Below are 144,179 nucleotides of genomic sequence, written 5' to 3'. Positions count from 1 at the left end.
TTTGGAAAAGTCGGTAGGGATGATTAGTGAGGGTGTAGAGGAATTGTAAAAATATTGTGCTTATCTGTTGATGTGTGCAGAACCAGGAGCAATTGGTGCCTGTTCATGTGAGCTTTCTGGATGTGCTTTATTTTGTGCACTGGGCTTGTTGTGTCCGGAAGGGCAGCGTCCAGTGTTTGAATTGTTTGCTGTCTCAGGTTATTGGGGTTGTAGCTTGGTTGGAATTATTTGCAGTTCGTGTGTTTTGGTGGGTTTATTCACTAGCCCTCCCGGTGTGTATTGTAGGTGAGGTGTGTGAGTTGTGTGGGAGAGAAGAAGTAGTTACTGGGTTTTGGATGATCTCTGCTTATTTGTATTTATGTAATTGTTTTCCATTCTGAATGCATCCCTTGTTTTCTTTGTTTCCTGCTTATGGTTTGTAGAAGCAGGGATTGTATGGTTTGGGTGGTGCGTTTATGGGGTGTTTTTTAAATGGGTGGTCGGAGGATATCTTGGCGAGTTGAAAACCCAGATTTTTAGATGTTTCCTGAAAGTGAAGCGGTCTTACATTGCTCTTATTTCCTTAAGGATCGAGTTCCATAGTTTGGCTATCAGATAGGAAAAGGCAGTTCCTCAAATGTTCTTTTCTCATAGTGTCTTGCTTCTATTTGGAGGACAGTGCTGAATCTTAAGTCTCTCCTCAGCTGGCATCGGGTGATTTTTGCTTGGATGAATTTGGCTCCTTGTTCAAGTAGTGATTTATAGGAAATGCAGAGGACTTTGAAGTTGATGAGTAGATTTCTTAGGGCCAGTGTGATGTGGTTTCTTCTATTTATTACATTCTATTTGGCTACATTAGATAAAATACCAATATTTGCCAATCTAATCCTGACAATACATAGCTGCATCTAAGATTCAGTATGTTTCGAGAAATTGCTTTGAATTAGTATGAAAAATGGAAATATGATGTTTTACATACTTAAACGACACAATGGGGCTTGATGGGTACATCAACCATTTTCCCACCTTTTCACACACTTTAGGGCTGTAAATGGGCAGGCATTGGAGCAGTTAATGTTTGAACTTATGCTCATCAGGGCAAGTAAGTTTCTTTATTTTTTATTATTTTTTTTAATTTTTTTATTGAAGTGCGTTCGATTTATTACATATAAACTTAAAGCACATTACAAAAATAATAAAAAGATGCAGAAAAATAAGTGCTAAAATATTTGTAAGCACTGAAAAAACATTATAAAACATTTGTAGAACCCTATTCCAAATTTCGTATACGGCTGAATTCACTACTACAGTCTGGGCCAATCAACGTGGACCAATGTTGGCCTTCTTGAATACTTTCAATAATGCTTACAAAATTACCGTAACCCCTTCTGTAAAACTCAACAAAGGCTGTGCATGATGATAAAATATGTCGCACAGTCTCGATCTCTTGTTTACACCATCTGCATGAGTCATCCCGAGGAACGGAAACTTTCCAGTGGCTAATATATTCTTTTATGGGGAGAATATTAAAACGCAAATACAAGATGAAATGTTTTAAATTAATACTGCATCATTTGGTTAGGTAACTACGAGGTGTGTTTCCGCAAAAACTCTGGTATGAATATTCTCTATGTCGGGCAATTTGATGTAATTTCTCGATATTAGAGATCAAGTCCCTTTGACAGGATTTCTGCTTAATAATTTTTTCATAATCAGGAGAATCTGTAATTACATTGCAATTGAGATCCAACATCCTCAAATAGTCCATACTAAATCTCTGTAACTCTACGATAAAAGGATTTAGTGTAGCTGATGTAAGCCTGTCACTGAGTAGCCTTAGTAAGGCATTTGAACTGCAGTCATGTTTTCCCAATTTAACACATAATAATACTGTTCTTGGGCTCCATAATGAGTACAATGAGGGCAACCGATGTTCTAGCCTCAGGGCCTCCACCAGGATGGCTTGTGGGAGATTAATAAGGGTTTTCAATATTCTTGCTTCTCACTTCCTCAAACACTGTACCTGCTCCGTAGGCAATACTTCAAGAGCATCTAATATGGCAGGGACTATACTCATCCTATATATTTCCACAAAACCACTAATGTTCCATCCTCCATTATGTTCAATGAAAGTCTTCGTAACCAGCCATCTTTTCCATACTTTCCTATGGACGTGTGCTTCATAGAAAGACGCTGGTGCTCCAAACTTTACAAGGAAACCCAGGTATAAAAATGCCTGCACTTCTTGGAGTAAAACCTTATAAATATGCCATTTTGCTTTAATCTTTGCTGCAGGTTTACCACCTAGGCACATTGTTCTGGTCTTCAGTTTAAAGTGACAAGGACGAGTATGCTTGTCCTTTTTGCATAGACTTGCATAATAGCCTGGCACTTAACAAGTTAATGATCATATTATTGGTCTCTGCATAGTGGGCAAGAGCAGCTAAGGATCGCTCCATGCCTATCGGAGTCTGGTCGAAAATGATGATGTCATCAGCGTAAGAGATGCTGATGACTTTGATGTTATTTATTTTGGGAGAAGAGTTACGTACGGTGTTCAGTACAGCGGCTTAATCAGCTGTGTATAAGTTATACAAAACAGCTCCAAGTACACATTGTTAGGCAGAATTATATGCAGTACCCTTTGGGATCACCACACACAATTAGGACTACAAGTGACAGTACAAATTCACCTTTGGTGCAAGCCCGTACTACACAGTAAAGTGGTAGCGATGGCTGAGCAGCCAGACTTATCTCAAGAGCAAGTGAGCAGTATCAATAGTTAAACAAAGGACAGCAATTATTATGGGCCTCATTCCGAGGTTGGAGGTAACCATGCCACAATTTGCGGCATGGTTACCTCCTTAAGGCATACCAGGTCCGGGTTCCTCAAATGAGGACTTACCGGGCCATTCCAACCTTGGAGGACCCAGTAAGACCTAATTCGAGGAACCCGGAACCGGTACATCTCCATTCCCATTCGAGCCCCCATAGGGCTCAATGGGAATGGGGAGGGAGCTAACAACGGGCCCGTTAATAACAGGCCCGTTGTTAACTCCCTGGTCTCCTCGCGGGACCCGCTAAGGACACCTGGTTTTACCAGGCGCCCTTTGTGGGTCCCGCGAGGAGACCTCGTAATAGGGTGGTAAGGGGTTAACGGTGCTGGCACCATTACCGGCGCCGTTAACCCCTTACCGCCCACCTCATCATGAGGCCCTATGATTCAAACAAACACTTACTCAAGGTTTCTGATTAAAAGAATATACATTTATATCCACATCAGTTGTAAAACATTTCACCAAAGTAAAGCAGTTGAAAAATCACACTCTTAATACACTATACCACACCCAATAGATTCTGGACAAGTTAGGCTCACAATGAAGTGTGAGCAAAATGGCACTCCAGCAATTTAAAAGGGAGGGAAAGTTAGACAAGAATTGAGCAGCACCAACAAGTAAGTAAGCAGGGCAATCTAGAAAAAGGAACTACAGTGAGGAAATCAAATTAAAGGGGCCTGGCCCCAAGTCAATGGACCAAAGTCTTTGCTCATGATCACACAGTTCAGGGTAGTTTGCGGTTAAGTCTTTGCCAAGAGTTCTCGGTATGCACAACCTCATTGTATTGCAAGAAACTTGGTTGATGAATGCCCCAATATGGGACTCACATACCATTTTAATTACACCTGCGACAAAACAACTAATGGGGCATCCAAAAGATGGTCTCCCGATAGCAATTTAAAAAGCTGCAGGCATGAAATGCGTAATGTGTCCATCCCCATCACCATGTTTTCAAATAGCAAAGATAACCAGAGGCACATTGACGTTTGCTGTCGTTAATGTTTATTGGAGCAGACAATCAGCACCAGCAGAAATGTTTTTTTGAAAATATACTCCTAATATTGGATATGTTACTTTTAGATTCTGAAATCGTACACACTATAATCATGGGAGATTTAAATCTGCATCTCATCACAAATGTCAACATAGAATTTTCTTGCGATGGACCTCCATGATGAACGAGAGAGATTTCATGATGTTAAATGGCACAATAGAGAGTGATTTACCAGCGCAATATACGTGGAGTAGAAGTCATCAGAAATCTATTTTAGACTATATATATGTAAACTCTGGTTTTCTAAAGCATGTGACCTCATTAGAAATCACTCCATCGAAACAGAGTGATCATAGTATCTTACATATGTCCTGTGTGATACCAACAAGCTCTGTGAGCCTTCAACGGACAGACCATTGTAAACATTTGGTAGTAAACAATAGGGGTAATCGACTTCGCTGGAGTCGATCTAAATTAGATCAGTACACACTAGATATTGATAAGCTCCTCGGATCCCCTACAGTGAATAACACTGAATGCTATGTCCAACTAATGCAGATATTTAAAGAACACAAGTTACAAGATCATAGCCTTAAGTTTGAGCGTTACCATCCCTTTGATTCCATTCTAAAACATCGGAAAGCAGTGTTAATAAATGAACTGTGGATGTTAGATTGGCAAACAAATATAGAAAAAAAAGTTTAAAAAAAGAGCTAAGAAGGGCATATGAAGCCTGGCTGAGAGATCGTAAACATCTATGGAAACAACTGAATAGTGAAGCAATGCTCAAACAAATTGTGAGCAAATCTACTAGTGGCATATGGGCCTTTATTAATAATGCTACATCAAAAAATCAGAGTGTGGTACAAATGAATGCCATTCCAAAAGAAGACTGGGAGAAATATTTTGGAGAATTGTACATCTCCCCTTTGGAAAAAATTGAACAGCCCACAACTTCTGAAAACAGAACTCATTCATTTCGCGTTGAAATTGAAGACATTATACACTGCATTAGTAGCTTGAGCCATTCACGAGCAATGGGACTCGACGGCCTACACAACGGTATGATGAAAAAACATCCACAGGAATGGGCAGGAATACTGTATTGAATCTTTAACCATATCTTTTTTGTAGGTCACATCCCAAAATCATGGAAGCAGTCATTGATTGTCCCGATATTTAAGAAAGGCAATAGAACTGATCCGAAATCATATAGACCAATTGCGTTACTGGACTGTCCAGGACATTTTTTTCACGACTAGTCCTCGGAGAATTCAATGCATGGCTTGACGCAAATAACCATCGAGATCCATTTCAGGCGGGATTCATACCCGGACTCGGGACAGGAGTTAATATTATTACCATAAATAGTATATTGTGCAAAATGAGACAACATGGCCAACCATTATATACTGCTTTCATAGACTTTAGGATCGCATTTGACACCATACCACGGGAACTTCTATATAAAAAACTAATGAATAAAGGATGCCCATGGTACATCTTAGAATGGGTAATAGAACTGTACTCAAATACTTCTATCCGGGTCAAATTATCCACAGATGGATTATTAACAGACCCCATTGAAACAGCCTGTGGTTTGAAACAGGGTTGTCTATTGGCATCTGCCATGTTTAATTTCATTATTGCTGACATCAATGAGTGTTTTTCTAAAATCAAGGCAGACTCCCTGAGAATTGATGGAACCCATGTAAAATACCTTCTCTTTTTTTTTTTTAATTCTTTATTTTAATTTTAGTACTTAGAACAGGACTGAACAATAAATCACAAAATATCATAGCACAGCATAAAGGATATACACATGTAGGAATAGAAAAAGAAAGAATTTAACGATGAACTAGTACCTACTCAAAAAAGCTCCCCAGACCTTTGTATATAAACTCAATTTCCTCATTTTTCTGTATATAAATTTCTCAATATTCGCTAAGCAGTTCATTTCTGTAATCCAATCCTCCAATATTGGTGAGACACACGATTTCCAGCTCCTCAAAATCATTTTTTTTGCAAATAGAAGCACCTCTGAACAAAAATTTCTTTTCCGATAGTGAAAGGTCGTCAAGTAAATCATCGCAGCCTAGCACCATAGTCTTAAAATCCAAGTCAACATTTTGGTTCAGAACCCCGAGACAAATAATACAAACCTCATGCCAAAAACCACGAACCCTCACACAGTCCCACAGCAAATGTTCCATACTGCCTTTCTCACTCTATGCAGATGACATGGTGCTATTTTCCAAAACACCGAATGGGTTGAGAGCATTACTTTGTGCGCTGGATTATTACACCCAGAACAATTATATAACGATTAATGTAGCAAAAACCAAAATAATTCAGTTTGGTAATATTAAACAGCGTAATGCCAAACATAAATGGCCATTGCAGAATGTGTATTTGACATCTGAACCCACATACATATATGTAGGCACTTTGATATTGAATCAAGCAGGTCGAGTCACATTAGATCTGCATATTAAACACAAATTGCAGACAGCAACCTCTCAAGCACGCATAATTTGCTCCAAATTTTGTAAATTCTCAATATCTCCTGTTCTGATATATTACAAACAGAAAGTAATACCAGTAATTACATATGGCTCAGAAACCTTACCGGATAGATCATATAGCTACTGGGCCAAATTAGAAGGTGAATATTGGAAAAACACTCTCAAGCTTCCAAAATCAAAACCCATATGTCTTATAAGACATGAACTTGGCTAAATATCATTGCATGCGGTACATGATTGGAAAATATGCTCTTTTTATAGGAAATGTATTCTACTAGAATCCAAAAATGCAATATTTCATGTTCTAGCAAAATATTTATTGAAATCAACTGATGTGTTTCCGTCATTATGGCGAAGGAAAGCAGAAAAAATTATTATTAATGCGGATGTCACGTTAAAATTATTACTGGAAAATACAGATAAAGCAAAAGAGGGCATTTGGAAAGCTGACTGGATGCAAACCAGAAAGGCATGCTACAAATATCAAACGTTTGTGAATAATCCATTTGCTATGAAAAGTTATGGTATAGTTGAAACATACTTAACACAATTCCCAAGCTCATATCATCGGAATAGTTATTTACGCTTTCGTTTAAATCTTTGGCCCAAAAAGGAGCTAATGTATCTGCGTAAACAGATTCCAACCAGTGAATTGAAATGTCGGTTTTGTAAACTTGTACCTGAAATAATGAAACATCTATGCACAGAATGTGGTAGCATATATCACCTAAGAGTGATACATTTTAAGCATGTGTACGAGGATTACAAAGATCTTGATGTAGATCGATTTTGGGAAATGATATTTCATACAACAATGCGGAGAGTCAGATATGCAATTCTTAATTTTCTATCTAGCTTGAAGTTAAAAACTGGGAATACTCACCAATTGTAATGATGTCCCTTCTTTACTGCTGACATTGCTGTATGAATTGTATTGTGATAAGAAAGTCTATTTTTATTATTCGTTTGATTATGTATTGAAATAAATTTGCGTTTTTATTTTTTTTGCCCTTTTTTTCCTTTTCCTTCTTTCTGTTTTATGTATATATTTGTATTTTAAATGTTGAAAAGTCAAGATTTATCTTGATTAAAACAACAACGAGTAAATAAAAAAAAAATTAAAGGGGCCTGGCCCAAAGTCAATGGACCAAAGTCTTTGCTCAAGATCACACAGTTCATGGTAGTTTGTGGTTAAGTCTTTGCCAAGAGTTCAGGAAGAAGTTGGTCAGCAGAAAACTTAGCTTAAAGAAGGGAGAAGGACAAGCCCTCAGATTGGCGAAGGGTTTCACGCACCTTCACCGCGGCTGGATGAAACGAACAACCGGATTTGAACAGTACCTTAAATGGAGAAGAAGGCTGTAGCTGAGGCGGACGTTCCTGGCAGGTCCTGCAGGCTCACGGTTCCTGAAGCCATTGTCGGACTGACACTCCTGCACTGCCCAGGGAAGAAACCAGCAGCAGAGCAAAGCAACAAATAAAATGTCCATTCCTTAAAACGCAAGCTGGGTCCGTTCCTCCTGGCTATCCGGTTCACTGTAGCTCTGTACAGCAAATTCGACCAGAGAAGGGAGGCCTGGCGAGCAGTTTGGTGAACTGGTTGGTCCCACCAGCTCAAGGGGAGAAGATTCATTGCAGATCTTCCTTGTTGTTGGAGTACGAAGATTCTGACCTGCAGCAGGGCTTCACCGGGACGTTCAGTCGTGGTAGGGGTACTCTTCTGTCAGCTCCTCTTCGGTTCTCTTGTTCCAGTGGCGACTGTTACTTTCCAGCCCCAGAGACCTGCTTTTTATGCAGTTTTCCCCCATTCACACAGCCTGGCTGTCAATCACACAGCAGGGTGGCTGTCCTGCCGGGACAGTCACCACAGCCAATCAGATCAGAGTGCGACATGGGTCACCAAGGAGACCCTGTGCAGGGAGTCCTAAACCCCTCCCTCACATCCTGTCCCCCCCAGACATACAGGCGCCTATGGAGGGCTTCTGTGCAGATGCCTGCGAAAGGACAGTGAACAAAGGAACCAAACCTGGTTTGGCGAGCAGAGTAAACCACAAGAAAGACTTTTACAAAAAAGAAATGGCGACCAAACCCAGCTGCTTTGTACTGGGTCTGTGAGTTTTAAAAGAGACTAATAAAGTCAATGGCAACTTTACATATTCTGGGAGACAGTAGTCAGTCCCAGAAAATGGAGTCGGAGTTGGGAAGTCAAAAAAAATACAACCCTGTGTCACTGCACTGAAGGTGCTGTGTAACACACAGTAAAAAAGATGATGCCTATGGAGTAGGTGAGGCTCCACAGTCTATGAACACAAGAAAATGTTAAACACACACCAAAACACATGTAAGAGTGGGAAAAAAGGCTCACACTCTTACCAGGTGAAAAAAAGAAATCCTAGAAATCCAGCAAAGCTGCTGAGGGACTCCGTAGGTAAGGGAAATTAGACATTCTGTGGAATTCTCCCTAACACACATCCCTGCTTTAAACCGCCATTCGTTGAAATATAGTCAGAGTGTATACCTTCTGAACTGAGCCAGACAGAAATAAAGGTATTTGTGTACAAGGATTGAATTAGATACAACAGCTGTGGATCGATGCCCCATTTCTTAAGTGTCTCCCATAATTTGACTCTAGATACCAGGTCAAAGGCCTTGGAAAATTCTATGAAGCAGCAATACAAACAATTTTCTTTTTCATTTGTCGTGGTGCTGTAGGACCTCCAAAATCCAGTTTGAAACAGACCAAAATATCACCTTCTTCTAGCCACAAAGAGAGGTGTTCTAGTTATATCTTTGCGAAAAGCTTTTGGTCCATCATGGCCAATAGACGATAATTGGATGACTCCAGTCGACTGCCTCCCCTAAAGATGGGAACTAATATGGATTGGTCCCAACTACTAGGGATGTTACCAGTTTGTATAATGTGGGCATGTAAAACGTTAAGGACCTTAGCCCATACCGATGGATTTTCTTTGCATACAACATTGGGGATTCCATCCAGGCCGGGAGCCCGAGACAAATTTGATTGACCAATCAGTCTTATCAAATTTTCCTTCCGAATGTCAAATTCAAAAGAATTTTGGTAGTCGTCAATGTCACTTCCGCTAACGTTCGGCCCTGCAAGATTAAGTGCTGGAGAATGTTCTGAAGGCAAAAGATATACATTCTGAATATATTGCAGCCACACATCTTGTGATATTGGAGGGGGAATGATTTTCGAAAATGATTATAAAACTGCCAGAATTTACTGGTATCATGAGTCTTCAAACAGAAGAATAATTTCTGCCAAATGGCACTTCTGAGAGATAGCTTGTGTTGGTTGAGCCAGTTATTAAATTTTGTTTAAGATTTATTAACATTCTTTCTTTCTCCTCAAGGCTAAGTTCAGGATTAGCCCTTACAGCAACACGTTCCTTACACAGTAGCTTTTTACGTTTGACTATGACGTGATCAAAAGGAGCCAATTGACTAATCATGTTATTGTTTCTTGGTCTCCATTTGTTCGCTAAAGGTAAAACTATAATAGAAACCACTTCTCCGAGGTCCCAGCCAGACCTTTCAAAGGCTTCCACCAGGTCAAATGATTCAAGGGATAGCGCCCTATTGGTAACCTTGATGTTTTCCTCTGACCATCTAAGGTGATTTCCCTGGAAATTTAAAGTGGTGACAATAGTGCTCATAGTGAACGGTGGCTGGTTTTTGATATTCATAAACCAGCTCCATGATCACTCAGCCGATTGTGAGTAATATTGAAATGACTAAAGTGCTGATACATAATAGAACTACATAGTGCATAATCAATGTAACATTTGACAATGCCATTAGACCAAATGTAAGGGGTTATGTTGCCATTATTACAGGAAGGAACCAAAAATGTTAAATCAAAAGGGTCAATTAGCTCAAGCCAGGGGAGAGACCCCGAGTGGGCTGCTTCAGCCCCTAAATGCAAATCTCTTTTGGTAAAATCTCCTGCCAATACGACAAACCCTATTGTAGATTGCTCTTGCCATCGTAAAATGGCATTACAGACCATATTTTGAATTGATTTTGTGCTCAAACCACCCAGTAGATCATAAATGTTTATGATTAAGATTGAACTTTCAACATCAGACTTAGAACGAAACTGCAAGATGCTTGTTAGCACATTCAATGATTTTTCCAATACACTAAAAGGGGTCAGACTTAGATGTGCCTTGACCACAATGGCCAATCCACCACTGGCTCGCCACTTCTTAGAGGGGATGGCATTCAAACATAGTGAATGGAAACCATCTATATATAATGTTTAGTGCACCAGGTCTCTTGAATTAAAAATACTTCAGCGGTTTCCAATAAAGTTTGACCCTCAGTATATTTGAGAAAAGAGCAAACACCTTTGTGTTCCAGGAAATACATTTCAAACCAGTTAGAGATGGCTCAGGTCATTTGGCCCCGGTGTAAGAACACACTGCTATCCAAAGGTCCTTCGTGACTTACTTTCTTTAGCCCTGGTGCTTTTAAATTGTAAGGCACGAAGAGCATCACGCTCTGAGATCTTTAGAGTGGGTTGTTTAGAATGGTCTAGTTTGTGCTCTTCGTAAGGCTGAGCCTGCCTTTTAACCTTCCTGCAGGCGATTACAGAGAAGCCAATGTTGATAATAGAGTCTGCATGTGTTTTCAGCAGAGCCACCGTTAATGGAAAAATAAACTCCACCAATGCCCAGTTGGTGGAGCTATTCCAATGCGGTAGCTCAGTTTTTAAGATACCCCTTGACTGGATTACTTCCAAATAAGGGATCTGCTTGAAGATGTAAAGAAGGGTTGTTCTTTTTAAAAATGGGCTTGACACTGTAGGAGTATATTCCGCCAAAATTATCCAAGTATTCATGTCTTTTAATGTGCTGGGATGTATGATTGGGAATGTCGGTCCTAGACTCCAGATCTTTTTGTTCTGTTTTAGAAGTCATCTTTAATTTGTTTGTCACTTCTCGAGAATCGCATGTGCTCATTCCCACTTATTTTTACGTCCTCTTTACCTAGGCACTCTTTATTATATAGTGGAGTGCTATCTTGCTCCTTTGCTGGTCTTTCCCTGCTAATATTTGAGGGGCCACGTAACTGGACCTGTCAAATAATGCCATCTGGGTCCCGTTTTTTTGCCAGGAAAAGCTTGGGGCACGAAGCACCCTGAATATAAGAGGTGTCAGATAGTTTCTGCTTTTCCATATTAACTTTTCTCAAAGTCAAATCAATGAAAGGATGGGATTCAGGCAAAGAGCATTTATTTTTCAAAACATTTTTTAACTTTCTTGGAGGAGAAATTTGGACTTCTTCGAAGTCCCATCCTAGTGATGTAACTTTCTTGTTTCTCTTTGGTGACGATGGTACATTGTTATCTTTACTTGTGCTGGTTTTAGTAGATTTGCACAAGCGTTCATGCCGAACACTTCCATCCATCTTTATAGGATGGTTCTTAGTAGAACTTTACCCCTCCATTGTTTCAGACACCTTTTTAGCCAGAACTGAGAATACATCAATCATTTGAAGCATGATGGCTTTGCTTGCTCGTTGTTCTTCAAGAATGACTGCAAGAGTCTTCGATTGTGCTGCAATCATTGTGTCCAGCTTGCTGACATTATTCAGGTTCGCTATTACTCCTCCCTCCGTCAGTTCCTCCAGGCAGGACCCATCGCCCAAATTAATGGATTCCTCCACTGAGTCAGAGTCAGAGTCAGATACAAATACAGCCATATTAGGGGAATCAGATAAATTGGTAGAAATCATACCAACCTTATCTCACCCTCCTGTCAGGAGATGTTCCCCTCCCAATGAGTCCCTTTTTAGATTAACTACTAAATTCAGTAGTGAGTTATTATTATTAATGGCCTTGAACAGTGATTGATCTGAGTCCTCGTTGATGGACACTGAGGGATGGTGTGGAACAGGGGGAAGTTTTGATAAAAAAAAATGCTGTGATGGCCGCTTGTGTAGGTGGAATAAGCGGAGTGGAATGCACAATTCCCTGTTCAGCAGTCCCCTTTCTTACATTTTGTTTGTTGTTAATGGCCGCACTACGCAGCGTGGGTTTGTGAGGCATTACAAACTATTATGCACAGAGAGAGGTAGTACAGTCTTTTTCTCACCTTCATTTTTATAAGTGAGGTGTAACGTGTAGGAGTCAATAGTGATCAAGGCCTGGGCCAGCAAGCACGCTGCACCAGCTCACAAGACCAAAAGACCATTTATCCCACTTGGTCCGCGCTTGCTCCACGCTAGAATGTCGTATTTAGATGTTATACTGGCACAGAGGGGTATGAGGCTCCTCCCTCCGGGATAGAACTGGAGAACAGACTCCACATGGTTGATGAAAAGCAAAACAGCGTTACTCTGTAGCAACACTGTCTGTGGTTATGTGCAGACTAATGCTCCTGTTGCATCCAATGCAGCAATACTCCAGTTGAGTAGGCAACTTGAGTAATTTTTGAACAGCGTCCAGGAATAAAAGACCACTTATCCCACTTTGTCACCAATATTTGAATATTTAGACTGCACCTCACTATGGCCTTATTTATGTTTAGTTGCAGAACCTCAAGATGTGGAACTTACATTTCTGCTTGGAAATATCTATTTGTGAGTATAGAGTTAGTACGAAGTGATCATTGGCTAAATAGAATAATATATTCCCTAGATTAAAGAAATTGAGACATCGGGCCTCATTACGAGTAGGGCGGTAAGGGATAACGTGCACCGGTAAGGAGACCGGTGCTGGTAATCCCTTACTGCCCTACTACGAGTTCCCTTAGCGGTTCCCTCCTTTAACGCTTGGTCTGACCAGGCGTTATGGACGGGACCCGTTAAGGGACTTCAGAGCTAATAACAGTGCTGCAATTCGCGGTACCGTTATTAGCGCCTTCCCCTTTCCCATTGAGCCATGTGGGGGCTCAAATGGGAAAGGGGAATGGCTTTTTCAATGGGGACTTACCGGTCCCGCAAAGGTCGGACAACACTGGTAAGTCCCCATTAAACCATACCGGCGCCGGACCCATTATTGGAGGCAGTCATGTCTCAAATAGCGCCATGACTACCTCCAATCTCGGAATGAGGCCCAACCTCTTGAAGAAGAGTATTCACTCGAAACACATAGAAACATATCAAAGGAAGAAAGATGATCTGAACACTTTGTATTCATAATATATTTATTATCCAAAGTTTAAGTTGTTGATGTAGAATTGAAGGGTTGCATACAATTGGAAATGTGAGAAATTCTGACAAATAATTGCTATTTGAATGCATTATGTTTATATTTCTATGACTAAACAGTGTGTTAAATGAAAAGAGGTATTATAAACTATGTGATTTGTGCTTATTGAAACAATTAAGGGGCCGATTCATAGAATTCAGCGCACAAGTGGCGCACGCGGCTGGCGCACAGTGTGCGCGTGCGAATCCCTGCGCCAGCCGCGTGCGCTAAAATCCATTTCCGCGCACAGCGTATTCATGGATTCCAGCCACCAAAACCAGCCGTGGCGCACAGTTGCGCAGCGACCCTGCAGCAGCGCCAGTTACGCCTCCAAGAACGCCTCTCGCGCAGGGAAAAGCCATCAAAATCCCCAACCCAGCGCAAAGGGCAGCAGCAAACGCAGAGCTGGGAGCGTGTATTCCAGGGGTGTGCGGGTGTTTCCATACGCGGCTGGGCTGGGTACGTGTATTTCAGGGGTGCGCGAGAAAGACTACACGCAATTGGCCTGGGTACGTGGATTTCAGGGGTGCGCGAGAAAGTCTACACGCGATTGGCCTGGGTACGTGGATTTCAGGGGTGCGCGAGAAAGTCTACACGCGATAGGCCTGGGTACGTGGATTTCAGGGGTGCGCGAGAAAGACTACACGCGATTGGCCTGGGTACGTGGATTTCAGGGGTGCGCGAGAAAGTCTACACGCGATTGGCCTGGGTACGTGGATTTCAGGGGTGCGCGAGAAAGTCTACACGCGATAGGCCTGGGTACGTGGATTTCAGGGGTGCGCGAGAAAAACTACACGCGATTGGCCTGGGTACGTGGATTTCAGGGGTGCGCGAGAAAGTCTACACACGATTGGCCTGGGTACGTGGATTTCAGGGGTGCGCGAGAAAGACTACACGCGATTGGCCTGGGTACGTGGATTTCAGGGGTGCGCGAGAAAGTCTACACGCGATTGGCCTGGGTACGTGGATTTCAGGGGTGCGCGAGAAAGTCTACACGCGATAGGCCTGGGTACGTGGATTTCAGGGGTGCGCGAGAAAAACTACACGCGATTGGCCTGGGTATGTGGATTTCAGGGGTGCGCGAGAAAGTCTACACACGATTGGCCTGGGTACGTGGATTTCAGGGGTGCGCGAGAAAGACTACACGCGATTGGCCTGGGTACGTGGATTTCAGGGGTGCGCGAGAAAGTCTACACGCGATTGGCCTGGGTACGTGGATTTCAGGGGTGCACGAGAAAGTCTACACGCGATTGGCCTGGGTACGTGGATTTCAGGGGTGCGCGAGAAAGTCTACACGCGATTGGCCTGGGTACGTGGATTTCAGGGGTGCGCGGGTGGTGGGTGTGCGGAAAGTTCAAGACGTGAATTGGCAGTGTGGGTCCTCCCAGGTCTCCCCTCTACCCCCTCCACGACCTCTGCAGGCATCCCACACCACAGGGGACTACCCTGCACCCCATGTCATGTCCCACAGGCAGCCCATCCACCATGGCCATGCCCCCCAGCCAAGCCACATGTCCCCTTGCACCCCCACCCCCCAGCACTGTGGGGCACCTGCCAGCAGGCCCCCACCCATGTCTCCCAGCACCCCCACCCCCCAGCCACCAGGGGCACCCTCCACCAGGCCCCCACCCATGTCTCCCAGCACCCCCACCCACCAGCCACCAGGGGCAGCCTCCACCAGGCCCCCACCCATGTCTCCCAGCACCCCCACCCCCCAGCCACCAGGGGCAGCCTCCACCAGGCCCCCACCCATGTCCGACTCATGTCTCCCAGCACCCCCACCCCCCAGCCACCAGGGGCAGCCTCCACCAGGCCCCCAACCATGTCTCCCAGCACCCCCACCCCCCAGCCACCAGGGGCAGCCTCCACCAGGCCCCCACCCATGTCCGACTCATGTCTCCCAGCACCCCCACCCCCCCAGCCACCAGGGGCAGCCTCCACCAGGCCCCCACCCATGTCTCCCAGCACCCCCACACCCCAGCCACCAGGGGCACCCTCCACCAGGCCCCCACCCATGTCTCCCAGCACCCCCACCCCCCAGCCACCAGGGGCACCCTCCACCAGGCCCCCACCCATGTCTCCCAGCACCCCCACCCACCAGCCACCAGGGGCAGCCTCCACCAGGCCCCCACCCATGTCTCCCAGCACCCCCACCCCCCAGCAGTGCAGGGGCAGCCTCCACCAGGCCCCCACCCATGTCTCCCAGCACCCCCACCCCCCAGCCACCAGGGGCAGCCTCCACCAGGCCCCCACCCATGTCTCCCACCACCCCCACCCACCAGCCACCAGGGGCAGCCTCCACCAGGCCCCCACCCATGTCTCCCAGCACCCCCACCCCCCAGCCACCAGGGGCAGCCTCCACCAGGCCCCCACCCATGTCCGACTCATGTCTCCCAGCACCCCCACCCCCCCAGCCACCAGGGGCACCCTCCACCAGGCCCCCACCCATGTCCGACTCATGTCTCCCAGCACCCCCACCCCCCCAGCCACCAGGGGCAGCCTCCACCAGGCCCCCACCCATGTCTCCCAGCACCCCCACCCCCCAGCCACCAGGGGCAGCCTCCACCAGGCCCCCACCCATGTCCGACTCATGTCTCCCAGCATCCCCACCCCCCAGCCACCAGGGGCAGCCTCCACCAGGCCCCCACCCATGTCTCCCAGCACCCCCACCCCCCAGCCACCAGGGGCAGCCTCCACCAGGCCCCCACCCATGTCCGACTCATGTCTCCCAGCACCCCCACCCCCCAGCCACCAGGGGCAGCCTCCACCAGGCCCCCACCCATGTCTCCCAGCACCCCCACCCCCCAGCCACCAGGGGCAGCCTCCACCAGGCCCCCACCCATGTCCGACTCATGTCTCCCAGCACCCCCACCCCCCAGCCACCAGGGGCAGCCTCCACCAGGCCCCCACCCATGTCTCCCAGCACCCCCACCCCCCAGCCACCAGGGGCAGCCTCCACCAGGCCCCCACCCATGTCTCCCAGCACCCCCACCCCCCAGCCACCAGGGGCAGCCTCCACCAGGCCCCCACCCATGTCTCCCAGCACCCCCACCCCCCAGCCACCAGGGGCAGCCTCCACCAGGCCCCCACCCATGTCCGACTCATGTCTCCCAGCACCCCCACCCCCCAGCCACCAGGGGCACCCTCCACCAGGCCCCCACCCATGTCCAGGAACAGAGACTTCCATGCTGTCATGTGTGCAATCTGCACAGGGCTCCCCATGTCACATTCAAACACATACAACAACCATGCGGTTCACACATTACAGGTCGCACATGCATTACCATGATGTCCCTGCACACATACATGCGTACATGGCCTATGTCACACATGCAGGCAAGTATCAGACAACCAGCACACTGCAACATGCCCTGTCTCACACAGCAATGCTTGGCCACTTACCGCTCAACTCCAGACGGGTCTCCCTCTCAAGGACCTGGCTGTGGAGCGCTGGGTGTGCGCGTTCCAGGACCCTCAACTGGATGGAACTCATGCGGCCCCGGCCCCCCTCCACAAGGCGCCGGGCCTTCATGAGGGTCCTGGACCTCAAGTCCTCCCAGCGCTTCTTGACCTTCTGGATGGTGCGGGTTGCCACCCCCTCCGCGTCCTCTCCCGTCCTTCCCTGTTGGCGCGGGACGATCCGAAGAGGGCATCATACTGCCCCAGGACATGCTCCACCAGGACACCAACTTCGGTGGCAGTGAAGCTGGTGCCCCTCTGCCCCTCTGGCCGGGGGTTGCCACTGGTGTCAGATGTGGATGTGCTCGACATGGCAACCCCAGGGGCAGGAGTGGGTGACCAACTGGGTCCTGGGGCTGGGCTGTGGAGCGATGTCATTTGAGTCGGGACTCTTCTGTACCAGCAGGGGTGGACACAGCAACTGGAGCCCTGCAGATGGCTGATGTGCAGGCACCAAATGGCAGGGCACGGTGGCAGCAGGCAGGCAGGCAGGCAGCAGCAGATGGCATGTGGGAGGCTGCTTGGGGCACTGGGGGCCAGTGAATTTGCCTTCTGGGCAGGAGCGTGGTCTTCCGTGTGTTTTCGCGTGGCCAGCTTCATACGGAGTGAATAGGCACGTGAAAAATCTGCACGCTGCGTGTAATGCGCGTAAGCGCGCGTGAAAAACTGCACGTCCGCGTGTAATAGGAGGAAAGGGTCCATGCATAAGCGTGCGCGCGTGAAAAACTGCACGTTCGCGTGTAATGCGCGTAATCAAACGTGAAAAAGTGCACGTCCGCATGTGACGTGACGCGCGCGTGCGTTTCCCTCAGCACGGGTTAAAGGTGAGCGGGCCCAGCTGTTCGCTGTACGTGCCTTTCGTGGAGACCGACGTGTGTTGCTGCTTCCAGTCGTTTCGCGCGCCATCTACTTCACAGCTCTCAAGGACGTATCTCTTCTTTTGGCGGGGGTATTGGCTACGCGTGTTTTTCTGCATCGCGCTAGTCAGACGGTGAGTCGCAAACGCTCCTTTTCCCACTGCGGGTGCCCCTGTGTATCGCACCCATTTTCGATGTCATCGTAGCCTGCGTGTCCCACGCGTACGCGTTATACGTGTTACTGGGTGCCACCGCGTACTGCGGGAGGTTTAATCCACGCACGTAGGCTGCAGGGTTGCGTGCACGGTTTTACTGCAGTTTTGGGGTGCCTGAGCGTTGCGTGACCCGTCAACACATCACCGGGGTCACATACAGCCTTGCAGGTGCAGGGGGGCTGTTAACATCTTGCTTCCCACCCCCTTCACCCCAATTGCCCAGGTCAATTGTGCTGTACACCTCCCATTGGCACCACTCCATCTGTGCCAGCACTATTACATCTGTGCCATGGTAGGGAGGCTACCAAAGGTGAGGGGCGCCTCAGCTGGGCGTCCTCCTCGTGGCGGGCGTGGTCGGGGACGTGGCCGTGGTGACCAGGGAGTAGGGGGACTCCAGGGTGTCCAGGGCAGCCACAGAGGGGGAAGAGGCAGGGGTGCGCCACTTGAGCACAATGTTGTGCCATGTGTTGGTGCAGCCATGCCACCACCCCCTGTGGTTCAGGGGGATGCAGCTCCTGCATCTGGCACTGGCACCCGTATGACCCGGCAGTCCGTTTCATCGACTGCCACGGGCCCAAGGGTAGCGGTAGCTGCAGGTGCAGTTGTGGACACCGCCACCCAGGCTCAGGGTCTGCCAGCGCAGGCTGCGTTGGCACTTGAAGAGCCCTTGGTAGATCTCCAACAGGCCAGGGGGGAAACCATTGGGGCAGGCCAGGCTGCTCAGACCAAGACACGTGTCCCTGGGGCAGTCATGTCATCTGCTGCCCCGAACAGCCGGGTGTTGGCAAGTGCAGGGGCAGATGCACCCAACAGCACCCCGGTTGTGAGTCTGCCAACCAGGACCGTTGCGGTCAATGACCCTGCCACAGCTGATGTTGCTGCGCAGGGTCCATTAGTGGGCACCCAGCTGCCACTGACACAAGTCAGGCCTTTGGTCATCCCTCCACCTGCCACTCCCTCGGCTCAATCCACCCAACCCACTGGCCATACTGGTCAGGGCAGCATTAGCCAGCCAGGGTCTGCGCCACAGTCCAAGAGGAGGAAGGTTGCATCTGCAGCACAGGCTGGGACCCCACACACAGCCACGACCTCCTGCACGTCGAGGAAGAAGCCTTTCTGTAAGCAGGAACTGGACTTCCTCGTGGACTACGTGCGGGGACACAGCCGTGACATGCTAGTGGGTGCCAATAGTCAGACTACGGCTGCCCAATGTGACACCCACTGGAAGCATGTGGCGGAACATGTCAGTTCATTCGGCCATGAGGTGCGCACGGCGCAGGAGTGCAAAAAGCGCTGGAATGACATCAAGCGCAGCACTAAGGCCAAGCGTGCCTCAAATTACAACTTGACTCTGGTGACTGGCGGTGGGCCTGCACCAGAGGAGGAAGAACTCACTCCGCATGAGGCTCTCGTTGCGGAGTTCATACCACCAGAATTGGTCGAAGGTGTGGGAGAGATGCTGGACTTTGATGCCCAATCCAGTGAGTGTTGATGCGTAGTTGTTGAGGACGTGTGTGTTTCACTTGTGGGATGTGTTGTGCATGATTGCTGCTACATGTGACCTGTACATGGTTCTGATGTGTAAGTAATGCAATGCCACCGTCATGCGTGTCTCCTCTGCCTGCATGCGGGACTCCATGTGGCCATGCTCCCTTGCCCCTCCTCCGCCACTCTGCACCCCAGTTCCACCTTTGCACTGGTCTGCTACATTCTTGCCAATGTGTAGTTTCATGTTCATGTGTCCTGTGTAGATGCTAACATCCAGCTTAGAAACTGCCAGACATATGCCGTGTGGTACAGCCTTAGTACTCGATGCAGGGCATCCCACTTGTACTGTGCATGGGTCAGATGTCCCGCAGGGACATGAGTGCCCCTTCATGCTCCATGTGCATTGCACACATGCCCCTATGTGTCCTTGACTGGATGATCACTGTAATATGAGTCCTTGGTTACATACATTGCCTGCCATATCATCGGCCTCCCCAAGTCAACTGTGGCTCAGTCCTGCGTTGCACACATGTTTAGGCTCTGACAATCTGTGTGGCTCACAGGCCTCAGCCTGTTCAATGGCCAATGACTCTGTCCAACTCTTGTCGTGTCTTCTTCACACGTGGCCGGCCTCCGGATCTTCCATCATGTGTCCTGCCCACTGTCCCAGCATCATTTGCAGTGTTGTAATTGAAATCACATTAAGCTGTTGATGCCAGTCAACACTGCTTGTCAATACACAGGTGTATGGTCAGCCTTTTGATACCATGCTAGGCATCCCTGCTTTGGTACTGGGGTGGAGGGGTGCTTGCCTTCTAGACATGGTACACATTGAATACACAATGCACGTGATGTCTGATTTTGACATTGCACTGCCTTCACATTTCCTGGCACACACCATGGAGTGCTTGTACATGTAGGTAGTGAGTGGCGTACACATTTTCTGCACTGCTTAGACCCACTTCCATGCAAACTGCCACCTTTCAACAGGTCTGATCACAGAAGCTATTCTAAGTAGACCCAGCATGCATGCAAGGTCATATGTTGTGTGTCACATGTCTGCCAGATGCCTTTGCTGTCGGTGTGTGTGTGTGTGTTGTGTGCTTCTGACATGTGTACTGACCTTTTCCTCTCTATTTTTCAGGTGATGACGCAATGGATGCAGAGGATGGTGTTGTCATGCCAGACACAGGGTTGGTAAAACCACATCAACCCGGCACTAGTGGGGGTCGTGGGGTGGTAGGCCACGAAAACCCCCAAGTGCTGCAGTCCATCCTGTCTCTGGCTGCCTATGAGTCCAGCCTTGATGACGACTCTGACGTCCATGTTGAGTTGGATGACCATCAAGTCCATGTGTCAGGGGTGAGTGATTCTGATGTGGACACTCCTCTATCTGCGACCCCTGCACTGAGGGATCAGACAGTCTTGGTTCCTCCGCCCGTGGTGGATCGGGACGCAGGGTCACCCTCCACACCAGTCACTGATGTGCCTGGGACATCACGTAGACGGGGGCATGTAGTCGTGCAGCCGCAGGCGGTGCCAACACAGCGAGGACCCCCGGTCCTTGGGTCCCGCAGGGGTCAAGCCCGGCAACGCGGTCGCCGCGCGCAACCGCTGTATACTGAGTGGGAGCAAGACATGACTGCCAATTCAGAACGGCAGGGGGCAGCAATGGAGAACATCGCTGACAGCATGGAGCGTGTGGCCCGATCTGTGCTCCCCCCTGCTAGGCAGGTGCTTCTCCAGCAGCAGGCGGCACGGTCCACGGCCCGCTCACTCAGGCTGGGCATGGCGGCCTCAGACAGGGCACGCCAGGCTGAAATGTCGTCTCTGCGTCAAGCAATTGCTGCTCACGCAGAGGCGCACATGGATGCCCTGAGGGAGGAGTATGCCTCCCTCAGATCCACTCTGGGTGTCCTTATGATGTCCCAGAGGCAGCAGGCAGAGGAGAGGTTTGCACAGCTTGAGCGCACCATCTCGGCTGAGCTACAGGCTTGCCGGGAGGTGCAGCGGTTGTCCAGCCAGGCCTTGCAGGAGGAACTCAGTGTTACACGTGCTACCTTGCAAGAGGAAGCACGTGTATCACGTGAGGTCCTGCATGCAGACCTATGTAACATCGCCACACAGAACCAGGCTCACCTGTCCGGCAGACTTGCTGCCGACGAGGGGCAAGCTGCGGCTAGGCGTGGCCAGGCTACTGTGCCACGTCCTCCTTATCAGGATGAGCCAGACTCGGACGACCATCTATCTCCCACATAGGTCGTGCTGTGCAGGCGTTGAGCCCATGGAGGTATTTTTTTTTGGCTCAGCATCATTGCATGTGGATGTTGAGCAGCACCCTGTACCTCCCCCCTCCTGGGTGCCTCCCCTCCCCCCCGGGTCGTATGTGGCCATTTTTGATTTTTCTTTTAGTTTAGTTAGTTAAGTTTCTGTTTGATAGTTAGTTTAAATAGGTAATGTAGGTTTTCCATAGTTAGTGTAATTAGTTAATAGTTGAGTTAGTTTAAAATGTGTAGTCTATTGTGCTTACATGTGACAGTGCGGTGCCTTGTGGTTTTTGAAGGCATCCACTGTCTGTTCCAGCTGGGCCCTTCATGGTTGTCTTGTGTATGTGTTTGCTGCTTGGGTTCCTTGACTCACATATGCCACTCCTGCCTCCCTTATCCATGGGCTCGCAAGGATGGTTCGGTGTAACAGAATTTTACACAAGGGCTTTGGACTGTCATATCTGTGGCATGTCTGGTGCTTTTTGACTTGTGTTGACACCCCTAGTGGGGATGATTTAGGTGTAATTGTCCACTGTTCAGCTTTTGCTAGATGGGGCGTGTCATGATTAATGTGGACATTGATTGCTATGCATTGTGTATTATGTTTCATATCTTTCCTGTACACGTGCTTGTTGCAAATCATGCTGTAGATAGTGTTCCACATTTTGGAGGTGAAAGACGGACTGATGGTGTGATTTGTGATGTGACTCTCTGACATGGTCAAGTAATGAGATGCATGATGAGACACACACAGATCACTTTGATGCATTAATCATGTGTTTCATGCACTTTCTGCAGGGGGATGAGGCACCAGAGCACCTTTGCCAGCAGACATGGCCCATTGGACAACGTAATTCCTGACCCGTTTGTTGGTGCCCACATGCACATGTGTGCACATGCAGAGCCACAGTGATTGCAGACCCACATCCTAGAACTGCTGACATGTTCCAAGGAACTCCAGGCAAGGTGAGCATCACAGGGGGGCCACTAGACAGCAAAGCTTGCACCAGGCGAGTTGCACGTGCAGGCTTAGTCACAGCACTGAGGGTGAGCTTAGACAAATATTGGTGTTGAAGCACACAATGCAGCTCAGATGTGTTTGTGGACTGATGGCTGTTGATAGTAGGGTTGTCTGGGACACATGCGGGGGCAGTGGCACATACCCTGCGGTACACCAAGGTTCATTGAGGCACTTGTATCAACCATGTAGCCTTCCAAGACATGGAAAGGGGCAGCTCACAGGGACATACAGCAAGGGACATACTCGGGTGCAGTGCATGTCTATTCCACGTACTTCATGATAAATGCACTGGCAACTTTGTTTTGGTCATGGTGGTACGCAACTTGCTCTGTAGTCATGGCTTGCCATATGGGTCTGTCTGCTTACCCAGGGAACATTGCATGTTGTGTGAATTGTGACACATTGGTGTTCCATTTGCCACGCACCCACCAGCGGCTGACTTACTGCATTAACTGTGAATGACCCGTCACAGGGGTGATGTTATATATGGGTACGAAGCATGGAGCACAGATTGTCTGTTTGTAGAGTTGTATGTTGTTATGGGGCATGTTTTGTGTTGTGTTTTTGTGTAATTGGCACGTACAGGTTGCTGACTGTGTCTCTCTTTGCAGCATTGCAGTGCTCCTGTAACCGGACCTGAGAGTGCGCAGGCAGGAGGCCAGCACTCAAAACCAGAGCTAAGTGTCTTGTTGTATTTTCTTACAAACTGCCCTGCATAGGCTTGCTGGGGAGTGTACTGATGCATGGATGTATGTGTGGTCCTATTTGGTATGTTTTTTACCCTAATCACCCGTGATCCTATGCAATTTCGAAACCTGTACCCTCTACCCGGTGTTCCTGCTTCCCATGCCTATCCAAGCAATGTTCCCTGACCCTCTTTCCCCACTGGGGTTGCGGATGCCTGTGTAAGCCCCGAACTTGCAGGCGCCAAAACCCTAGAGGGGGTGGTTGGTTCGTACCACTCCTGAGCCTGGACTACAGAAGGCCATGACAATGATGTCCAAGTTTGTTTGGATTGTGCATGTGTTCATGCAGGTTGTACATTTTCGTGCATTCCCTGGTTTCATGTGTCATTCCTACTCCCCTCACCTGCCACGCATTCCAGTCATCCAGTGTGTCTACACCTGTCCCGACTGCATATCCCTGAACCTCTTTCCCCACCAGGATCTCAGGGGCCTGTGTGAGTTTGACCTTGCAGGCACCCGGGACATGGTGTGGGTGGTTGTTTCATGAGACTCCAGCGCCTGTACAGGGGATCTGTGACAGTACACATCCATTCATGGTGCATCATCCTATGTCATGTACCACACATGTCTCACATCCTGTCGTGACATTGTTTTGCTGTGCTACCTTGGTTGTTGCATCATTGTGGTAGTACTTGGCCTTTGAGACGTACTGCTATGTCAAGTCATCTACTGGAGGGTGTTTGGGTTCCTTTTCATGCCTTGGATTATGTGATTTTGGAAATGAGTGTGGATTCTGAGGGTTCAGGCATCTCTTTACACACAAGGTGGGAGATGGACACGAAGGGTAAAGGTGATCCTGTGGCCAGGTGGGAATGAGGGTTGGAGGCTCCATGACCCAGGTGCAGTTGTTCAGTGGGTCATGGTCATTTGCGAGGGGGGGGGGTTGTTGTTGATAGTTGCGTTGCCCTGCAGTGTGATGGGAACTCTGACATTGTAATGTTGTTGTCCTATATACATGTTGTGTTCTGCTGATCAATGCCTGTTCATGTGTTGTGTTTTCCTTTCAGGTGCGAGGGGATAGTAGTGGTTTGACATGCTGGGGTGTACACATGGTGGATGTTCACATGTGATGTGTAGGGAACACTGATGGTCACTTGAGTGCACATGCATATGTGGAGTGCATGTCCTTGCAGAACCACACACTTGCACTCGGATGCACTCCATGTCCTCCCACCCTTGCATATCCACGTGTACACTGTTTGCCTTCTGGTGCCCACTGTGTCCCGCCAGCACATGTTCTGTGACCGATTATGGTTCGAGTACATGCCTAATTTGATTTTTGATGTAGTCTGTCACTTAGATGTGATGCTCAGGGTGTGCATCACACGCAATGGCTGTTCACTGTGCTGTGCGCTGAGCAGTGTGATGCAGGAGTAGGACATTGCACACATGAGCTGCAGTGTTCATTTTGCAATGCATCATGTGCCTATAGCCAGGCATTCATTGTGATGTTACGTCTACGACTGTTGTAATGCATTAGGAATCGACTTATTTTTGGTGGGACATTTTGTTGGTCTGTCATTTCATCGGATTCCGGGTCAGGCATCATTGTCCGATGCCACTGTACATTTAGGACATGGAAATGTGTACCTTATCGTTACTGGGTCGGTGTATGGGTATTGCTTGCCATGTCATGTTGATGTTTGGGAGGGTTTGACTGACATGACAGTGATGGCCATGGCCTGTTTTGCAGGTGTGTGTGATGCACACCTTGCATGTCCAGGTCATCCGCTTCTCAGAGCAACTAGCTGGGGGTAGGTTTCTCTCCGCAGCAGGGCCCTCCCCCTCGAACAGACTTCCTGACTTGAACTTGAGGGGAACCATCTCCAGTTCTGGAAGCACCTCAAGACCTTCCTCTTTGCTTCTGCTTACTCTCTGCCTCTCCCTTGCAGAATTGTTCACTGGAACTGCACAGGAGCTGCAACTGGGCCACTCTCACCAACCTCGGTCCCTGGCCCAGCCACTGTCCACTTGCACTGCCACCCTGGCAACCCCTGCACTGCAGTACTGTCTCTCTATCCCTACAGCCCTCCCTTCCCAGCACTCGTCTGCACTTACCTTAGCAGTTGCCACCAGGTGACCTATGTATAATTTTTTGGCCTACTTCCCCTGTACTGGACTCCCCCCCACCCTTGCACTTTTCCCTTCCCCCTACCCCTGCACTTGCACAATCACAATGACACCTGGCCTAGTAGTACCGTTCTCTGTGTTCCCTTGTTCCCCCCCCCCTGCCTCATTGTGCCTTGTAATACTTGTGTATGGCTCATGTCATGTCACATGTCATGTGTGCATTTTGGTTGCACAGGATAGCTTGTGTTTAAGTAGCTAGGGATGCAGACGATGTGGCACTTCCATGGCAACTATCTCAGGGTGGTAGGGTTGTGACAGTTGACTGTCACTTTGTCATCATCGATTGTCACCTGGTATGTGTCAGCCCTGTGTGCACTCCGCAGGGGTTGGAGTTTAGGTGAAAAATGTGGCCACAAGCTGGGTCCGGGCTACCTCGCCACGTGCCCTGTCCCCTCCCATGGGCAGCGCCTGTGCCTGTGGTTGGGGATGTGGGGGCACCACCATGTCCACCGGGACGCCCTGCCGTGTTGCAACATTGTGCAGGACACATGCTGCCACAATGATCCTGCACACAACTGCTGGTGCATAGAGTAGTTGCCCGCCAGAGCGGTCAAGGGAGCGGAAACGTGACTTGAGCACTCCGAATGTGCGCTCCACTATGCCCCTGGTTGCAATATGGGCAGCGTTGTATCTTACCTGGGGTGGTGTGGTGGGGTTCCGGATTGGCGTCATCATGTGGTTGCTCAGAGGGTAGGCACTGTCCCCTGGGGAGGTGATAATTGTTCAGATTATTAGGGTTGGTATATTTGTCTGTGTGTGACTTGCATGCATGTGCAAGGGCATTTGTACTCACCTAGGAGCCATGTGTCGCCATGCTGCCCAGCTTCCAGGGCCCGGCTCAGGGCGGACATTCTGTATATGAAACTGTCATGGGTGGAGCCAGGGTAGTTTGCATACACAGAGGTGATGATTCCCTTTGCATCGCATACCACCTGTACATTGATGGAATGCCAGTGCTTGCGGTTTCGGTAGATGTGCTCAGTGGCCCTAGGTGGACGTAGGGCCACATGGGTGCAATCTATGGCACCGAGCACTTTGGGGAAGTGTGCCACCCTGAAAAAATCCAGGACAACGGCCTGCCTTTCTGCGGGTGTTCTGGGCATGTATATGTGCCTGCGGACTGAGGGGCGCGCTGTCATGATTGCCAGTACCTGGTGTAGGCAGCGTGACTGCGTGGCCTGTGAGACCCCCCCCACTATGGCAGTGGTCCGCTGAAACGACCCAGTGGCCAAGAAATGCAAGACATTGAGCAGCTTCTCCAAGGGGCTCAATGCTTGGGAGCAAAGGGTGGGGGATGTGAGGTCATCTTCCCACTCCCTGACCAGGTCTAGGATGATATGGGGTGGAAACCTATACCTGCCGTAGACCTGGTCATCAGGCATCCCAAAAAGGCCTGTCCGTGGTGCAAAAATGCGTGCCCTGGCTATTCTCCTCCTCCTGCGGTGTCCCACAATCACTGCAGCAACAAATGGGGCATTCATCGTCGCTGTATATACGCGTTTGTTGTTTGCGCGCACTTTTATGCTGTGCGCGGGCGCGGGACGCCTCCGTGTGGGCGGACTCGTTGGTTTCCCGTATTCGGGTGTCATCGCGTGTGATCGGAGGGGAGCGAGCGTACACGCGATTGGCCTGGGTACGTGTGTTTCGGGGTGTGCGGGTAGTTCCACACGCGATTGGCCGGGGTACGTGTGTTTCGGGGTGCGCGGGTAGTTCCACACGCGATTGGCCGGGGTACGTGTGTTCCGGGGTCCCGTGAACTTTCACACGCGATTGGTTGGGATCCACGTGTGTACTGTCATCACGTGCAATGAGGGATACTCCCTCGCACGTCACGTCACAGACGCGCTCACGCGCTGAGGGCCTTTGGTCCAATGAAAATGCGTATGCGTGCAGACGCGCTTACGCGCTAAGGGCCTTTCCTCGAATTACACGCTGACGTGCAGAATTTTCACGTGCCAAATCACTCCGTATCAAGCTGGCCACGCGTAAGCACACGGAAGACCACGCTCCTGCCCAGAAGGCCGAACTACTGCCCCCCAGAGCCCCTGCACATCAGCCAGGGGTGCTGTTGGTGTGACCACCCCTGCTGGAACCAAAGACTCCCGACTGGGATTCCATCGCTCCACAGCCCAGCCCCAGGACCCAGTTGCCCACCCACTCCTGCCTCTGGGGTTGTCATGTCGGGGCAAACTCCATCTGTGACCACTGACAACCCCCGGCCAGAGAGGCAGAGGGGCACCAGCTTCAGTGCCACCGAAGTTGGTGTCCTGGTGGAGCAAGTCCTGGGGCAGTATGATGCCCTCTTCGGAAGTTGCCGCACTGACAAGGAAGGACGGACTCGGATCTGGACTGACATCGTGACTGCCATCAACGCGGAGGGGGTGGCAGTCCGCGACTTCCAACATGTCAAGAAGCGCTGGGAGGACTTCAGGTCCAGGACCCTGACCAAGGCCCGGCGCCTCTTGAAGGCAGCGGATGCCAAGGGGCGCCGGGGCCACTTGTCGGAAGAACAGATGAGGGTCCTGGAACACATATCCCCAGCGCTCCACGTCCAGGTCCTTGAGAGGCAGACCCGTCTGGAGTCGAGCGGTGAGTGTACATGCATCCTGATTGTGAGCAGTGCGTGTGGTGATTGTTCAGTAGTGTGCAGGTTGCACATCTGTTTGTATGGGGTCGAGTATGGGTGCGGGTGTACAGGGCCGTGGGGCTGACACATGCGAGGGCTGTAATGTGTGAGACATGGATGGTGCCTGTGTGTGTGGGCTTGCATGCCAAATGCAGTTGTGTGGGCACACAAGTTTGTATGAATGTGTATGTGAGTAGACATGTCCGTGATGTCACGCATGTATGTTGTTTTCAGCTGATTGTATCAGCGCTGTGTACATGTGCATGTGTGTGTATTTGACAAGGGTGCAACAGTGATGCAACATGGATGCATGTGACAGCGGTATGTGGAAGCCTGATTGGCAGATGTGACATGGATGCCCGTCTGATCACTGCGACACTTAGCAGAGGTGTACACATGCATGCAAGTGTGGTGGTTGGTGTGTACATGTGTGGTGCACTTCCTGTGTTGCATGTGATGTCTGGCTCACCTTTGGCTGCTGATGCTGTTGTATGTGTATGGATGGTGTTGGCAGTTGCAACATGGCTGTGGTATGGCTCGTGTGTGCAAGTTGTAATGACATGTGTGTTGGGGATTGTGATGACATGTCTGAGGTTTGCCAATGCCACTCATGTACAACTGTCATGTGTGTATGTGTCCATTGTACAGTGCCCTGATGCCTGTGTTTTTTTTCTCCCTGTCTGCAGCGTCAACTGATGAAGAGGGCGGAGAAGGTGCTGTGGAGCACAGCGGCGGGGATCCCACCGCCAGCCGGAGACGCAAGGCCCGGCTCCCCTCCCAGGTTGTCATCTCGTCGGGGAGTGAGGAGTCCGGTGCCGCGTCCCAGGCCGCAGCTGCCGGGGGGAGGTCCAAGAGGCGGAGGTTGCAGTTGGACTCCTCGGCAGCAGAAGGGGCAGCTGGGACCCCACAGGGCCCAACGGGGGAAGATGGCACAGAGTCATCCAGGTTGGTGGGGGGTTTGGTGGAGGAGGAGGCCGTGCAAGCACCGGAGACGGGGTCTGGGGGTGGGGATCCCACTGGTGCTAGTGGTGCAGTGCAGGACCAGGGACAGGAGGCAGCACAGGCCGCCGCGGAGGTGCCTGTGTGCAATCCTGTCCCTGATCCTGTCCCTGCATCATCTTGCACCAGCAGGGATGCCCATGTCCAGACCAGTTTTCAGGCAGGGGATGAGCTGACGTCAACTGGCCTTCCTCTGCCTGCGGACGTGGCTATCCAGGCCCGGGTTGAGCCTGTCCTGGCTGGAGTGGCGTTGCGTCAACGGGCCATGCGAGGTGACCTGCAGTCTTTTCATGAAGAGACTGCACATCATCTCGAATGGCTCGTTGACCACGTCAGCCTGCTGGGACAGGTCACCCAGGCCGGATTCCTCCGTCTGATGGGGCTTGCCACGACCCCCTCCTCAGCTGGACCCCCTCCGCGCCAGTCGTCCTCTGTGCCATCTTCCCACCCATCAGTCACCTGGGTGCCCTGTGGAGCTGCCTCTGACGGTGCGGCCAGGCTGGTGGAGGAGGCATCCCTGCCGCAGTCGGGAGTCGGACGTCCAGCAGGGGTGGCCACGTCAACGACTGCACCCCAGCCGGCGGAGGATGTGCAGGCAGCAGGAGGCAGTGCAGGGGCAGAGGCACAGCAGCAGCAGCACCATGGTGGGAGCCATGAAGGCTCGGGGCCTTCGACATCGGAGGGGCAGGCATCGGCCGGAGGGCAGGAGGACCCAGGACAAAAAGTGTCTTCCGTGTGGCAGCGGTTGGGCCACGCCATAGATGCGGAGCGGCAGCGGGCGGAAGACGCACGGCTCTCAATGGTCAGGGCGGAGAACTCCATGCAGAGGGCCCTGAGGCGGGTCGAGTGCCTCGAGGCAATCCGCAGGGCTTTGGAGGTGGACACGTCGACGGCCCTGCGGACCCTCGGGGCCATGGAGGAGGACCGCCTCCGGGACATTGAGGAGGAGTTCGATGATGCCCTGGCCCGGCACATCCAGAAGTGAGCCGTGGAACTAGCCCGCTGCCCTTGTACATAGTTATGTAGGTAGTGTTAAGTTTCATTTTTGTTTTTATTTCATTTGGACCTTTTGGACATTGGCCACATTTTTGTATATAGTTTTTTTTATTAGTTAGTGTAGTTAGTTAGGTTTCCTTTATTTTGTTGGGATGATGGACCCTGGCTTCTTGCATTGTACATAGTTGTGGACTTGTACATACTTTCTTTTTTGACATTATCCATGGATTAATGGCTTATAATTTTTTTTCACATTGGATTTTGTTTGGTGGACATTGACTTTGTACTACATTACTTTGGATTTCTATATTCTTTAATTTTTTTTTTATTTTGAACGGACATGCTTCTTTTCATTTTTTTCCATTCACATTTCTGTTTCTTCATTTTTGTTTCTATTCATCTTTCCTTTAATACATTATTTATTTGTTGCACTTCAATGTGTGGTGTCTCATTGTTTTCATGCATTTCATGTTATGTGTTTAGAGAATCACTGACACCCATTGGGTGTATGTGAGGGACATGTGTTTGTTTTGGAACTTGCAATTGGTGTTCTGTGATGTAATTGCAGAATATGAGTGGGTGGATGCAATACTCGGGTGGGTGTTTTGCATTTGGGGGCTGACCATAGAGACCAGGGATCTGGACTGTGATGACATGTTGGGTGGGGAACATGAGTTGGACATGGGTGGGGGCCTGCTGGAGGCTGGCCCTGGTGGCTGGGGGTTGGGGGTGGTGGGAGACATGGGTGGGGGCCTGGTGGAGGATTCCCCTGGATGCTGGGGGGTGGGGGTGCAGGGGGACATGTGTGGGGGCCTGGTGGAGGGTGCCCCTGCACTGCTGGGGGGTGGGGGTGGTGGGAGACATGTGTGGGTGCCAGGTGGAGGGTGCCCCTGCACTGCTGGGGGGTGGGGGTGGTGGGAGACATGTGTGGGGGCCTGGTGGAGGGTGCCCTGCACTGCTGGTGGGTGGGGGTGATGGGTGACATGAGTGGGGGTCTGGTGGAGGGTGCCCCTGGATGCTGGGGGGTGAGGGTGCAGGGGGACATGTGTGGGGGCCTGGTGGAGGGTGCCCCTGCACTGCTGGGGGGTGGGGGTGGTGGGAGACATGTGTGGGTGCCAGGTGGAGGGTGCCCCTGGATGCTAGGGGGTGGGGGTGCAGGGGGACATGAGTGGGGGCCTGGTGGAGGGTGCCCTGCACTGCTGGGGGGTGGGGGTGGTGGGAGACATGTGTGGGTGCCAGGTGGCGGGTGCCCCTGCACTGCTGGGGGGTGGGGGTGGTGGGAGACATGTGTGGGGGCCTGGTGGAGGGTGCCCTGCACTGCTGGTGGGTGGGGGTGATGGGTGACATGAGTGGGGGTCTGGTGGAGGGTGCCCCTGGATGCTGGGGGGTGAGGGTGCAGGGGGACATGTGTGGGGGCCTGGTGGAGGGTGCCCCTGCACTGCTGGGGGGTGGGGGTGGGAGACATGTGTGGGTGCCAGGTGGAGGGTGCCCCTGGATGCTAGGGGGTGGGGGTGCAGGGGGACATGAGTGGGGGCCTGGTGGAGGGTGCCCCTGGATGCTGGGGGGTGGGGGTGGTGGGAGACATGAGTGGGGGCCAGGTGGAGGGTGCCCCTGAATGCTAGGGGGTGGGGGTGCAGGGGGACATGAGTGGGGGCCTGGTGGAGGGTGCCCCTGGATGCTGGGGGGTGGGGGTGGTGGGAGACATGAGTGGGGGCCTGGTGGAGGGTGCCCCTGGATGCTAGGGGGTGGGGGTGCAGGGGGACATGTGTGGGGGCCTGGTGGAGGGTGCCCCTGCACTGCTGGGGGGTGGGGGTGGTGGGAGACATGTGTGGGTGTCAGGTGGAGGGTGCCCCTGCACTGCTGGGGGGTGGGGGTGGTGGGAGACATGTGTGGGGGCCTGGTGGAGGGTGCCCTGCACTGCTGGTGGGTGGGGGTGATGGGTGACATGAGTGGGGGTCTGGTGGAGGGTGCCCCTGGATGCTGGGGGGTGAGGGTGCAGGGGGACATGTGTGGGGGCCTGGTGGAGGGTGCCCCTGCACTGCTGGGGGGTGGGGGGGGTGGGAGACATGTGTGGGTGCCAGGTGGAGGGTGCCCCTGGATGCTAGGGGGTGGGGGTGCAGGGGGACATGAGTGGGGGCCTGGTGGAGGGTGCCCTGCACTGCTGGGGGGTGGGGGTGGTGGGAGACATGTGTGGGTGCCAGGTGGAGGGTGCCCCTGCACTGCTGGGGGGTGGGGGTGGTGGGAGACATGTGTGGGGGCCTGGTGGAGGGTGCCCTGCACTGCTGGTGGGTGGGGGTGATGGGTGACATGAGTGGGGGTCTGGTGGAGGGTGCCCCTGGATGCTGGGGGGTGAGGGTGCAGGGGGACATGTGTGGGGGCCTGGTGGAGGGTGCCCCTGCACTGCTGGGGGTGGGGGTGGTGGGAGACATGTGTGGGTGCCAGGTGGAGGGTGCCCCTGGATGCTAGGGGGTGGGGGTGCAGGGGGACATGAGTGGGGGCCTGGTGGAGGGTGCCCCTGGATGCTGGGGGGTGGGGGTGGTGGGAGACATGAGTGGGGGCCAGGTGGAGGGTGCCCCTGGATGCTAGGGGGTGGGGGTGCAGGGGGACATGAGTGGGGGCCTGGTGGAGGGTGCCCCTGGATGCTGGGGGGTGGGGGTGGTGGGAGACATGAGTGGGGGCCTGGTGGAGGGTGCCCCTGGATGCTAGGGGGTGGGGGTGCAGGGGGACATGTGTGGGGGCCTGTTTGAGGCTGCCCCTGCACTGGTGGGGGGTGGGGGTGGGGGGAGACATGTGTGGGGGCCTGGTGGAGGGTGCCCTGCACTGCTGGTGGGTGGGGGTGATGGGTGACATGAGTGGGGGTCTGGTGGAGGGTGCCCCTGGATGCTGGGGGGTGAGGGTGCAGGGGGACATGTGTGGGGGCCTGGTGGAGGGTGCCCCTGCACTGCTGGGGGGTGGGGGTGGTGGGAGACATGTGTGGGTGCCAGGTGGAGGGTGCCCCTGCACTGCTGGGGGGTGGGGGTGGTGGGAGACATGTGTGGGGGCCTGGTGGAGGGTGCCCTGCACTGCTGGTGGGTGGGGGTGATGGGTGACATGAGTGGGGGTCTGGTGGAGGGTGCCCCTGGATGCTGGGGGGTGAGGGTGCAGGGGGACATGTGTGGGGGCCTGGTGGAGGGTGCCCCTGCACTGCTGGGGGGTGGGGGTGGTGGGAGACATGTGTGGGTGCCAGGTGGAGGGTGCCCCTGGATGCTAGGGGGTGGGGGTGCACGGGGACATGAGTGGGGGCCTGGTGGAGGGTGCCCCTGGATGCTGGGGGGTGGGGGTGGTGGGAGACATGAGTGGGGGCCAGGTGGAGGGTGCCCCTGGATGCTAGGGGGTGGGGGTGCAGGGGGACATGAGTGGGGGCCTGGTGGAGGGTGCCCCTGGATGCTGGGGGGTGGGGGTGGTGGGAGACATGAGTGGGGGCCTGGTGGAGGGTGCCCCTGGATGCTAGGGGGTGGGGGTGCAGGGGGACATGAGTGGGGGCCTGTTTGAGGCTGCCCCTGCACTGGTGGGGGTGGGGGGAGACATGGGTGGGGGCCTGCTGGAGGCTGCCCCTGGTGGCTGGGGGGTGCAGGGGGACATGCGTTGGTGGGCAGTAGTGCTAGTTGATATGTGGGTTGGCTGGTGGGCATGGCCATGGTGGATGGGGTGCCTGCAGGACATGTGCGGGTAGGCCCCTGTGGTGTGAGCCACCTGCAGGGGCCGTGGAGGGTGTAGAGGGTACACCTGGGAGGACCCACACGTGCAATTCACGTGTGCTGCTCCCCGCGCACCCCCGGAATACACGTACCCCGCTCAATCGCGTGTGGAACTTCCCGCGCACCCCTGAAATCCACGTACCCGGCCAACTCGCGTGTGGAACTTCCCGCGCACTCCTGAAATCCACGCACCCGGCCAAATCGCGTGTGGAACTTCCCGCGCACCCCTGGGATCCACGTACCCGGCCAAATCGCGTGTGTCACTTCCCGCGCACCCCCGAAATACACGTACCCCGCTCAATCGCGTGTGGAACTTCCCGCGCACCCCTGAAATCCACGTACCCGGCCAACTCGCGTGTGGAACTTCCCGCGCACCCCTGAAATCCACGTACCCGGCCAAATCGCGTGTGTCACTTCCCGCGCACCCCCGAAATACACGTACCCCGCTCAATCGCGTGTGGAACTTCCCGCGCACCTCTGGGATCCACGTACCCGGCCAAATCGCGTGTGTCACTTCCCGCGCACCCCCGAAATACACGTACCCCCCTCAATCGCGTGTGGAACTTCCCGCGCACCCCTGAAATCCACGTACCCGGCCAACTCGCGTGTGGAACTTCCCGCGCACCCCTGAAATCCACGTACCCGGCCAAATCACGTGTGTCACTTCCCGCGCACCCCCGAAATACACGTACCCCGCTCAATCGCGTGTGGAACTTCCCGCGCACCCCTGAAATCCACGTACCCGGCCAAATCGCGTGTGCCACTTCCCGCGCACCCCCGAAATACACGTACCCCGCTCAATCGCGTGTGGAACTTCCCGCGCACCCCTGTAATCCACGTACCCGGCCAACTCGCGTGTGGAACTTCCCGCGCACCCCTGAAATCCACGTACCCGGCCAAATCGCGTGTGGAACTTCCCGCGCACCCCTGGAATCCACGTACCCGGCCAAATCGCGTGTGGAACTTCCCGCGCACCCCCGAAATACACGTACCCGGCCAAATCGCGTGTGGAACTTCCCGCGCACTCCTGAAATCCACGTACCCGGCCAAATCGCGTGTGGAACTTCCCGCGCACCCCTGGAATCCACGTACCCGGCCAAATCGCGTGTGTCACTTCCCGCGCACCCCCGAAATACACGTACCCCGCTCAATCGCGTGTGGAACTTCCCGCGCACCCCCGAAATACACGTACCCGGCCAAATCGCGTGTGGAACTTCCCGCGCACCCCTGGAATCCACGTACCCGGCCAAATCGCGTGTGTCACTTCCCGCGCACCCCCGAAATACACGTACCCCGCTCAATCGCGTGTGGAACTTCCCGCGCACCCCCGAAATACACGTACCCCGCTCAATCGCGTGTGGAACTTCCCGCGCACCCCTGAAATCCACGTACCCGGCCAACTCGCGTGTGGAACTTCCCGCGCACCCCTGAAATCCACGTACCCGGCCAAATCGCGTGTGGAACTTCCCGCGCACCCCTGGAATCCACGTACCCGGCCAAATCGCGTGTGGAACTTCCCGCGCACCCCCGAAATCCACGTACCCGGCCAAATCGCGTGTGGAACTTCCCGCGCACCCCTGGAATCCACGTACCCGGCCAAATCGCGTGTGGAACTTCCCGCGCACCCCTGGAATCCACGTACCCGGCCAAATCGCGTGTGGAACTTCCTGCGCACCCCCGAAATACACGTACCCGGCCAAATCGCTGTGGAACTTCCCGCGCACCCCTGGAATCCACGTACCCGGCCAAATCGCGTGTGGAACTTCCCGCGCACCCCCGTAATACACGTACCCCGCTCATTCGCGTGTGTAACTTCCCGCGCACCCCCGGAATACACGTACCCCGCTCAATCGCGTGTGTCACTTCCCGCACACACCCGGAATACACGTACCCCGCTCAATCGCGTATTTTACTTCCCGCGGCACCACTTTTTTGATGCGCTGGGACTCTACCGCCTGCCTTCGTGTGGCGGACGTGTTTCAGCTTGTGCGCGGCTTTGGCTGTGCGTGGGTTTGCCCTATTCCATTCCATGAATACGTGTGGTTCGTATGCGTGTGGGCGTTACCTCTGCTTCCGTGCAGTGCATCCCCAGTTACGCCCTTATTTTCGCGTGTTGTTCCCCATTCCGCGCGTTACGCCCCATGTCCCGCCCACTTTCTGCTGTGTGCGCTGAGGTTGTGCGCTTTCACTGTGCGCGTCGCGCACCGTCGCGCACGCCTTTCGCGATGTTGCAGTGACTTGTGCGCCATGCACGGGTTTGGCGCACATCCCGCGGTGAACACGCGCAGGGACTTCCATGAATCGCACGCGTGCGCGTGCGCCTGTTTTTTTCCGCTTGCGCATGCTTGCGCATGCTTGCGCCTAGATTTTCGGCGCACGTTGGTTCCATGAATCGGCCCCTAAATTGTTTGTTACCTGAGCTGGACACATATTTACAGGGTGCACGGGTTAATACCTTGGAAGGTTTTTCAAGCCAATTTTTAATTGCATATCTTGCCTTTAAAAACAAGTCAGTTACCAGTGGTCGTCTACTTACCCACACACCTTATAGAAACATGGACATGTTTAAAGATTGATGAGAATGTATTTACTACATTTATTTAAGGTGGTAGTGCTCTCACACACTGCAAGTTGTATGCTCTTCTATTTATTCTCAGGAGTAGTCTTGCTGGAGTATTTTGGATAGATTGTAGATTTTAAGTTAGGCCCTTGTGCATTCCCAGTTATAAACTATTTACATAGTATATCCTTGATAATACCAAGGAGATGATTGTTGGGGTTCTGTGTGCACATTTGGGGTAAGGGAAGATCTCTCGTACTAATTGGAGAGTGTAGAAGCATTTTAGCTATTTTGTTGACATGTGGTTCCAATGTGAGGCTCTGTCCATGAGGATTTACAGATTCTTTATCACTGTAGATATCTCCGGTTGGATTCCCATGGTCATGGTCCATGTGAGAAATGTCTGTGTTGGACTGTTTTCTTGCGCAGTGATTAATATTTCTGTTCTGGTTTTGTTTGGTTTGAGGTTGTTTTTTGCCATCCAGGTCTATGTTGGTGTGGCATTTATTGAGAGTGTAGTCCGTGTTGTTAGTCATCTTGAGATGAGTTGGGTGCTGTCTGCATAGTTGTAGGCTGTCTGTACATGGATTTCAATGGGTTTCATTAGTAAAGTCTTATAGATGTTGGAGGGGAATGGGAAGAGGCCTGTTTCTTGTGGCACACTGCATGTAAAATATGTGCATTCTATTTGAATGGTGAAATGTGGGTTCTTTCTGTTTGGTCAGTGAGGAAAGATTTCAGATTTTGTAGTACAGAGCTTTGCATGCTGGATCCCTACAGTCTCCTGATTAGTATTGTGTGCCTGATTGTATCGAAGACAGCTGATATGTCCAGTAGTACAAAGGCTGGTTGGGTGTTTTTGTCTGTGTTACTTTTTAGGTTGTCCCATATAGAAAGAAGTGATGTTTCTGTTCCTGCCACAAGTCTTTAAACCGACCTGGGATTGGTCAAGTATTCCATTGCTTTCTACATGATTGAGTATTTCTTTGTACCCATGGTTCTCCAGGATTAACACTGGAAATGGTAGGTTTGATATGGGCCTGTAGTTAGTAGGGTTGTCTGTTTTTCCTGTCTCATTTTTTAGAAGAGTATTGATGTAAACTGATTTGAATGGTTTGGTACTCTTCCAGTGTTTAATGATAGGTTCTTTTGTAGTCAAATGTAGAGTGTATTTTGTGGGTGAGTAGCTTTCTGTAGATATCCGGTGGGCATTTGTAGGGGTGGACCTCCAATCACCTTAACCCACAGTAGGCCCACCTCCTTAGAAGCGAGTGTATGTTTGTCTCTAAAGCAAGTTAATTGTACAAATGTCTGCAAGGGGCTAGATGACCCTGTGGAGTCAAACTAACCTGAGTCTCCCTGTACCACACAAGTTGACACAATACGTTTTTGCAACAGTTAAATCACTCCCATATGTTTTATTACAATCCACCCCCCACAAGTGATTGGATAAGAGCTATACAAAATTAATCCAATCTTTCTCTAATTCTCCCATTCTCATTGGCTGCAGTTATCTTAACTGCTGTATTCATCTCATGTGTAGAAAATACCTCCTTTTAGGATTGGTCTATGGCAGGTCATGACATCAGCATACAGTTACACATTCCCATACAAACATAATTCATTACAAGTCCCAGCTGGTCTGAGACCTCCTAACCGTACAATGCAATTACACATATTCTGCAAGAATACTTCAAAGAACATGAGGAAGGGCAGAATAAACAGGTTCCCTTTGAATTGTAGATAACCATCTCACCCACCCTGGCTTACTGGCATCATCGGAAACATTCTAATCTACAATGACTACCTATTCAACACTCATGGCCTCTGCCCATATCCTGAGAAAACAATCGAAACACAGGCAGTGTCAATCACTCTGGCCTCAAAGCGTCACGTTTATTGCTGGTCAAAAACAAACGGCCGTTCCCCTCTGTAAACTCTCATGGCCTTAAAAAGATTACATATTCCTTTGCGATACTGCTGAGCCATTAAACTCCCAGGCAAGTTGGTGTGTGACTAGTTAATTACTGTAACAGCGGCTTCAGCCTCCAAGCCTTGCCAAACCAGTTTTCCAGTCACTCAGAATTCATCTTCTGAGCTCCAATTTACAGAGCCTAACCAGTTTATGAAAAAGAATGCAGTATTTAGTCAATGTGTAAATTCCATACGTACGTATGTCAATGTGAATGCATGTTTAAAAAACTGTTGTGTCCTCTTTACAGTGAGTTCTTCATGCCAAGTTCCCTTCCTCACATGCGCATATTGAAACTCCTCATCTACCAGCTTCTAGGCACTTCATAGCACAGCATATCTGGATCGTGTTTATATTTCATTTGGCCATTTTGACATTCATCTTGGTGCATGCGTGCAAATCTAATATGTATCAACTTGAACAGAAAGTAACACTTGAAGTAACACATCCCATTCACATTTAACTACAATGGATGCATAAATACAATTCCAACCTCGTGCTAACTTTGCCGCACCCCCAGTCACAATTATGGCACCTTTCCTGACCACCCCAACACAAAGGTACTGTGGGCCTCATTACGACCCAGGCGGTAAGTTACCGCCTGGGCCGTGACTTTACCACCATGGCGTAAACTACGTTTACGCCATGGTGGTTGGCGGACTTACCGCCCCATTCCGACCTTGGCGGGGCGGTAAGTCCCCAATCCCCATTTACCCTTCCCCATTCCCATTTTTGCCCCATAGGGCATAATGGGAGTGGGGAAGGCGTTAATTACGCCATCGTAAATTACGGTGGCGTAATTAACTCCATGGTCCCTTAGCGCCATGGATTTTAACCCCTGCTAAAAGCAGGTGTTAAGTCCGCCATGGCGCTAAGGGACCTCGTACTCAGGCGGTAAGGGTCGGCGCTGTTTACGCCGCCGTAAAACCCTTACCGCCTGAGTCGTAATGAGGCCCTGTGAGTTTTGGCTATGATGGTGCCCTTTAATAGTTTCTCGATAATTTCCTTGCTTGTATTGAGATCCAACTTTGCTAAAAGTAAAGATAGCTCCCGGACTTCCCATTTCTTGTATGTTTGCATATGTTTAATTTCACTTTTATGTGAATTCAGGTTTTTAACCAACTGCTGTAGCTGTCTTTTGGGCCTAAAAGGAGAAAGCAAGCCCACATTCCTATGCAAATCATCCTGCAATTCACGTGACTACACAAGCGTCGAAAGGATCTTGGTGCAGATATTGCAGTCAGTTTAGATGCTTTTAAAAAAAAAAAATTCACAGCAGGGAAAGTTGGCAGTGCTAGTGCATTTTGGACAAAACGATCGGGAATGTAAACCGCATGCACGTTTGTGCCGCATTCGGGGTAATAGAAAATGGCAAATCCAATAATGGCAAATCTGGGGAGCGGGAGTTTTGGGGGTGTCCCGTGCACAGCCTGTATGGCATTATTGGCTTTGGGGTTGTGAGGGTGTCCCCTGCTTACATAACATCAATAGTGGTAGACATATATACAAAAGTAATAATAGCTGTTTAAAAAATGTGAGCATTTCAGCCTCGATGTATTCGGCATCCATATTTTCGCCTACATTCTTATAACGTACATCCTTGCGAAAGTTGTGCTTTGGCTAGGCAGTGGTTTGGAACTTGAGTCGAGGTTCAGTCAGCCACTGGTGCTCCACCAACACAGGCACCTCCTGGCACCCCCACCTTGTTATGTCTATTCTTTTGTACTTCGTTTTGCTCAATAAATATCCAAACCATTACAAGCATATGGGGCAGATGGTGCTGCATGTTTTATATCAACTTGTGGATCATAGCGTGTGGGCCCTTCTATGTTTTTGATATATTCATGTCTTCTCATCATGCATAAAAGTTCTCTATCACTTAATTGACATGGCAGGAGTTCAGAGGCACCAAATCTGTAAGACAAAAAGCAGTGGCAAAGCCAATAATGTTGTCTCTTCTGCAGGCAGCTATGTGCCCCCACACATATATTTTTCTATTATTAAAATATACTACAAACTCGTTTTTACCATTTCTTTACTAAAGAAACAGAGAGGCAGGCTAAGTACATTAATTCAAGGCTGTGGGCTGGTTTGATGTTCTGCTTGGAAATCAAGTGAATGAAAGCGGTCAAGACGGTTTAATTACACCAGGAGCTTCTTGAAAGCTGCAATTAACCAAATTTCTTTCAGTCAGATATTTTACAGGAAGAACTGGTTGTTTGTTTCAAATCACAGTAATATGACAAGAATGTAGGATAATGAGCGGCTAAATAGCAACATTTGAACCATTAATGACTAGGCAGCTGTTTTGCCGGCAGAAACCTTTCTTTTAAATCATCTAAATCTGAAAAGAAGTCAGATAATACAGAGATATTTTATGTGTCACTCTACTGGCTTATATGTGTCCATCCTCGAATGCTAAAACAAGTGTTGAGTTGACATTCACTCTCTAACAATACATTCTACACTATTTCAGCCATTTTAACAATACAAAACCAAAAGCAAAAAGGGGTATCATTTGTGCTATTATCATTTGCAACTATACATTCTTGCATGTGTCTTCCACTGTAGAAATTGCCATCGGGTAATAGCGTGAACGCTCTAGCTTTTTTGATTTGTGTGCAATGAACAGATGATGTGAGTAATTCCATCTCAGAAAGGGTGGGCTGGTAATCAGACCCCCTTTCAGAAATCCCCATGCCAAAGGCATAGTGACACCTGTGACCTGCTGCACCAAAATAAAGAGTAAAACACCAGGCACTCTAGGCTATCTTTGTAAAACGTTTAGTAAGTGTGGGCATAATTTTAAGACACTCTTTGGGACAAAAGAGTGTACTATTTAGAACTGTTCAAGGTGCAGGGGAGAACGTTGGCAGCCCTGGCATTCAAGGACTTACATACCTTGCAGTCACACCCATTGTAAAGTGACAGCTATATTGATAATTATTTTTAAGACTACACGAACGTATCACAATGACGTGCACATTTTTGTTTACAACTGTGACGTCACTCACGTTTTGACGAGATGATGTCACTAGAGTGACGCATATAACTGCGCCATCTGTTTACTGATGCATTAGCGCTCGGTGGATCGGCTCCTGTTCTGACAAACCTCTCAGCCAGATACCAGTAAGTGATTGCAAGCTTTTACTCAACACAACACGATGTACCTCCAGGAGGGTCATCTTCTTTACTATGACAGCCCAGCCATTACATTTTGACGGTATGCTCTTTCCCGTTTACTAACACGTGGTATCCTCACCTTTAGGTCCACGCTGACACACTTCTTTGTGCTTAATGGTATTCTTATACTATTACCTACAGATGGATGGAGGGTCTGCGATTTTCCTGACATCTTTATTCCTGAATCAAGGACTACTTTACTCCACGAGCACAATTTACCTGCTGCACCAGTCACCTCATCTGCAGCTCCTGCTTGCCATTGACACAGAGCAGGATAAAAGTGTACAGGTGCCATGTTTGACAGCTGCTGTGACAGCAACAACATTGCAGTTCAGAGGTTACATTTAAATATGCACCTCTGTTTCAAAACCATGATACGTGTGATAAACTACCACCTGGTGGCAGGGTAATCTTGAAATATAAGCCATGCCTAGGTCTTGGTACACCCGATTTGTATCATACACATGTCAACACTGTGAGTCCATGCCACCCAGGGACGTGTTGTCATATTTTAGTCATCCTGCTGTCTCTACTCAAACAGCAGAACAATGGACAGGAAGAGTGTGCATCCCTTAGATCTTTTGTGAGGTTGGGTAATCTATCTGTCCAATAAGGCAGGTCCCAGCAGGCTCTCCTCTGGGAAACAAACTTCAAAGAGCACACTCTAAACAAAAGTCCCAGACTCACAACTGGTAGTTGCATAGCAAAGCGCCTTTGAAGTGAATGCTAAGAGAAGGGGCAGAATGAGGCTGGTTTTCTGTAGGCCTCTCTCATCCAGCACAGCAAATCACGTTGGGTATGTTTCCAGAAGGAAAGGTCACTTGTTACCTTAACAGGGTTTGGACCCATGAAATGAGGCAGTATTTCCTTGATTCATTTTGGACCATTAAGTACATCATAAAGAATTCGTTTTGATCTTCTTTTCCACTGTTGCATGGCAAATGCAAGCTATGCTCCTTAATAATCCCAAGGGCACATTGGGGTAGAATTTATATTGGACTAGAAACTGCCCCCTTACAGCTGCAGAAGTACCCAAGACCCTCACTGGAGGTGAAGGGCTCCTACAGGTCGTAGTTGTCTTTCTGTTTTTTTTTTTTAAACATCTTTTTTATTGGTAGTCTCAACAGATACATTGGCATTTACTCAACATTACATTCTGTATACCTTACATTGATGTCATTTTTAACATTCAAACAATATATAATTTACGTGGATGTTTCACTGTCCCAGAGCATATCACATAGGTATGCCCTGAAGGGGCCGCAAATGTCTTTTGGTCGGCTTGTGCTTGGTTGGGTTAGAACGTATTGTTCCTTGCATTCATTAGTATACGTCAATTCACGTAGGAAAGTGTTCATGCTCGGGGAAACAGGCTTTTCAATACCTGCAAAATACACTTTTTGGCTACAGCACATGACACATTAAATAGCCTTCTAGTTTTTTCAGAACATTTCCCAATATCTCCGAACAAATATTTCTGAGGAGCCAGTCGTGGGGGGATCTGCGTGATCTCTGTAAGCATTTCGGCTACCGTTCCACAGAACCGCACCAAAGCAGGGCATTCCCAATACATATGATATGATCCCGCTTGTGGATTTCCGCATTTGGGGCAGCTGCCTGAGTCATCCGGCGTGAATTTGGCAATTTTGGCAGGTGTATAGTGCAACCCATTCAGGATTTTAAATTGTATTTGACGCAGACCCGCGTTAAGTGATACCCTTTTCGTGAGTGCACAGTATCTTCCCCATTTGTCATCAGGTATCAGCATTTGCATGTCTGATTCCCACTTCTCTTTAACCCGGTTTATCGAAGAGGTTTGTGTCTGTACCGATGTATACAATTTGGAAATCCCCAACCCTCCTTGTGTTGTAACCAGTTGCATGCATGGGTAGGAGGGGGGTTCATCAGTGAAGGATGGCCATTGTGCCTGATATGCGGATTTAATTCGGTAATATTGCAGTGTCCGTAGTGGGCCTTCTCCCATGGCTCTCGTGAATTCTGCCAGGGTCGTGAACCTCCCGTCTATATACATATCTCCAACCTTCATTTCTTTAGTTGGGTCCCAAGTTTCCTGAATGCTTGTGTCGAATGTGGGGGGGATATTTGGGTAATATTCAATAGGGGAATCTCCGGATTATAGGGTATCTCTAATTTCAATCTTTTGTATATTTAACCCCAGGCTCTCACAGTACAGCTTACAGGTTCATATTCACATGAATCTCTATGTCGTGTGCCAAGAATAACTGATCTAATATCGTTGGGCGAGGTGGTGTATGTCTCTATCCATGTGTGGGGTGAGTTATCCATTGTAACATACCAAAATTTCTCAAACTGTGCTTGTGCCACCAAGTAATATAACTCAAAGTCTGGGGCCGTGATTCCGCCCCTGTCATATGGTTCTGTGATCTTCTCCCAGCTCATCCTGGCCACCTTTCCATTCCAAAGAAATGCCACTGCCAAGGATCTGAGTCTGGAAAAGAAATACTTGCCTGGCCATATGGGGATATTTACAAATAAATATAGTAGTTTAGGAAGCACAATCATTTTGAGAATTGCAATCCTGCCATGCGGTGAAATGGGGAGGTGTCTACAGACATGTAGCTTTGTGTTGAGTGCCTGTAGTCTATGGTTGTGATTATCAGTATATAGGGTTTGTCTACTCCCAGAGACCAGCACACCTAGGTATCTGATACGTCGTTCTGACCACTTAAGGCCGCAAGTTAGCGCGGGGCACTTTGTAGAGGGGGTGAGTGGGAACATTTCTGACTTTGCATTGTTTAATGTGTACCCAGAATATTCAGCGAACTCATGGATGTCTGCCATCATAGGGGCAATGTTTTTATCCGGCTCACGAATATATAGCAGTGTATCGTCTGCATATAGTGATATTAATTGGGTGGCTCCCTTCAGTGTGATACCTTTGTTATTGTGTCCCAATCGAATAGCCGCTGCCATGGGCTCTATCGTTAGGGCAAACAGAATGGGAGAGAAAGGGCACCCCTGTCTAGTGCCTCTACCCAGCTTAAACAGCCCAGAAGTGGTTCTGTTTGTGCACACTCTCACACTCGGTGCAGTGTACAATAAGCTGACATATTTAATAAAGTTGGGGCCCACTTCAAACGCCTCCAGTACTGAAAAGAGGTATTCCCATGAGCCAGAATCGAACACCTTCTCGGCGTCAAGGGACACTGCGACCGCTTGTTTATTTTGGGTTTATTTGTGACCTTATGCCGAATAGCCTGCGTAGGTTCAGGGCAGTGGACCTTAGCAGGATGAATCCACTCTGGTCTGCATGTACCAGCGTGGGCGTTATGGGTAGCATGCCGTTTTCCAGTACTTTCGCGAAGATCTTCGCGTCCACATTTATAAGCGATAGGGGCCTATAGGATGACATGTTTTGTGGCGGGCGCCGAGGTTTGGGTAGTACTGTGATTATGGCCTCCCTCATTGTTGAGGGTAGTAATTGCTTTCCCAGGGCATCTTCCCATGTTTCAAGCAGTATAAGGGACCAGTTCTTCCCGGATTCTTTATAGAATTCCGCACTTAGCCCGTCTGAGCCCGGTGCTTTACCAGATGCGAGGCCCTTAATTGCTTCAGTGAGTTCCTCCACTGTGATAGGCTGCTCTACTGCCAGTTTGTTTTCATCTGGGAGCATCGGGAGATCTAATGTGGCAAGGTAGCTTTTAATCTCAGTGGGGGATTTCTTATCTTTGTTCGCATATAGGGTCTTGTAGAATTTAACAAATTCATCATTTATGTCTTGTTCGCTTGTGATTGTGCCGTTTGGATAGTGGTGATCAGGGTTTGCTGCATTTCTTGTTTCACTAAGTTAGCCAGCATTTTCCCCGCTTTATTTCCCTCTCCGTACCTGCTTGCCCGGGTAGGGGCCGCAATCTATTGTATTTCCCTCATGACCAGACTGTCAAAGTCTCTGAGGAGTTTGTGTATCTTGGCCAGGGTGTCCCCGCTGTGCATGTGGCTCTAGGCTTCTTCTAGCTTGTTCAATTCCTCCTCCACCCCTTCCAGTTCTCGGCGCACAACCTTCAGGAGGCCCGTAGTTTTAGATATCAGGACTCCTCTGACCCAGACTTTAAAAGCCTCCCAGACTGTTGACACCCGATCTACTGTCCCCACATCGTCTGTAAAAAAGTTGGCAATTTCAACATGTAGGTCTTCAACAACATTTGAATCCTTTAGTATATCCCTGGGCATTCTCCATCTCAACATTGGCCATGGGGTATCTTTCAATTTAATTTCCATTAGCACCGGGGAGTGATCATATAGCGTGCGTGGCAGGATTTCACAGTGTTGTAGTGTGTGGGAGATATTTGAGGACATAAACCAGTAGTTTATGCATGACTCACTGTCATGCACCGAGGAGTAGAATGTGTATCGTCTATCAACAGGATGGAGAACCCGCCACGCATCCAGTAGGGACAGTTGCAGGAGAATTTGATCCAGGGTTAATGCCGTCTTGGTGGGTGTCCTAGCCACACTCACAGATCTGTCCAGTGTGGGGTTGAGTGACACATTAAAGTCTCCACCCCATATTATGTTAGTTGTATCATGTTTGTTAAGGATACCGAACATATTCAAGTAGAACTCCGGGTCGTCCAAGTTGGGGGCATAAGTATTCACCAGGGTTATTTGTTTCCCAGCTATTTCCCGCCAGACCAGTACATACCTCCCCATCGGCTCCCCCTTGTGTCCCTTGGTCAGGAAACCCAGCTAATGATGTATGAGTGTGCAAACCCCTCTGGATTGCGAGGAATAATCTGTATAATAGCGTGATTTGCCCCATTTAGCCAGAATGTTCTCATTAACTGAGCTCTGTGCATGTGTTTCTTGCAACATTAAAATCTGTGGCCCGTGTCTGTTGACATAGTTCCCCAATTTTTTGGCTTTCATCGGGTTTTTTTAGCCTCGGACATTCCAAGATAGTAGTCTTATCTGTAACCCGTCACCCATCTTTCATAAATACGTGTTGTGACATACCATAACGGTCACCCAATAGTAGTTTAACATCTTTTGAGTAGCACCAGTGCCCGTGAGACCACATTTCAATTAAAGTAAAACTTCTGTTCATACATTCCACCTCCCAAGACTCAAACTCGTCCTGGTGGGGCCAACAGTCCAAAAAATTCCCAACTTCCCGACCCTTCCCTCCACCCACATCATCTACCCCAACTTGACGATGAACCTTGTTAACCTTTAGGAACATTCCTGAGGGTACCTCGTTGCCTACACGAGGCCACCAGATTAGGCTCACAGCCCACTTTAACGTTACTTGAAGGCCCCTACAGAAGCCGAACATTTTTTCGATATAAAAGGATATACACATGACTCAAGTCAATTGTCAGGGTTTCAGTCATTTGCTGCGGGCGAGTGTCTTCCATTCTGGTCTGGCCCGTGGCCTCTAGGGGGTGGCGGAATAGTGCTCTCTACATATGCCAGAGCTGCAGCCGGAGTCTCAAAGAAATGCGCCCTTCCTTCATATTGGATTTGCATCTTGGCCGGGAATATCAGTGCATGTGGGACGCGTCGTGCTCTTAGAAGTTTTTTGACCGGTTAATATGATCTTTGGCTTGCCCGCACTCCTGCAGCAAAGTCTGGATAGATATGTATGCGGCTTTCTTCGTATTGCAGTGTCCCAAGCTCTCTCGCCATCCCGAGGATTGTGTCTCTATCTCTATAGTTAAGCAGTCTTGCAATAATCGTGCGCAGTGGGGCCCCAGGTTCTGGTACAGGGGCCAGAGTGCGGTGTGCACGCTCGACCAGCAAGTGCCCCGAAAAGGAGTTAGTTCCAAAAAGGGTCTTAAGAAGTGATTCAATCTGCAGTTCCATTTTGTCTTTACCAAATGTGTCAGGCACTCACACAATGCGAATGTTGTTTCTTCTTGAAAACGATTCAAGATCTCCACACTTATTCTGGAGTTTACTCATGTTCTCTTTGAGCTGGGCTATGTCCTGGTCGTGTTGTGCGACAGTGTCTTCAGTTTTTCCAATCCTATTTTCTGCCTCGGTTAATCTCAGGCTGTGTTTTTCCACTTTAGTTTTCAGTGATGCTGTGGTTATCACAATGTCATCTAGTTTTACATTTAGGGACAGGAAACCACTTTGGACTATGTTGGTCAGGTGTTCAACCCTGTCACCACTTTCAACATCAGGTTCAGAACCGGATAGTTCAGAGTAATCTTCAGTAGTAAGCTGGTGTTGAAGCCTAATAAGTGATGTGCTCTGCAGGTATCGGGCGGCAGTCGAGCCAGTTCAATAAAGCAGCAACGTCAATTTGCAGAAGGCTCAAAGAAGAGCCTTCCGATTACCAGGAGTGCAATGCTGCCTTTGCCACTTCTTCAAATCTTCTTCAAACTGCTGTTGCTGCTTTATTGAACTGGTTCGACTGCAGCTTCCAGCAGAGCAATTCAGCGTGCTGCTTTATACGATTTCTAATAACTGCCTTATATTGCTTACTGCATGCAATCATTACCTGAACAACAATAGGTTTGGGATAGAATTAACATTGGTGACCAATACACACCATATAACATTTTTGGATTTACACATAGAAAATGGTGAGATATGATGCAGGACTTTTACAAAGGACACAGAAGTAAACTCGGTCATGCATCATACGATCTGTCACAAAAATAGCATTATTGATAATATACCAAATGGTGAATTCTTACGAGCCAGACGTAACTATAGCAAACAAAGTAGCTATGAAAAGGAAAAAAACCTGGTTAAAAAAAGATTCCTGGAAAGAGGGTATTCTTCAAAAATGATTAGTGACGCCATTAAAAGGTCTGACTGTGTGGATAGAACATCACTATTAACTCCTAAGAGGAAGACGTTGAAGGATAATAATAAGAAAAGGATGGTTGCACAATTCTGTCACACAAACAAGCACATTTACAAGAACTTCAAGAAACACTGGTCAAAATTGATGTTAGATAAGGACCTGAAAAACTATATTTCAGACACACCTGATTTTGTATATATGAGAGCTCCCACTTAGAAAAACAAATTGAGCCCCAGTTTTATGAGTAATAAGAAACAGTCCATTCAAAGGGTGTTGCTAGTGGATTGCCAGTCAAAGGTTTTTTTCAAATGCATGAACTGCTTGGTGTGTAAATATGCTATGAACAATGCGCAGATTTATGTGACCAGTGATAATCAAAGGTTACTGATTGAAGACATGATCAATTGCAGAACCAAATATGTGATTTACATTGTAATCTGTGTTTCTGACAAACTGTATTTGGGATCTACTATGCGTAAAATTACATTTTGTATCAGGGAACATTGTAAAATGTCCAATATACCCGTCAAGAGATTGCTCTTACAAGAGAATTGGCCATCGGAGCATCAGATGGACAACAAGGACCGGATTAAGTTCAATGGTGTGAAACACATTCTGATGAGTGACAGATGGCGAGATTGTGAACTGACCTTAAGACATATGGAGGCTAAGCTCATATACAAATTAAGAAGTACTATACAAGGGCCTTAACAAGGACAATAAACTACAGGTTTTTCTGTACATCCAATTGATGAAAGGGATGGCAAGATGTTACATACTGCTCTGAATAATTTGGATCACTAAATGGTGTAATATATATATACCATGTGATGAATGTGTAATTATGTATGATCATGATGGTTGTCTGACTAGCCAAACAACAGTCCCAATTTGACAAAACCAGCTTGAGACCTAATAAGGTGTGACTCTATTTGAAGCTTGAATTATCTATTGAAAATCTGACATAAGATAACCATAACGTCCCTTTAATAAAGTTTTTTTCACTGAATATATTACAGGGCCTACGGTAGCGGCCCTGTTGTTATGGTTAAGTTGCTCAACCCATAGAAAGATCACTTTTAGTGAGGCTTATAACTTCACCCCCATGGGCAAATCCTCACAACATTATGCAAAGAAAGATTGATTCTGGCAAGTTTGGTGAGGTTTCCTGAAGGGGGTCAAAGTTATAAGGGGGGGTCCCAAAATGTGGGGTTTTTCCCATAGACGCAAAGAAAAAATAAATGTGCTCACACCTACAGCCTAAACCACTGGATGGATTTTCACCAAATTTGTGATAGGAGCAGTGGTTTGGTCCCGAAAGCATGCTTTTGTAAATTCGGTGTACATCCGTCCAGTTGTTTTTCTTAAAAGGGCTAAAAAGTAGGTTAAAAAAATAATTTGTGATATCTGGGTTCCACGGACTCATTTACTTGTTCAGTCCGTGGTCCGGCTCTGATTGGTTCAGGGGGCAGCGTGATGTCTGGGGACATCGGAAATGCCCGCTGATTGGTCAATAAAAAACATGAGGTGCGTCAGATTTTTGGAAACGCCTGCCATGTTGGATTCGCGGACACCGGCCGGTGTCCGCGAACATTGCAGTAAAAACATACTAAAAAGCACAACATTGCACTTGTCAAACTAATGAAGACATCTCTGGGGAGGTTAGGGGTGATGAGGATGGGATGGGATATGGCCTTAAAAAGCCCAAAAATAAGGTGCTTTTTGCCTCTCATGTCCGCGAACAGACCTGATGTTCGGGGCAGTACTGTGATGTTTGCAAACAAATGGGATGTTCGGGGGCATCTATGCATATTTCTGTATTACAGGGTTGGTGAAAAGCAGTTTTTGGAATGCTTATAACTTTGCCACCACTCAATGAAACTACATGATGGCAAGATGTTACATACTGCTCTGAATAATTTGGATCACTAAATGGTGTAATATATATGTACCATGTGATGAATGTGTAATTATGTATGATCATGATGGTTGTCTGACTAGCCAAACAACAGTCCCAATTTGACAAAACCAGCTTGAGACCTTATAAGGTGTGACTCTATTTGAAGCTTGAATTATCTATTGAAAATCTGACATAAGATAACCATAACGTCCCTTTAATAAAGTTTTTTTCACTGAATATATTACAGGGCCTACGGTAGCGGCCCTGTTGTTATGGTTAAGTTGCTCAACCCATAGAAAGATCACTTTTAGTGAGGCTTATAACTTCACCCCCATGGGAAAATCCTCACAACATTATGCAAAGAAAGATTGATTCTGGCAAGTTTGGTGAGGTTTCCTGAAGGGGGTCAAAGTTATAAGGGGGGGTCCCAAAATGTGGGGTTTTTCCCATAGACGCAAAGAAAAAATAAATGTGCTCACACCTACAGCCTAAACCACTGGATGGATTTTCACCAAATTTGTGATAGGAGCAGTGGTTTGGTCCCGAAAGCATGCTTTTGTAAATTCGGTGTACATCCGTCCAGTTGTTTTTCTTAAAAGGGCTAAAAAGGAGGTTAAAAAAATAATTTGTGATATCTGGGTTCCACGGACTCATTTACTTGTTCAGTCCGTGGTCCGGCTCTGATTGGTTCAGGGGGCAGCGTTATGTCTGGGGACATCGGAAATGCCCGCTGATTGGTCAATAAAAAACATGAGGTGCGTCAGATTTTTGGAAACGCCTGCCATGTTGGATTCGCGGACACCAGCCGCTGTCCGCGAACATTGCAGTAAAAACATACTAAAAAGCACAACATTGCACTTGTCAAACTAATGAAGACATCTCTGGGGAGGTTAGGGGTGATGAGGATGGGATGGGATATGGCCTTAAAAAGCCCAAAAATAAGGTGCTTTTTGCCTCTCATGTCCGCGAACAGACCTGATGTTCGGGGCAGTACTGTGATGTTTGCAAACAAATGGGATGTTCGGGGGCATCTATGCATATTTCTGTATTACAGGGTTGGTGAAAAGCAGTTTTTGGAATGCTTATAACTTTGCCACCACTCAATGAAACTACATGAAATTATGGAATATAATTCTAGACCAGTTTCCAAATGGTTCTGCAAAGGGTGGAGCTGTTTTGCCAAGAGGGATAAAATTTGGTTGGGGCGTACAAAATATTTAAAACCCATGTGATGAATGTGTAATTATGTATGATCATGATGGTTGTCTGACTAGCTCAACGACAGTCTCAGTTTGACAAAACCAGCTTGAGACCTAATAAGGTGTGCCTCTATTTGAAGCTTGAATTATCTATTGAAAATCTTATATAAGATAACCATAACGTCCCTTTAACAAAGTTTTGTCACTGAATATATTACAGGGCCTCTGGTAGTGGACCTGTAGTTATGGTTAAGTTGCTCAACCCATAGGAAGATCACTTTTAGTGAGGCTTATAACTTCACCCCCATTGGCGAATCCTCTTAAAATTTTGCAAATAAAGATTGATTATGGCAGGTTTGGTGAGGTTTTGTGAAGGGGGTCAAAGTTATAGGGGGTCCCAAAATGTGTGGTTTTTCCCATAGGTGCAATGGAAAAATAAATGTGCTCGCGCCTACAGGCCAAACCACTGGATGGATTTTCACCAAATTTGCGATAGGAGCAGTGGTTTGGTGCCGAAAGCATGCTTTTGTAGATTTGTTGTACATCCATCCAGTTGTTTTTCTTAAAAAGGCTAAAAAGTAGTTTAAAAAAATTATTAGTGATATCTGGGTTCGGTCCACAGACTCACATACTTGTTCAGTCCGCGGACAGGCCTCCGATCGGTTCAGGGGGCGGCGTGATGTCTGGGGACATCAGACGTGACCGCTGATTGGACTCTTCTTCTTTTGGCCATATCTGACCTCCACAGGAAAGCCTTGCATTGACAGAATCCAGGAAGTAATTTGGGAATTACTCACATTTCCGGCCCGGATTCTGACACTTTGGAGATATTGCAGAGGCTGGTATGGAGTCTCCACTATGACGTGTTCCCCCTGGATAAACGGTCGGTAATTCTTCAATGCCCACACCGTTGCCAGGAGTGCCTTCTCACAATCGTTGAACTTTTCCTCCACAGACAATAAAGTTTTACTCTCATAGGAGATTACTTTATTGACCTTGTCATGCTTTTGGTATAATACTGCAGTCAAGCATGTATTAGAGAACTCTGTCTCCAACAACTCCTTGTTTTTGACAGGGTAAGCTTGGCAAGGCGCTTGTGAGAGGCTTCTTTTGAGTTGTCCTACTGCCTCGGCTTGTTCTGGACCCCATTCCCACTTGACCCCCCCTTCAAAAGATGAATCAGGGGTCTTGTGATCTCTGCGTAGTCCTCAATGAACTTCCTACTGTAATTAGTCAGTCCAAGGAGGCTCCTTAGTTCCCGCAGAGTTGTGGGGTCTTTCAATTTCTGGAGTGCTTCCACTTTCTTTTCATGGGGACAGAGACCCTGAGGAGTAATCTCATACCCCAAGAAATTTACACAGGTTCTACACCACTGTGCCTTTTGAAAGGAAAGTTTTGCTCCGGCTGCCCTCAACTGAGTCAGAACATAACGGATCTCCACTATATGTTCCTCCACAGTTGAGCTTTTGATGAGAACATCATCTACATAGGCCAGGTTACCCCTCTTACCCAGGTCGGGCATGGCCTTATGTAGAAAAATGTTGAATTCATTGCCGGAGTTGATGTATCCGAAGGGAGTCCGGGTCCATGTGTACTGCTGCCCCCCAAATGTAAAGGCCAGCTCGTATTGGTCCTCCCTACTGACCGGTACAGCCCAGTATCCACTGGTCAGGTCTATTACACTGAATACCTGTGACCCCTGGATCTGGGCCAGCCCTTGGTCAATGTAGGGAAGAGACCATCGGGAAGTATGGACCCGTTTGTTGAGCTTCCTAAGGTCGGCGCAGAGTCTCCACTGGCTGTTTGGCTTTAATATCCCCAGCACCGGATTATTGAAGGTGCTGTGGACTGGACGGATTATCCCACGGGACTCAAGGTTCTTAATTATTTCAGTAAGGGACTCCATTGATGTGAGAGGCAAGCAATATTGCTTCACAAACACTGGAGTCATGCCAGGGTCCGTGGGAATTGTTGTTGTGTGGATGTCGGTGCAACCACAGTCATATGAGTCCACCGCAAAGAGATCTTGAAAATCAAAGAAAACTTGTTTCAATTTTTGCTTCTGCTCCAGAGTCTCACAGGCATCAGCTAGGTTGACTCTCTCTTCAACCATCTGCCTGAAGCCTGGAAAGACTTCTGGTTTTGCTATCTCAGCGGCCTCCTCCAGCTGGGCGGTGAAGTCCCTGGTCAAAGTGCTGATTTGGACTGGTGGCTTCAGGAGCTAAAGGCAGTCCTCCCGGACCTGGAAAATCACCTCATCCCTCCTGAAGTCACAAGTCACATCTTCCTTACCATAAGGGCAGGAAGTGTACACCAGGAAGTTCCCCCCATGACAGGTAAAGATCCTGTCTGGTGTTGCGCTGTCATTACTGTCACTGTCAAAACGGTACTTGGGGATTGGTCCTAACAGTTAATTTCCTAAATCTATGGAAAAATGTTGGTCATCAACCGCCATTCCAATAATGGTGCCTGCGGCCAGAGTGATACTCTTTAAGTCGCTGTTATCCACCTCTATTGGAATGGTGTCATGTTCTATATTGACTAGTGGTGTTGGGTTTACCCCCAACCCTTGCTTTTGGAGAGAAGCATTTAGATGAATATAGGCATCAGGTTTTTTCAATTTCTGTCCTCTTTTAACTTTCACTTCCAGGGAGAATTGTCGGGTCCTTTCTGGGATGGTGACTCCCTCTCCAATCTGAATTTCAACTGCATAAGGCAGCAGTTGAGCTAACCTAAATGCTTTCTCTGGGTCATCAAAGCCCATGGGATTATCCGCTAATCGGGACCAAGCTTTGAAGTTTATTAGGTTCAAACTAATGGCAAAGCGATTAGAATGTCACTGCCTAAGTAAAAGGCGGCAGTGACGTCTCGCACAACCCAACTATTATGGACTATGCTCTTGTTGCCTATGGAGATTTTGAGCATACACCTGCTTGGCAGGAGATGTTTGGAATTGGGTGCTTCCAGATCCATTTCCCATTTGTCTATGAGTCTGAATGTGGGAATGGCTGGATCTTTTTGGAGTTGGTGGAACATGGCTTCGCTGATGAAGCTCTTACCATTGTTCACACACACTCGGGCGAGAACAGAGTCCTTCCCTTCATTTAACTGAACAGGGATGAACAACTGCTCTCCAATTTGCTGAATATCAGCCAGGTTCTGAGCTGATTTCTCATCTTTCTGGACTATAGCAGTGGGAATGTCTGATTGTGGATTGGTAAAGAATTTCAGAGTGTTTCCTTCCAGTGTGGAATGCCACCTTAAACTGGAAGGAAGGTTGATTTTCAGAAATAGAGAGGACCCCCCCATCACCAGTTTGTTGTCCTAGTGCTATTACTGTCACGTCTGGAATTTGGTTGTTCTGGAAGTGAAATTCTACTTGGTCAGATTTTTGTTCAACCATGTGGCCGGTGCCGTTTAAACTAACATGGTTGACACTCTGTTTCAATTTTATCGGTCGGCTAGTCTGGGTCCAGAGGACCTTGTTTACAGAGTCTATTAGGGATGAGAACCTTCGCAGGAGGTCATTCCCTAGTAAACAAGGGGTGCCCTCTGGATTTACAACTATGACCGTGTGCTTCACCTTGTGTCGCCCAATTTTAATGTCCAAATCCGCAGTTCCCTCGACAGGAATTTCCTTCCTGTCAAAGTTCTGAAGTTGTCCAGGAAGAAGGGTGAGAGGAATTTGGTAATTCTCCCCCCTTCCTGAATTCAGTTTATCAAAGGGCTTTTTAGACAGAAGGGTAGCTTGGGATCCAGTGTCCACCAGTGCCAAAATTGTACCTTGCCCCTGTATTTGTACCGGGGCATATAATCTTCCCTCCTTCTCCGCAAGGGGGCACAGATAATGTACATTTTTGGACAACTGGTGGGTTAGTTTTCTCGATTTGGACACTGTTAGAGAAGATATTTGGGCAGAATTCTGTTCGGAGTCTAGGGAATCTGAAAAGAAAAGGTGGCAACTAGAGATGGGAGAAGTTTTGGGTTCCCCTGGTTCTGGTGCTGGGCTGCCCCACCCTTTTTGGAGGCAGTCACCAGGATGGGTTTGAACCAGGGAATTTTCATGCTGTTGGTTCTGGGGTAGGATGATGGTCGGCGCTAGCTCAGTCCCCACATCTACCCAGTCTAGATTTCAATCCTTTGGGACCCATTTCTCTTTGGGAGGAGTTCCCCCATCTCTGAAGGAGAAGATCCTTTTCCCAGGATCCTCTGAGAACCCCTATCCTTCAAATTGGAAGATTTGTACCTCCTCCTCAAAATGGGTCTTTTTGGGTTCTTTGTTTCTCCTACCCCCCCTCTGCTCCTTGGGCAGCAGACTTTCAGGGGAAGGAGATTTTGGGTCCGGTTCCTGGGTTTCCAGGGGCTTTTTACAAGTGGGGAAGGAAGCTTTCTCCAAGGCTTTACGCCCCCTCCCTCTTGTGCCTCCTCCCTGGGAACCGGTGGATTGTCGGAGTGCTGCCCCGTCATTGTTCTGGAGCACCAGGTCGGGAGTTTGAGGCATTCTGTGCCGGCATGCTCACCTGAAGGTTCTGCTGAGCCCTCAGCATGCGACCCAGATCATGTGTCATGCTTTGGACCTGGCGCTCTAGCTGTGACACCTGCTCAGGCTGATATGGGGTTCTCATTTCTCCCCTGGGCTGATCCTGGGAAGGGTAGCTATCCCTTCTCTGATAATACCCCTGGTTGGGAAGATTTGGGTACCCCTCCACCCTTGGCCTCCCCTCTCCCGGATTGGGTTGTCTCAGCTCAGGAAAGTGGGGATAGAAGGATGGCTGATTTGGGGGTTGGAAGTTTTGTGGGTACCTGGGGAGAAAGGTCTGTCCAGGATTTGGGGAATTTCTGCCCTCCTGGGGGAAGTGAGGAGGGAAGTTCACTGGGTTAGGTGCCGTTTGGTTGGATCCCCCCCTTGGGCTGGAGGAGCCCACACATAACCCAGGATGGGTCTATTCCCCTTGTGGCGGGGACTTACATAGTCAGGGGAGTCAGGGATCCCGTTTGTGGGACTACCTCCTTGGCTCCCTGTCTGTGACTGGCCCGAGGGCCTTCTGGGCTTGGGATTATTCTGATTTTGTGCAGGCGAGTTTTTAGGCCCCCCATCTCCAAATCTAAAATGGGGGCAACCTTCACCTCTGCCACCTTAGCAGCAGCAGGAGTGTTGGTTGGTTTGGGGCTTTTTTGAGTATTCTTGTTTTCTATGGGATTTTGCACCTCATAGATTCGGGTGGCCTGTTCAATGACCCAGTCTAGTGATCTTTTCTCATGAAAATTTCTCACTAGCTGTGTCATGATGTACTTTGGTAAAGCGTGGAAAAAAGTACTGACACATTCTTTGCTGTCCGAGCGCACCCTTCTGGTACTCTACGCAAAGGCACACTTTAAATTCTGCACAAATTCTTATGGGGCCTGATCCTCCCCACATTGCAAGTTGTAGGCTGCCTTGCGAGCCTCTTGGAGATTTCTGTGTACAGAAAAATTCTTCAAGATGGCCGCCCTATATGTGAACCATCTTGAATGATTTTGGTCCTCCAGCCCAGCAAAGAAGCTGAAGTATTCTGGTGAGAAGGTGCATTTCACATACTGAATGCAGCTACTACTGTCTTTCAAGTGGAAAGTTTCCATCATCTGCTCAAAGAGCTCTAAGTGCTCCCAAACAGAAGCAAGGCCCTTTTTGCCTTATTGGCCTTCTTGGTTCGGGTAACCCTGGTCCAATCCTCCTCTGACTCAGAAGCACTGCTCCCAGAGGTGCCCGTCTGGTCTTCTAGGTTCTCCCAGATTCTGCGAGCCTGGGAATGGCTGGCAGAATGTGGGGACCTAGTCTCCTGTGTCCTGGGGCGCTCAGAGGAGTCTTCTGATTCCTCCTTGCTCCCAGGATTTGATGGGTACCCCCCACTGTCCTAGCTGGGCAGAGGTTTTCAGGACGTCCTTAGTAGGCCTACTCTCATGGGGTTCCCCACTAAATTGTACAGTACTTGGGAACCCATACCCAGATGCCCACCCATCCATTCCTGGGAGGTGCTGGTCTATGAGCCCCATATTTCTGATTGGATTTAAATCTGCCATCCCTGTGGCCCTTGGTTCATGTGTGCCAGTGGACATGGGGTGGCAGAGTCCAGGGATTGAGAGAGATGAAGGCCTCTGGTATTAGGGTGCATGAGGTTATGCTCAGGTGTTTCCCTTTCCCAGCGAACCTCATCTCTATCAGCCCCTGCTCCCTGTTGCCATGCAATAACATGAGCTTTCTGTTCCTCAATTAAAGCCTCACTAGTCTCTATCAGTCTCTCTTGCATGGCTACCTGCCTGTGGAGCCTGTCATTGTTCTCACAGAGAGCCTCATTTTCTCTCTGTGCTTCCTGGGTTTTGAGTACTGGGCCAGTCTTTGCTGCAGGAGGGTTACCTCCTGAGTCCTGTCCAGACTGGCCTGGTCCTTCTTTGCTAGAGCCTCTTCCACCCTCCTGGTGTGCTCTAAGAGTTTTTGATGATCTTTTTGGAGGTCACCCAGTCCCTGGAGGGCCAGGTGATTTTCTTCCAGTTTCTCTTTTAAATAGCAGACTTCCTGGCCTAAGGTGTCCCTTTCCTGAGCAAGAGCCTGCCTTTGTGCCGCCAGGTCATCCCTCTGTCTTTGAAGCCCGCCAGCTTTCTGGCGCTCTTCATCAAACTCTGCCTGGGTACCCAGGTCTTTCAAAATCAATGTATTGCTTTCCTCTTTCTCTCTGACTAGTTGGATTTGCAGGGTGGCTACCTGCTCTGTGCATGCCCTGTTGAAATTGATCTGTTGCTCCAGCTTTTTCTGGCTCTACAGTAGGGAGTCCAAACTGTCTTGGTACTCCTTCAGCAAGGCCAGAATTCTGGTATCCTGTTCTGCCTTTTCCTGCTGCAGGAAACCCATGTCCTCTTTTATTTTTACTATTTACTGCCTACTTTCATTTTCTGACTCCTGGCTCCTCTGCAGCCTCTGCTCAGAAGAGTCCAGATCAATTTGGGCCCTTTCTAGCGCCTGCAGTTGCCTACTTGCCAGATCTTGGCCTTCAGCATATTTATCCTGTGTGGCTCCAATAGATAAATATAGATATGCCACTATCTTGGCAATCGTATTTTGCTCATCCTTGGACTTAGGGGCCATATATAGTTCGCTCAGGGCCACATGTAATGGACCCTGGTCTTTCCATATATCTAACCCTGTTGCAGTGATCTATTATGTGATTGCCTGCAACCACACATTCTGATCCTGCTCTGTCCATTCACCTCTCACAAATAACTTATGTAAAAGGTGTTCACTAGCCATATTGATCTCTACCAATGTTGCTATTCTGGAAATATTAATTTCCTTCCTGATTTACAGAGGTTTTATTTTATTTTTGCAAAACAGACCATTTCCTTAGAGCGTTCCCTTTTGAGGGGTGCCTTTACCCAGTAAAAAGAGCTAGAGCGGGTGGATCCAGCTTCCCATATCTCGCACCTACTCACTGGAATGCCTTACCTCCCACCATCCGCAGTGAGGCCTCCCTCCTCGCTTTCCGCAAAGCAATGAAAACCATCCTCTTCTCATAAGGTCCTTCGTAGCGGCATGAATACCAACCATAGGACCCACTGCTTAATCTGTATTGACCAATCAAATAAGCTGTAATGATACCTATGTCTGTGTTTGTATGCAATGTGCCATTTACTGCTACCACGTCTGTACCCCTGTAACTAAGCTCATGCAAGTAACAGCGCCTCAATGCCCTTGGGCTGCTTGCGTGCTATATAAATATAAATAAATAAATAAATAAATAAATTTACAGTGTAACACAGCGTGGTAGCCCAACAGGATTTATGTATCCTATTAGTTAGCACACTGTGTTAAGCTGCCACAAGTGGTATATCTAATCCAGAAATCCCGGACGAGCCCCCAATCTGTAAGTGGTTTCAACCCAGCACTCCAACTAATTCAATGCCTAGTGTGAGATGCCCAGCTGTAACCCTTAATTTATATATTTTTATGTCAAAAGTTATTTTATTTCTGGACGATGTACCCTTATATAACGCCCCTCTCTTTGAATCCCCCCGGTCTCACTGAACCAAGAAGTAGGTTGTTTTGCAAAGTTAAAAGATGTATTTGATGAATTAAACAATATATATATATATCACACTTTAATGAATATGAACAATATCTAGATATCACACTTATTCATATTTATACACTGATCAGCAAAGGGTGATATCACAACAATCAACAAACTCTTTAATCAATAGGAGTATGGGTGAGAAGAATAATGTAGCAGATAATAACTTTGCGTGGGTTCAATGAAATGCAATGATATGAAATTAATGCAGCACAGAAATAAAACTTGATATGAATTCAATCAAAAACAATGTAATCACTCTTTCCCCCTGTTATTACTCAATCCCCCCTAATATGCAATATGAAGAGATGGAATGATGGAACACAGGTTTCAGGAAAATACAATCAACAATGCAGTTCAATCCCAATTCCCCAGCAAGCTTAGAGAGAACAGGAATGATTTTAAAACAGGTCAAATGCTTTTGAATGTGATTTGAAATGAATGGGAAAAATGCTAAAATGGATTTTAATTTGCTAAATGGGATTCAAAACTAGTGGGAGCCGCTTTGGATGGGTTCGGGTAGACACTAGCAATGATGTTTGAATGACTGGCAGATAGGAAACTGAATTCAGAATTTGAATACAAGAAATAGCTGTTTTATATGGAATTAAATTGAGCCAAATGCAGAATCGCGGCAAACTTTTCAGCGCGCAAGAAATGTGATTACAGTGCGGTTCTTAGTTCGTTTAAAAGCTGAGGATGTTATCTTCGATTTGGCACTTCAATTTCATTCCTAGCATGTACGGTTCAGAAGTTATGAAGGTTTTAGTAAAGGTCGATTTTTCTCAAAAAGAGTCAAGATTTCACAAATGGGAGATGCGCTTTTGAATTACAAACAAGGATTGACTTTACACTAAGAGTCTATGAAGCCACAAGCTACACGACAGCGCACCCACCAGACCAGTGGCGCCACCGGTTGATTGGGCCTGCCGAGACGCTTGCCTTTCTTCAAAAATATATAAGCGCAAAGATGATTTATCACTACAATTATCACAGAATTATATGGATGAGAGAAGGATTCAGGATGGACAAAAGAGATTCTACAATGCAGTTCTGGATATGTTGGAATGGGTTGGATGGGATTACTTAAGGCTAAGAGATTGGTTATGGACAATTCTATACTAAATACTCACAACTATGGCTTGGGATAGGAATGGGCCCGTCAAAGATCTGGTCAAAGGTTTGGACTGGTATCTGCTCGCCACCGGACAGGTTTCAGACGCTTGGTTCTGCACTCAGCACGGCCTCTGGTTACTGCACGGCTTCTTGGACTGGATCTGATGGGTTGGTTCTGGGTTACAGCTCTGCTCTACCGGTTTGGATCTCAGGGTTCTAGCAAGGGTTCTTGGCAAGAGCAGCCAAAACAGCACAGTCAGGCTGTTGAATTGGTTGGGCCCGTGGAAGTTGGGGGTTAAAATCAGGTTGCAAGATTATAAAGGACAGCTGAGAAGGGTTCAGCTTTTGGGAGTGGGCCTTCTGCTTCAGGGTTCTGGAGTCTGGATAGTTCTGGGGTCTGGATAGTTCTGGATCTGGATTCTCCTTCAGAGCGCTTTGCCAGTAGATCAGTTGATGAGTGAATGTGTGTGTGCCCTCAACAGTCCCTATTTATGTATTTCCCAAAGGGGTGGGGAGGCTGATTATACTAAACCTACCCTCTAGGAAACTGATTGGTCCCAGTATTCCCTCTCTCCTGATTTGAGAAGGAAACCGTGTGTCATGATGTGACACTATCTTTATGGTCCAAAGAAAAACCCTCCCCTTTATTTCTACCCAGAAAATCTATTTTTCATGAAAAACATATTCACAATAACACCAACTTGCTAATATTACATATTTACATCCCAAATTAAATAAGGCACGCATCCGTCAAAGTCCCATCTTCTAGAGAGCTTTGGTTCACAAATGACAGTTTTTCACGCTTTTGGTCGGTTACTCAGTGTCAGTTCTGTACCAATTTTTCCACATACATGCATATACCACCTGAGCATATTCCTGTAAAGTTTCATATTTTTAACATTATCACAACTGCTACAAAGTCCACATTTTGATAATTCTGTCTCTGAATATCGCACAGATTCCAGAGTAGTTTTAACTGTGAGCAACATTTTCATTTTAATAACCTCTAAATTCCATATTTTTACCAGTTCGGCACAATTTTCTATAAGTCTTTTTCTCAAACATATAGTTTCTTCAGTTCCCAATCCACATTTTCAGTCTAGCCCCGCCTCCAAGGCTTGGCTGAGCCAGAGATGAAACCTGAGCTTGTTCCTGCCAGGGCTGGTTTCTGTTGACGCCCAAATTAGCATTCCCTTTCAGTTCAAGAATCCCATCGTCTCTTAGCAGAGCTACAGGCCAAAGTCCCCCTCCCAGTTCCTTTCACACACCCCTGCCAGTTTCTCAGCAGAGCAGGGGGGAATATTCCTTTGTTGGGTAGAAGGTGTGGAATGTCTTTGAAGCTCAGTGTGGCTAACTTTACTCACTTTTAAAACAGTGTTTAAATAGTCTTGTCCTAAAATACAAATTACATTTTTGCAAATATATCCACAAATCTCTTAATTCCAGCCTTTTGAAAATATAGTTTTAAATTGTATCCACCTGTATTGCTTTTGATAGTAGTTCTTTTCCATGCTTAGATCTTAATGTAGAAGTTTAAATGACAGTATAAGTAAATCGCCAGCTTCTGACACAGGCGAGCAGCGGTATTGCGCCCATTTTTTACATATTTTTCCAAGCAAGCATCCTTCAATGTGGATTTTGTTCTGATAAATGTACTTCTGATGACATTGTACTTAGGTGGATTCTTGAAGTAAAGTGATGTTTAACACCCAACAAGGACTGTTTTTTATCAAATAGTTTCATTTTCCTCTGTGGGCAGCCAAATGATCGGTTTTGGCAGTGGTCTCCTGTGTTACCACTGACATAGGCAAAAGTGGATTGGCGGCCTATTGTTCTGGTTTTCCTGCGCACTTCTGGGTGATTTTTAGCACGCATAATGCTTTCTGGTAGTCATTCTGATGTTCCTGATGCTCACAGCGCACAGTAATGTTGCAGGGCCTGGACTAGTGGGTTAAAACATCCCACATGACTGAGGGTATAGCCTGTGGCCATGGCCAGTGGCCAGATTATCCGGGTCATGGACAAAGGCCAAAGACCATGACACGGACAATCTGGCTACTGGCCATGACCATAAGAGACTAGTGAAGGGGTTAAAGTGGGCATAGCTGCCAGGGACTGGCTATGTGGTAAAGCATTTTGAAATTGGGACAGGTTTGAATGGGAAAATACATTCTGCTTGTGGGTATAGGTTGAAATGCTGGATGGGAATGCAGCAAATATGCACCAGGAGGGTTAGCATGAACTTCAAAGCATGGTTTTGCAAATATGTCCTGTATTTTATTTCGAAAGTGTGAAAATGTAAGTACACAAAACAATGATATAACATTGGTGTCTGGGCAATGTGTGATGTCATGTTTCATGTCTTGGATGTTAGTCTTAGCAGTGCACAATAGTGGTGCGAGTTATGACTACTTAGCTTAACATAACTGGCGAATTTCTAGGGGTTTTTGGTTTTACTTTTAACCATAACGTCCCTTTAACAACGTTATTCATTAAATGCCTCCTGTCCCCCCTCTGGACTCTTTTGCAACCTCTGCGACTCTCTCTCACTCTCTATTCTCCCGTCTGGGCCGACTCATTCTGCAGGGCACACTCTTGATGCCCTGATCACCTCTGACCTTCCCCTCTCTGTCCCTCTCTCCACTCCTCTCTCCTGGAGTGATCACTTTCTCCTCTCCTTCCACCTCACCCTCCCTACCCCACAGGCAAAGCCACCCCCATCACTGCCACCTTCCTTCTCGGTCATCCGACCCATGAAGCTCATGTCAGTTGAGGCTTTCGCTGCCACCTTCTTGCCCCCTCCTCCCCCTTCGGCTGACTCCCACCCTGACACAGCCCTCTCCACTCTCCACTCTGCTATATCTGATACTCTTGATATCCTTGCCCCTGTCATGACAATCCGCCTGAAGCCCAAAGCCAAATGTAACTCCTGGTATGACTCGGATCTCGTCACCCTTAAACGCAAGTGCAGGGTGGCAGAGAGGAAATGGTGTGCTTCATGTTCATCCTCTGACAAACTGGCCTGTCGCCTGCTCCAAAGGCAATACCGGCTCTCCGTTCTCACCAAGAAGAGAGCCCTTATCCAAGCCCGCATCTCTACGGCATCTAACAATTCGGCCGAACTCTTTAAAATCTGCAAGGAGCTGGCCAACCCTGCTGCAGTCTCTACCTCTCCTGTCCACTCCCAGGCCCTCTGCACGGCACTGGCCTCTCACTTCATTTCAAAAACTCAGGACATCCTGTCCTCACTCTCCTCCTATATCCTCTCCCCCTCTATTCCCTGCCCTTCCTATGGCTCTTCTGCAGCCACCCCTCCTCTCTCCTTCTCTTCCTTTCCCCTTTTTTCTGCTGACGAGGTTTCAAGACAAGTCCGATCTATGAAAGTCTTGTCAAAACAGGTCCACCCCGGTTCCTCCAAAACTATCAAGGACCACATTGACTCCTTGGCTCCTGCCCTTGCTGACTTCTGCAATCACTCCTTCGCCTCTGGAGTCTTCCCATCCCCTCTCAAGAACTCCCTTGTGCACCCCCTTCTTAAGAAACCCTCTTCTGACCCTTCCTGCCCAGCTAACTATCGCCCAATCTCTATCACTCCCTTCCTGGGCAAGCTCCTGGAGAAACTGGCCATCTCCCAGCTTAATCTCCATGCTGAATGTGTTGGTAGTCTTCATGACCATCAATCTGGCTTCAGAGCTGCCAGAAGCACGGAAACTGCTCTCCTGAACATCCGTGAGGACCTGCTCTCGAACCTTGACTCTAACATTCCATGTGTTCTCATTTTGCTTGATCTCTCTTCTGCCTTTGATACTGTCAACCATACCATCCTCCTCAACCGTCTCCGTGATAACCTCGGTATCACTGGTCAGGCTCTGACGTGGCTGACCTCTTTCCTCTCAAATCGACCCTCCCAGGTCCAACTGGGGTCTTTCCTCTCTGACATCTTCTTCTCTACCTGTGGTGTCCCCCAGGGATCTAACCTCTCTCCCTGGCTGTTCAACCAGTGTCTGGCACTTCTCGCCCACCACATCGCCGCTCTCTGCCCCTACTTTCAGAGCTATGCGGATGATACTCAACTCATTTTCAGGCTACCCTCGGCCTCCTCTTCTCCTTCCCTCATCTCTGACTGTCTTTCTGCTATCCAGGAATGATGTGCCGCCAACGACCTCTGCCTTAATGCCAGTAAGACTGAGATTCTACTCATCGGCACTCCCACTCCCTCCTTCCCTGCTGCTCTCTGGCCGGCCTCTCTGGGCCCTCTTCCTGCTCCTACCTGCAAGGCAAAAAACCTTGGGGTCATCTTCGACTCCACACTCTCCTTCTCACCTCACATATCCGACGTATCTAAGAAGTCACACTACCAGCTACACCTCCTCAGAGGTATCCTTCCTTTCCTCTCCTTCCCCCAGAAGCTCACTGTCTCTAGAGCCCTGGTTCTCTCTAAGCTGGACTACTGTAACAGCCTCTATCTTAATCTGCCCGCCTCTACTCTCCGCCCTTTGCAACTCATCCAGAACAGGACTGCAAGACTTGTCCTTGGCCTCAAGCCCAGGGACCGTATCTCTCCAGGACTGAAATCACTACACTGGCTCCCAGTGACTGCGAGGATCAAGTTCAAAACCCTCTGCATTGTCCACAAGGCCGTCTGGGGCCTTGAGCCAAAATACCTTCAACTCTCTCTTCCTAAATATCTTCCTTCTCGAGCTCTTCGCTCATCCGCCTCCAACTCCCTCAGGGTCAGCCGCTTCTCCAAACAACGAGTTGGGGGCAGATCTCTTTCCACTGCAGGGGCCTCCCTCTGGAACAGCCTTCCTACGTCCCTGAAACTTGAGGAGAACCACCTCTGGTTCCGGAAGCACCTCAAAACCTTCCTCTTTGCCTCCGCTTTCTCTTCCCCTCTCCCCTGCTAATACTACTGAAACTGCACTGAATCTGCAACTGGGCCATTCACCGTTCTCCGCCCAGCCACTCTCCCCTGCACTGCCTCCACGGCAACCCCTGCACTATGGGACTGTGTCTGTATCCATACAGCCCCTCTTCCCAGCACTTGTCTGCACTTACCTCGCACTTGCCACCAGCTGGCCCTTGTTATTTATCCTGTATGCTGTATGCTAATAACCCTGTACTGCACTTTCCCCTCTCCCTTTCCCCATGCACTTTTCCCTTCCCCTCTACCCTTGCACTTGCGCGATCTGAATGACACCTGGCCTAGTAAGATCGTTGTCTGTCTCCCCTTATTCCCCCCTGCCTCGTCGCGCCTTGAAACACTTGTGTATAGGCGCGTTACAAATGCCTTATCATATCATATCATATCATATCATATATATATATATATATATATATATATATATATATATATATATAAATATACTAGCTGTTGTTCGCGGCTTCGCTCGCATGAATCTTGGAATTTGGTACAATTGTTTTCAAAAGACATATGAGTTTTTAGTTTAAACTGTGTGAAATATAATTTACAGGTTGATGTCTTAACATCGTGAGCAATCTTCATTGCAGACCTTAGTCGGGGCATATTGGTCACAAACCAACAATAGTTATTCCATTGATGTGCGTTCAGAAATTATTTTGTGTTGTAATTACAAACAGACAATGAGACACACAAAAACTAAAAATACGGGTAATTCATAGAATTTCGCAGAAAAGTGTCGCAAGCGGCTGGCGCAGAGTGTCCGCGTGCGATTGTCTGCGCCAGGCACATGCGCTAAAACCGATTTCCGCGCACAGCGTATTCATGGATTTTAGGCTCCCAAACCAGCCGTGGCGCAGAGTATCGCAGCGACCCTGCAGCAGCGCCAGTAACGCCCCCAAGAACGCCCTCGCGCAAGGAAAAGCCATCAAAATCGCTAAATCATCGCAAAGGGCTGCGCTAACCCTGGACCAGTTTACAGGGCTGCCAAACAAGGAACGCAAAGCGGGTAACGTACATATCAGGGGTACGCGGGAAGTTGTACACGCGATTAGCCAGGGTACGTGTATTACAGGGGTACGCGGGAAGTTTAACACGCGATTGGCCAGGGTACGTGTATTAGAGGGGTACGCGGGAAGTTTTACACGCGATTAGCCAGGGCACGTGTATTACAGGGGTACGCGGGAAGTTTAACACGCGATTGGCCAGGGTACGTGTATTAGAGGGGTACGCGTGAAGTTTTACGCGCGATTAGCCAGGGCACGTGTATCACAGGGGTACGCGGGAATAATCACACGCGATTTGGCTGGGTAGGTGTATTACAGGGGTACACGGGAAGTTTTACACGCGATTTGGCTGGGTACGTGTATTACAGGGGTGCGCGGGAATTATCACACGCGATTTGGCTGGGTACGTGTATTACAGGGGTGCGTGGGAAGTTACACACGCGATTAGGCTGGGTGGGTCCTCACAGGTGTTCCCTGTACACCCTCCACGGCCCCTGCAGGCAGCCCACAAAACAGGGAACTACCCTGCACACCTGCTCATGTCCCCCTGCACCCCCACCCCCCAGCCACCAGGGGAAGCCTCCACCAGGCCCCCACCCATGTCTACCACCACCCCCGCCCCCCAGCCACCAGGGGCAGCCTCCACCAGGCCCCCACCCATGTCTACCACCCCACCCCCACCCCCCAGCCACCAGGGGAAGCCTCCACCAGGCCCCCACCCATGTCTACCACCTCCCCCACCCCCAGCCACCAGGAGCAGCCTCCACCAGGCCCCCACCCATGTCTACCACCACCCCCGCCCCCCTGCCACCAGGGGCAGCCTCCACCAGGCCCCCACCCATGTCTACCACCACCCCCGCCCCCCAGCCACCAGGGGCAGCCTCCACCAGGCCCCCACCCATGTCTACCACCCCACCCCCACCCCCCAGCAGTGCAGGGGCACCCTCCACCAGGCCCCCACTCATGTCCCCCTGCACCCCCACCCGCCAGCCACCAGGGGCAGCCTCCACCAGGCCCCCACTCATGTCTCCCAGCGTGCTACGTGTATTACAGGGGTGCGCGGGAAGTCCCACTCGCGAATAGCCTGGGCGCGTGTATTTCAGGGGTGCGCGGGAAGTTCCACACGCGAATAGCCTGGGCGCATGCATTTCAGGGGTGCGAGGGAAGTTTTACACGCGACTTCAGCAGGGTACGTGTATTACAGGGGTGCGTGGGAAGTTACACACGCGATTAGGCTGGGTGGGTCCTCACAGGTGTTCCCTGTACACCCTCCACGGCCCCTGCAGGCAGCCCACAAAACAGGGGACTACCCTGCACACCTGCTCATGTCCCCCTGCACCCCCACCCCCCAGCCACCAGGGGCAGCCTCCACCAGGCCCCACCCATGTCTACCACCACCCCCACCCCCCAGCCACCAGGAGCAGCCTCCACCAGGCCCCCACCCATGTCTACCACCACCCCCACCCCCCAGCCACCAGGAGCAGCCTCCACCAGGCCCCCACCCATGTCTACCACCACCCCCGCCCCCCAGCCACCAGAGGCAGCCTCCACCAGGCCCCCACTCATGTCTACCACCCCACCCCCACCCCCCAGCCAGCAGGGGAAGCCTCCACCAGGCGCCCACCCATGTCCCCCTGCACCCCCACCCCCCAGCCACCAGGGGCAGCCTTCACCAGGCCCCCACTCATGTCCCCTATCACCCCCACCCTCCAGCAGTGCAGGGGCAGCAGGCAGTCAGGCAGCAGCAGGTGGGAGCGTGCTCGGGCTCTGGGGGGCAGTAGTTCGGCCTTCCGGGCAGGAGCGTGGTATTCCGTGTGCGTACGCGTGGCCAGCTTGGTACGGAGTGATTTTGCACGTGAAAATCCTGCACGTCAGCGTGAAAACTGAGGAAAGGCCCTCAGCGCGTAAGCGCGTCTGTGACGTGACCCGCACAGGTGTTTCCCACACAGCACGTGATGACAGAGCACACGTGGAAAGACTGCACGTCAGAGTGTAATCACGTGTGATTGGTGGAAATGGCCCTACACGCAGAAGTGACAAAGCGTGTGATTGGTGGAAATGGCCCTACACGCAGAAGTGACAAAGCGTGTAATTGGTGGAAATGGCCCTACACGCAGACGTGACAAAGCATGTAATAGGTGGAAATGGCCCTAGCGCGTACACGCCGCGTAAGTGACGCTGGACGTGTGGGCCTGTATAAAAGGTACGTGTAGAACACGTTTTCCTTGTACGTGCTTTTCGTGGAGAGCGAGTGGGTGAATTCTGTACTTCTTGTCGTTTCACACGCGATTTACTTCACAGCGTTTCTAGTTCGTATTCCCTGTTACCTCTGACAGCTTTTTCTCTTTTTTCTCTTTTACTGGTTTACCTGGGCCTGTTCCCTCAAACAGTGTTCCCTTCTACTGTTGTCCTGTCTCCTCAGACAGCGGACAAATCTTCTTTTGGCGGGGGTGTTGCCAACCAAACGTGCTCCTTTTACACGCTCGTTTACCTGGCAGACGGTGAGTCACGCAAGTATCTAACATCTGTGCTAGCCCCGTGTGTAGCCTACCCCTTCAGAGGTCATTCTAGGCTGCGTGTGACACGCATACGTTCATTCTTGTGTTTCTGGGTGCCACAGCGTAGTGCAGGTTTTTCTTTCTGCACACGTGGTCTAGGAGGGGTTGCGTGCACGTCATCTCCCTTTTTTGGGCCTCCTGTGCGTTGCGTGACCCGTCATCTTTCCCCAGGGGTTACATTCAGCCTTGCTAGAGCACTAGGGTACAATTACCATCTGGTACCCAACCCCTTTGACCCCCAATTGCCCAGGACAATAGTCTACATCCACTCCCATACGCACATTAACATCAGTGCCATGGCTGGGAGGCGAGGATTCCGTAAGGGTGGCAAAGGTGGAAGAGCCACAAGTGGTGGCCGTGGTGGATCCGGTAGGGGACGTGGTCGTAACTTGCAGGGTGAGCCTGTCCCCCCATGTGTGGAGGACCAGTCACGGGCACCCATAATCCCCCCCCCTCCCATTGAGGCTGATGTGGCTGACACCATCCATGCTCAGCCCTTGTTGGACCAGCCCATTGTGGCACCAGACCTGGCTGACTCCATGGCTGACTTCCAGGTCAGCAGGGCTACGACACGTGCGCTGGTGCACGTTGATGCCATCATGCCACGTGGATCTGGGGCAGCAAGGTCATCTGCTGCACCAAGGAGGCAGGGCGGAGAGGCTGCAGGGGCAGCTGCGGCTCCATCCACCCCAGCCCTCACACACCCAGCCAGGACAGTGTCGGTCCTAGTCCATGCTGCTGACATTCCCCCTGACACCATCACACTAGAGCTAATGCCTGCACCAACTCCCATGCTGAGTGTGCAATCCCACACTCCTGATACAGAGTCCACCAGGGCTCCTGCCCCTAGTGTCCAGAGCGGCGCAGGACACTCAGGATCACCACCACCTTCCAAGCGGAAGAGGAAGAGTGCTCGTCCGGCACAGGCTGATGCCCCAGACACGGCTACACAGTCCGGCCCGTCCAGGAAGCCCAGCTTCACGGATGACGAACTGAATGCACTTGTCGAGTATGTGTCCGGACATGACAACGAGATGGTCATTGTTGCAGGATCCAAGACCACACCTGCACAACGCCAGGCACACTGGCAGACTGTTGCGGACATCGTAAGTGCCCTTGGAATTGTGAGGCGCACAGCCAATGATTGCTATAAGCGCTGGAATGACCTAAAGCGCAGGGCAAAGAGTAAGCTGGCCTCAAGTCATGCCGCAACTCTAGTGACTGGAGGTGGGTCTCCAGTAGTAGACATGGAACTCACTCCACATGAGTCAGTCGCTGGGACCTACGTCACGGAGGAACAGATCCAAGGCGTGGGAGATCTGGCTGATTACGAGGCATTGTCCGGTGAGTGCACATGCATGTGTGTGTCATCCATGTGCATGGTGTGTGTGTGAGGGCTTCTGTTCGGGTGCCAGGTGAGAGTGTGTGCGCCTGAGTCGTATGGGTCAGCCATGTGCTTCATGCAATCCTTCCTGCGCAGCTGCATTTGGCCATAGCAGTATCCCTTCTGCCAACAGTAGACATCTAGCCCAACTGCACGCCAGTTGCCCTTGAAGTGTCACCTTGCCACAACATATTTGCTTCTTTTTCACTGTTCATTCAGTCAGTTTGTTTGCATTCCACCACTTTCACTAGGCATGTCGCTGTCCACTAGTCACATGTCTGACATGGGTATGGTAAAGTGGAGTGACTTTGTTACCTGGATATCATTTGTACACACATGTCCCTGTGCAATTGGACCATTTCAGACTGGCAGCTCCAGGTGAAAAATCTGACCTGTTAGAATTAGAAAAGCTATTACATGCGGGAACTGGACTGAATGAATAGGTGCTGCCCTCCTCTCCATCTTCACTCAATAGCAATGGTACATGCCATCTGTGTGATGGCATGTGTGTTTCACCTGCCAATCACAGGCCAATGTGTGATGCCACTGCCAGGCAGCATGCAGAAAATGTGTTCATCTTCCATCTTGGTGTCATCAGTGTGTGCCATTTGCCTGGACTTCATACGCAGTGAGGGTGCATGCATGGGAGGGTTTTAGTCATGTGGGACATGTGTCAATCAAGTACTGGTTCTCTTGCTTCTCAGCCCTCAATGTGTGCCATGGTGCTAATGCCTGTTTCCATTTCTTTGTTTTCATGTCTTTGCAGGGGAAGACGCACCTGATACTGCTGGGGTTGTGGAGATGGTGCAGACCCAGGAGGGGTCCGAGGGCCGACCAACCACCAGTGAGGGACGTGGTGTGGTGGTGGGGGAGAACCCACAAGTGCTGCAGGTCGTGCTCTCAAGGGGTGTCTCTGGCTGCACCTCCCCCGAGCTGTACTCAGGTGTTGATTCGGATGAGACCTACGTGCCGTCGCAGGTGAGTGTTCCAGGGAGGGATTCTGTTCTGTCTCACCCACCTGCACCAGGGTCAGAACCCTCCATGGGGATGTCAGTGTTGGCAGCTACGCCTTCGGTGGTTACGGATGCAGGGTCACACTCCGCGACATCTGATCCTGTTCCTGGGCCAGCAGATCAGAGGGGGAATGCAGTCCTGCAGCCTCAGGCAGTGCCGGCACAGCAAGGCGCAGTTCGCCTTGCCCCAGACAGGTGTGGTGCCCGCCGACGTGGTGGCCATACGCCACCCGGCAATACCGCATGGGAGCAATCCATTTACGGTATGGCAACCCAACAGGCTGCATCATCCGAGATGATGGCTCAGGCCATGGATAGGGTGGCCACTTCCATTGTCCCCCCAGAAAGGCTGATGGAGCGACTAGAGCAGGCAACCGACTCCATCTGCCAGTCACACAGGGAGGACATGTTGGGGTCCAACAGGGACAGGCGGGCGGCACTGGCAACTCTGCAGGAGGCCATCTCCATTGAGTCCCAGGGCCACAGGGAAGCCCTGAGGCAGGAGCTCCTTCACCTCAGGACGACTCTTGTTGAGCTTGAGGCTTCAACACACCAAAGGACAGAACAGCAGCTGGAGCGTCTCACCCGTACGCTCTCAGCTGAGATGCAGGCAACGAGGGCGGAGGTCCGGGCATCCCGTGAGTTGTTGCATGGGGACCTCCGCACACTCATCCTCCAGAACCAGACCTACCACACCCGCATGCTTGCAGCCATGGAGGAGCAGACTAGGGCCTTGCGTGGGCTGCCTCCCATAGTGCAACCACCTCCGGATGCAGCTGCACAGGGTGATAATAGCGACAGCAGTGATACTCCCACAATAGGGTAGCCGTGTGGGCCATGAGCCCATGGAGGTGTTTTATCTTCCCAGGATCCACGCAGGTGGGTTCTGGTGTGCATCCTGTCCTCGGACCTCCTGGGTGGCCTCCCCAACCCCCCCGGGCCCATCAATGGCCATTTTTGATTGTTTCTTATTTTTATTTTTATTTTGATTTCTTTTATTCCCAATTTTTTTGGGACGATCTGTTGGCTTCCGTGGTTCTTGTGGGCATACGCTGCATTGTGGCTGGGCACATGCAGGCTTGTAATGTATTTGGTTCAGATGCTTGGGTTTGAGTCACACACACCCCTCCTGCTTCCCGTTTCCATGGGCTTGTAAAGGGTGTGCCCAGGTGACAGTGAATTACACAGTGACGTTGGACTCCCATGAGCTGTGTGGGCAGTCTGTAGTCAATACTGTGTATACATTCCTAGTGCATATTGCTGTTGTGTTGTACACTGCATGTTGCATTGATGTGTAACTCTTCTTCTGTGTCTACCTCCCAATTTGCAGGTCCCTTCCTCATGTCCACACAAGGACCTCTAGTCTGGAGATGGGGTCCATGTTGGCAGCAGTGCACCTACAACTCTACATGGCGACAACACTGCACAGTTGGTAGTGGTGGGAGTGCAGGCATTTCCAGGTGGTGAGACTACTAATATGTAACATTTGTGATGTCATGTTAATGGTACTACGTGCTCAAGTATGTTGTTGGTCCGGCATTGCTGTGAGCATTTCAGGTGTTGCAGGTTTCTAATAGTGCCACTGTACATAGTGAGACTGATGTCATGTTGTGGGGATTACTTTGTTTACCTGCAATTAGCATGACATGGCACGGTGTGTCGTGTGGCGGTGCTGGGGTTGGGTTGGCTGACATGGCACTGTCCTCTTGTTGCATTTTGCAAGTGGGTATTCATTTTAGCTGCTTCAATGTGTAACTTCACAAAACTGCATTGGTGGTGTCTGTGTGGGTAGGGATGCACACATTGTGACACTTCCAGGTGAACAATCTCAGGCTGATATGGTTTTGACGGTTCATTCTCCAGACATTCAGGATCAGTGTCAGGTTGAGTCATCATTGATTGTCAGATGGAATGTGCCAGGGCAGTGTGCACTCCACAGGGGTGTGATTTCTATGTGAAGTAATTAGCCACTAGCTGTGTACGGGCTGCCTCCCCCCGTGCCCTTTCCCCTCCCATGCGCAGCGGCTGTGCATGTGGTTGGGGATGTGGGGCCACCACCATGTCCACGGCCAGGCCCCGGCGTGTTGCAACGTTGTGCAGGACACATGCTGCCACTATGATCCTGCACACTACTGGGGGAGCGTATAACAGCTGCCCGCCAGAACGGTCAAGGGAGCGAAAGCGTGACTTTAGCACTCCGAATGTGCGCTCCACTATGCCCCTGGTTGTAATGTGGGCTGTGTTATATCTTACCTGGGGTGGCGTGGTGGGGTTCCGAATTGGCGTCATCATGTGGGGGCTGAGAGGGTAGGCACTGTCCCCTGTGGAGGTGGTGATTGGTATCATTGGTGGGGTTGTGACCTTGCTCAGTATCCAACATGCATGCATGTGCAGTGGCATACATACTCACCAAGCAGCCATGTATCGCCATGCCGCCCAGCTTCTAGGTCCCGGCTTAGGGTGGACATTCGGTAAATGAAGCTGTCGTGGGTGGAGCCGGGATAGTTGGCATATACTGAGGTGATGATTCCCTTGGCATTACATGCTACCTGCACGTTGATGGAATGCCAGTGCTTGCGGTTCTTATAGATGTGCTCAGATGCCCTGGGGGGACGTAGAGCCACATGGGTGCAGTCGATGGCACCTAGCACTTTGGGGAATCGTGCCACAGCGTAAAAATCCAGGGCGGCAGCATGCCTTTCTGCAGGTGTTCTGGGCAGGTATATGTGCCTGCGGACTGATGGCCGTGCAGTGATGATGTTCAAGACCTGGTGTAGGCAGCGTGACTGGGTGGCCTGTGACACCCCACCCACTATGGCACTTGTCCGCTGAAATGATCCAGTGGCTAAGAAGTGCAGTACATTGAGGACCTTCTCCAGGGGGCTGAGTGCTTGGGAGCACAGGGTGGGTGATGTGAGGTCATCCTCCCACTCACTCACCAGGTCCAGTATAATGTGTGGTGGAAACCTGTACCTCCCATACACCTGGTCATCAGGCATCCCGAAAAGGCTGGTTCTGGGGGTGAATATTCTGGCCCTGACTATCCTCCTCCTCCTCCTTTGGTAGCCCACTGCCACTGCTGCTAGGAACGGTATGTTCATCCTGGCGTCTGAGCTTGTTACTGAAGACTCCCGACTGGGATTACATCGCTCCACAGCCCAGCCCCAGGACCCAGTTGCCCACCCACACCTGCCTCTGGGGTTGCCATGTCGGGCACTTCCACATCTGGCACCAGTGGCAACCCCAGGCCAGAGGGGCAGAGGGGCACCAGCTTCACTGTCACCGAAGTTGGTGTCCTGGTGGAGCATGTCCTGGGGCAGTATGATGCCCTCTTTGGATCGTCCCGCGCCAGCAAGGAAGGACGGCAGAGGATCTGGGCCGACTGTGTGGTTGCCATCAACGCGGAGGGGGTGGCAACCCGCGACGTCCTGAAGATCAAGAAGCGCTGGGAGGACTTGAGGTCCAGGACCCTTGTGAAGGCCCGGCGCCTCGTGGAGGGGGGCCGGGGCCGCATGAGTTCCATCCAGATGAGGGTCCTGGAACGCGTACGCCCAGCGCTCCACGCCCAGATCCTTGAGAGGGAGGCCCGTCTGGAGTTGAGCGGTAAGTGTCCATGCATTACTGTGTGAGACAGGGCATGTTGCGGTGTGCTGGTTCTATGATACTTGCCTGTATGTGTGCCATAGGCCATGTATGCATGTATGTGTGCAGGGACATCATGGTAATGCATGTGCGACCAGTGATGTGTGACCCACATGGTTGTTGCATGTGTTGAAATGCCGCATGGGGAGCCCTATGCAGATTTAGAACATGAGAGCATGCCAGTCTCTGTACCTGGACATGGGTGGGGGTGAGGGATGGGTGCTGATGCCAGGTACATATATGGTAGCCATGTCTGTGTGCCTGACCTGCGTGTCTGTGACTTGTGCATGCCATGGATGCATGACACATGTGTGTGACAATGCACAGATTCAGTAAAGCAGCCAAATTACCCTTGTATCCGCTGTGTTTGGTGTGTTTGGGGCCAGATGGATGTGACTGAGGTGAAGTGTGTGCATGTGATATGCATGAGCCATGATGCATGTGAGTTACATATCATTGAATGTTCCAAGAGTCCATTGGACATGCATGGAAATGTCCATGGCATGCACCATGTCTGTAACTGTGTGTGTTTTGCCTGGACTAACCCATGTGTTGTGGAGGGACATGATGGAAGTGTACTTTGACAGTGGTGCTCATCTGCTATTGCTTCCTGTCTAGGGGACCATTGTACAGTGCCCTGATGCTTGTGTTCTTTGTCTCCCTCTACGCAGCGGCTAGTGAAGAGGAGGGCGGAGACGGCGCTGTGGAGCAAGGCGGCGGGGATGCCCCCACGGCTGCAGCGGAAGGGGTGGGTGAGCCCCCACAGGGGCCTGCTACGGTGGGAGACGGTGAGGAGCCATCCAGGTTGGTGGTTTGCACAGAGGAGGAGGAGGCCGCCACTGGGGCACACATGGGGCCTGGTGGGGGCATCCCTGCTGGTGCAAGTGGTGCAGTCCAGGGCCAGGGGCAGGAGGCAGCACAGGTCACCGTGGAGGGGCCTGTGCATGTCGCTGTCCCTGACCCTGTGAGTGCACCACCATGCACCAGCAGGGATGCCCCGTCCCAGGCCTGTCCGCAGGTAGAGGGGATGTCCATGTCACCTGACTCCCCTCCACCTGCGGACGTGGGAACCCCTGGCCGTGCGGAGAAGGTCCTGATTGGGGTCGCGATGCGCACGGCTGTGATTCGTGATGCCGTGCGTGCTTCCCGGGAGGAGCACGCACGGCATCACGAAGTGCACCGTGCCGACGTGGCCCAATTGGGATCGGCCATGTTCGGGGGTTTCCTGCATGTGTTGGCCAATGTGGCGGCCCTCTCCTCCTCTGTGCAGGCTATCCACCAGTCGTTCTCCTTGCCGTCTTCCAGCCCAGATGCCACCAGGGCCCCCTGTGGACCTGCCCCGACCAATGCAGCCAGCTCGGTGGGGATCCCATCCCTGCCACAGTCGGGAGTCAGTGATCCAGCAGGGGTGGACACCAGAGCAACTGGACCCCAGCAGATGGAGGATGTGACGGCATCATCGGGCAGGGCACGTGCACGACGGCGTCGGTGGTTTCCATCAGCCTGGATGCCGTCGTGCTGGCACAGGCAGTTGCGTCGGAGGCAGCAGCAGGCTCAACGTGGGAGGCATCATGGCTCGGGGCCATCAACATCAGGGGTGCAGGCATCGGCCGGAGGGCAGGAGAACCCTGGAATGGGAGTGGCTTCCGTGTGGGAGCGGTTGTGCCAGCGGATAGGTGCGGAGCGGCAGCGGGCAGAGGAGGAACGGCTCACGATGGTCAGGGCGGAGGACTCCATGCGGAGGGCGCTGAGGCGGGCTGAGTGCCTCGAGGGTCTTCGCAGGGAGTTTGAGCTTGACACTGCGTTATCCCTGCGGGACCTCGGGGCCAGGGAACATGCCCGCCTCCAAGCCATTGACCAGGAGTTCGATGATGCCCTGGCCCATGACAACAACCAGTGAGCCGTCCGAATAGCCCGCTGCCTTTGTATATAGTTGTATAGTTAGGGTTAGGTTTCCTTTGTTTTTTTGATTTTTTTTGGTAGCGATTGGACAATGCACCACTTTTTTGTATATAGTTCAGTTTTTAGTTAGTAGTCATAGTTAGGTTTAATTTGGTTGGGCTCATGGACCCAGGATGATCTTCTTCATGGTTCTTCGTTGGCTTATTTTTATTTTTCAGATTATTTTCTTGGACATTCATCTTGTTTTGTTTGATTTGCTTTGTGTTTTTTCTTATTTCATTTCCATTCTACTTGCTGTTCAATACATTATTTTTTTTATTCTTCAATGTGTCGTATCATCTCATTGCTTTCAGGCATGTCATGTTGGGTGTTTTGTCATTCACTTGCAGCCATTGTGTGTGACAGACATGTGTTCAATTGCATTATTTAAATTGGGGGTGTAACATGTAATTGCCTTTGATATGTGGGTGGGTGTGATAGTTGGTTGGGCCTTTTGGCAGGGGAGGATGGGCATTACGGACATGATTGGGGAATGTTGGGACCCAGGTGCAGGGGGGCATGGATTGGACATGGGTGGGGGCCTGCTGGCAGGTGCCCCACAGTGCTGGGGGGGTGGGGGTGGTGGGAGACATGAGTGGGGGCCTGGTGGAGGGTGCCCCTGGTGGCTGGGGGGTGGGGGTGGTGGGAGACATGAGTTGGACATGGGTGGGGGCCTGCTGGCAGGTGCCCCACAGTGCTGGGGGGTGGGGGTGGTGGGAGACATGAGTGGGGGCCTGGTGGAGGGTGCCCCTGGTGGCTGGGGGGTGGGGGTGGTGGGAGACATGAGTGGGGGCCTGGTGGAGGGTGCCCCTGGTGGCTGGGGTGTGGGGGTGGTGGGAGACATGAGTTGGACATGGGTGGGGGCCTGCTGGCAGGTGCCCCACAGTGCTGGGGGGTGGGGTTGGTGGGAGACATGAGTGGGGGCCTGGTGGAGGGTGCCCCTGGTGGCTGGGGGGTGGGGGTGGTGGGCGACATGAGTGGGGGCCTGGTGGAGGGTGCCCCTGGTGGCTGGGGGGTGGGGGTGGTGGGTGACATGAGTGGGGGCCTGTTGGAGGGTGCCCCTGGTGGCTGGGGGGTGGGGGTGGTGGGAGACATGAGTGGGGGCCTGGTGGAGGGTGCCCCTGGTGGCTGGGGGGTGGGGGTGGTGGGAGACATGAGTGGGGGCCTGGTGGAGGGTGCCCCTGGGGGGTGGGGTGGTGGGAGACATGAGTGGGGGCCTGGTGGAGGGTGCCCCTGGTGGCTGGGGGGTGGGGGTGGTGGGTGACATAAGTGGGGGCCTGGTGGAGGGTGCCCCTGGTGGCTGGGGGGTGGGGGTGGTGGGAGACATGAGTGGGGGCCTGGTGGAGGGTGCCCCTGGTGGCTGGGGGGTGGGGGTGGTGGGAGACATGAGTGGGGGCCTGGTGGAGGCTGCCCCTGCACTGCTGGGGGGTGGGGGTGCAAGGGGACATGAGTTGGTGTTCATTAGTTCAAGGAGACATGTGCCTTTACTGGGGGGCATGCCCATGGTGGGTGGGCTGCCTGCGGGACATGACCAGGGATGCAGGGTAGTCCCCTGTGGTGTGGGCTGCCTGCAGGGGCCGTGGAGGGTGTACAGGGTACACCTGGGAGGACCCACACTGTCAAATCACATGTGGAACTTCCCGCGCACCCCTGAAATACACGCGCCCAGGCTATTCGCGTGTGGAACTTCCCGCGCACCCCTGAAATACACGCGCCCAGGCTATTCGCGTGTGGAACTTCCCGCGCACCCCTGAAATACACGCACCCCCAGGCTATTCGCGTGTGGAACTTCCCGCGCACCCCTGAAATACACGCGCCCAGGCTATTCGCGTGTGGAACTTCCCGCGCACCCCTGAAATACACGCGCCCAGGCTATTCGCGTGTGGAACTTCCCGCGTACCCCTGAAATACACGCGCCCAGGCTATTCGTGTGTGGAACTTCCCGCGCACCCCTGAAATACACGCGCCCAGGCTATTCGCGTGTGGAACTTCCCGCGCACCCCTGAAATACACGCGCCCAGGCTATTCGCGTGTGGAACTTCCCGCGCACCCCTGAAATACACGCGCCCAGGCTATTCGCGTGTGGAACTTCCCGCGCACCCCTGAAATACACGCGCCCAGGCTATTCGCGTGTGGAACTTCCCGCGCACCCCTGAAATCCACGCGCCCAGGCTATTCGCGTGTGGAACTTCACGCGCACCCCTGGAATACACGTAGCCCGCTCCCCCAGGCCCGATCGCGTGAGGAACTTCACGCGAACCCCTGTAATACACGTAGCCCGCTCCCCCAGACCCGATCGCGTGTGAAACTTCACGCGAACCCCTGAAATACACGCGCCCAGGCTATTCGCGTGTGGAACTTCACTCGCACCCCTGGAATACACGCGCCCCCAGGCTATTCGCGTGTGGAACTTCCCGCGCACCCCTGAAATCCACGCGCCCAGGCTATTCGCGTGTGGAACTTCACGCGCACCCCTGGAATACACGTAGCCCGCTCCCCCAGGCCCAATCGCGTGAGGAACTTCACGCGAACCCCTGTAATACACGTAGCCCGCTCCCCCAGACCCGATCGCGTGTGAAACTTCACGCGAACCCCTGAAATACACGTAGCCCGCTCCCCCAGGCCCGATCGCGTGAGGAACTTCACGCGAACCCCTGTAATACACGTAGCCCGCTCCCCCAGACCCGATCGCGTGTGAAACTTCACGCGAACCCCTGAAATACACGTAGCCCGCTCCCCCAGGCCCGATCGCGTGAATAACTTCACGCGAACCCCTGTGATGCACGTACCCTGCTGAAATCGCGTGTTAGACTTCCCGCGCACCCCGGTATACACGCACACGTATTTTTAGTCAGCGGGTGTCCGTGTTTGTGGGTACCCCTTTGCACGTCATTTTTCCTGGAGGGCCACAGTATGGGACATTCATCATGGCAGTATATTGGTGCTATTTGTTGGCGCACCTTTTGGCGCACATTTCTTACAGCCGCAGAGACGCTACCGCCTGCTTTCTTGTGGCGGTCGTGTTTGTGCCTGTGCGCTGGTTTGAGCGTGCGCTTTTTTGCCCTATTCTATTCCATGAATACGTGTTGTAGGCGAGCGTGTGGGCGTTCCGCGCACTTGTGCCCTGTACTTCCCCCGTGACGCCCACGTTTTGGCAAGTTGTTCCCCATTCCGAGTGTTACGCCCGTGTTCCGCCTACTTTTGTTGCGTGCGCCGCGCTATGTGCGAATTTCGCTGTGGCCTGTGCGATTTTCGCTGTGACCTGGTGCACGCTGTTAGATGGCCTGTGCGCCAACGTGCGCCGCGCACTTTTTTATCGCACATCCGCTGGTTTTCTCGCGCACGGCCTTCCATGAATCGACGTGCGCTGCTTTTCGTGCGATTTTCGCAATTGCACTGCGATTTTCGCTATTCCACTGCGATTCGCACGTTTTTGCCCACTTGCGCCGCGCTAATTATTCCATGAATCGGCCTGTCATTTGGCATGTGCAACCTAGAAAAAAAGACTATTTGAATACTTCTTTGTAAACTACAGTAATAGTTTTCCGTTGAGGTGCTAGGATTACAAGAGAGGTAGGTGAGCTAACTCTGGAACAGGCCATGTAAAACCAGCCATGTGAGAACAGTCTTCCCTTAGGTCAATCCCTGCTACCTTTAAAGTCTACTCTTGAGATGTGTTGATGGTCATTGCAAAACAAATTTTTAAGGGGAACTGAAGTTGTTTGAATTCAAACACATATTCTGAAGGTATAAGAGGTATTTGTGATATTAACAAGGACTCCCTCCCCCTCCTACCCTCCCCCCTTTTTTTCCCCTTAGGGACGGAATTTCCATAAATCCTTCCTTTGTGGGTGCCTACGTCATGAAAAGAATGTACTTTCCAAATTTCACGTTCCTGGGTTAAACAGTTTGAACTGGGCATGATGAGTCAGTCAAAAATCCCCCCCCCCCCATTTGCGTCCCCTTAGAGACAGCATTTCCCCAAATCCTTCCTTAGTGGGTGCCTACCTTAGGAAAACAATGTACCTTCCAAATATCACAATCCTAGGTTAAACGGTTTGTGACAGATCTTGATGAGTCAGTCAGTCAGTCAGGACTTCTTCTTTTATGTATAGAAAATATATATATAGGTTGCCAATCGAGTTAAAAAAGTCTGTCAGTTTATGAGGCCAAAGTGAAAAAAATGTATGAAGTTTGCATTAAAATAAGAGATTGGACTGCATATTATAAACAATATGGTTTGAAATGCTTTAAGAGCATTGAAACATTAGACACTCTGTGCTTTGAACTTTGTGCACTGTGTAAGGAAGTGTCTATATGTTTTTTTTTCATTTGTTGATAAATAATAAAATTGATTTGATTTGAGAGCCTAGAACAGTATTTAACCTTATATGTTGTGATGTTTCTCGCCTAGATTGCATTGAACCCATGTATTACGTGGACTGCATATCAAATGGCTCAAATGCAGTGGGATCTGAATGTCAGAAAAGCTGCAAGACCCAGGACATGCATTGTGTAAGGTGTATTTTACTTGAAAATTGAATGTTTGCGTCTGTGGGTGTTTAGTGGAATTCTTCAAAATTCACAAAAACATGAGCCTAAAAATCCACTTTAGTTGGAAATGTTGCTGTCTTCCTTTCTGAAGAGATGTATAGCATGGAAGGATTTTGTATAGTGGGTCAGAGGCCTGGTTCATCAAATCCGCTTTTCCTGCAAGCCTTTTTCCTGCTGCGAGCATCTATCATGGCCAGCACCAGCTACCCCAATCGCTACTCTTGTACAGGGGACCTCTGTGAAACCCCTAACAGCCTCTCTCGGTCTGCCTCTTCTAGCTACCTTCTCGTGTGCGTGGGGCACCCCCCATCCTCTGTCCTAACATTCTGCTTGTCTGCCATCTCCCCCGGTTATCTTCCTACCCACCCTCAGCATTCCCTGCTTACACTTCACACACTTCAGGACACTTCTGGGGCCAGATTACAGAAAGTTGTACTATATTAGCACTAGGGCAAAGTTTGTCCTAGTGCAACAAATATTGGGCCATATTAGAAAACATTTGCACCATGACAAATTCGATTTTTCATGGTATAATCACCAGGGGAAAATTACCCTGCTGCAAAGAACATGTCATTTCAATGCATTTTTGAACAAGGACAAAGTTTGCCCTATTTCTAATACGGAATGGTATAAGCACTAGGGCAAACTTTGCCTTGGTTTCAAAATGCATTGAAATTGCAGGTATGGTAAGCATGGGGAGGGCAAGTTCAAGCCCATGTACAGACTTCATGGACTCTGGTGGTGCAAGATTTCCTCATGAACAGGTACTGGTCCAGCATGGATATGGACCTGGCTAGTGCAAGCTTCACTTATTAAAAAAGTACAGCAAAGGCATGCCCAGCACAAACTCTACTCACACACAGAAGCAGATACAACATTGGCAAAGTGTGTGACATCTTTCATCACAAACAGTAGTGAATGGGCAGGGCTTGGTGCAAGCTTCTCTCGCATATGCGACATGTGCAGCATGTCAGGTGCAGTATCAGCAGGCTAAATACACGCTTTCCTCACACTTGATTACATGTATAGCATTGGCGAAGTGAAGGCAACCATCCCTCGCAAACAGGGATGTACAGGGATACAGCATTGACAAGGACAATCCAAGACTCCCTCACATTTGGTCACAGGTACAGGATGGCTAATTATTGCAAGATTCTCTCGCAAATGGATACACACACAGATATCATGGGCAAAGCTAATACCAGCCTTCTTCACTGACACAACTGGCCCAGCATGTCCGGGGATAGCTCACTACTAAAACGCTCTCCTCAGCCCTGGGGCCAGTCCTCAATTCGCAAGTTTGAATCAGGGCTGAGTTATTCCTATGTTCTTCTGATGTCAATAAAGTGAGCACCATAAAATCAGATAATAAAGCATTTCAGAGCAGCTGGAATCGAACATGAAGTTATGTATGAGAACATGTTATGTTTAATATTATCAGCATACCGGACCAGGCAATTTCCAAAGAACGAGCACAGCGGCATTGTTGCAGGCTCCCATGCAGCCTCAGAGCTTCCAAACATGTCAAGAGATCTACTCCATAAATGTAACTCTCACTCACCAGCACTTACTGATTATCATACACCAGGTAGGTTCACGGAGATCACTGCACAACACATGCGTGATCCCCCAGGTCTTGGCAAACTCTTTCCAACAGTTCTCTTTATTGTTGGGGAATCAGTGGGTAGAGCTGGCAGGTTGACCTATGTGGGTATGAGGCAGTAAGTGTAGTTGTTAGTGGATATGTAGTAGTTGTTAGTGGATAAGTATACACACTGAGTATTCTGAACATGCTCACACAATCAAAGAAGGCACAAGCCACTTCCATTTTTCAATGCAACAATTCTCCACACCTAATTCTACCTGGTCTGCCTGCTAGACAATGAAAGACTGCATCTGATTTAGGAGGTGAACCAGAAGGGGCAGTTCACTGGCCAGAGGCGCTCAGCAGAAGCACAACCAGACCCTCACAGCTTTGGTACACTGCTGGCCATAGTAAAAAAAAGTTTTTTAAAAACCCCTCCGTGGACAGAAAATGTTGTCCGTTTTCTCTTTTTGTGGCGGCCATAGTAAACAAAGAAAATGGTTGCCATGGAAAGAGAGAAGGGACTACACGTAGTCCCTTCATCCTTTCCATGGCGGCTATTGAATTAAGTTGAAAAGAAAGTTATCCAAAAAATGCCTGCCATGGAATAGGGAGAAGGAACTACACGTAGTACCTTCACAATTTCCATGATGGCCTGTTGTAGATCGAGAGCGGACGCGCTGGGGACGAAAAAAAGAAGGTGAGTGGTTCAAGGTAATTCAGGGGGGGTGGGGTGGGAGAAAAGACTTACCTGATTCCCGGCGAGGGGAGATGGCGGCCGCCGGCCATGAGGAGACTCAGTGAAGCGGGATTACAATGAGGTAATGCCTGCATTCTGAGCCTCCCCATCGGCTGAGAGGCCACCACACCCACCCCCCGGTCAGGTACTAATTTACAGACAGACATATCCAGAATGTTTTCCTAAGTTTGCCATAACTAGTAATATGTTCATTCTAATAAAAGGCTTAGAGCAGAGCTGCTGCAAGCAGGACAAGCAGGGCTCTAGATGGCACATTCTGAGAGTGTGTGTAAAAGACCACTATCAGCTCTGTTTTTCTGCACTTCAGGCAGGAGAAACCTCATTCCTGCTCCCACCATGCATCCCCTGTTTACCTGGAATTTGCATGCTCCCTGATTCGTGCATGCCTCCAGAGGGTTCAAGTCTAGGAAGAAGTTACAATGCTTTTTGAGGGACCACCCTTCTTGTTATGTCCAAATGTCCTCCTGCCATGCCTCTACGTTTTTACCTTCCAGCAAGACACTGCAAGGCTGCATTACAAAAACAAGCAGGCTTACTTCCACACTGCCTTATGGGTTGAAATGGAGATAATTCAAAATCAGGGAGCACAGGGGTATTCAGGAGATTGCAACCTCTTTGCTTGAGGGCACATCACTTAATATCGGATAAAGTTACATATTCTGTTATGCAATTCATGACAGCAGAATTAAAACTCTATGTTGGTACTCCATGTAGGCCAGTTCCCTAGTTAGAAGCTGTGATGCTGGAAATGCATCGGAGGGACAGGGCCTCCGTATCCTTGTCCTTTACTGCTTTTTATCGTGTGTTCTGTCGTGTTTAAGGCGCAGGAGTTCATGTGGGACTCCTGGTGGTGCAGCTCTCTCTCCTTTTGGTTTGGTGAACGGACCCGTGGGATACCCTTATGGCACCCATGGGTAGGGGTACAACCCTGTGTCCCTAGTGTATGTTTTTGGGCACCTGTGTGTGACCCACAGAGCAGGGTACGGGCTGGTGGCAGCTCTGTGCTGAAATGACTGGTCCCCTGAGCATCCTCCATTTTGGGATGCCCAGGCCCTGTCATTGGAATCGGTAGATTCCTGATGGAGACAAAATGGCCCCCATGGGTTCTTGCCTTCCAACACCTGTTACCCTGATCTTCCCGAAGTCCCGGGAAGCCCTGCCTCTGTCCCTTCCCCCCTGACTGGCTGTTGGGTGGAGGTTCCGTATATGGTAGTGTGGGGAAGTGCCGACCAGACTGGCAAGAGCCTTCTCAACGACCGTATGTTGTGGGTACGCCTGTGGGTGGGACCTGGGTGAATGGAGTGTGTGACAAATATACATTCTATGTTGTGACTGTCTAGTATCTGGTGTTGGACACAATGGTTGAGACAGCCCTGCCCGAAACCGGTATGAATGCAGCTTGGAGTGTTGAATGGCTCGGTACTTGTCCCAATACACATAACGTGTTGTGAATGTCTGGAGAGAAGTGAATGGCCTGAATACCTCGTGTGCCTGATTGGCTGCCCGCCTGCATGAATGCCCATACTCGTGATTGGATGCTTGAGTGCGACCCAGAGAAATGAATGGGAGATCAATGGTATAACTGCTAGGAATCGTGTTCAGAAGCTGAAGTCCACTACGACGAGTAACTGGAGTGAAGCTTAACCTTGAGCCCTGCTGGAGGAGAAGAATTCCTGTTGCTCTCCTTTGCAATCTGAAAGCCGCTGTGCTTTAAGAACTGACCCAGAGAGGACCTGGTAAGGCACCCTCTTCCCGAACCACGAGGGACCATTGTGGACAGCTGATTTTTGCCTAAGCTCCCTGGTAGACAGACCTTCGACAGGCTGCCGACCCGATACGGGACTGCTGCGGAACTCCCAGGAGAAGCGCCTGGACTGTTGTCCGCCACTGTGGCCGACTGCCGTCGCCGACCGCAGCCACCGTGCTCCCATTGCCTAAGAACTTCATTGATGCAAGGACGCTCTCGTCTGCATCGTCGCCGCTGTATCCTGCTGGAGAAGGCCTGACCATCGACGCACCGAGGAGCATCGACCGGTGGGTTTCCCGCCACCCAAAGACCACAGAGATGCCGACGACTTGAAGCCCTTGCTGGGCCACAGTTCTTCAACTCTTTGCGGTCCAGAACTACCAACCCCCGAGGTGCCCTGCACGCCTCTTCCTGGCAGGACGTTTACGCTTCCCTGTCAAAGAGCACCGCTAGGAACGGCGCGGCCACTTCACCATCGTAGCTCGACCTGTTCTCCATCAGACGTTCGACGACCCGTGACTCCTGCCTGAAAGGGAGGACACTCAAGAAGGGTTGTCGATTTCCTTGATGCGGAACGCTACAACACCAAGGTACTTTGGGGTTGCAGAACTATTGGGAAGTCTAAGGGGGAACAATATATGGACTAGGCTTGTATCTTTCTTCTACAGGTTGCCCAGGTGGGGGGATCTCCACCCAGAGCTGTGTTTAACAGTAGTTACCAGTACTCTGCCTATTGCTCAACCATCCTGCTTTCCTTCCTCTCTCTACTGCTGGTTTCCTTTAGTTTGATCTGTGTGTCATTCTGACCCTATGCACTTTAATAAGATAACGTTAGTGGTACCACTTTAGAATTGTACATATTTACCATTGTTGATTTTCGGAGTACAAAGTGAGTTATCGTGATCATGTATATGACTTTGAATATTCATTATATAAAGACTGTGTTTTAACCGATACACTGTACTTAAGAACCAGCTCGCATCACCTCCTGAGAAGCTAGGCCTTGATTGCTCGACCACAACTACCAATACTAGAGAATCTTGGCAGGGGTCTCTGTGCCTCCCATCTACCATATAGAGAGCGGAAGTGCAGACCTCCCCTCCGGTCTTTACAGAAGCCTAGTTTGCCTGTTGGTTGCACTGGCTCTGCAGACTGAACATTTTAAGATGGAATACATACTTTGTCTTTCTTGTTAAAGATAGTAGAACAAAACATTGAGATGTGGAGACATACATTCACAGAAGAAACTAAATTAAACCCTAAATACTGAAGTGAGGAAAGAAGTGTTTGTGTAATCCAAAGAGAAGATGATAAAATGAATCACTATTGAACAAAAGAAAATTAAGAGAAAGAAGTGGTGATCAACATGAACCAGGTTCGAGGCAGGTCTAATATTAAAAAGAGAATGGGCATCTATTATTCTAACTTGGCCAGAATAAAGATCCACAGACATCAACAATTGACAGTGATGTGTGCTTTGGCAACAATGTATATGTGGCACAAGTAACAGGCAATGGTGTTGAGGACTTCACTTAGTACGATATCTGGAAGTTATCCAAATGTTTGCATAATGTATGCTGCATTCAGGTAGGTATTTGTCCAGCTGTTTGTTTCCTTGTTATATTGAAATCGTGCTCCTGGAGCCAGATGGCATGCTTGGAGTACACAGCATATAGGATCCCTCATCCTACTCATCCATACATATATGCATTGCATGCTATGCTCCACAGCAAATGGCAGGGACGGCAGATAATGATAGTCACATATCACACAGTGGACATTCTTGCAGCAGTGTTTGATTCAGTGCTCCTCGGCTTTGCCCTGTGCTATTATATAGAGGGCACTGGTGGCATTGTCTCAAACATGCTTGGCTATCTTCTTTTGGTCTGTAATGAGGTACTTTGCTGTTGTCTTTGCACCATAAATCCCTGATGTATGCAGAAAGTATCAGAGTGCAATGTTGATGAATAGAGGATGTGTTAGCTTCCCTGAAATTTGACCAGCCGATCTTCCACTCCCAGATACATGGTACTGATATTTGTTATCAATGGCGGTTAAGTGCTGTTCCACATTGGTGTGTGTAAGTCACTGAGGCCCCAAAGGGCTGCGTGGTGGCCGATGCAGGAGTCCGAAGCTCAACAGTCAGGATCTGGAAATACAATATTCATAAAGAAGCATCAGGTTGGTGAATATTGTGACTCGTGTGGAATGGTCCATTTTCTTTGACCAGCCATCCTCATCATTCTACAATATTTCCCCATTCGGGCCCTCATTGCCATGATTTTCTCATCACTTCCTCGTCTTCTGCCCTCATAATACCACCTATGATTCACAGAATATTACTTCATCAGGCTTCCGTTATTTGCTCATTACTCCCCTATCATTTATGTATCACATTCCATTATTCTGTTCCCAGGCCCCACAACAACGCCTTCATTCTCTGCATGATTTCATTATCATTCCCACAAAATTCCCCCAACGTCCCCATCATGACCCATTATTCCCACAAGATTCCCCTCTCATTTCCTCATATTGCACCACATAATTTCCCCATCATTACACTATGATCCTGTCATGATTGCCCCATGATTTCATAAACAATCCTCTTCGTCAATCCTACCAAACCACACATGATTGCCCGACATTCCTTCATCAGAACCCCATAATTCCCCTACCATCTGTTGTCACCCATATCATACTCCGTTTTCTCCATTATTACCTCATCAAGCCCCCATCATTTTGTCATCATTCCCTGAGCAAGCTCCCATGTGTCCATTGTCATTCCCCATCATTACCTCAACATTGCACCATCATGCCACAATCATTCTCTCAACGTTCCTCATTATGCCCCAATTATTCCACAGCATTCCCCCATTGTTCTTATCAGGCCCCCAGTGTTCACCTAACATTCTCCAATCAGACCTCCTGGATTCCCTTATCTCCACATTACTCTCGCTATGCCCCTGTTATTCCTCCAAGAATCCTCTTGTCATTCCCTCATCATATTTCCAACAATCAATCATCAGGAAAGCATGATCATTGAACCCTGGGTCCTTTATCATTCTCCTCACTATGTACAAATCATTCTTCCTTCCTCGCCCCATCATCTCCCTGTCAGACCAAACTAAATCCCTTTTGTGTGATTATGAGCCCCCTTCATGCACTAGTAGATACCTATTCACCCCTCTTGGCTGCACCTTAGCCCCTTACAAGTTCTCCCCATACCTCATAGCAACCAACCCATGTGATCCTCATCTCAAGGTGGTGTGCAAGCTACAGATGCATGTTCATATTCAGTCGCTTTAAGTGGGGAAGTGTTGTGGTGATGTTTTTTTTTAATTTAAAATGTCATTGGTTTATATAATTAAACCTTACATTTATGTTTCACCTGAAAAATCCGAAAAAAATAAGAAAGAGAAAAAAAAAGAAAATTAAGCGCATTAACATACTCCAAATGGAAGGACAAAGTCAAACTAAAGTTGAGATACAATGTCAATCCAAAAGCGAATCACAGCTGTGATCATTCTTCTATTGTTTCCAGTTAATATGAGCGACCATGGCTCTTCTGGGTCCAAGAGTCTTGTGGAGGTTAGATATAGCTGTGCAATTGCGATGCTTTTTTTTGTGAGCGCAGTACATTCCATCAGGAGATGGTATATCATTTCAATGGAGTCCTCATGCATACAAAATCTGCAAGACTGATTACCGGTCAAGGATCGGTTTCGAATCCCATTGATTTCTTGTGTGGGTAAGATGTTCAATATTAGTCTGAGAAATAAATCCTGATTAAACGGTCTGGGAATAATTTGAGATACGGTAGAAGTTTGTTTATAGCTCTGATGTCATTTGTGCAGTTCAGTGTGAGTTTGTACTGATTTTTGATGGCTTGAGTTCTTATCCAATCAAGTCTTGCTACTTGCAGTTGTGCTTTTTGTGGCCTGTAAAGCAGGGTGTCCATCGAAATGTTGTTGTCGATCCTTTGTGCTTGAACAAAGTCTTTCTATTTGATCAAGGCTGCGGCATTGATGTTTGTTGAAGTAGAGCGTACTATGTCCCACACAGGGATCCAGTCGTTGTTCAGGAGTTTTCTGAGCAGGTCAAGTTGCTTCCATTTTATTAGAGAATTCAAGGATTGAAGACCCAGTTCCAATCTAATGCGTGTGGCAGGGACAGCATTTGGTAGAGAGAGAACCTTTGACCAGAAGATACGTTCAAGTTTGTTCCATATGTCATCCTGGAGGTTGATCATAGTCTCTCCACCGTATGTAAGGATTGGGGCTGCCTTCTGCTTGTAGAAGAGGATAATGGGTTTTAATTAATACTTTCCCAATTTTTTGTGTATAATTAGGCCTTGACGTGCTAATGTTCTTGCTTTGGTTATTAGGTGAATTGCCCACGGTTCTTCAGTTTTGGACTGGTTGATCCACATCCCCAAGTCCTTGAATGATTTAACTTGGGCGATTTGTTCTCTGTTCAGATGGAAGGAGGGAAATTTGGCCGAAGAACCTATTTCAGAGGCGAGGGCCATCACTTTGGGTTTTTTAATGTTTATTTCTAATTCATTAGTGATCATATAGCTGTCAATGCTGTTCAGCACAAGTTGCAATCCTCTAGGAGTCTTTGAGAATGGCACAATGTCATCAGCATATAACATTGTAGGAATCGCTGTGGAGTTCAGTTTTGGAGGATTTATTAGCGGAGAAGCTAATGAATCTTCGAAATCTGAGGTAAAAAGATTGTAAAGTGCGGCCGCTTAAGGACAGCCTTGTTTTAGCCTGTGCCATGTTTTAATGGGTTGAGATGCAAGGCCGGCTTTAGATAACCTGATCCGGATTTCAGTGTTGAAATACAGAAGTTTTATTGGTTCTATGATGTTATGTGGGCATCCCCATTTCGTTAATTTGGCCCATAGCATGTTTCTATGAATTTTGTCAAAAGCCAAATGAAGATCAATGAATGTGGCGTATGTCTGGGTTTTGGATCTGAATGATTCATGTTTTATCCGATTCAAGATAAACAGGTTAGTCGTCGTGCCAAGGTACTTTGTGAAACCTGTCTGTCTTGTTGCATGTCTTTTCGCTCCAGCTGCCGATTTGTTGAGCCACTGTAATAATAAATGTGCAAATAGTTTTCCAAGCGGATCCAAGAGGGCAATAGGTCGATAATTTGATGGCTCTTCAGACGGACCTTGTTTATAAATTGGTATCAGTACAGCTCTTTGCCAGGAGGAGGTATGCATTTTGTTTTATTTATCACGTCCAGGATTTGTGAAAATAGTGTGGCCCATATCTCTGGGTCTTTTTTGATGATGTAATTGGTGAGGCCGTCCGGCCCTGGGGCTCTTGATACATTTAACTTGTTGATTGTTTCAGCAATGTCGACTGAGGTCCAATGGAGTGACCATTTGGCATTATAGGAAACTGAATCTTCTCCATTTCCATTAGGGCGTTGTTGGTATAGGTGTTGAAAATGTAGTTTACAATTCACTTTGGAAACTTCCGAAATCAGATTATCCCCTTTCTGTTTTGGATGGTTTAGAAGCTTCCATAAGTCTCAGTGTTACCCGGTCCTAGGGCTCGGAACATGGTCTCTGTGTCATGTTGTTCCAAGATCATCATGGTGTTTTCTAACCAATTTTTGAATTTTTGTTTGGCTTTTTTGATTTGAGCATTCTGAGTTATATCAGGGACATTTTTGATTTGTTTTATCAATTGCCTTAACTCTTTCTTCCTTGCAGCTATTATGGGGTCGTAAGCATGCTTATGCCCCTTTGCCGGGATCGTTTTCTTGTTGCTGGTTTTCTGTTGTATTTATGTAATATCCATTCATAATTTAATTTCTTTTCATCTTTCATTTTTGTGGAATGGAAGATTTCAGGCAGATGTTTAATTTGTGTTTTCGTTAACTTCAATCGTGTATTTGCATTGTTTGTTTCTATCTCTGGAAGCTCTAGGTGGGTCAAGCTGTGTCTTGTTGTCGGCCAGGCTCTTACTAGAATATAATGATCACTGTCTTCGACGTGGATGTTTTCAGCACATTGTATGGGCGACTGTATAGAACTTGATCGGTATATGTAATCGATGATCCCACTGCTCTGGTCTCGTGACCATGTTATGGATGGGAGTTTGTTTTTTTGATCAATCGCGTCGAGGCGCGTCATGTTTCGGTGAAGCATCTCTTTGGACCATCTTCATGCACGCTGTTCTAGGTTATATCCGTCAAGCTCTTGACCCGATTTGGAGAACAGATGTATTCAAATTATGAAGACAATACCAGGATGGTTAAGCGATGCTTCATCCATTGTAGTAAGAAAGTTATCTATGAAGATTTCATCTGCAATGCTTTGGGGGTTCCAATATGCGTTAAGCACGCCTAAGTATTGGTTCTGGTTGGATGAGCGATCGGTGGAATCGGTGGTCTTAGAATATGGCTCCTGTAGCAGAATTATTATCTGGATCCAAGGGTTGATAATTTCATGTTTGACTTCTTGCAGCTGCAAGTCCATCCTAATTAAGGTCAATAGGCCTGCAGAAGGATGTCCTTTTTGATTGGAAATCACTGGGTTGATATATGTATAAAATCCTTCACACACCGGTTTTTAGAGAAGCCATGTTTCTTGTAGACATATCACATCTGCTGTTATGAATTCTGATCTATTATGACCATAAAGATGACGATGGCCTCTCGTGTTCCATGAAGGGAGGGCATCACCACTTGGTTGCTAATGCTGATTATGATAGGTTGTATCAAAGTGTCTAGTAGAGTCGTTCAATACTCTCCTGATCGGATGGCGATCTGTCTGGTGATCTAAGAACTCTTGTCTGTCTTCTCCAATAACAGAAGAGTAGGTGTAATTTCTCTGATTGTATGTAGTGTTCGGAGATAATGAGCTACTTGATGTCGTGATTTGTGAATACATGGATGTTCCTCTAGTGGTGTTGTGAGAGTCATATGGTGCATCTTGGTTGGATTCAGGTGTCTATTTGACTTGTAATCATTCATAGGATCTTATTAGTGCGGCAGTCAATCCATACTGAGTCCAGTTTGTCTGAGTTGGTGAATTCAACCCATTCAATATCCTTCGTTGTTATTGCGGTTAGACAGGGTATAGCGTGTAGGAGCCGAAGCAGATTTGTTTGATTGAGAATCAGTGTTCCATCATTTCTGCTCACTCTTTCCAACTTTAGTCTATTTCTTGTAGAGGAATTTTTTGGGTCTACAAATTGTGGGAGTTTCAGGAAGACAAGTTCTCTTTGAGGTAGCCTGATGTCATTTAAGGTGTGTCCGATATTGCTGATCCCTCTAGATTTAGTCTAGAGTTTAGATCTTCAAGAAGCTCAGCAGCTTCAATAGATGTCTCAATGAGAGAAGCTGTCTAGTAGATTTCAGAGCATGTTTGTTCATAACAGTCTATTGCTATTTGAGAGGATTTGTTCAATTGATAATCCTTGTGGATGCTTATTTTCTCCTCTTGATTTGAATATGTCGAGAGGTTTATCAAGAGTTCCAATGTTGCTGTTTCATCTTCTTGGATGTTCGATCTGATGCTTGAGTTATCTTTGGGTCGTTCTTTCTTTGCTGCTTGGTTACTGAATGGTATGGTTTGGTGGGCCGAAGGGAGTGTTACATTTCTAAGGAAGGCTCTGGATCCCTTTTGCTGTTTTATCCTTTGCTGTCTTTGGTTGGATGACTTAGGTAGTTGTCGATTAGAGTTGAATATGCTAAACATATCTTTAGTCTCTGAAGGAAGTTGTTTAGTGTCTGTAGGCTTTCGAGAGTCCGTGATTAGTGGTGCCTTATTGTGCGAAGAGAGTTCTTTGTTAACAAGATCTCCATGTTGCAGTGTTTTGGGAATCGGTTGGGGCAAGATGTTGTCCATAGTGAGGTCTATAAGTACCACTTTCTCATTGCAAGTTATGATTGCAGCTGGGGGGTTCGCGTTGTCGTGTTTGTTCAAAGGCAGTGCCGTAGATACTGTATGAATGGGGTGGCCAGTAGTGTGGACGTCTGAGTTTTGCTGGAGCTGGGGATGACACTGGGGACCAATAGATTTAGACATATTTGTTCGCATAAGGTCAATAAGGGCATCTCTAACGGGTGTTTTTTCAGCCCTGTCCTTATGAGCTATGTCTGTTAGGTGTTGTTGCCACATTAAGCTCGCTTCAGCTTCTACTTGAAGCCGGGTTTCCAGATTGAGCATCAAAGCTTCATGTATTTTTTGTTTAGAAAATATAGAGGCAAGAATTGTTACTTGATCTTTAGTTACTCCAGCTTGGGCTTCTTGGAGTTTCATATAAGAAATTAGTGCTTGAGTGCATACTGCAATGAGCATATTCTGAAGGTCCACCATTGTTGTAGCGATGGATTCCTGCGGAACAGATCTCGCTAAGTGGTCTGTGTGATTTCCATTTTGTGGAATAGGTTGTTTAGATATAGGTGCTGGACCAGTATCAAAGCCATCAGAAAGCGGCGTGCTTGTTGTGGGGTAACCTTGATGTTTACTCGTATTAAGGAGAAGATGGTCATGAGGCCTGGGTCTGGAGTCTATATGATTTCTTAGTGCTTTCTTTTTGGTCTCTTGCAGTTCCATTCATGATTCTATCTCCATCAGATCCAACGAGAGTCTCTGCAGACGTTGATTTGAGGCCAATTGTGAGGGTTCGTGCTGTGCTTCTGTGTTGGAGCGTTGTTCGTGGAGAGATTTCCATTTTAATTTAGCAATCTTCGCTCGCTCTTTCTGTCCCGTACCTTGGCCTGCGCCATCTATTGCCGGATGTGTTGATGTCATGTGGAATGCCACACTCGGGAAGCACAAACAAGTCTTCCCTGATGGATCTCATCTGAGGGAGATGTAAGGGTCATTGTTGGCGAGGACATTGCTGGTGCGCTAACTCTCTTATCTTGATGGTGAGTTATATCCATTAGATTCTGTATTTTAGTCCGGTGCCGGGTTTGTGGACCCGTAGGTGGGATATGTTGCATCCTTTCTGTTATCTTGCTGCGGTATCCGGTGAATGTGCCACGGTCTCAATATGGCCGCTTGGCTATTATACTTCACAATTGTATCAGTGCAAGATCTGGGTGGAGCCGAGTGGGTCAAAGGATTACCTGCAGTCCCCACTCAGTTAGATCAATGTATTTCAAAAGGATCTTGGTGGAAGCTTTCTTAATGTGAGCTTTGCCCTTCAACAAAGTCTAGAAAAGCCACATGGGCAAAGGACTAGCCCACAGCCCCCATGCGGTTATAGGCACTTTCACTCGTGTAGAATGCTGAACGGGGCAAGAGTAGAAGATACACTGCAGGGGTCGGTCGTGCTAGTTGTACGCCCCGCACAGTGTTGCTTATGCTACTCTCATATAATGAATGGCAAGATTAAGGAGGGAGGGTCAGGGTGACAAATAGTTGTAGCAAGTTTAGTACGGAAAACAGTCAACGTTTACGAGTTTACCAGAGTCCTGAAGTCATGCTTGCTCACTCGGTGTTCGTGCGTGCGGTAACAGTGTTTGGATAGCGGAGCTGCTATGCGACGCCTCAGGTATGCCTTCAAACGCCGCCGAACACCGACAAACACCACTTGCCCTCCACTTTCGCTTCGCTTTAGCTGCGGGAAATGCAGATAAAGGTTCTTCCTGTTGTTGAAGCACCGCCTCCAGGCAGTTAAAGGTACAATGTCTGTGTTACGGGAGAGAAAGATTCCGACACCGACAAACACCACTTGCCCTCCACTTTCCATCTTGCTTTGCTTACCTTTACATCATATGGTAATGAGGTTGATGGCATGTAGGTTTGTGGGGATCCGTTTGACGGACATTAGTTTGGCAGAATGTTCACTTTTGGCACCTTGACAGAAGGACAATCTGCTTTAGCACTGTCTCTTTACTACAGCGTTACATTACAGATTTTAGTCAGCTGGTATGAGATTGAACTGCCCTAGCTGGAACTTAATGGAGGCAGAGATGCAACGTTTCTGCTATATCAGCCAAACCCCCATGCTGAGGCCATAACATGGTATGTATTAACTTTCTTTCATTTCCACACAGCCCCAGTCTCCCCTCCCATAGTCCCATCTCCAGGAGCTCTCCATGCAGGAAGCCGGGAGAACATAAGGGTGTCATTTTGTATTTATTTGCCATTCATATAGTCCTGGTTCAAATCGCTGCTTCTCTTGAACCTACATACTGAGAACTCTACAGAAGGCCCATGGGTGATGACTTAAGTGCAGGCACAGGAGCAGGAACTGTGCATTGGCACGACAGAGCCATCCAGGCCCAATGAGAGGCCTTATATAATTATACAATCATTCACTACAGGTGACAAATATTATATGACTTGGACATCTTGTTAATCAGTTCTGTTAAGCAACATTCTGGAAACCGATGATATGATTTTAATACGTTTTCATAGAGTAATTTATAACATTTGTGTTACTCTATTAACTTACTCCCAGAATTGAATTGCAGATCTTCTATATAGTTGAGCTTTTTGCACGTAAACTATTACTGTGAGGAATTGCCAGCTGGCAAGTGTGCAAAGCCCTGGATTTTTTTATTTGCATTAATACATACAATGGTGCAGGCAATTCCATCTCCAAAGGGCTAATCGCCTAACCAGATCCTCCTTTGTCGCAAATCCATGCCAAAAACATAGTGTATGTGTGCCATGCTGCATCAATAGCCTGATCCGCAGCACCCGCTCTGCCCATGCCACAGTACAGTTTCAAAAGTCACAAGATGCCCACTCAACCACTGCAGCGACAGAAAAGTCACTGCAGCACAGGGGTGACATTTAAGGCATGTCCCCTTTACCCAAACTCTGATGATCCTGAGTACCCCATTCTGGTGGCAGGGTCATCTCTAAGAATAAGCTATGCCTGATTTACTTATGATCATGGCTGACACATTGCAATTGATATCACGCGTGTCACCTCCTGTGAGTCAGCTCTGCTGTGGAAGGGAATGTGAATTGGGTTCCGATGGACCGATACTCTCACACGGCAGGAAAGAAACTCTTAGAGAACCCACCCTCTCTTTGATTGTCTTTGTGATGGCTGGTAACAGCCTCCCCCAGATAAAACCACATAACAGGCATCTGTCCTGGCCCAGGTATGTCTAAAGGGCTTTATTGTCAGTAGGAGGGAAGGGAGCAGGAGTAGACTAGGCAGGAGTGCTATGGACACTGGAAGAAGTCTTCCCCATCTTCTTTCTCACTGTCTCTCTTTCCTTTTCCTCTCTCCCCCACTTTTTCTGTTTGGGTGTGACACCAACAGGGCAAAGTCCACTCCAGCCAGGAGCAGGGATTGGTCCCCTAAAGCATGCTAGCTTTAGACCAATCACATGGGGACTTGTGCCTTATAAGAAGGGCTTTCACAACCCTTCAGCAGCATTCCCTCAGTTCCTCAAGGATCCTTTAAGGCTGAAGAGACATTCTGAACTTGCACTGTCCAAAGCCCTCAACATGAGGTGAAGAAGGAGCCGTCCAAGACCGAAGGAAGATCCATTCCTTAACCACTCCCAGGGAACATCAGGAGTGCCCAGTGCGTGCACCAGGACCAAGCCCTCTACAACAGATCTTCTGTGCCAGAAGAGCATACCCTGAACTGGAGCATCCTGTCCTGGAGTCCTTTGCAAAGGCCTCAAAGCAACTGGATGGCTTGACCAGCCGAAGCTCCTTGTTCTATGGCACCAAACTGGTCACTCCATGTACCCCAAATCTGGAACAATAGGGAAGGCACATTCCTCCAACCAGCCAAAGTATTGCACAGCATCTAAACCAGCTCACTACTCCATTGTGTCTTAGCGAAGCACGTCAGCTGATAGGCCCAAAGTGACTGTCCAATGCAGAACCCATATTGAATCTCTGAAAGGTCACTCGCTGACTCTAACCTGGGGTTACCACCACAGCTCGGTCCAGCTAGATTGAGAACTGCTGCCTCATTGACTGCACATAAACGCACCCTTGATCACCACTACAACGACCATCGCCCACAAACTCCAACCATTGGAGCGTCACTCTCCGACCTCTCCCAGAGGTCAAAGGCTGACTCGGTCTGGCCAACTGTGAAGTGTTCTTGGGACCGACCTGAATTGCATCATTGAACGGCCACCGTTTGACCACACAGATCACCCACATTCGACCCTACTTAATGCCTGCTTGGTCCCTGGGCCTCTGTGAACTGTGCCTGACCAGCTTGCACCATCGTTCAACACCGGGTCTAAAGAATCAGCGCAGCAAGAACTGAATCCAGGCAATGTGACACTGAACTGCCCCCACAGTCCACTGGGACCCACGACACTGGTGAGGTCATGATCACTCCTGTTTTCAACCCAATATCCTTTTTATTTTTTATGGTAGTACCTTAGCTACCACTCCTGGAACTAAGCTTAGAGTCCTACTTTCTGCAGTCTGTTGCATCTTCTTTGTTCTTTTCTTTGGGGTGGGGTTTTGTATAGTAATCTCTTTTGAAGCCTGCTCTCTCACCTCCATCTTACTGGAAGTGCAGCAAGAAAGCACTGTGCATGACACCTGGTATCGTCACAATGCTGCATCGAAAATATGAAAGACGTTATGCTCTCAGACAACCATACCGTACATACCCTCGAACTGAAGTGGTAGAGGAAGTCTGCAGACACCATCCGACATGGAAGAACTATAAGTGAAGTCTTTCAGGTGTGAATTGACGTCATGAAGAAAAGATATGAGGACACACTGAAGCGATACATTAAAGAAAGAAGATATAACTGAAGCAACAAAGTGAATGTACACGCAAAAAGCAAAGAAATCATGTATACTAAGAAGATAAGTAAGAAGATATGCAGTAGATGTATAGACACATAAACTCAAGGTCGATAAGAAATAATAGAAGCTTGCTAAAGTAGAAAATATGATGCGGATAAAGCAGCCATGTTGAGAAGATGGATGTCGGTTTTGTGTAATAGTAAGCTGGAAACACCAAGGAGAGAGACCGAGGCAGTAGAGCTGACAGGCACTGAAATACAGATTTGTGCAAGAACAAATAATATTTGTTTGGCTAATGCTCAAGAATGCCACAGTGAGAAGCAAACTGTAAAGTACAAAAGGAGTCAAAGAGGATAAGCCATGTACGTAAAACACATTTCTCTTAGATTAAGCAAAGAAGTAAACATCTGTGATGTCCAATAAAAGTGAAGAAAGCATATGCAAGATGTAGCAACCAAGTTTCCAGAGGCCAAAGAGAGTAATAGCACCAAGAATAATTGATTCAAATAGCACTAAATAAAAGGACAGAATGGAAAAATCATGGTCTCCTCGCATGTGGTGCAAGACCAGAAAACAAGGCCTATTCATAAGCACTCCAGACAAAGATAGCAGTGTACCCTCACTCATTTAAAAGGTCTGGAGAAGAGAACAGTCAGCAAGGTTAACTACAAAGAAGAGGCCTTGGTTTAGGGCCTAACTGATGAGAGATGTTCCCTACACCTGGGTTTCGTTTTGCTTATGGGTTGCTAGCGAGCCGAATGTCCAAGGTTGGAAGAGGATGCCAACCAATCAGGATGACCTATGCAATGATGGACCATACATTGTTGAAGAAGCCAATCCACTGCTGTCATTGTACTATTATGTGTATTATATGTAGTGAGAGGTTGCTCTAGGCGTACCTATCAGTTAAAGGGCAACCAATGATGTTATTAACACCTAAATAAGCTATAGGTATATTTGTTCCCTTAACCAATCCCTCCACCTGATAGATTGTAACTATTTACAAATACAATTATATGCCACACCGAATCTATGGGGCATATACCTGGTCACTCTAATCGAGAAAAAATCTCTTCAAGATATTTCAATTATTCGAGAAAATTCGACTTTTAAATCAAAATTTCAAAAAACATGAAAAACACATACTCCGTAAGTGTCTTTTAGTAGGTAATTATATTCGTCATTCCCACAGTATTCTACGAAAGTTTCAATTTCAAAGTATTCACTAAACACATCAAAAGTATTTCAAAACAAAAGAGCAGAAACTTTTCTTATAACACAAAGCAATCTTTTTATAGAAGATTTCAAAAGGAAATATTTTTCAACAATATTTCACAACATTTATTAAATATGTACTTTCTATACTGAATTTCAAGAAAATGGGTTTTATTTCCCCACAAAATCACAATCACATGATGTTAGTCCACTACGCGTTTCGGGGTCATTTATACCCCTTCTTCAGGTGTTGATGTGATGTTTGTAACCATGTTCTCGTGTCCTAAAAGTAAATTTAACCAAAAACAAAAATTTATGTCAATGTTGTCTCTAAAGCACAGCGAGCGCCAATATCCCAAAAAATTAACTTTCAGCCACCAATATGTAAATTTAAATTTAACTGACCTTGGAATTAACTAGAATCTCTTTTAGTCTCTTCCGACTACCATCTCGCTTTCTGAATGGTATTCCAAAGGTATACCCAAATTTTCAGACACCCTACAAAAGATGTAATCATAGTGGTGAGTTACTTGACAACCCCCACCTACTAGTCACTCAATCCATCTCTAGATAAATACATCGAAGAAAAGGGCCAAAACCCTGTTTCCCAAACTTACTTGCTTGTAACTTCAATGATGTCCCAAACGCAGTGCGATGACGGCAAAAAGGCTGCAACCACAGCCTCCTGTTCCGCGGTGCTCTTTAAATACAATACAAGTAGGTCACGTGATCGCAATTCCGATCACGTGACTTAAGGTCCGTATCTTCCCAACCTAAACCTCCAAAAAAGTACTTATCAATCGACTTTTTTCACATACGCAACACGGGAACGGCACGCTGGCTGCAATCACAGCCTCCCGTCCCGCGATGCGTTAAAGGTAAATATTTACGTTGTCGTGTGGTACACCCGATCACGTGACCATATACAAAAAAAAAAAAAAAAACTTTCAGTCAATACTGGTAAACCTGTACTGATACATTTCCAATGCAAAGGATCTCTCTCCCTGGCAAATTAAACGGTCAGAGCAGGCAAACCCTGAGATAATATGTTTCCAATATAATGCTCACTCAGCAGTAAACTATTCTCAAGAGAAAAAACTTTATTTAGTAAATGCAAATTTTGGCCAACCCTATTCTTACAATTAAATCAACTAGAGCATACTTCCTAGATGTTAATCCTCTCTTCACCACATAGGGATATGTCAGTAATAAAAGTCAAATGATTAAATGACCAGAATTCTCCTATCTATTCGATGCCTAAATTCATTCAGGTGCCATGGGCGCTCGCCATGCTGTCGGAGACAATTAACATTTCATTTGTTCATTTTAACATTTACAATTCTTCATTCTAATTGTTAACATATCCTCTCAAATAAATCAATACTACAATCACAGTTATCAAAATTCTATTTACAAGTTAAGCCCAAAAACAATGGATAATTCCAGAAATGAACAAAAAAAGCAGTTATACTCGCAAAAATCCCTCAAAAAGAGCTCAATCAGATAAAACAAGTCAAATCAAAATCATTATTCATACCCTTAGGCTCAAGTGTATCTAGCCGCTCAATCCATTCCACCTCTTTTTGTCTCAGTAATTTGTGTATGTAGATTGTAACTATTTGCCACGTGGGAGGACGTCATAGATGACGCATACTGGAGTGTTAAGTCTTTGTATAATGGAAATGTATTTGAGAGTGAGCAAGCTGCGACTTGTTATTCTTGCCAGATTTCCCTGCTTTATTGAACTGATAATAAGGTAGTAGGTTGCCATATTCTTTGAGTCTGTCTGGTTTTTCAGGCCCGTAATTATTGGTTTAGTTATCCCATCCAGCCCTTGATACACTCCAGGTGCTACTGCACACTAGTATTCATTGCATCCACATATATCACTGCCTCCCACCCATACAACTCAACTGGAGTGATGAAACAGCCTTATCTATCGGGCTCCAGCACCCAAAACCCTCCCATTGAGAGAAACTACATTCAACAAAGACAATTCAAAAACTTTGCAAGATGCCTTAGTAGAAAACGTCACTAACCTATCTTCCACATTCACTCAACATCCTTCACAATCACCTAAAACACGCACTCATTGACTCTGGCAGCAAGCATGCACCACTGAAAATATGAACAACAAAACTAAGCCATCTGCATCCTGGTGCACACAAAAAACCAAGGACAGTAAGCATTTTATCTGCAAACAAAAAAGATCTGGAGAAAAACACAACTTGATGCCTCCACCTTGAAAAGCCACTGTTCAGCCTGCAGGACGCCTATTCCCTCAGCCAAAGCATATTACCATACCGAATCCATAGAAGAAGCCTCACAGAAGATCAGAGCCCTCTTCAGGACCATGAATCAATGCATCAACAACCTACCAGCCCCCACAGTACCCAAATCCCAGAGAGGTCAAATGCAATCAACATTTTCTTTACAGACCCAATTGACAAGATATAAAGCCACATTGACAACACCCTACCCACCACAAACACCTCTGCCATACCACTACGCCATGACATTTGAGGAACTCACAAACATCCTTGCATCACAAAAGACCACCTTCTTTGAGGACAACATAATGCCAGCCCCTATTCTATAAATATCACAAGATATGCTCTCACTCCTGCACACTAACAATGCTTCACACATGCAAGGCATCTGACACAATGCACAGGAAACTGTCCTGATCCTACTAATAAAGCCCACACTTGACTTGAATGACATAGAAAACGACCTCCCTATAAACCATCAACCCTTCATTGGCAATATCATTGAAAAGACCATCATGTTTCAAGTATACGTAAAGTGAGTACATTACAACCTACTTCATGACTAGTGGTGTGGTTTCTCATCATGGACAAAGGTGACTGATACATCCTGGTCCTGCTAGACCTCTCTGCTGTATTAGATACAGTCAACCACAAATCGCTACTTTACGCCCTCTCATCATGCATGGGGTTTGATGTCACAGTCCTTCAATGATTCGACTCCTACCACAACAAAAAAAATACCAGCTTGTCCAACTGTGTACCTTCCGATCTCAACAACACCCAGTGACCTACAGAGTGCCATGGAGCTCCATCCTCTTCCCATCATCTTCAACCTCTATAGGAAACCACTGGGGCACTCCTGCCCAAATTTTACCTCACAATCTATGAGTTTTCTGATAAAACACAGCTATACCTGAAGATCAACTGCCTTGCCAACATTAAGCAACTGAAACACTATTCAAGCTTGGATGTTAAGTGCATATCTGAAACTTAACTTCACCAAAATAGAGTTTAACCTCCTCTGAGGAGCTACCAAACACACCTAAGTTCAAAACTGTCTGACAGAGATGGATCTCAATGGTTTCTCTCTCAACTCACCCCTCGTGCAAAGTCCATTGGATGCACCATTGGTTGCAACCTCTCTTTCAAAACACACATCACCAAAAAAGGCACAAACAGAATGGTGCCAGCTCTAACTCCTGTGCAAAATTAAACCCTTCCACCATCCCTCTGACTTCAGATCTATCATCTAGGCCCTGGTACTCTCCCTCTTGTATGGTGGCAAAGCCCTCCGAGCAGGTGCCCCAACCATAACTTTAACCCTTCTGAAAACTGTCAAGCATGCTGCTGCACTCTGAAGGATTTATACTGATCTCCCCTCTAAGCTCACATCTCCTTCACAACAGCCTTTATGAGCTACAACACTCAAATATCCAAGACAACATCATTCACGCTGAACAGATCCCCACCTCAGGAGAATAAAGCAACACCAGGAGCCAAGGTATCATCAGACTGCAATCCAAGAATTTAAAAAAGGAAGACGGAGAAGAACAGAAAACAAGCCATCTTATGCTATGATCTCATGATCTGGAACAATGTTTGTTTTAATGTCAGGATTGCCCCTCTGTTCTGCGATTCAAAAAAGAAGTAAAAACCCTGCTGTTCAAGAAACACTTCACTGACAATTGAGGACAATAGACTGACAAGACTGCATCAACGGTCCTCTATAAGCATGCAATCAGTAATTTACCAGAAGTAATGCAAAAAGGAGCATACACAATGTAAGAAGTAACCCTGGTTGTTACAGCTGGGAAAGCACTAATCAAGCAGCACAAAGGAACAGAACTGGTTGATGAGAGCTGACAAAACCACCCGCTGCAGTCAGATATTTTATACAGTACAAGATTTGCATGTTGAGAAACAGTTGCATTTAGTGTTACGAATTATCAAGTGGCCCACGAAGCTGGTTGGTGGGGCCACGTCAGTCCCTTATAGCTAGACATAGGTTAGTTAGAAATTATTGGAGCAGACAGACCTGCCGTCCCCTGGTTCATCACCTACCCTTGTGGCGCCACATTACTTCCTGCTCCAGCCCATTAATTAATTGTTATTAAACACTATGTAATCATGCTGACCTCCTGAATTTCTGTAATTTGCCCTTGGTCAGCACAAATAGGACAAACACTAGACATCCTGAGCTGGTGGGAAGGGAGAAATTCACATGGCATCTGACCAATGAGGGGCCTCGTAGACATCATCGAGGACATAGTATACTTGTCTCCTTTCAGGGACACCAAAACTCACCTTCTGATTGGCTCTTCTTGGATCGCCCCTTCAACCCACATCCTTCTTTCCAGACCCACCTGCCAAAGGGTGATTTAAAAACACCAATTGTGTTGTGAACATGCCGCCCCGACCATATCTTTGTGAATTTAATTCCCCTGATCTCCTCGAGCACCCGTGAGTCAGGCTCGCCAGCCTTGTATGTTCGACTGGTTCTGTTCCCAACAACTGCTGTCTCCTGGGAACGGTCAGAATGAATCTTTCCCCACCTCACTGTTGTTAAGTGTCCACGCAATCAATGTGGACTACCAGGCAGGGCTTGTCTGGGTCAACCCCATGTAATCTACTCACCTGTTGTTTTCACCTGATTCGTAATCACCCTACGTGCTTACGCTACCATACTTATTGCGCTCCCCCATGTCTCCCATTGAGCACTCCCACCCCACTCCTAACCCCTAGCTTCTCGGGCCGCGTGCGTACCCTAGGCAGCTGTATTGCAGCCGTCAATGGTGCCCTGTTCTAGGCCGGTGGTGCCCCCTCCCATTCCCATTATTCCTGCAACTGGTAAATGTGCCCCCTTGGACAGCACTGTATCAGCACTATTTGCAAGATGATCACCGATCAGCACTATGTATCACTCCATCAATTGCACATTGTGTTGTTGCTTTCTAGCTACTATAGGTTTGTGCCATTAAAAATATATGCATACGTATGTACCTTAACATTCAACAAATATTCAGATGGGCAGTACAGTTAAGCCACTGTACTATAAAGCTGTAAAGCTTAAAGTGGGAGGTGCCATGTCAGATTTATTTGTTCTCAAGTAATATAGGTTCGACTCTCCTTATTGCCTTGCTTGTAATCTTTATCGTTTTAAAAATATATATATATATCAGAAGTTTCTCGCTGCATCGCTGTATGACTGAATTTGAATTGTAAAGACATATTTGTTTTGATTTTGCATCTTAACATAGCCTCAGACTCTGGCTGGCATTACCCCTGACGTTTGATCACAATACAAAACAGTGTGATCGGAGAAGAACTTCTGGCACCATCAGGACATAAATATCTGTATCCACAATGCATATGAGGAAATACAATGTGTTCATGATTCATTTTACTCTAATTATCTGATTAAAGCAGAAGGACCTAATCACAACAAAATATATAAACTCACACATACAGTGGAACACTAAACCCAAAGTGCCACTGTTCATGATTTTAAGTAATCTGCAGACCTGATCAAAATCCACTGGCCATGCCAGGTGTGAATGCAGGTGTTCTTCCTTGCACAATGATCCACATGGCCAGCCAAAGGGGTCATGAACTGCACTCTATCACAATGTATCACCCTTAGCTCTTGCTTTCCTTCTACTAAGGATTGCCACATTGGTCTTGAATGCCTAAGTAAGCTTCTGTTTCTTGTGTTTTTCTCGCACACAGTACAATGAAGAATGTGTCCCTGGATGTCGGTGCCCAGATGGCCTAGTGTCTGATGACATGGGTGGCTGTATCCCGGAGGAACAGTGCGCATGTGTCTATGGAGAATCCTTCTACAACTCCGGCCACGTCATGACAATCCTCTGCAATGAGTGGTATGGTGTAGCACGGTGGCACCTAACTTGCATGCTGTCTTCTTTGTCAACGCAAATCAAAATGGAAATCAGTTTTATCCCAGCTCCTTTTAATTCAACACATAACAACATTAAATATTAAAATAATATTTACTTGAAGGAAACAAGACAAGAGAACAGCAAAGAAAATTGAGTTAGAAAGGTGGTAGGAGTTTGACGTTTGTGAATTACTACTTTTGGAGAGGACTGGAGTGCAGCGTCACTTGTGCAATGCTATTGTGGCTGTGTGATTCTTTTATATTGCACACACTCACTTATAACCTTCACGCTTGAGGAAATCATCCTATTTTACATTCTCTAGTTGGACTAAAGGGATCCACTGCAGCAGCGTTTGTGTGGAGGGCTAAGAGTGTTGAGTGGCAAGGTATCAGCGTGGCAAACGGTGCCAGAGCCATCGAGAGACACATGCCACATGCAAGGTAGGGCTAGAATATAAAAGGAGGGAGGTTGATTACATGCATCTTATCAAAGTTCACTGGTCAGTGCAACAGCTTCTACAAGCATCCATCCTTCCAATTCGTGGATTCCACACCTCGCTCTGCTCTGTCACATCATTCTTGTACAGCAATACCCCCCTGCTTTTCAGGTCTGGCTGCAGCACACATCAGCTTTTTGCCAGCGTTCTCTGAGGGTTGTGTTAAGCTGAGAGACGCTACCAATCAGCGCCCCCCGTGATACACACACTTCATTTGATTGGTCCTTTCCATGACCTCTTCCGCTCTCCCTTGACTGTTGTCTGTTTCCAAAAAGTCATATAGGGTTTAATAAAGTAACACAAATACCTAGGGCCCTGCGGAATCAGGTAGAAAAAAATAGGTTTTTGGGAATTAATGGGTTTGAGAACAAATGAGTACATCAGAAATGTTAGGTGGATGACTGAATGATGGACAGTGCGTGAGTTTTTTAATGTCTTTGTGTAGCACTGGGTATGCATTGGTCAACAATTCAGTACAATAGATCTAAAAGGTCGGTGGTGAATAAAAGCAGCAGAAAGGCTGACAAAACAAGGGTCGGACAAGTAGTATGATAGAAGAGCAGGGCCATACCATTACCACTCGGACACTATTAGGAACTGTTCTAAACTCAGCATATGTTCAGCATGAAACCACATCTCAAAAAGAGGTGGTGGTTGCTGTTGAGATTCAGAAAGTCAGGGTTTCTCACAGGCCGCTCAACCCCTTACATGTAGTCTTTCCTTCCAGCACCTGCTTCAATAGAACATGGACCTGCACAAATTACCTCTGCCCCATGACCTGCAATGTCTACGGCAATGGGCACTTCACAAGCTTCGATGGGGCTCATTTTGACTACAGCAGTGAATGTGATTACACCTTTTCCCAGGTACCAGTCTATGCTCATTTCCCACAATGCAATAGCTGTGTGCGTTGGAAGATTGTAACAATTGCCCCTGAAACTATTCTAGTCTGTCGATTGGTGTCAGGTGCTGTCAAAATAAATGAGCTATTATGATTGTCAAAAATGCATGTTTACTCAGGAATATGTAAACCAACAGAAGAGAGTTAAATTGTAACCCTGGAAAAAACGTCCAACACTTCACCAAACTCGCAAGTCCAGACCTTGGAGTTCCCATTAGAATGAGTGGTCCTGCTGCATTGGTCCAGAAGTCGCCTGAACATGACTGATGTCACCCAAATACTCTTCTCTAAAGTCACAACTAGATGGATCGATGTTACAGCCTCTGAATGAATTGCTTCATCTTGACGACTTTGGAATGTTCTCCTCCCTAGTATTCACTGACAGTAAATGTCATGTGCTTGTATGTCACATAAGATGGTGGGTTAGAATCTCTTTTCCTTACTGGTACACAATAATGGCATGCTCCACTATGGCGACAGAATGGTACTCCCTTGCACACTTCCAACAAACTATAGGATTTCTTTTAAAAACACATCCCCGTCTACATAAACCTCCGATTCCAATGTTCTATTATTTCTCCCTCAACTACTCTAAAGCAACTCAAAGCAAATGTGCTTCTCATTCTACGTAGACTAGCCAAGATGACAGCATCTTCCTGCTTTTGCCTCTGCCTTAAATTGATTATGAACTCCAACTATGGACGCCTCTCCTAAAGCCTCAGGCAAAACCTGCTCAAAAGCCCTTACCTAACTCCCTGTGGAAAGTTCGAGTAAGCTTGCTCTGGTCATATTGTTGAGAAACAGGTGATTTTGAGATTACCCAAAAAGGTTTTCCCAGGGTTATCAATTAGAACAAATTCAGGAGAAAACATTTATCAAAATGCTGGACTGCTTACTGGCCAATTTTTGAAGTGATAGAATAAGGAGCAAAGGCCTCTCTACAGCAAGGTTCGGTAAGGGTTGGTGGCCATTTTATGAGTCATCTAAATGGGGTATGTGCCGTTCGTACTCCCACAACTAAATTGATACTCAGTACCAATCCTCACATTATGAAATATACATGTATAGTCTTGAGCTAGAGAGGGCCAACAAAACAAAAGTGGCTCAAGCTTGACAAAGGGCAACACACTTAGCGTGATATAGAGAAATGTGCCCTTCATATTAATATTAGAAACAACATTCTGTCCATGGGGAAGGTAAGTGCCGATTTACCTCAACCTGTTTGTGTACTGATGGTAATGTTCAAGGAGCCACATGGCATCATGAGGGATTTTCAGGGCGAGTGAGGGAGGGAGTGAGATCATTTATGAAATATGAGTCGAATCAGCTCTACGCTAACTTGATCAACCAGTGATTGGATGGAAAAATGACAATTAAGAAGTTACAGAGGCACCTTGAACAGGTAGTTTAAAATAGAAATATGTCCTGAATCTAATTCTGGTTAAGGATGGATCATACAGTTGTTGAACTCTTTAGGCCGCACAGTTACCCTAACAAAATGTGTAATCAGCCTCAACAGCATACAGTGATTTTGTGCTAGAAATAAACACTGCAACATTTGTCATATGTTTTGCCAAATTTGAAGAATGCTGTTAAGTGGTTAGACATAGGTGAATGTACCCATTATGTAGTGAATGTAATTAGCCTAAGGGACTGTCCAGAAGACACACTCAGGGTGAAACCAACTCCTTTTTTTAAAAAAAAAAAACATTGATGCAAATTGCAGTGAAGTATATGGACATCGATAGTATAACTGTACACGTTTAATAACTGTTTGTCCTATTTTTAAATGGCATAATTGTCACTATATCTTCTTTTTTCTTCAGCAATATTTACTACTTCTTGCTCAATAGCGGGGCTGTATACTATTTTAGCACAGATGTGATTGCCACTCTTTTGATTCAAAATGGACTTGTTCTACAAAATACGCAACACATAGCTGGAGAACAGTGCCTCCTGGGATTAGACATGGTCATCAATCGGGTCCTTGGAAATGCTTGATTTCTAAAATATGACAGTGAGAAGGGCTGATACTCTGTGCTTCTCTTCTCAGGACTACTGTCCATAGCAGTGAGAAGGGCTGATACTCTGTGCTTCTCTTCTCAGGACTACTGTCCATAGCAGTGAGAAGGGCTGATACTCTGTGCTTCTCTTCTCAGGACTACTGTCCATAGCAGTGAGAAGGGCTGATACTCTGTGCTTCTCTTTTCAGGACTACTGTCCGAACAATCCCGACAATGGCTCCTTCAGCATCACCATAAAAAACCTGGCGTGTGGGATCAGTGAGGCCGTCTGCTCTGTATCAATCACGCTGATATTCAAGGTTTGTCCTGTCCTTCATGACTCACAGTCTTAACATGTTGTACATGCCTTAAGATTTACTAAATGTGATTTATCTAGCTTACCCTTATTGCACGTCACTTAATCACACCCTTCATCTGTTTGTCTCTCTCTCCCACTCATCTGTCCTCCACACTCTCTGCCCCACACTTTCTTTTTCTTTCTCTTTCTTTTTCTCTTTCTTTCTCTTTGCCTCTTCTTGCTCTCTCTCTCCCACCCTTCTGTCTCTCCCATTCCCTCTGTCACCCTCTCTTTTTCTCTCTTGCCCCTCTCTCTCTCTCTTGCTCCCACTGTGTCTCTTTCTCTTCTCTCTCTCTCTCTCTCTCTCTCTCTCTCTCTCTCGCTCTCTCTCTCTCTCTCTCTCTCCCTCTCTGTCTCTCCCTCTCTGTCTCTCACTTTCTGTCTGTCTCACCCTCTCTCTTGGCCAGTCCGTCTATTTCATTATCTACCTCTCGCTCTCTCCCTCTTTACCACTCCATCAATCTCTTTACCTACCTCTCTCTCCCTCTCTCTCTCTCTCTCTCTCTCTCTCTCTCTCTCTCGCTCTCTCTCTATCTCTCCTCCCCTTCTGTCTCTCTTATCATTCTATAGGGTCAAGTGGACCATAGGGACTGGACCTCACATAAGTAGCTGAATCTGCTCTTCAGTGGTTCAATGATGTTCATGTTTATGTTTTTTCTCAGCACTGCGTGTGTGGGTATGAGGTTCGTCGGCAGCAAGTTGCAGTAATCCAGGCAGCATTTCAGCATTGAGTTGGGTTTGAAGTGAAGCTCTGTGAGGTTCGATGTGGTATTCAAGTGGTGCACTTTAATGAGGTCACCAGTGTTAGTTCGAAAATCAAGTTGGGGCTGATGGCAAAGGGGCTAGCTGTCTGATGAGTTCTTCGCAAAGTAGCATTTTTTGAAGACTACTGCAGCAGTGAGTTTCCTGTTTAAGACAAGCAGGTGACATGCTCTGCTTGCCCAATGTGGCAGCAAACTTGTTTGATGCATCAACACAGTGGTTTGAGGATTAATGTGAGTGTTGAAGGTAGCACTGTGGATCCTGGATCATTAAAAGATGTTAGAAAGTGGTCAACTCTGGTGCAAAGATGGTTTGATGCAGCAGTACACAGAAATTCAGCTACTTTGACACATCTGGTGCTGTGAGTAGGTAATTAGGGGCTCAGGGTAGTCTTTTTCCTCACTAACCCTAGCCTTAGGAGGCTAGCCGGCACCTGAAGGAGTCCTTTAACTCCAGTGAGGAGCCTGGGTAATGGTGCAGTTAGTAGAGAGTGCAGGTCATGGTCTAAAAGCAGTCACACCTAACGTTCCCTGGGAATCGGTAGGGACGGAGGTTGCCTCTGCCTTGGGAAACCTGACTTCACCTCACCACTAGAGAACTTTGGAAAGGACTGCATGCTCAACAGAGTCAAAACAAATTCTTCTTGTTTTGTAGGTCCAAAAGGAATCAAGGAAGAAATGGGAGAGCCCCTTTTTTTTATAAAGGCAAAAGGTCACAGAGTTCAATCCCTGACAAGGTGGCACGGGACTTTTTGTGTCATACCCAAAGTTGTTTGCTCTACAGTAAGTGGAGGAGACAGGGAGCAAAGAGACATTTGCAGAAAAATATGATGGAGGAAACCTTCCTCCACTCCCTTCTGCCCTATCTCACTGTTTTAACTCTGACATTTTCCAAGCCTGCAGCTTCAAAGGACCCTTTGTATGGAACACCCTGGTGTTGCATCTCGCCTTTTCTAGTGGGTGTGCCTCTATGAAGCATGGTTCCCAGGAGTCCTGCTGCTGAGAGTTTCCTGGGCTGGAGAGGTAACTAACCTCCTTCGGGATCAAAGAGACAAAGCTTGCCTGCCTATTGTTCTGCTAGCTGAGCAGAGCCAGGTAGTCTGACTGGAATGCAGATAGTCTTTCTATAGCTGGCCTGTGCTCACAGGGTTGGCCTCAGTATGATACAGCTCTGATGTGGCTTTAATAATTGTGTTAACTTTCAACCACCATAACAAAATCCAAGTATGGTTTATTATTAGAGATCACCCTACCACCAGAAGGATAGTTCTACATAATTATTATGGGTTTGAATCAGAGGTGCAGATTTAAAAGCAACCATTGCCTTCAGTGACAATGGTGTCAAAGCAGCTGTCAAAATGCTCTGTGTGACTGAAGATTAAACACTCTATATCCGTAGAATGATGCAGCAGGCTTCTACACCCTTACCAATGGCAATCATTCACAGGCTGAATCACCATTGCACCTTCTTTTTGCACTTCATAGTGCAAACTGTGCAAATGCCACCTGCATGCTGTAAAAAACAGGCACATTCCACGGGAATTTAATGCATTTATATAAATATATATTAATGCAAATAATATAATATAAATATTGTGCTGACGTAAATGCATCCATATTTTTTTGGTGGAGTGGGTGGGGGTTGAGAAAATGGGCTTTCAGTTCTGTGGCCCAGTTGTGCCAGACAAATCAATGAAGAATACAAAGCATGTGTAATGTTTTAAAGCATGCTTGTTAAGCTGTTCCAGTATGAAAACCATGTCAATTAAATTGCTGTATCTACCACGCCCAAGGGCCCTCAGTGTCCCCACTGCTTGTGCTTTGTAACCACTCACCCGTGGATTTTAGGATATTTGAAGGAGTTACGCAAGGAGCAGTGGTGCCAGACCAGGTGATACCTAGGGAAGCAGTGGTGGATAGACTTAACCGTTTTAGATCCTGCTCTGTTTCAATGTTTATGTTCGCATGCAGCTGTGCCTAGCTATTTGATGATGTTCTGCCTTGGGATGCGCTTGGTCCTCTGTCTCCCGTCCAGTTGCACGATGTGGAACAATCTTGTCCTTTAAGCCCTTGACACAGATGCTCCCACAGTTGCTCCGGCTAATCAGCCATCACTGCCTCTGCCATGTGTGCCGCCTAGACTAGGTTCTACTCTTACATCCGCTGGTGTATTTAGGTTTTGTGTTGCCATAGGCCCAACAAAGTGCATGTATCCTCCATACTTTACTCCGCCCTGTTTGCCAGTCCACGCCCCCTTTGTATGATTCCCCCAGCCCGCTCCTCCCCAGTTATCTTAAACATGTATAAGCGAACATTACATTGGAGTGGAAAAGTCATTCTGTCCCCTCTTTTAGGCTTTTCTCATCACAGTGCTGAGCAAGTTTGGAATTTGTATTCGGTTGTTTAATTGCTGCAGTTCTCTGCAAATGGTGTGCTTGCCCAGATTTTAAGAGGAAATACGCGTTTGCTTGTCACTCAGGTAACCACACTAGGATTGCAGACACATAGGGCCTCATTACAACTATTGTGGAATGGGTTTTACGGCGCCGTTAATGGTGCCGGCGCTGTTAAACGCATTCTGCAATATTACGAGGTTCCCTCGCGGGACCCGCTCTGGACGCCTGGTTTTACCAGACGTCCAGTGCTGGTCCCGCGAGGAGACCAGGGAGCTAACAACGGGACGGTCGTAATCTGCCCGTTGTTACCTCCCGCACCCATTCCCATTGAGCCCTATAGGGGCTCGAATGGGAATGGGGAAGGACCGGGCCCGGGTTCCCTGAAGGAGGAAATACCGGGCCCTCCATACTCGGAATGGCCCGGTATTTCCCCATTCAGGGAACCCGGACACGGTCTTGGAGGCATGGCTACCTCCAAAGTCGTAATGAGGCCCATACACATGGTTGCATTAGTACATGGATGAAACCCCATTGAGCAGTAACACAACACCAAGGCTTCAACCTATATTACTGGACATTTATACATCTTTCATGACCCATCTGTAATACAACATTACATCATTTCAGTACCGCAATAAGGCACTTTATAGTAATGTATTACAGCTGAGTTGTGACATCACAATGTTTTCTGGTTGAGCAAGCAAAGAGCCGAATTCCAGGAGCCACTGGAGCTCTTAATTAAATCAGTGACTAGCTTTTTTCAGATTCCCTCATTAAATACCTTCCTATGATAGGTTACCATTATTATCTGATAAAATACTGTTTATGGTTGTTTTTCTGTGGGCACTGCTGGTGTGTAGCCAGGACATCCATTTCCATGTTATCACCATTTTAAACCATAAAAAATCTTTTAAGTGCACAATATTATACCGCTTACATTTATTTAGCAACACCTTCCTAGATGTGTATTACTGTTTTCCTTTCATCAGAACAGATTGTCAATTGATTTGTGTATCAATATCACCAACTGGAAGAGCTCGTGAGTTAAGCTAAGCAAGAGATCAAACGGGATGACAGTGCAGCCGTGAATTAAAATGAATAACTGAACCCCTTTTGTACATAAAAGGAAGTTGTATTCACCTCGGAACCCATTCCTCCACTCGGTCACAGAACTCCTTTTCCAATATCCCTATAGCATACCCGTGAGTGGGCACTTTATCCTATCTCTAATATGGGCACATTGCATTTCAGGCCTAACTATAATTCACACTTCTTCAGGCATGGTGTGTGCTATCCCTGGGGTCAGGTCAACTCCCTTCCTGGTGCTTGAGGGGTATCTATAAATCATAACTGCAGTGATGGGTGGCACAAGCTGTGCAGTGAGCGACTGACCTTTATTGAAGCAATGACACTGTTGGGTAAGGTTGCGACTGCGTAAACTATGCGATTTAGATGGCAAAACCCAAGATTTCCCCCACAGAAAAGTCCTCTCCTAACAGCCTGAAATAGCTTCTATGATTCGGGCTACCTCCCCCCAAACTCAAACATGTTAGGGAGAATTCTCATTCTATGGCTAATTTCCCTCACCTAGTGAGTCCCTCAGCAGCTTTGCTGGATTTCTGGAGTTTATTTTTTCCACTTGGTAAGGTGTGCCTCTTTTTCCCACTCTTACCAGTGTTTTGTCATGTGCATTTCTACTTGTGTGATCTTGGACTCTGGAGCACACCACTCCATGAGCCCAACTTGTTGTGTGTGTTACACAGCACCTTCCGTGCAGTAACACAGGGTTGTCTCTAAGACTTCCCAATAACTCCTTTTTCTGGGGCTGACTACTGTCCCCCAGAAACACATAAAGTTGCCATTAACTTAACATAGTCACTTTAAAACTACAGACCCAGTACAACCCATCTTACATGGAGTACTGGAAAGGGTTAAATCCTACCCCTTGTTGTCTGTGCCTCTCTGAGCTTTGTTTTGCTCTTTTAACATTTACACTTGGCTGGTGGCAGTGTTTTCTACCCTAACTTTTCTACCGCGAGTATACTATTTAAACGTGGTATTGTTTTAGGCTATTATAGTAGCCTCGAACATAAACCCGCTTGATCATATACTCTTTCTTTTTGCTCCGGTTGGGTTTAATCGCCATTTCTTTTTGTTAAGGTCTTTCTTGTGTTTTACTTTGCGGGCAAACCAGGTTTGCCTTCTTTGTTCACCGTCTTTTGACGGTCTTCTGCCAAGAAGCCCTCCTCTGGGCCCCTGGGTGTCTAGGTGGGCTGCATGTGAGGGAGGGGTGTAGTCAACCCCTGCATAGGGTATCCTAGGAAACCCAAGTCGCACTTTGCCATGATTGGCTGAGGTGGTTGTCCGGGCTGGACAACCCCCCTGCTGCGTGATTGACAGCCAGGCTGTGTGAACGGGGGATTTTCGCATAAAAGGCAGGACTCTTGGGCTGGAAGTCAGAGTCGCCACTGGAACTACAAGGAACCGAAGAGAAGCGGAGAATAAGACGGCTGCTGCAACTACCCCATCCCGGTGAAGCCCTGCTGCAGTCCTGAGCTATCTACCCTTCGATGACAAGAGAAGATCCAGTCCGGAGTCTTCTTCCCTTGAGCCTGGTGGGGTCAACCAGCTCATCTTCCACAGCCAGAGGATCCTCTTTGTGGTCGAAATCACTGCACCCTGCTGTAGTGGTCCGGATAGCCATCTGAAGAGCCTCTCCTGTTTTAAAAGAGCGCACCTTTTATTCACCGTCGCTACTGCTGGCCTCATCCCTGAGTGGTGCAGACCCCTCCAAACGTCCTCCTTCTTTTATCCACGACCAAAGCTCCAGGAACAGTGGGTCTGCAGGAAACTAGCAGTAACATCTGCCGTGGCACCAGCTTCTTCATTGAATAAGGTACTGTGTTCTGCTTCGAGGAACTAGGGTGAATCCCTTTGCTCCTCTTCCAAGGATTGCCCTGGTCTTCCTTCCCTCTTATAACTTTTGCTTCCCCTGTTGACAATATCCACGTACTCCTGGCAATGTTGAATCTTGAACTGTCTGACTGTGTGATCCTCGACAACAGGAACCCGGTTCCACTTGACACTGGCTCTGGCCTATTGACTTTTGTATTTCTGTTAGCGAGTGTTCTCTGATTCTGTCTGCCTTGACAAAAGAATTGCCTATGATTTTTGCCCCACTCTCTCTGGTTAGCCCAGGTGCTAAGTGTGTTTTTGCCCCGGTAACACTTCTCACCGCGGATACGCGTTTCGTTAATACTACCGAGCTGTCAAAAAGTGATCGCATATGTATGCCTGGTAACGTCTTTTGTTTCACAACACCGGTCCGCCAAAACATAAGGTACTTACCTTGAGTTATTCTGTGCCAAGAGAATTGGTTGTTTGTAGTGTATTTTACGTGTGGTTTTGAATTTATAGAAGTGTTGTGTTTTATAACAGATGGTTTAAAAATAAATGTACTTATATTTTTTTACTTGAAACCGTGAGTCAGTGTTTGCTTGAGTCACAGTAATTGTGGTCCTTTGTGTAATCTCTGCTACTGCTCATATACTCTTGAGATAAGCCTGGCTGCTCCGCTACTGCTACCACTTTAACATAGTAGTACAGGCTTGTACCAAAGGTGAACTTGTATTACCACTTGTGGTCTTAATTGTGTGTAGTTTTCCCTAAGGGCACTGCACAGGATTCTGCCTAACACTGGTGTACAGCGGTGAGGATTTGAAAGTAGAGTGATTACACTTAGAGTGCTGCTATTGCTTGGGTTCAACTAACCACAGGGCTAAACACCACTAATTCTGTTAACTATGAAATCATGTCAAATATGGAAAGCTACACCGAAGAGGGTCTCTTAAACTACACTGCTGACGTTTTGAGAACCATGTGTAGGGAGAGGAGTCTCTCTGGTAAAGGAAAAAAATCTGAACTGGTTGCAAAGTTAATGGGAAAACAAAGTCTGGAGAGTGGGCCAGAAAGGCCTACCCCTCCAGCAAAAGTGGATACTGATGTTCCTGATTCTGAGAGTGTTGATTTAGAAAAAGTAGATGAGTCCTTGTTAGGAAACCCTACAACTCCCTTACCTGCTCAGAAAGCACAACCTCTGTCCACAGGGACCCCCACAGGTCCTACACTTACTCCTGAGTTTATTGCACTTGAGAAAATGAGCCTTGAATTGGAAGTGAAACGTATTGATGCACAAACTGCCATGAAACATCAAGAGGTAAGGCTCAGAGAAATGGAGCTGAATCATATCATGAACTAGAAATGAGGAAATTGGCTTTAGAAAATGCTTCTCTCCCAGAATCTTCTAGGTCTTCCAGCCCTAAGAGACCCTGTATGCCATAGGACATGATTGGTATGTATGAGACTAAACTTGATGTTTTGGATTGGTTAGCAATGTTTTAGTACAATCATGGGATTCAAGGTATCTCAGAGAATCAGTTGATTCCTTGGCTTTTCTCTAGGTTTCCCTCTGTTGCAAGTGATGCTGTAATGGAGTTGGGGGAGGAGGATAAGCAGGAATATGAGTGTGTGAAGCTAGCATTAATATCTAGATTTGGGAAACCCCTTCCCAGTACCTTAAGAGGTTTGGAACCCTCAAAAAGCATGATGTTCCCCCCTGGGCTACCTGGGTGAATGAATGTTTGAAAACCTTAGATGGTTGGGTTGAGGGTTACAAAGTGAACACTTATGAAGTTTTGAAGAATCTTGCAATGTTGGAGTCTATTTTTGATGTCTGCTCTCCTGAGTTTGGACAGCACTTGGCTGATTCAAAGGAGATAGATCATAAGAAGTGAGCTAAGGCTGCTGACTTGTGGGTTAACAACAGGGCTACTCACAAGGATTCTGGGGCAACTCAGAAAAAGGATGAGGGAAAGTAGTCAAAGAAAGACAACAAAGAGAATTCCAATAATTCCAATCCAAAAGAGGGCCACAAACATAACCAGGGTAAACCACAAGGAAAACCATATCAGGCTAGTGTACCATCTGGTCCCAAACCAGATGGAGGTCAGAACAAACCTCCATTCAATAAAGCATTTGGTAAATGCTTTGTTTGTGGGTTAACTGACCATGTGAAAGGAGATCCCAGGTGTAAGGGTAAACCTTCAGGGGTCCACACTGTCTCCTTAGCCTTCTCCCAGGTGGATGAAGTACCTATAGCCAGTGGAAACTTTCAATTACTAGCTGATGAGCCCATGAGAGTCTCAGCTAGTGTTTCTTTAGTGTCCTTGGGTCTTTGGGAACAACAGAACTTAGATGTCCATAACTCAATCCCAGATAATACTAAAGAGTATTATAAAGATAGTGTTCTTGTGAATGGTCAGGAAACCTCTGCCATCAGAGACACTGGAGCCAGTATAACTGTGGTTGATGAATGTTTTTTCAAGGTGGAGGCTGTTGCTAAGGCACCCAAACACCTAACCAAGTTAGCTGGAGGCCCTGTGAAATGGCTCCCCAGTTACCAGCTCTCATCCAGTGTAATGACATGACTGTCAGAATACCTGTAAGTGTGCAAAATAACGTGCCTGGGAGGGTCCTGCTGGGTAATGACCTTAAAACTCTTGGAGTTGTGTCTAGTACCCCCAGAACCCCAGCAGAAGGAAGCAGGAGCTCACAAGGTCTGCAAGGGAGAGAACCTTGAGAGGCTCTCCTGGGGACATGATAGAGGAAACTATCACCCCAAGTGCACAGGACTTACTGCTATTGCAGGTCAGAAAGAGACAAAGGGTAAACCCAATTCTTCCAGCAAGAAACCAGCAAGCACTCCTGTGCCCAGAAGGACATCTCCAAGACTGTCCAAAGTCACATCAGTGACTACTCCACCAGCTGAGGCTGAGTGTGAGGTTCAACCCTGTATCGTTCAGCTAGATACTGAGGAATCAGATCTAGAAGAAGATCTTACTCTGGTGGGAGCTCTTGACCCTGTTGACCATCCTGAGCTGTAGTCTTTACTGGCAGAAGGTGGATCCAACAGGGCAGATTTCAGCAGAGGACAAAGAGAGTGTCCTATTCTTGAAGGTCTTCGCCTACAGGCAGCTTCTCAGGTCAATGGGACTGAGCCTGGAAAGTATAGGTTTCACTGGGAAGACGGCCTCTTCTACACTGAACCAACTGAGTCAACCCTGGAGACTGCAAAAGACTTGTAGTACATCTAGTGAACCGACTCCAGCTTCTGCAATTAGCCCACGAGATACATTTGGCTGGTCACTTAAGTTTTACGAAGACCAAGGAAAGGCTCTCTCTTTCCTTCTACTGGCCTAAGATGGTTTCAGAAGTAGACAAATTCAGCAGGAGCTGCCACACTTGCCAAACCTCTGGCAAAAGTGGAGCCAAGAATGTGGCACCCCTGGTGCCTCTCCCAGTGGTGGGAGTTCCTTTTGAGAGGGTCGGGATTGACATTGTTGGTCCTCTTGACCCTCCCACATCTTCAGGCAACAGGTTTATCCTGGTTGTAGTGGATCATGCCACTAGGTATCCTGAAGCAATACCTATGAGGACCTTGATGGCTCAAGCTGTGGCTAAGGCCCTACTTGGTATTTTACCCAGAGTAGGCTTTCCTAAGGAGGTGATATCTGACAGGGGATCAAATTTTATGTCCCACTACATGCAAGCCATGTGGAAAACCTGTGGAGTCACCTACAAGTTCTCAACTGCTTACCAACCCCAAACCAATGGGTTGGTAGAGAGATTTAACCAAACTACGAACAGCATGATAGGTGCTTTAGAAGGACCCCTTAGAAGAAAGTGGGACCTTCTACTGCTATGCCTTCTCTTTGCATATAGAGAAGTTGTCACACTGAGCCCTTTTTCTCACCTGTTTTTCTCTGGGTTGAGTCGTCTTGGAAGATCTTTCCTTCTTCCTGGTTTTTCTGGACCTGTACAGGTAAGGGTGCATATCCTCTGGGTCTGGGTCCAGTGTGAGGTTCGCTGTCTGCCTCAGGAAGCAGGGTAGAGTTCAGGATCCAGGAAGGAATAACTGCGGCGGAATCCAGGAAATGAATAGGAGCGTAGATTCAGAGTTTGGAGCAAGCGGGGAACCCGCTAGCACGGGATCACAGGGCGCAGTCCGGGATGGAAGGAGGAAAGAGCCAAGTAATTGCGAGAGCAGTTCAAGGGGGCAGCCTGGAAGGGAAGGACAGAAGAAACTGGAAAGGGCACTGACGAAAAAGGAGCAGTAATGTTAGTAATCGCTAACAACACGGAACAGTAGCATTGAGACGTGCAGAGCCGCGGGGGTGTGCCGATTTTCTAGAAGGCAGCGCGTCCAGCGTAAACGCTAGAGAGCGGCGTTCCTGTGCAGGCGGCCATGTTGGAAGGATTATTGACCCGATGTTGCGGTGCATTATGGACCATGAAGTCCATAGGGGCGAAAGTGGTGATTCATGACAGCATGCCCCCTCCCATCCTTGATCCACCGGGTATACCTGGATGGGTTAGATGGAATTTTCACACCAAACGGGGAGCGTTCATGTTGGAGGTACGTTCCCAGGTTCGTTCGCTGGGGGGAGTATCCTTTCCATTCCACTAAGTATTGGAGTCGGCCCCGTCTGTATCTAGAATCGCATATCCTGGAGACCAAGTATTCAATCTGATCATTGACGAGCACAGGGTTAGGTCGAAGAGTTGATCTGGTGGAGGGTACATACGGTTTCAGTAGAGAAGTGTGGAAAACAGGATGTATCTTCTTCCAAGATTCCGGTAGCTGCAGTCGAAAGGCCACTGAGTTGATGACTTCCTTAACGGTGAAAGGCCCGTAATACTTGGGAGCCAGTTTATTTGGCCGCAGGTGTCGAGGTAAGAGTCTCAAGGATAACCAGACCTTGTCCCCAATTCCATATAAAGGGCTGGGTCTTCTCTTGGTATCAGCATATCTTTTGATGTCCGACCTGGCCTATTACAAGTGATCCTTGGCATCCTTATGTACATTCACCAGACGTTCAATCCAGGAATCGACCAAGTGTACCGGGGTAGGATGGGGTAGGATAGTTGGGAGAACTGATGGATGGAACCCCTGGTTTCAAAAGAAAGGGCTGGTCTTGATAGCTGAGTGATCCAAGTTATTGTAAGCGAATTCGGCTACCGGAACCAAAACCGACCAATCATCTTGGACCTTGGCTGCAAAACATCATAGGTATTGTTCTAGGGTCTGATTTACCCGTTCGATTATATCATTGGTCTGAGGATGGTACCCTGAAAACAAGGCATGTTGGAGGCCCAACATTTGACACAGATGTTTCCAAAATTCAGAGATATACTGAGGCCCACGGTCGGAGATGATCTTAGAAGGAAGTCCATGAAGTCTGAATATATGCTTTAAAAATATTCCAGCCAATTCAAGTGCCGATGGTAACTTGTATAATGGGGTGAAGTGTGCCATATGGGTGAATAGATCAGTGCTAACCATTATGGTAGTATACCCTCTAGATGGAGGTAGATCCACGATGAAGTCAGTGGCAATTATTTCCCAAGGATGCACCGGCAAGGTAGGTTGGAGGAGAAGCCCTGCAGGCTTTCTATTATCACACTTGTTTTGACTGCAAACAGTGCAGGCTTGAATGTATGCCTTTACACCATCGATCATCTTCGGCCACCAGAAATGTCTCTGAATGGAGCGGAGAGTGGCGGTAATGCCTATATGCCCGGAATGAAAGGTATCATGACAGAGTGTTATGATCTTGGTTCTCAGTCTTTGTGTGGGTATCACTAGTCTCTTATCCTGGAAGAGGTAACCATTCTTTGAGACCAGGTTCCATTGGTTGGTGTTGATATAGTCCTGCCAAAGATCAGAAGATGATGTTTCGATACGGATATCCTCCAACAAGGAATTGGCCTGGGCTATGACAACGGTATTGGGAAACATTTTCGTAAAGACACGAACTTCAACAGGCTCATAATCGGGACGCCTAGACAAGGCGTCTACGATTATGTTATTGGTTCCAGGGAAGTGCTGTATGTGGATCTGGTACTGGGCAAAGAAAAAGGCCCAGCGAGCCTGACGACTGTTTCTGCATTCCAAGGACTGCAGAATTTGTAGGTTTCTATGATCGGTTCGTACCTGGACCGGATGTTTGGCACCTAGGAGTGAATGATGCCGTCAGTAAAGGCCTGTCGGATGGCTAGTAATTCCTTCTCCAGGACTGAGCAATGGGTCTCACTGGGAGTCAAAGTTTGGGATAGATAGGCGATGGGGTGCTCCAACTTGTCTTCGAATTCTTGTTTTAGAACTGCCCCGATAGCATAGTCTGAGGCGTCCGTTTCCACCAGAAAGGGTTTATTTATATCTGGTTGAGCCAGGATGGGGGCTTGAGTAAATCTTTGTTTTAATTCTTGGAAGGCTGTTTCTTGAGCAACAGACCAAATGAATGATGTGTCTTTCTTCAGCAGAGCGACAATGGGATGCACAATGTCAGAAAATGTGGGAATACATTTCCTGTAAAAATGTGCAAGTCCCAGGAAGGATTGGATCTATTTTACTGTGGTAGGTGCTGGCCAGGAAAGAATTGAGGGTACGTTGGCAGGATCCATTCCAATTCCTTTGGAACTCAGCACAAAGCCAAGGTAATGAACGTTCCGGACATGAAAGAGGCATTTTTCTTGTTTGGCCAGGAGCTTGTTCTCTCTTAGTCGCTGAAGTACGGCATTTGCATGTTCTTGATGGACTTGGGTTCATTGGAATAGATCAGTATGTCGTCCAGATACACTTTGACGAAAAGAAACAGCATATCCGAGAAGACCCTGTCCATGAAGCGCTGAAAACCCGCAGATGCGTTGGCTAGGCCGAAGGGCATGACCAGGTACTCAAAATGACCAAAAGGTGTTCTGAAGGCGGTCTTCCACTCATCCCCTTCCTTAATTCGAATAAGATGGTAGGCACCTCGTAGATCGAGCTTGGTAAATATTACAGTACCTCAAACAGCCTCTAATATGTCAGAAATAAGGGGTACAGGATACCGATCCTTAAGGGTACACTGTTAAGACCTCGGTAGTCCAAGCAAGGTCGGAGTTCCTTAGTGTCTTTCGTAGGCACGAAGAACAATGAGGCACTGGCGGGGGATTTTGAAGGACGAATGGTTCCGTTAGCGAGATTAGTGTCCAGATATTCTCTTAGGGCTCTTTTCTCCGGTTCAGATAGTATAAACATTCTGTCGAATGGAATCACTGCGGAGTCTTCAGTGTCAATAGCACAGACCACAGGTCAATGGGGGGTAATGATTGGACAATGGCAGTTGAAAACACATCAGACTAGGATTGATAGATCTCAGGTACATGAGTAATGTTGGAAACACACAATGGTGGTTGCTCGGGAGTCTGGGAGTCCACTGGAGGATCTGGCACCAAGCCTTGAGACAAACAATGGGTCAAGCAGAATTCTGAACCTAGAAATAGGGATCCAGCTGCCCAATTGATATACGGGTTGTGCTTCTGGAACCAGGGCATGCCTAGAACCATGGGATAATGTGCTGCTTTTATGATATCAAAACAGAGTGTTTCTTGATGGTTATTTAATGAGAGCAATAGTTCCTTGGTTTGGTGGGTAATGGGTCCGAAGGATAATGGTTTCCCATCGATTTCTTCGACAGCTTGAATCACTCTTTTGTTTTCTCTGGGAATGTTGTGCCTTAAAGCCCATTCATGATCTATAAATACTTCCATGGCACTGCAATCCACTAGAGCCAGTATGGGAAAAGTGTCCATTTTGGTGGATGACAGGAACGTTTGCAGAACCACCAAAGTATTCTGGTGTGGACAAGTCAAGGAAGGAACAGAAGTGGAGCAGACATCTTTCTCGCGAAGCTGTGCTCCGCTCAAGATCGGGAGCTGGCGTTTCCCGAAAAGATGTTTATCGGAAGCACAATACATGCAGAGTCCAGCATTGATTCTACGGGTACTTTCTTGTGGGGAGATCGAACCCCGCAAGGAGCCAAGCTGCATAGGTTCTGGATCCAAAGAGGGTTGAGTGGGTGTTTCCTTGGGGCTAGGGTACTCCACGGTTGGCTTTCAGTTTGTGGTTTTTGTTTTTCTTTTCTCAGCCTTTCTTTCCTGGATTCGGAAATCGATCTGTAGTGACAAATCCATCAAGGCCTGAAAGGAACTTGAATGGGCCACTCTGGCTAGCTCGTCCTTGACTTCATCATTCAAACCTCTTCAAAACAGGGTGAAACTAGCCTCCTGGGACAATTCAGCCTCTTTAGCCAGTTGCTTGAAACGAGTCACATAAGTAAGCATATCTTAATTTCCCTGTTGGAATTCCAGAAGTCTCTCCTGGGCGCTATAAACAAGTTCTAGCCGATCAAACATGGCTTTAAAGGCTTCTATGAATCCATCGTAGTTGTCCAGGAGTAGGTCTCCTGCGTTCACCAAGGGGGTTGCCCAGGCTAAGGCATTGCCAGAAAGCTGTGATATCATAAACCCCACTTTAGCCCTAGGCGTGGAAAAATAGTAGGTTTTAAACGTGAAATGTACCAGGCAGGAATCGAGGAAGGAACGCAGGGATTTGGAAGAGCCATCGTACTTGTCCATATACCCCCTACCAGGGCACTTTCCTTGAATGCTGAATCCCGGGACAATACGAGTTGTTTTAGGGCTGCGTTTTTCCACCTTGAGGATTTGAACCTCAGTAGTTAATTCTTGCATTCCTCTCATGAGGTCCCGGACTGCAGCCTCCATGTTAGGCTCAAAATCAGGTTCTGGGCGTCTCAAACTGTCACACTCAGCCCTTTTTCTAAACTGTTTTTTCTCTGGGTTGAGTCGTCTTAGGAGATCTTTCCTTCTTCCTGGTTGTTCTGGATTGCACAGGTAAGGGCGCGTATCCTCTGGGTCTGGGTCCAGTGTGAGGTTCGCTGTCTTCCTCAGGAAGCAGGGTAGAGTTCAGGATCTAGCAAGGAAGCACTGCAGCGGAATCCAGGAAATGAATAGGAGCGTAGATTCAGAGTTCGGAGCAAGCAGGGAACCCGCTAGCACAGGATCACAGGGCGCAGTCCGGGATGGAAGGAGGAAAGAGCCAAGTAATTGCGAGAGCAGTTCAAGGGGGGCAGCCTGGAAGGGAAGGACAGAAGAAACTGGAAAGGGCACTGATGAAAAAGGAGCAGTAACAATAGCAATCGCTAACAACACGGAACAGTAGCGTTGAGACGTGCAGAGCCGCGCAGAGCTGCGGGGGCGTGCCTATTTTCTAGAAGGCAGCGTGTCCAGCGTAAACGCTAGAGAGCGGCGCTCCTGTGCAGGCGGCCATGTTGGAAGGATTATTGACCCGATGTCGCGGTGCATTATGGACCATGAAGTCCATAGGGGACGAAAGTGGCGATTCATGACAGAAGTCCCTCAGGAGGGAGTAGGTTACAGTCCCTTCGAACTTCTCTATGGCCATCCAGTCAGAGGTCCATTGGCCCTGATTAAGGAGGGGTTGGAGAGTGCTCCTTCCACCAAGCCAGTTAGAGTGACTGACTATGTGATAGGTCTCCGAGGGAGAATGTCACACATGATGTCAGAGGCAAGTGATAACTTGAAGGCTGGTCAAGCTCTGGTCGAACATTGGCATGACCAGAGGCTAACATGGTTGAGTTTACACAAGACCAGCTTGTTCTTGTTATGGTCCCCACAAGGCAGAGGGCCTTGCAGGACAAATGGATAGGACCCTTCAAAGTTGTGGGAAAACTTGGAGAGGTGCACTATCTGGCAGATTTAGGTAATCCTAAGGAGGCTCCCAGAGTCTTTCACACCAACCGTTTGAAGGCTTATGTCTCTAGACCTGACATAGGAGCTTTGCTTATAGCTTCAGCTCAGGAGGAGGAGGAGAGTGAACCTCTGCCTGACCTTCTCAGAGGCTTACCTTTAGATGAGCAAGTGGAAGGAGTTAATCTCTCTTCCAGTCTCACATCTGACCAGTAGGATGAGTGCAAATTACTGTTAAATCAGTTTGCCTCCCTGTTCTCATTTTCACCAGGCTTGACCCCTTGGGGCCAGCATGATGTACTCACTGGTGACTGTTTGCCTGTCAAAAGCAGGGGGTACAGAATATCAGACAATGTAAGAACCCATATAAGGAATGAGGTCAACAAGATGCTTGATTACTGGGTTATAGAGCCATCTACTAGCCCATCTTCTAGCCCAGTTGTGCTTGAACCAAAGGTAGGATCCAAGGAGTTGAGATTCTGCGTGGACTATAGAGTTCTAAATGCAGTCACAAAGACTGATGCTCATCCTGTGCCTAGGACAGATGAGCTGGTGGACAAACTTGGTGCAGCCAAGTACCTCAGCACATTTGACCTAACGTCAGGCTATTGGCAAATAGCCCTGGCAGACCATGCCAAGGAGAAAACTGCATTCTCCACCCCAGCTGGCCTCTACCAATTCAAGGTAATGCCTTTTGGACTAAAGAATGCACCTGCTACATTTCAGAGGACTTCTGGCATACTTGGATGACATTGCAGTGTTCAGCCCTACAAGGAAAGAACATATTGAACACCTAGGATATGTATTGCAGGCCCAGTAACAGGACCATCTGACCATAAAGGCAAGCAAATGCCAAATTGGTCAGATTACAGTGGTCTACCTTGGACATGAGGTAGGAGGAGGTGTAATAAGGCCATTGCCTAGCAAGGTACAAGCTGTACAAAACTGGGCCACCCCTACTACTCAAACCCAAGTGAGAGCCTTCTTAGGTCTCAAAGGGTATTACAGGAACTTCAAAGACAACTATGGGACCATAGCTTCTCCCTTGAATGTCATCTCCTCTCCCAAATTTCCAAAAAGGGTCAAGTGGAATGAGGAGTGCAATCAAGCTTTTGAAGGTCTGAAGAAAGCCCTTTGTCAAGCCCCAGTCCTAAAAGCTCCTGACTACCACAAACCCTTCATTGTACAAGCTGATGCTTGATGTAATGATGCTTCTAATGTAGGTATAGATGCAGTCCTTAGTCAACTGGATGAGAAAGGTAGGGAACACCCCATTTGTTTCATCAACAGGAAGTTAAAGGATCCTGAGACAAGGTGGGCAACTATAGAATGTGAATGTTTTGCTAATGTGTGCTAACTGAAGAGGTTTAGGCCATACTTGTATGGTTCTACCTTCACTATTCAGACTGACTACCAACCCTTGAGATGGCTGATGCAAATGAAGGAGAAAACCCAAAGTTACTCAGATGGTCAATCTGCCTGCAAGGGTTTGATTTTCCATTGAGCACAGAGCAGGAAGTCACCACCAAAATACTGATGGTCTCTCTAGGATGCTTATATCCAACTAGAGGTATGAGGTCCATCCCTTAGTCTGGGGGGTGAGGGGGCAGTGTTAGGGAGAATTCTCATTATATGGCTAATTTCCCTCAGCAGCTTTGCAGGATTTCTGGAGTTTATTTTTTCCACTTGGTAAGAGTGTGCCTTTTTCCCACTCTTACCAGTGTTTTGTCATGTGCATTTCTACTTGTTGTGTGATCTTGGACTCTGGAGCACACCACTCCATGAGCCCAACTTGTTGTGTGTGTTACACAGCACCTTCAGTGCAGTAACACAGGGTTGTCTCTAAGACTTCCCAATGACTCCATTTCCTGGGGCTAACTACTGTCCCCCAGAAAACAGGTAAAGTTGCCATTTACTTTACATAGGGCCTCATTCCGAGATTGGCTATTTGCGCCATGACTGCCTCCAATAACGGGTCCGGCACTGGTCTTGTTCAATGGGGACTTACCGGTGCAGTCCGACCCTCACTACTGTCCCCCAGAAACAGGTAAAGTTGCCATTAACTTTACATAGTCACTTTAAAACTACAGGCCCAGTACAACCCATCTTACATGGAGTACTGGAAAGGGTTAAATACTACCCCTTGTTGTCTGTGCCTCTCTGAGCTTTGTTTTGCTCTTTTAACATTTAGACTTGGCTGGTGGCAGTGGTATCTACCCTAACTGTTCTACCGCGATTATACTATATAAACGTGGTATTGTTTTAGGCTACTATAGTAGCCTCGAACATAAACCCGCTTGACCAAATACTCTTTATTTTTGCTCCGGGTCGGTTTAGTCGCCATTTCTTTTTGTTAAAGTCCTTCTTGTGTTTTACTTTGTGCGGCAAACCAGGTTTGCCTTCTTTGTTCACCGTCTTTTGGCGGGCTTCTGCCAAGAAGTCCTCCTCTGGGCGCCTGGGTGTCTAGGTGGGCTGAATGTGAGGGAGGGGTGTAGTCACCCCCTGCACAGGGTATCCTTGGAAACCCAAGTCACAATTTGCCATGATTGGCTGAGGTGGTTGTCTGGGCTGGACAACCCCCCTGCTGTGTGATTGACAGCCAGGCTGTGTGAATGGGGGATTTCTGCATAAAAGGCAGGACTCTTGGGCTGGAAGTCAAAGTCGCCACTGGAGCTACAAGGAACCGAAGAGAAGCGGAGAAGAAGACGGCTGCTGCAACTACCCTGTCCCGGTGAAGCCCTGCTGCAGTCCAGAGCTATCTACCCTTCGACGACCAGAGAAGATCCAGTCCAGAGTCTTCTTCCCTTGAGCCTGGTGGGTCAACCAGCTCATCTTCCACAGCCAGAGGATTCTCTTTGAGGTCGAAATCTCTGCACCCTGCTGTAGTTGTCCGGATAGCCATCTGAAGAGCCTCTCCTTTTTTAAAAGAGCGCACCTTTTATTCACCGTCGCTGCTGCTGCTGGCCTCATCCCTTAGTGGTGCAGACCCCTCCAGACGTCCTCCATCTAGACTCCACGACCGAAGCTCCAGGAACAGTGGGTCTGCAGAAAACTACCAGGAACAGCTGCAGTGGCACCAGCTTCTTCATTGAATAAGGTACTAAGTTCTGCTTCGAGGAACTAGGGTGAATCCCTTTGCTCCTCTTCCAGAGCTTGCCCTTGTCTTCCTTCCCTCTTATAACTTGTGCTTCCTCTATTGACAATATCCAAGTACTCCTGGCAACATTGAATCTTGAATTGTCTGACTGTGTGATCCTCGACAACAGGAACCCAGTTCCACTTGACACTGGCTCTGGCCTTTTGACATTTGTATTTCTGTCAGCGAGTGTTCTCTGATTCTGTCTGCCTTGACAAAAGTATTGCCTATGATTTTTGCCCCCAACTCTCTCTGGTTAGCCCAGGTGCTAAGTGTGTTTTTGCCCCGGTAACATTTCTCGCCGCGGATACGTGTTTCGTTAATACGACCGAGCTGTCAAAAAGTTATCGCATATGTATGCCCGGTAACGTCTTTTGTTTCACAACACCGGTCCGCCAAAACATAAGGTACTTACCTTGAGTTATTCTGTGCAAAGAGAATTTGTTGTTTGTAGTGTATTTTACGTGTGGTTTTGAATTTATAGAAGTGTTGTGTTTTATAACAGATGGTTTAAAAATAAATGTACTTATATTTTTTTACTTGAAACCGTGAGTCAGTGTTTGCTTGAGTCCCAGTAATTGTGGTCCCTTTGTGTAATCTCTGCTACTGCTCATATACTCTTGAGATAAGCCTGGCTGCTCCGCTACTGCTACCACTTTAACATAGTCGTACAGGCTTGTACCAAAGGTGAATTGTATTACCACTTGTGGTCTTAATTGTGTGTAGTGGTCCCTAAGGGCACTGCACAGGATTCTGCCTAACAAAACATGTGACTTTATATTTTCTAAACGTAAATCTGAGCTGTCCCTGTGAGACATACTAAAAGGGTATCCGTAGATTTCACTACATCCAACTTCAGGCAATCAGAAATCTTCGAATTTCTTTTTCTTTGAATTAGTTAGGTAAGTAGGTACATTTTAAAACATAGATGGGGGTGAGGTAAGGGAATAGGATATGGTAGGGGGAGGTGTGGGGAGCAGGGGGTCTCCCCAGGCATAATACAAAACAAATTCTAAGAGAGAAAATCAAATATTTCTCCTTTCGTGAAGTGGATTCGGTGAAATCACGGATATCCTGCTAAAAGGCTATACCACTGACAAACACATATTAAGGGCAGAAACCTAAGGATGTCCGTGCTGGTCATCATTACCCAAATACAGGGAAAGCACAGGCTACTTATAAATATTGATTCTCATTGATCATATTGTAAAACAGGCCTGCGATTGGGCCCAGATTTAGGGGATTTTTTAGTTCAATTGGAAAGGGCCTGTTCATGATTGCTTTTCTCAAGTGGTCATTTGTCTTTGTCCTGTTGTGCAGACGGTAATTAACTTTGAGATAATTTGCAGCCATTAACCCATCCCTAGAATGCTTTGTACAGGTTTTTGCCACAGACTGAAGCCAGGAGTTGCGGTTGATCTATTCGCACAAATATCAGTTTCACAAACTAATGTAGGTGTCACTTTAAGTGTTAACTTGCTTCCCAAAAACAGATCTCTCAAAAAGTGGTCAATAACAACAGCCATGTTCCCTGTAGCCGTCTTTCAGTTCTCGGGTATGGGGCTGTAAATATGCTTGGAGGTTAATGAAGTGACATGGAACCTCAAAGCTAAAACAGGGAAAATCACCCACTGCAATTTGTATAAGAAAATAGGGCTAATGCTAATACTATGAGCCACCTCTCAGCAGCCTCTCCCAATGGGAGTCGTTTACCACTCAGCAGCCTCTCCCAATGGGAGTCGTTTAGCTAGATTGCAATCTCTCAGAAGGAGCACATTGAGGCCACAGCGAAAGGCAGCCCGAAGTGAAAGATGCAGTTTGGCTCCCGGATGGAAGAGAGCATCCCTTTCCCACTCTCTGCAGGAGGTGTTGGGTGTGCACGTGTGATAAGTGTCTGCCTTCCCGACGGTAAAGGGCCTAAAAAAAAGTAATAATAAATCTATATGAAAATGTGCTGCTGCCCTGCAATCGCTAATGTACATAAAAACATGTCAGAAATCCGAATTTGCCAAGTTTTTCAGAAGCTCCAGGAAAAGCAAGCAAAAAACCCCAAATTTTTTGGTTTCCTCATTTATGTCATGGTTACCAAAATGCTAGGCTTGTGCGCAAAGTGCTCAAGTACACAAGGTCTGTCTATGGCAAGACTTTCAAACCTTCCAGAGTGTCGTTTTGAACTAAGGCATTCGCAATGAAACAGTGTGAAAAGCCCTATTACTTACTTCTCTCAGCCACAACCCTCCAGTTCTTCTTCTTCCTCTTCTTGGGGTCACTCTAGAAACCCAGAGCTGTCAATTTCCATCTAACTAGATGATGATGTCCAGGTTCTATGAATGGGAAAGCTAGAAGGAAATTGGGCACATTTAACTGAAGTTGGGAGCAGAAGCCTAGTCTGGCCTTCCTGGAGGTTTCTGAGCCCTGCGAGGACCTTTAGGATAATGGTCATATTGGTGTGTGAGGCAGGCATCCTCTTAGGCTTAGGCTGAGGCTGGGTGCTTGTGGGGGTTCATTTACATAATCCAACCTTTGACTAGCCTTCACACCCTGGACTGCAGTTACTGTGTTCTCCTGTTAACACAGGGATTTATTGTCTAGGTGACAGAAAATACTTCCAGGACTACCTTACGTTATTTTTTACGTTTTGAATGTTAAGGGGGTTGCTACCTGCTGTCTTTGGCTGCTTCAGAGGCATTTGAAAAAATATACATTCAAAGCAAAACATTATAATGAAACCTCAAAATACCATAGCATGGCCTAACCAATGGGTATAACAAAAAAAGGACATCATATTATCTGATCCTTCCCCAAAAGGAGTGAATGTGTACAAAGTTTAGCACTCAGGTAGATTCTAGTTAACGTGCATTCAACTTTGAGAAAATAACACATTTATCCCAGCAGAAAAAGACATTATACATCTTGCTTCTACAGCTTAAAACATGACATGGTGTAGCTGTTAAAAATCTAGCAAACAATGATAAAATTATTCTACGTAAAGCAGATAAAGAAGGAGCAATTGTGATGTTGGAACAACAGGCATATATTGATGAATGTAATTGTGAATTGAATGACGTATTTTACTAAGAAGTGATTAAGGAAGATCCTACACAGCGACTACAGGTGTTAATTAATACAAAAGTTGAAAAGGCATACAATCGTGGCTGGATCTGTACAAGAACAAGATATTCTAATAGCTAAGTCACCCAGTATTCCGAAATTCAATGTATTGCCAAAAACACACAAATCCCTTGTGAATCCTCCAGGTCGGCCAATTGTATCAGGGACAGAGTCCATACTTGAACCTTTATCCATATTTGCAGACAAACACCTAAAACCTTTCGTCCTGGTGATGTATTTGTTTGTACTGGACGCTACTGAAATAATCAACATAATCAAGGAATTTCCTTTTGGACATTGTGTCATTGTACACTTGCTTTCTGCAAGTAGCTACTCTAGCAGTGATTGAAGAATTGTTACTGTCTAAACAAGAAGATGAGACTACCCCAAATTGCATCATACTGTGGTGTGCCGAAATGGCTTTAACAGAGAACTATTACTGTTTTAATAACAAGATGTTCCACCAAATACATGGAACAGCAATGGGCTCGTCTGTGGCCCCTTTTGTAGCCAACCCCTATGTCAAATGGTTTGAAATACCAAAAATCTACAACAATTCGAATCCTTTTCTATCTAACCTCCATTTATGGTGGAGATTAATTGACAAAAGCAAAACAAAAGAGGTGATGGTTGGAAGGTTTAGAATAAATCTCAACCTCTGGCATTGCTCTGGGCAACCCTCCAGACCATCGTTCTTTGCCTGCCAAGCCATTACAAAAGGGGAAAGACCACATGCAAATCAGGCTTGGTCCCACCCCCAAAGGGGTAGTCCAGCCCGAACTGCTAGGTCACATCCCTTCTGCATGAGACCACAAGCATCCCCAGACATGTTTCAACCTTGTTGGGCGTCATCAGTGAGGAGTAGCTTGGGTCTCTAGGCCCAGCAGGCACGGGACCCCCGTCTGGGCATACCCGTCCCACTCGGGGTGACAAAAGCAAAATAAAAGAGGTGATGGTTGGAAGGTTTAGAATAAATCTCAACCTCTGGCATTGCTCTGGGCAACCCTCCAGACCATCGTTCTTTGCCTGCCAAGCCATTACAAAAGGGGAAAGACCACATGCTAATCAGGCTTGGTCCCACCCCCAAAGGGGTAGTCCAGCCCGAACTGCTAGGTCACATCCCTTCTGCATGAGACCACAAGCATCCCCAGACATGTTTCAACCTTGTTGGGCGTCATCAGTGAGGAGTAGCTTGGGTCTCTAGGCCCAGCAGGCACGGGACCCACGTCTGGGCATACCCGTCCCACTCGGGGTGACAAAAGCAAAACAAAAGAGGTGATGGTTGGAAGGTTTAGAATAAATCTCAACCTCTGGCATTGCTCTGGGCAACCCTCCAGACCATCGTTCTTTGCCTGCCAAGCCATTACAAAAGGGGAAAGACCACATGCAAATCAGGCTTGGTCCCACCCCCAAAGGGGTAGTCCAGCCCGAACTGCTAGGTCACATCCCTTCTGCATGAGACCACAAGCATCCCCAGACATGTTTCAACCTTGTTGGGCGTCATCAGTGAGGAGTAGCTTGGGTCTCTAGGCCCAGCAGGCACGGGACCCACGTCTGGGCATACCCGTCCCACTCGGGGTGACAAAAGCAAAACAAAAGAGGTGATGGTTGGAAGGTTTAGAATAAATCTCAACCTCTGGCATTGCTCTGGGCAACCCTCCAGACCATCGTTCTTTGCCTGCCAAGCCATTACAAAAGGGGAAAGACCACATGCAAATCAGGCTTGGTCCCACCCCCAAAGGGGTAGTCCAGCCCGAACTGCTAGGTCACATCCCTTCTGCATGAGACCACAAGCATCCCCAGACATGTTTCAACCTTGTTGGGCGTCATCAGTGAGGAGTAGCTTGGGTCTCTAGGCCCAGCAGGCAAGGGACCTACGTCTGGGCATACCCGTCCCACTCGGGGTGACAAAAGCAAAACAAAAGAGGTGATGGTTGGAAGGTTTAGAATAAATCTCAACCTCTGGCATTGCTCTGGGCAACCCTCCAGACCATCGTTCTTTGCCTGCCAAGCCATTACAAAAGGGGAAAGACCACATGCAAATCAGGCTTGGTCCCACCCCCAAAGGGGTATTCCAGCCCGAACTGCTAGGTCACATCCCTTCTGCATGAGACCACAAGCATCCCCAGACATGTTTCAACCTTGTTGGGCGTCATCAGTGAGGAGTAGCTTGGGTCTCTAGGCCCAGCAGGCACGGGACCCACGTCTGGGCATACCCGTCCCACTCGGGGTGACAAAAGCAAAACAAAAGAGGTGATGGTTGGAAGGTTTAGAATAAATCTCAACCTCTGGCATTGCTCTGGGCAACCCTCCAGACCATCGTTCTTTGCCTGCCAAGCCATTACAAAAGGGGAAAGACCACATGCAAATCAGGCTTGGTCCCACCCCCAAAGGGGTAGTCCAGCCCGAACTGCTAGGTCACATCCCTTCTGCATGAGACCACAAGCATCCCCAGACATGTTTCAACCTTGTTGGGCGTCATCAGTGAGGAGTAGCTTGGGTCTCTAGGCCCAGCAGGCAAGGGACCTACGTCTGGGCATACCCGTCCCACTCGGGGTGACAAAAGCAAAACAAAAGAGGTGATGGTTGGAAGGTTTAGAATAAATCTCAACCTCTGGCATTGCTCTGGGCAACCCTCCAGACCATCGTTCTTTGCCTGCCAAGCCATTACAAAAGGGGAAAGACCACATGCAAATCAGGCTTGGTCCCACCCCCAAAGGGGTAGTCCAGCCCGAACTGCTAGGTCACATCCCTTCTGCATGAGACCACAAGCATCCCCAGACATGTTTCAACCTTGTTGGGCGTCATCAGTGAGGAGTAGCTTGGGTCTCTAGGCCCAGAAGGCACGGGACCCACGTCTGGGCATACCCGTCCCACTCGGGGTGACAAAAGCAAAACAAAAGAGGTGATGGTTGGAAGGTTTAGAATAAATCTCAACCTCTGGCATTGCTCTGGGCAACCCTCCAGACCATCGTTCTTTGCCTGCCAAGCCATTACAAAAGGGGAAAGACCACATGCAAATCAGGCTTGGTCCCACCCCCAAAGGGGTAGTCCAGCCCGAACTGCTAGGTCACATCCCTTCTGCATGAGACCACAAGCATCCCCAGACATGTTTCAACCTTGTTGGGCGTCATCAGTGAGGAGTAGCTTGGGTCTCTAGGCCCAGCAGGCACGGGACCCACGTCTGGGCATACCCGTCCCACTCGGGGTGACAAAAGCAAAACAAAAGAGGTGATGGTTGGAAGGTTTAGAATAAATCTCAACCTCTGGCATTGCTCTGGGCAACCCTCCAGACCATCGTTCTTTGCCTGCCAAGCCATTACAAAAGGGGAAAGACCACATGCAAATCAGGCTTGGTCCCACCCCCAAAGGGGTAGTCCAGCCCGAACTGCTAGGTCACATCCCTTCTGCATGAGACCACAAGCATCCCCAGACATGTTTCAACCTTGTTGGGCGTCATCAGTGAGGAGTAGCTTGGGTCTCTAGGCCCAGCAGGCACGGGACCCACGTCTGGGCATACCCGTCCCACTCGGGGTGACAAAAGCAAAACAAAAGAGGTGATGGTTGGAAGGTTTAGAATAAATCTCAACCTCTGGCATTGCTCTGGGCAACCCTCCAGACCATCGTTCTTTGCCTGCCAAGCCATTACAAAAGGGGAAAGACCACATGCAAATCAGGCTTGGTCCCACCCCCAAAGGGGTAGTCCAGCCCGAACTGCTAGGTCACATCCCTTCTGCATGAGACCACAAGCATCCCCAGACATGTTTCAACGTTGTTGGGCGTCTTCAGTGAGGAGTAGCTTGGGTCTCTAGGCCCAGCAGGCACGGGACCCACGTCTGGGCATACCCGTCCCACTCGGGGTGACAAAAGCAAAACAAAAGAGGTGATGGTTGGAAGGTTTAGAATAAATCTCAACCTCTGGCATTGCTCTGGGCAACCCTCCAGACCATCGTTCTTTGCCTGCCAAGCCATTACAAAAGGGGAAAGACCACATGCAAATCAGGCTTGGTCCCACCCCCAAAGGGGTAGTCCAGCCCGAACTGCTAGGTCACATCCCTTCTGCATGAGACCACAAGCATCCCCAGACATGTTTCAACCTTGTTGGGCGTCATCAGTGAGGAGTAGCTTGGGTCTCTAGGCCCAGCAGGCACGGGACCCACGTCTGGGCATACCCGTCCCACTCGGGGTGACAAAAGCAAAACAAAAGAGGTGATGGTTGGAAGGTTTAGAATAAATCTCAACCTCTGGCATTGCTCTGGGCAACCCTCCAGACCATCGTTCTTTGCCTGCCAAGCCATTACAAAAGGGGAAAGACCACATGCAAATCAGGCTTGGTCCCACCCCCAAAGGGGTATTCCAGCCCGAACTGCTAGGTCACATCCCTTCTGCATGAGACCACAAGCATCCCCAGACATGTTTCAACCTTGTTGGGCGTCATCAGTGAGGAGTAGCTTGGGTCTCTAGGCCCAGCAGGCACGGTTAAGAATAATTCTAAACCTTCCAGCCATCACCTCTTTGTTTTTGCTATGTCACCCCGAGTGGGACGGGTATGCCCAGACGTGGGTCCCGTGCCTGCTGGGCCTAGAGACCCAAGCTACTCCTCACTGATGAGCCCCAACAAGGGCGAAACATGTTTGGGGATGCTTGTGGTCTCGTGCAGAAGGGATGTGGCCTAGCAGTTCGGGCTGGACTGCCCCTTTTGGGGTGGGACCAAGCCTGATTTGCATATGGTTTTTCCCTTCTGTAATGGCTTGGCAGGCGAAGAACGGTGGTCTGGAGGGTTGCCCAGAGCATTGCCAGTGGTTAAGATTAATTCTAAACCTTCCAGCCATCACCTCTTTGTTTTTGCTATGTCACCCCGAGTGGGACGGGTATGCCCAGACGTGGGTCCCGTGCCTGCTGGGCCTAGAGACCCAAGCTACTCCTCACTGATGAGCCCCAACAAGGGCGAAACATGTATGGGGATGCTTGTTGTCTCGTGCAGAAGGGATGTGGCCTAGCAGTTCGGGCTGGACTGCCCCTTTTGGGGTGGGACCAAGCCTGATTTGCATATGGTTTTTCCCTTCTGTAATGGCTTGGCAGGCGAAGAACGGTGGTCTGGAGGGTTGCCCAGAGCATTGCCAGTGGTTAAGATTAATTCTAAACCTTCCAGCCATCACCTCTTTGTTTTTGCTATGTCACCCCGAGTGGGACGGGTATGCCCAGACGTGGGTCCCGTGCCTGCTGGGCCTAGAGACCCAAGCTACTCCTCACTGATGAGCCCCAACAAGGGCGAAACATGTTTGGGGATGCTTGTGGTCTCATGCAGAAGGGATGTGGCCTAGCAGTTCGGGCTGGACTGCCCCTTTTGGGGTGGGACCAAGCCTGATTTGCATATGGTTTTTCCCTTCTGTAATGGCTTGGCAGGCGAAGAACGGTGGTCTGGAGGGTTGCCCAGAGCATTGCCAGTGGTTAAGATTAATTCTAAACCTTCCAGCCATCACCTCTTTGTTTTTGCTATGTCACCCCGAGTGGGACGGGTATGCCCAGACGTGGGTCCCGTGCCTGCTGGGCCTAGAGACCCAAGCTACTCCTCACTGATGAGCCCCAACAAGGGCGAAACATGTTTGGGGATGCTTGTGGTCTCGTGCAGAAGGGATGTGGCCTAGCAGTTCGGGCTGGACTGCCCCTTTTGGGGTGGGACCAAGCCTGATTTGCATATGGTTTTTCCCTTCTGTAATGGCTTGGCAGGCGAAGAACGGTGGTCTGGAGGGTTGCCCAGAGCATTGCCAGTGGTTAAGATTAATTCTAAACCTTCCAGCCATCACCTCTTTGTTTTTGCTATGTCACCCCGAGTGGGACGGGTATGCCCAGACGTGGGTCCCGTGCCTGCTGGGCCTAGAGACCCAAGCTACTCCTCACTGATGAGCCCCAACAAGGGTGAAACATGTTTGGGGATGCTTGTGGTCTCGTGCAGAAGGGATGTGGCCTAGCAGTTCGGGCTGGACTGCCCCTTTTGGGGTGGGACCAAGCCTGATTTGCATATGGTTTTTCCCTTCTGTAATGGCTTGGCAGGCGAAGAACGGTGGTCTGGAGGGTTGCCCAGAGCATTGCCAGTGGTTAAGATTAATTCTAAACCTTCCAGCCATCACCTCTTTGTTTTTGCTATGTCACCCCGAGTGGGACGGGTATGCCCAGACGTGGGTCCCGTGCCTGCTGGGCCTAGAGACCCAAGCTACTCCTCACTGATGAGTCCCAACAAGGGCGAAACATGTTTGGGGATGCTTGTGGTCTCGTGCAGAAGGGATGTGGCCTAGCAGTTCGGGCTGGACTGCCCCTTTTGGGGTGGGACCAAGCCTGATTTGCATATGGTTTTTCCCTTCTGTAATGGCTTTGCAGGCGAAGAACGGTGGTCTGGAGGGTTGCCCGGAGCATTGCCAGTGGTTAAGATTAATTCTAAACCTTCCAGCCATCACCTCTTTGTTTTTGCTATGTCACCCCGAGTGGGACGGGTATGCCCAGACGTGGGTCCCGTGCCTGCTGGGCCTAGAGACCCAAGCTATTCCTCACTGATGAGCCCCAACAAGGGCGAAACATGTTTGGGGATGCTTGTGGTCTCGTGCAGAAGGGATGTGACCTAGCAGTTCGGGCTGGACTGCCCCTTTTGGGGTGGGACCAAGCCTGATTTGCATATGGTTTTTCCCTTCTGTAATGGCTTGGCAGGCGAAGAACGGTGGTCTGGAGGGTTGCCCAGAGCATTGCCAGTGGTTAAGATTAATTCTAAACCTTCCAGCCATCACCTCTTTGTTTTTGCTATGTCACCCCGAGTGGGACGGGTATGCCCAGACGTGGGTCCCGTGCCTGCTGGGCCTAGAGACCCAAGCTACTCCTCACTGATGAGCCCCAACAAGGGCGAAACATGTTTGGGGATGCTTGTGGTCTCGTGCAGAAGGGATGTGGCCTAGCAGTTCGGGCTGGACTGCCCCTTTTGGGGTGGGACCAAGCCTGATTTGCATATGGTTTTTCCCTTCTGTAATGGCTTGGCAGGCGAAGAACGGTGGTCTGGAGGGTTGCCCAGAGCATTGCCAGTGGTTAAGATTAATTCTAAACCTTCCAGCCATCACCTCTTTGTTTTTGGAGATTAATTGACAACATCTTGACTGTTTGGAATGGTGATGCCACAATGTTTGAAACATGTGTGTTATGGGTCAGCGAACAGAATCAGTTTCTGAAATGTACATCTGTATGTAGCTCATCATCTGAAATTAATTTTTTGGATATAACTATCTGTGTGGACGGAACCAATAACACACTGAAAGTGAAACCATTTCACAAAACTACAGATAGGAACTTGTTACTTCTATTTAGTAGTTGCCAACCTCGGCACACTAGAGAAAATCTACCCGATTGGACAACTTCTGAGACTCAGACGTAATAGTTCTAATAAAAGAACTTTCAATTCTGAAGATACCACGATTTTTTCTAAATTTAGAAAAGAGCGTATCCGAAGTCAATTGTTAAAAAGGCATGCCAAAGAGCAGGTAATAACAACCAAGAGGCCCTACTATAATATAAGGACAAATCCAATAATAACGATAACATAGTCTTTGTTAGCACTTTTAACCATCTGTCTAATAAGATCAATAATATTGTCAAACAGAACTGGCATGTTCTAAATGGAGGTGAGTTCCCTCGTGATCACCCATTGTGTGCGTTTAAGCGTAGTGCTAACCTGAAAGATATGCTGACCAAAAATGATATTTATAGATCAAATGAAACACAAATGAGCATTACTGAATCTTGGGGATTATCCAATCCTATAGGTCACACACCATGCGGTTCCTGTATTTGTTGTAATGCCACTAAAAGAACAAAAGAAGTGGATATTAGCCTTACTAGACCATGGTCACAAAAACAATTTTTCCAACTGCAACACACAGATGGTGGTTTACGCCATCTGGTGTCCCTGTGGTAAATTATAAATATGAAAGACTGAAAGAATCTTGTAAATACGTATATCGGAACACAAACATTGTATTAAAAAAAAAACAGTGCTTACAGCCCCCTTAGTGGGACATTTTGTTGCAATGGGACACTCTTATGACACTTTTATTTTTTTTTTTATTTTATTTATTTATTTATTGTGATATAGTTTAGTTTATAAACTTTACACAAAAATACAAATGTGAATATCTTATAATACGAACATAAAAGTGCAAATAAAAATCACATTAAGCATAGTTTTTTTAAAACAGCAAATATATACCACATAATTACCTATGCAGCCAATCCTATATATAAATTATTCAATTGAAAACTATTACTTAAAATGTTATATCCAGTCTGCCTTCAATCCTCAGCCAGATGGTATACAGAGCAATCAGCAGGCGCTTACTGTTAGTATTAACACAGTGATTCCAGAACAGATCGTCCTTAATGTAGTTCCTAGAATGGACAAAACCATCCAGCAGAGGGATAAAAGTGCTAGCCATCTCAGGGCATTCAGTCAAAAGATGCTTTGCTGTCTCCAGCTGATCTTGAACTTTACATAATCGGCATGTTCGCAAATTGGCAGCCAGCTTAATTTGTCTTCCTGTGACCATTCTCGTGGGGAGTTGCTCCAGTCTAAGTAGCAAAATAAACCGTCTTAGTCTGGGTGATGGACAAATGTTCAGATATTTCTGAGGTTTCTTAAAGTCATAAAGTCTATATTGTACAAACTTATAGCTACACAATCTCCTCAGGTGTTCGAAATTCTCAGTCCAATCCCATAGGTCTATGCGTTTACAAAGAGCCCTTTATACAAGGCGGTAAACCAAGAATACTACGCCAGAATTTTCCCTCGATTACCTGTAGCCAGCCTAAATCTATATCCAGTAAAGCTTCTAGTCCATATGTAATGGCTGGGGAAAATGCCTGTATATATAACTGCCGAATTCCCCACAGCATATAACCACACTGCTTCACCATAAACCTGTGGAACAAGGCAGTCATTTGTGCTGCTCTAATTGTACGCAGTTGTTTACATGCCCCATAATCACCCGTCACTTCAAAATCTATACCAAGATATCGATATTTAGAGACATAACTGATGTTCAATAAGCCTACCTGGAGTGAAACACGGCATACTCTCTTTTTGGTATATCTCATGACTTTGGTTTTACCCAAGTTAATACTGAGGCCATTGACCTCTGCATACTCCCAGAGTGCTGTTGCAGATTGACGTATTCCACTAATAGTATAGTCGAAGATCGCCAAATCATCAGCATATGCTAAGACAGAGCAGCGAGCATCACCAATTTTGGGTGGACAGTTGTTTACAGCAGCTATTACCTCGGGAATATCATACACATATAAGTTGTATATTAAAGGGGCTGTGACACAACCTTGCTTCACACCCCTGTTTTGTAAGATATTAGCCGTGGTATTACCCACTTGATCTAATCTCAGTTTCACTGAGTTATTATGATGCAATAGTCTTAAGTAATATATAAGACCTTTCGGACAACCCATTAGTTCTAATTTCCACCACAACCAACTTCAGGGAATTGAATCAAAAGCTGCCGAAAAGTCTATATATAGGGCATATAACAGAGGAGCCCCTGCTCTTAGCGCTCTGGTTCGCAATAGGTCCATGACCATAATATTATGGGAAGTAAAGTACCCCTGTCTAAAACCATTCTGGAATTTAGATAAAACGCCAGATCCCTCAGCCCATGCTTGTAGTTCTTTTAATAGTAAAGAGGCAACGATTTTCCAAGTCGCATCAAGCATTGATAGTAACCTATAGTTACTCGGGTCAGATCTAATCCCTTTTTTAAAAACTGGGATCAATATTGCCGTTTGCCAGGAGCGAGGTATGTTTCCAGATTTTATGATTTTCTCAAATAGTATTCTCAGTAAACTGGCCCAAAACACGGGATGTGATTTAATAACAATGTTGGATAATCCATTAGGTCCCGGTGTTCGAGACGATTTTATCTCTTTAATTTTATTTAAGATAGCTTCGTACGAAATATTAAACGGAGCCACCACCGGAGGACAATCCAAAACTGTTAATATGTTATCCGTTGTATTCCGATTTTCCAGAAAATTTTCCCAGACTCTAGCTTCAATGGGATTAACCAATGTCCCTTTTTGCGAGCAATGTGCCTCAGCCAGCAGGGACCAAATATTCTGCGTATTTCCTTCACATACCATCTTCACCATTTTTTGCCATCCCAGTATACTCTCTGCTCTTCTCTTAGCTTTAATAGCTGCTCTGTATCTGTTTTTGATCCCTCTAACTGTTGAGAAATATCTATCTCCCCGGGCCATGTATTTTTTGGCACTACGGAGCTCAGCTCTAAGCAATATTTTCATATCTCTAATGGCTTTATCGTAGGGCAATTTTTTTCCCGCCGTACTTGTCATAACTCCCACTGGTGAGGATGCATGTCTTTGAGCAAAAGCCTGCACCCAATCCTCTATATCATCCATTAATAGCTCATTAAAGTTAGGGAGCTCACTACAGTCTGCCTCCCCCAAGGCTTCAATTGCCAACGAAATATTTTTATCCGACCAGATAATTCTAGTACCGGGTCTGTTGGTTTTGACCATACCTATATTATTGGGCAGGGCTTGTTCACTAAAAATACTGATCACATTTTAGTGCAGCATGGTCGCTCCATTCATTGGCAATCACTGTCATATCTATCACCATTTGCTGAATCCCAGGACATACAAATATGTAATCCAGAACACTACACAAGCTCCCGTTTGACCACGTGCAGTGTCCAGGACAGTCCCCAGTTGATCTGCTATTGAGCATTACCATGTCCCAGGAATCAAATAGATATTCCCACACTCCACCTTCATGGTTCCTCTTACTGTGGGGCATGGCTCCTCTTTTTTTTAGTCTAGGGTTCTGCGTTTTACTCTCTTGCCCTAACATATGGCAATTAAAGTCACCCACGACAATTACTCCTAAACTACAGGATCGAAATAGCCACTTGGCCAATAGATCCTGGAGGGAGTCCCGCAATTGCTCACTCAGCCTTGCTCCAGGTGTATTATATAGATTCACTAACAAAAAGGAGCCCCTAAGGTCCTTGGGGTTCGGAATTACTTCAACAGCTAACATGTTGCTCTCAGAATTACAAACAATCTGTTTGGAGCCTATTGCATTAGTCACACCTATAGTCAGGCCACCATAGGGCCTACCTTTTTCTCCCCTTTTTGCTGGTGAGTGGTATGTCGTATAACCATCCAATATTAAAGGGTCTATTGCCCAAGTTTCTTGAAGACAAAAACAGCTGCAATTATCCAGAAGCTTAGTAGAACCCTCCGGGGATAGAAGGTGGGCAAAGCCTCTGCAATTCCAAGATAATATAGTTAGTTCTCATTGGTTAGATATAATCTCCGGGAGTGCCTCTGCTATCCATTTTAGCATTTGTTGAACTTCCGATGCAGCGATCTTCTTATCCTTTACAAGTCTTGGGTAATCTGCTATAGCCAGGACAGGATCTTCATCTTCTGTAGGGCTAATCAGATAAATTTTGTTAAGATCGGCATCCACCTCCACATCAACTGCCTTTAATTCCTCTTTGTAGGTCCTTAGGAGATCGGCTGTTGCCAAGAACTTGCAATGCAATGCAGACACTCTAGGGTTGGGGCCTTTCAGGGGCTCAACAAATACAAAATCGTCCGATTTGAGCACTCGCAGTTGTGGAACAGAATCGAGTCGTATCAGAAGTTCAGATCGTGATAGCCATTTACTACCCTTGCTATGATATAGATTCTTAATCAAGCATATCCTGCTTCCTTTCTTCTCCTCATGATTTTCCAATGCTGCTGCTACTGTGATTTCTAAGCAGTCTAAATCCGTGGGCAGATTAATCGTTTCATCTATGTTGGCCTCTCTTTCATCAATCTCATCCAACTCCACATTCTTTGTCTCTACTTCTGAATCATTATCCAACCCTTGTGCGGGTATTAGCCAGCTTGTGAGAAATCCTTCTCTGGCAGCCTTCCTTTTCTTCGCTCTGGCCATTCTTTTCCTACTCTTCTTGGTGGGTAATTGCAACTTGTCCTGTTCTGACATAGAACATGCCGCAATGCTGGTCCTTTTACCCTTACCAGCCCTTTTTGCTAGTCTCTGTTGTTTCCGAGAAAAAAGAGGATCGTGATTCTGCACGTCTTGTTCTTTTTCCAGAGATTCTTGCTCTTCCATTTAATTAAC

This window comes from Ambystoma mexicanum, chromosome 11, assembly GCF_040938575.1.
Source record: "Ambystoma mexicanum isolate Mex_15411 chromosome 11, UKY_AmexF1_1, whole genome shotgun sequence".
NCBI classification, from domain to species: Eukaryota; Metazoa; Chordata; class Amphibia; order Caudata; family Ambystomatidae; genus Ambystoma; species Ambystoma mexicanum.
Note: the sequence above shows the minus strand (reverse complement) of the source record.